We start from the raw sequence: 144,179 nt of genomic DNA, 5'->3' as shown, positions 1-144,179 counted from the left end.
AGTAAAGTATTATAATGACATGTGCAAAGACTTGAAGTTAGAAAACCGAAAGGGAACAACATGCCTGACATTTATCAAGCTGAAAGAACCGAAGAAAGAATTCAAGTCTCGAGCTGTAATATTGAAGGATTCTGTGGGGAAAATATGAAATGACACAGGAAGCATTGAAAGAAGACAAAAGGAATACACAGAGTCATGGTAGCATTTCAGGAGGTAACATATGATCAGGAACCGATGGTACTCAAGGAAGAGGTCCAAGCTGCACTGAAGTCATTGGCAAAAAACAAGACTCCAGGAATTGACAGAATACCAGTTGAGATGTTTCAACAAATGGATGCAGCACTGAAAGTACTCCTCTATGCCAAGAAATTTGGAAGACAGTTACCTGGCCACCAGACTGGAAGAGATCCATATTTATGCCTATTCCCAAGAAAGGTGATCCAACTGAATGCATAAATTATCAAATTTTATCATTAATATCACAAGTAAGTAAAATTTTGCTGAAAATCATTCTGAAATGGCTGCAGCAGTACATCAACAGGGAATTGCCAGAAATGTAAGCCAGATTCCGAAGAGGATGTGGAGCCAGGGATATCATTGCTGATGTCAGATGGATCCTGGCTGAAAGCAGAGAATACCAGAAGGATGTTTACCTGTGTTTTATTGACTATGCATAGGCACTCAACTGTGTGAATCATAACAAATTATGGATAACATTTTGAAGAATGAGATTTCCAAAACATTTAATTGTGCTCACAAGGAACCTGTACATAGATCAAGAGGCAGTCGTTCAAACAGAACAAGCGGATATTGCATGGTTTAAAATCAGGAAAGGTGTGCGTCAGGGTTTTATACTTTCACCTTACTTATTCAATCTGTATGCTGAGCAAGTAATTTGAGAAGCTGGATTATATGAAGAAGAATGGGACATCAGGATTGGAGGAAGACTCATTAACAATCTGCATTATGCAGGAGACACAACCTTCCTTGCTGAAAGTGAAAAGGACTTGAAGCACTTACTAACGAAGATCAAAGATCACAGCCTTCAGAAAACAAAAGTCCTCACAACTGGACCAATAAGCAACATCATGATAAAAAGAGATAAGATGAAGTTGTCAAGGATTTAATTTTACTTGGATCCACAATCAACAGGAAGCAGTAGTCAAGAAATCAAAAGATGCATTGCATTGGGCAAATCTGCTATAAAAGACCTCTTTAAAGTATTGAAAAGCAAAGATGTCTCATTGAAGACTAAGGTGCGCCTGACCCAAGCCATGGTATTTTCAATCACACCATATGCATGTGAAATCTGAACAATGAGTAGGGAAGACTGAAGAGGAATTGATGTCTTTGAATTGTGTTGTTGGTGAAGAATGTTGAATACACCATGGACTGCCAAAAGAATGAACAGATCTGTCTTAGAAGAAGTACAACCAGAACGCTCCTTAGAAGCAAGGATGGCGAGAGTGCGTCTTACATAATTTGGACATGCTGTCAGGAGGGATCAATCCCTGGAGAAGGGCATCATGCTTGGCAAAGTACACGGTCAGCAGAAAAGAGGAAGACCTTCAATGAGCTGGATTGACACAGTGGGGGCAACGAGCTGAAGCATAACAATGATTGTAAGGATCGTGCAGGACTGGGCAGTGTTTTGTTCTGTTGTGCATACGGTCGCTATGAGTTGGAACCAACACGACGGCACCTAACAACAACTTTGGACATGTTATCAAGGGGGACCAGTCCCTGGAGAAGGACATAATGCTTGGTAAAGTAGAGGGTCGGCGAAAAAGAGGAAGGCCCTCAAGGAGATGGATTGACACAGTGGCTGCAACAATGGGCTCAAGCTTGTCAATGATTTTGAGGATGCTGCAGGACTAGGCAACGTTTTGTTCTGTCGTGTGTCAGAACTAACTTCACGGCACCTAATAACAACAACAGCAAAGATATACTGAAGTCCTAACACTTGGTACCTGTGAATGTGTAACTTATTGAAAATAATGTCTTTGCAAATGTAATTAGTTAACATACAGTTATTCTGAAATAGGGTGGGCTCTAATCCAGTATGACTGGTGTTATTATAAGAACAGAAGAGACATAGAGAGGCAGAAGAGAAGAAAGCCATGTGATAGAAGCAGATTGAAGCAGAGGAAAGACGGCCATGTGAAGACGGAGACAGAGATTGGAGTTATGCTGCCACAAACCTAGAAATGTCTGGAACTACCAGGAGCTAAAAGAAGCAAGGAAGGCTCTTCTCTGACTTTTAAGAGAGAACATGGTCCTGCCAACACCCTGAATTCAGATTACTAGCACCCAGAGCTATGAGAGAACACATTTCTGTTGTTTTAAGTCACCCGTTTTATGGTAATTTGTTAAGGTAGCCATAGGAAACTAATACTGGAAGGCAAGTGAAGGAGGTGTTTGAGGAGGAGAGTGATTGGCTGAGTCTAATGCTGCTGCAAGATTGAGTACTGACTGAGAATTGCCCATTGTTAAAACAATGGGGAAATTACTGGTGACCTTGACAACAGCAGTTTGGGAAGAGTTAAAAAAAAATTTAGAAAACCTGTTGCTGTCCTTATAGGACAGAGTAGAACTGCCCTGTAGGGTTTTCCAGAAGTAGCAGGTGGATTCAAACTGCCAACCTTTTGATTAGCAGCCGAGCCTGTAGCCACCGCGCCACTGGGGCTCCTTGGGGAGAGTAGTAGGGGAGAAAATCTCACTAGAATCAGTTTAAGGAAGAATGGGAAAAGAGACAATGAGCAGTGAATATCGCTACACACCTAGGAATTTTTCTTGTTGACAGAAGGAGAGAAATGGAATAGTAAGATAATTTTTTTTTTAAGATGGAAGAATTAGTAGTACTTTTGAATGCTTACGGGGATGGTGCAGTAGAGATGGAAAATCTGATGATGCAGACAGGACAAGAGGGGTGGGCTGCTGTATCAGTGTCTTTGGGTGGGTGTGAGGGATGGGAGCTAATGTACAAGTGGAAGTGTTGACCATAGGCAACTCATCCGCAGTAACAGCAGACAAGGTGGAGGTGGGTGAGTAGAGGTAGAGGTGGCTCGGGTGGGAGTTCTCTTCTGATTGCTTTGGTTTTCTTTCTTTCTTCCTTTTTTGTGAAATAAGAAGCAGGGCTTTAAGTTGAGAATGAAGGTGTGGGAATAGGCACTGGAGGTTTGAAGAAAGAAGAGAATGTAAGAAGACGTCATCGAAGAGAAAGGGAGAGCAAGGAACTAAAGAAAGTGTGACCTTCAGGCAGCTTTAGGGCCCATGTGAGGCTGCTGGTCACTAATGTAAAGGACCCCAATGAGCATGAATCAAAAACCTGTTGCCCTTGAGTCCATTCCGACAGAGTAGAACTGCCCCATAGGGTTTCCAAAGAACATCTGATGGATTTGAACTGCTGATCTTTTGCTTAGCAGCCAAGTTCTTAAACCATTGTGCCACCAAGGCTCCATCAGCAAGAATATGTATGTGTGTGTTTTCCTGCTATGTTCAGCTATGGAAGTGCAGGAACAGAGTAGTTGGAGAGCTTTGGTTGAGCCAAAAGGGTACAGTGAAGTGAGAGAAGGGTAAAGAAATTGATGATGTATGCAAAAGAGTGGTTATACTTTTGACTGTAGAATTTAAACTGGATAGGAAGGAAATTGGGAGTCCCTGATTGGTGCAAATGGTTAAATGTTCATCTATGAACCAAAAAATTGGTGATTCAAACCCACCCAGAGGTGCCTTGGAAGAAAGGCCTGGTGATCTGCTTCCGAAATGTCACAGTCATGAAAACCCTGTGGAGCACAGTTCTACTCTGCAAACATGGGGTTGCCATGAGTTGGAACTGACTTGATGGCAACTGGCTTGGTTTTGGGGTTAGGAAGTGAGGACATAAGGCGAGTGGGTGTGGGCAGGAAGGGGCAGTAAAAAGTGCTTTGAAGGTCCCAGTGGGGTTGAAGGGTTATTTTGAGTCAGGATGCTAAAGGGAGTGAGACAGGAAGTAGGCAGTGACAAATAGGATGCTTGAAATTGAAATCAAGGTACTAAGGTCTAAGGTATGAAGTGGAAGAAAGAGTGGAGGTTGAGGAATTGATATTGGCAAGGTATAGAAAGGATATTGATATTGGAAGGATAATCTGTGTGGATACCAAAATCATTAAGAATTATGGCAGGTGTAGTTTTGAGATTTGGTCTCTGTTTTTGCTTTTCTCTAGGGCTGGAAAATAGCTGTCGTTCTGGGTACTGTTGAGGCAGTTTTTGGCTCATAGTGACCCCATGTGACAGAGTAGAGCGGCCCCATAGAATTTTCTTGGCTGTAATGTTTATGGAAGCAGACCACCAGGTCTTTCTCCCGTGGAGCCACTGGGTGGGTTCTAAGTCAGTTGCAGTTCTGGGGAGTGCCTTAGTGTGGTTATTTCTGGGAGATAAGGTGTGTGCCTGGCACGCAGTGGGTTCTCAATCAATTTATTCGTCTAATATTTATTCAGGGCCCTGGGGCTTCTTCCTCACTTGCTTCCAACGCAGTGACCTCTTGGAGTGTTATGGCGTTGCATTGAGGGTGGGGGTGGGATTGGGACTTGGGCATGAACCTGGCCTCAAGAGAGTGTGCTGGGGCCCTTGCTGAGGCTGCCATGTAGTCTAGGGTCCAGGCTGTTCTGCGGGCTTCAGGCTGGGCTCCCACCAGAGCTGAATGCCTTCTGCTCAGTGCCAGCAGCAGATGGCGAGAAGTGGGCGTACTGGGGGTATCTGCAACTAATCCCACAGCCGCCGGATTAATGAGGCCTCGTGCCCGCCTTCTAGCGCAGCCGCTTTTTGCATTGTGCCAGCCGACTGTAGCTTCCTTTGCTGGGGTGGGTTTGTTTGTGGGAAATTTTTTGGCAGAGAAATCTCAGCACCTGATTGAAAACTTCCTCTCCCCCTCATCCCTCCTCCTCTGGCTGCTGTACTGGTTCTAGTGTACTCTGGGCCCTCAAGCCTGCTGGTGGGATTCCTCCTGGTGTCAGACCTGTAAGGCTGAAACCAGCTAGTCTGGCTCCTACATTTGCTGATGGGGAAACTGAAGCCTAGAAAATTTAATCATTCATCCTATAGCAGGGGACTCAGGACTCTACGTATGTTCTATGGCTTTCTGCTGCCTAGGATTAACATAGACTCCATGGGTGAGAACTTGGACTTGTTCATAATTGAGGTTCAGACATATATATAAACATATCTGAGGTCATGAGAATATGCTGACATTACCAAGAATCTACAAAGTAGTGATGGTGGTGGTGAGGGGCTTCTAGAGGACATGTAGAATATAATTCACTAATGGTTACTTGGGCCCTGGTGGCACAGTGGTTAAGCATTTGACTGCTAAACAAAAGGTCAGCAGTTTTAATCCACCAGCTACTCCTTGGAAACGCTATGGGGCAGTTCTACTCTGTCTAATAGGGTTGCTATGAGTCAGAATCAATCTGATTGGAATGGGTTTTTTTTTTTAAATGGTTACCAACAGTTACTTTGGGCTGGGCCCTGTGTGGGGTTTCTGGGAACATAGGGAGGAATAAAATCCAGTCCCTGCCCTCAAGGTGCTCACAGTCTATCAGGAGAGACAATTGCAGCACTGCAGAGGAGCTGTGGGAACTCAGAGAACACCCCAAGCCTAACTGTGGGCAGACTCCTTGGAGGTGATGCTTCAGCGATGCCCTAAGGATGACTAGCTGTTAGACAAATGACTAACAAGGAAAAGCAAGAAAGGAAACATGCTCAAGGCAGGAGGAAAGACATGAGCAAATATGAAGAAGTAGGAAGCAGTTTGCTGGTTAGGATTTTACTTGGCTGTAAGAAACCTAGAAGAGAGGGTCTTAAACTAGTCAGGCAGGGTTGTCTGATGTTTTTCACATTGTGGAAAACAAAAATATTGGTATGGCTCCACAGGGTGGAGGGACAGGCTGTTTGGGTCCAGAGATAAATGACTCAGGATCAGAGTGAGTAGCAGCAGATGTGACAATGGAAGCAAAAGGTTGGAGTGTTGCAAGGAAGGGCCCAGAAGCCAACTCTCTCTCTGTGTATATATCTCACTGGCTCTGTTTCTCTAGAGAACCCTAAGACAGAAAGGGCGTGATATGGTCAGACTCATGCTTTAGACAGACCGTTCTGACTGACATGTGGGTGGGGTAAGGGCAGGTGGTGAGGAGCAGAAGGTCTTCTTTGAGGTTGGTGCCAGAATTCAGGTACATAGAAGGTATCAAGTAATTGTCTCTGAATGCAATGATAAGACTTAAGCTGAGATAGTGGCAGTGAGGAAGGGAAGGAGGGAAGGAATTTGAGAAATTTTCAGAAGGTAAAATTGACAGGATTTGGTAATTGATCAGATGGTTGGGGGAAAGAAGGGAGGGAGTTTAGGAGAACTCCTGGACTTCCCACCATTAACTGAGACGTGGAGCACAAGAGGAGGAATAGGTCTGGAGTATATAATTTGTTCAAAATAACACAGGAAATTGATGGCAGAGCTGGGATTTAAACTCAGGTCTTGTGGGCCTGTGTCCTTCCCATTACCCTACTCTGCATGCCAACCTTTCTCCTCTGGAGCCAGAATTCCACTCCACTCGATGCCTCTGAATGCACTGATTCTTCTCTCCCTTATCTATCCTCCAAGTTATGAGAACTCAGGTATGAAGCAGGTGGTGACATCTTGCTTCTTCTGGAGGATCCCAGGGTGATAAGGGTATGCTAAGAAGGTGGGCAGGGGGACCACCATCAACATTGCTCCTGTTCTCACTGCTGCCAAGAGGCTGGGAAGAATCAGGGATGAGCATTGACTTGTCCCCCCACTGTTATTTCTTGAGTGTCTGCTTCGTGCTTGGCTGGCATATTAGTTTCCTACTGCCACTGTAACAAATTCCCACCAACTTAGTGGCTTAAAGCAACACAAATTTACTCTCCATACACTTCTGGAGGTCGGAAGTACGAAATCAAGTTGTTGGCAGGACTGCATTCCTCCTGAAGGCTTCAGGGGAGAACCTGTTTCCTTGCCTTTTTCAGCTCCTACAGGCCACCTGCATTCCGTGGCTTGTGGGCCCTTCCTCCCATCTCTCCAACCTTTTGCTTTTAAGGTCACATCTCTCACTAGTTACTCTGACCTTCCTGCCTCCCTCTTATAAGGGCTCTTGTGATTACATTGGTAATCCAGAATAATCTCCCCATCTCAAAATTCTTAATTTACTCATATTTGCAAAGCCCCTTTTACCATGCAAGGTAACATATTCATAGGTTCCGGAGATTAGGACAAGGACCTCTTTGCAGTGCCTTTATTCTGCCTACCACAGCTGGGCATATTCACCAACTTCTTTTGTGCCTGGTCCTGTGCTGATGAATAGGGCATAGTCCTTGCCCTAAGGAGTTCACAGTTCAGAGAGAAAAAAAGTGAGGTAAACAGAAATTATGCTATAGGATGACAGAGGAAGCACAGGGACCTTGGGAGCTCAGAGTAGTGGTACATTACCTGGTCTTTGGGGTCAGAGAAGGAGTTCCAGAGGAGGAGATATTGTGCAATTTTGACTCATAGTGACCCCACCTGACAGAGAACTGCCTCATAGGGTTTTCTAGGAGCAGATTGCCAGGTCTTTCTCTCATACAGCCTGTGGGTAGATTCAAATCACCAACTTTTTGGTTAGCAGCTGAGCATTTACCCATCACACCACCAGGGCTCCTGTTTAAACACTTAACACATTTTTAGGCATTTGATCCTCTGAATATTGTATAAAGTGGATACTATTATTATCTCTATTTTATAGATGAGGAAACTGAGACTGAGAGAAGATGATGCATTGCCTGGGATGTGCACCCTTCCTCTTACTCTTAAGATAAAGATCAAAGTCCTTTCCATGACATACAAGGTCCTTGGTGATCCAGTCTCTGCTACCACACCAGTCTCAGCCCATTATGCACTGGACTCCTTCCAGCCCCTCAGCTGAGTCTCACTTCCCTCCTGCTCTGGCCCTTTGCATATGCTGCTCCCTCTGCCAGGGATAGGACACACCCTTCTCATCCTTTAGATCTCAGCTCAACGCCATGGTCTCAGAGAGAATATTCCTCATCCTCAGCCAGGCAGGTCTCCTTGTTACTCACTGTCACAGCAGCATGCACTTGACCTTAACAGCACTCAGCCAAGCTGTATACAAACGTCTCTTTTGTACCCTCATTTTATCCTCAGTGCCCATAATAGTCATTAAATATCTACCGAACCAATGAAATAATCTAGAGAAATGAGAAGCTATAGGAGTAAGCAGGAGACATACCATCAGAGGCAATCTAGTCCAACATCTTCCATTAACTTCTGGGAAATTGTAGCCCAGCAAGAGGGCAATGACTTGCCCAATGTCACACAGCAAGTCAAGGGCAGAGCTGAGGATTCTGACTCCTGGGCTTGGGCCCCTTCCATGGCTCCCTGTGTGATGATCTTTACCCTGTCCCAACCCCTGGCTGTCCAAGTCTGATTCATCCTTCAAGATACAGCTGACTCCTAAACATTTCTAGGATGCCTTTCTAATATCAACCTCACTCCAGCCTCCTCTCCAAAGTTGGAAATTACTGCTTTTTTCTCCCTGCATCCTCTAGCTTTGCTCTTTTCCTTTGATACTCTGCTTACATTTGAGCTCTTCTGAGGCAGGCACTGCGTCTGATTCCTCTGTCCCCAGGGGATGTATACATGCAACGGTACAAATACGGTGTGTGAAATGTGCTGAAATACAGGAAAGCTAGAGAGATGTGGGGTTGTCGAGGAATTCCTAACTCAGCCTGGGGTCAGGCAAGGTTCCCAGGAGGCAGTGAATCTGGAGCTGAACAATCAGGATTAGCAAGTTAGATCATGTTTTCTGCGTGCTTTGAGTCAAATGCAGACTGGTGGGGGCTGGAGAAGGGCCATGTAGGGCTGGTGGTGGAGGAAGGGGTGTTCTAAAGAGAGGAACTCAAATGTGTATGTGGAATGGAATGATGAGCTAATCACATGGGGTGGTGGAAACCCAAAACCCTTTTTCTCCCAAGGTGGTGGAACTGACTTCCAAGGGATTTCCCATAGCTAGTTAAGCAGGCAATGACAGGGCCGATCATGTAGCAGACGTAGTACGGCTGCCTTTTACAAATGGTCTAGTTGGATCTGTTTTCCATCTTGGGTGAGATAGAACTTTTGACTCTTGTGACTGTAGCCAGGAGGATTAGGGTTTGAGGATATCAACCTTTATCCAGGTCTTTGCTTATGAATGAAGGGGCCTCATTACCCTGCTCAAAAGCCTTCCTGGTACCTTGCCTTTCTAAAGAAGTCCCCTTGCTTCAACCAGAGAGTTCAACCCTCTTCCTCATCCCCCTGCTCTCCCCTATCACTGATACATACTTCAGTTCCTTTGCCCTGGCCCCCATCCGTTCACCACCCCCTGTAAGGCCTTCTTCAGATCCATGTTGCCTAGCCAATCCTTAACGTACTGCATGGGCTATTAAAGCTGCCCTGCCCCAAGCCCCCTTCTCAGGGAAACACTCCCAAGCCATTCTTTACCAGTCACCATGTTGTGTATTATGTGCAGGGACAGATACCCAATAAGCAAGGTAAGCACAAAACAGGGGTACTAGTTGTCCAAAGCAAAAGCCACAGGTGTCAAGCAGATAAGACACAAGGAAAAGCAAGTGCTGCAGTGGAAGGGAACTGTCAGGGCACTAAACGAAATCAGTACCAGCTCCAGTGCATGAGAATGTGCCCGCTGAAAATAAAGTTCACACAGGGTCATGAGGGCACCCACGAGAAAGGATTTTTTAAGCTATGAGGTCCCTATCCCTTTAACAACTTCATTGACATCTGTCTCCTACAGTCCTCTCCCATGTAACTGAAACTCCTTATCTCAGTGGGTGGGTCTCTTGGGAGTATACTATTTCTAATAAACAAGGTGTGGGACTGGGGTCTCAAGTCTAGCTCTTGCTACATTCACCCATTTTGCAACTGGATCCAACATGAGTGGTTACTGGGCAAGGACAGATTATGTTAATAAGTAACAGGTCTCTCATCAATTCTGAGAGAACCATCTTGTACATCCATGTCTTAGGCATCTAGTGCTGCTGTAATGGAAACACCACAAGTGGATGGCTTCAACAAACAGAAATTTATTCTCTCACAGTCCAATAAGCTACAAGTCCAAATTCAGGGCATCGGCTCCTGGGGAAGGCCTTCTCTCCTCGGCTCTGGAGGAAGGTCCTTGTCATCAATCTTCCCCTGGTTGAGGAGCTTCTCAGCGCAGGGATCTCAGATCCAAAGGATTCTCACTCCTGTCATTCATTTTTTGTGGTATGAGGTCTGCATGTCCCTCTGTTCGCTTCTGTCTTTTATATCTCAAAAGAGATTGGCTTAAGACATTACCTAATGTTGTAGACCTCATCAATATAACTGCTGCTAATCCATCTTATTACATATCAGTAATAGTATTTAAAACATATAGGAAAATCACGTAAAATGATGGACAATCACATAAAATGGTGGAAAATCACACAATACTGAGAATCAAGGCCCAGCTAAGTTGACAGATATTTTTCGATGATACAATTCAATCCATGACAATCCACGTCTGCTGATTCAGCCACTCCAGCCAGAAGGGCCAGCAATGCTCTTTGCCATGATACAAACACAAGGGTATGCTCTTGAGCATGTCCTTGTAAACAATGAATGGGAACATGTTCCAGATGATGTGCAACGGCAAGGAAACTCAAATAAGTCGACTGTTGCATCGGGGGTGGATTATCCAAATGGCAAGGGAAGGACTAGATTGTCCGTAGTGAACAATTTCACATTTTTCACCACATCAAAGATTCTGCTTCTAGGTATGGCTGTCATCTGTCTCCCTTGCAGCCTCACAGCACCTTCCTGTAGAATTAAAGCCTGTTTTCAAATTTACAATTCTTGACAGGGTCAGATAACTCAGTAAGCAAAGCAAGCACGGGTTTACTTGTGCTTACGTACTAATCTGCAGTCAACAATTTCACATGGGTCATCGTCATGAGATTGTTCACTACAGATTAGTACGTAAGCACAAGTAAGTCCATGCTTACCTCGCTTATTAAATAATCTGCCCCGGTTGCAATGAATTCGATCAAGTTAGTTTTTAACTGTATAGCATTTATTTATTTATTTTTAGCATTTATGTACAGAGATGTCCTAAGTTTTGTAAACAATAATATTTATGACTTTAACTCTAAAATGTGTTCGATATACACATGGATACAATCTAGTATACATTTAATACTAACATAGGTATTAATTTAATATAATACTAACATAGCAAAAATCCAAAATTCCTGGAAATATTAGCATTTATCTAACAAAAAGTTTTATGTATCTAGTAAGTTTCATTTTTATTGTGTGTTGTACAGGACACAGCACTTGATATTGTTCTGTAAATGCTAATAGATGAGGTATTAGGCACATTAAGGGATGTAAAATTCAACATTTATTTCTAGTGCAAAATGTGTTTCTGTTTTGCAATAGTGAGTGTGTTTCTAAATTCATCTTCCAAGAAAGCAACAAAGGGTGTTTATCAGAACATTGCACTTATATTTTATCAGAATAGTTACATATCTCTATGTAAAAAAAATTGAACAATTCCTTGAGGAAATAAATTAAATGAATATTTAGATAATAAAAATCATATAAATGTGTTTTATTTTCCATTTCCCTTCAGACTGATTTTCTTTTAAGAAATTGATTGATATTGTTATGACTTGCAAAACAAACTTCCTTGTCAAGAAGTGGTGCTATTGTTACATCGATTATGTACATATCTCCAAATATGGGAGCTGAAAATTTCCACAAAGAAAAAAAATGTACATTTTATAAATTTTGTATATGATAACAATTATATTTTCCTTTTCATTTTGGACTGATCGGGTATAACCACACATTCAGGTCTCTCTTGTTGACCACACAAGAACGAGCCTGTGGCATTATAATCACATGACTTGTGATGTATCTGGTCCTGTCCTGCACAAAGTGAACCAAAACGCATCTTCAGGTTGAGCGTAAATATGCTTGTATTTGTATCATGCTCTTTGTGATTACTCTCACCCCTATCGGGTAGCAGTAGTCCAATAAACTGTGAAGATGCAGCATCAAAGGAAGGAGAGTGTGAAAGTTTTTAAAAAGTATTATTTCCAAGATGAAAAATACTTGTAGAGATCAGTGAAGGGCCCGCCAACCAATATCATGACAGATAAATGAAATTATTTCCCACTGCCTTGTAAGTACTGTTTCTTTTGACTATCTCAGACCTGAAGAACAAAGTTACATGTTCCAAATCAATTTATTTTATTTACTAATCTTCAAGTATAAATTTTTGTGTTAACATCCAAATTTGAATATAAATTATATTTACTTTCAACTATTCAAATTTATTTGCCATGTGTAGTAGAATGAAATTTAAAAAGCGATGTAATTTTATATCCAGTTAAAATGAAACAGCAACAACTAAGTGGTAGCAACAACTAAGTGGAGCACAAAAACGAAAGCTCGCAGAAGATAAAAAGTATTTGTGAATCCTTCCTTTTTAAAACTTAATGAATCAGAAGAGACTTCTTCCATTGAACACTCAAGCTAAATGGATGGAAATAGTTGTACTAGTACTGCTAGTACTGAAATTACAAATAACAATACGAATATAACGGAATTTGTTCCAAATTCTGCATCCATTCTTTGCTGTAGTAAAAAAAAAAAAAAAATTAACAATGGTGTAGAAAGTGAAACTATTTTAGAATCTCAAATTGTCACATCTGCAGACCCCATAAATAACAGAAATACAGATCTTGCTTTGTGGAATAATTTTTCTTCTAATGATGTAAATTATTGGATCAAAAGAGGGCCAAGAGATTGTCAACATTACAGTGGACCATTTGAGAATTCAAGTTGAAAATTTCCAGGTGGTAAACAAGTTTCTGTAGCCAGAAAATATTTCTAGGGTGTAAAGCTAATGGTAAAAATTACAAGAGGGAGAGGCTACTGTATTCTCTGTTAGTAGGCTCTGTATATTGTTTCACTTGCAAACTATTAAGTCCTAAGTCATTTATTTCTCAATTTGATACAGATGGATATAGCCATTGGCACAATTTGAATATGATTGATAAATATGAAAACAGTTCAATTCATAGAAACTGTATGTTTTTATGTTTAAACTGAAGACATGGTTTTCGCTTAATTCATGAACTGGAAGTACAAATTAATGAAGAAAGTCAGTATTGGAAAGCTGTTTTGCAATGTGTTGTTAATGTCATTATAACGATTGCTGAATGTGGACTATTTTTTTTGAAGATGAAATGATGTGTTTGGGTCCCCACAAAATGGAAATTTTGGGGAGTTTACTTGAACTTGTTGCTCAGTTTGATCCATTTCTAGCAGATCACATCTCAAAATACAGTAACACAGGAAAGAGCAACCCATCGTATATGTCTAAAATGATGTGTGAAGAATTAATAAACTTAACAAGTGATAAAGTTTGATCAACTATTTTCAGGGAAATAAGTACAGTTTGATATTTTGGTTCGTAGATTCCACTCCTGATCTTTCTCATACAGAATAGCTAAGTATTGTTTTAAGATATGTATCTCCAACAGATGGAAAACCTGTCAAGTAATTTTATCACATATACTGGCTTAAAAAGTCATCTCAGTGAAGGACTTGCAAATCAAGTACTTCACTAGCTCTGTGAAGTTTGCAAAATTGATTTTTCTAAGTGTAGATGCCAGTCCTATGACAATGCTGCCAACAGGTCAGGGCATTATAAAGGCATGCAACAGAAAGTTTTAGAACCTAATAAATATGCCATTTTCATACCATGTGCTGCACAATCACTTACTCTTGTAGAACATAGCATAGTAGATTGTGGACCAGAAGCAGTTGATTTTTTTTTTTTTTTGTACTGTTAGGTTACTCTACACATTTTTTACCACCTCTACTCACCAATGGGCAGTTCTTAAAACACATTTAGGCAATGATTGGGTAGTAAAATGTCTTTCTAATACATGTTCAGAAGCGCATGTTGTAGCAACAAGTGCAATCCTGGGTGCTTAGGTTCTAGATGCTTTAGAAAATATTGCTTAAGGCCAGACACGAAAAGGAGACACCAAAAGAGAAGCTGAAAACATTGCCAACAAAGTGTAAACACTACAGTATGTATTTATGTTGGTTATGTGGAATAATGTATTCTAGCATTTTGACTGGAAGAGTCAAGCTCTCCAAAATTTCAGAAGTAAATTTAAGACACACACAGATCTCTAACACTCATTAACAGAGTATTTACATAATTTAAGAAAATATTTTGAAAATCTGAAAACACAACAAAACAAATGCTGTCAATACTGATTATCAAGCAGTTCAGCATCGAAGAAGCATTAGAAGGAAACAAAAAAATGACGGAAGTGCTCCAGAAGTATTGAGTGCCAGAGATCAATTTCGCATAACCACATACTACACCATCATTGCACACTTGAATCTTGCACGAAAAGAAGGATGAAGGGCATGAAATTCTTTCAAATACATTTTTCTTCTTAAACAACATGGACATACCTGATGAAGAATGCCTGAAGGCATCCAAGAGATTAGGCAGGCTTATCCTGATGACTTAAATACAAACCTTTACAGAGAAGTGTGACAATTTCATTCTTACACAACAACCAGGTTTGCAGATTCAGGAAAGGCAAAATTTACTCATGTAGGCATGTATGATTCCATGATAGAAGATAAAATACAATGCACATTTCCCAATGTTGAAATTCCATTATGCATATTCCTAACTTTAATCATCACAAACCACACAACAGAATGCTCATTTTTGTCCCTAAGGAGACTCAAAAGCCCCAGTGTACAGCAATGATTCAAGAAAGACTCTATTCATTATCCTTATTTGGTACGGAAGTAGATATTGTTCTGCAGGCTAATTGTGACAAAATCATTAAAGAAATTGTGAGAGCAAAAAATAGAAATGTTTTTAATTATAACATGTTAAAGATGAAAGATCTAAAAATAAAATATAGTAATTTGATGTAATATTTGTTTTCTGATCATTAAATTTTCTTTTATGGCATCTTTTCATTTGCTCGTTTATAATTATAGCATTTATTATGAAACAAGCATCAAAATTGAAGCATGAGTTGTTTAAAGCAAAATTGGCGAAAGTCAATTTTTCATTGTGGGAGATTAACAGAATTTTACATTGATTGTTGAAAAAACTAAGTTCACTGACTCATTTTCTTTGTTGCAGAATATGTGGAATCTTCTCTTTGTAGAAGTGTGATATATAGTAAAAAATCTTAGTACTCCACTTCCACTAGAAACTTTACAGTCCAGTTCATCTCATTCCACTAAAATGGCATACACTACTTTTGCATTCATTCGCTAACATTATAGTCTCCTTTAAAAAGGAGTTACATCATACGTAGCTAAGACACACACACATTTACATATATATACATATGTATATATATATGTGTGTGTATATACACACACACACATATATATGACACATATATATACATACGTGTTATACATATATATAAAACTTCACCACTCACCTGTCAGTTTGTCCTACTGTGGTGGCTTAAGTGTTGCTGTGATACTGGAAGCTATGCCACCAGTATTTCAAACACCAGCAGGGTCACTCATGATAAACAGATTTCAGTGAATCTTTCAGACTAAGACAGACTGGGGAGAGGCACCTGACAATCTACTTCTGGAAAAGTTGGCTGGTGAAAACCTTAAGGGTAGCAGCATTGTCTGATATAGTGCCTGAAGATGAGCCCCTCAGGTTAGAAGGCACTCAAAATACGACTGGGGGAAGAGCTGCCTCCTCAAAGTAGAATCAGAAAAAAAAAAAACCAAAAAACAAAAACCCATTGCAGTCAAGTGGATTTTGACTTATAGTTACCCTATAGGACAGAGTAGAACTGTTCCATAGGGTTTCCAAAGAGCGGCTAGTAGATTTGTACTGCCGACCTTTTGGTTAGCAGCCTGAACTCTTAACCACTGTACCACCAGGGACTCTCCTCAAAGCAGAGTCAACTTTTATGATGTGGATGGAATAAAGCTTTTGGGACCTTCATTTGCTGATGTGGCATGGCCCCAAAATGAGAAGAAACAGCTGCAAATATCTATTAATAATCAGAGTGTGGAATGTACGAAGTATGAATCTAGGAAAATCGGAAGTTGTCAAAAATGAGATGGAATGCTTGAAAATATTCTAGGCATTAGTGAGCTGAAATGGATGGTATTGTCCATCTTGAATTGGACAATCATATGGTCTACTATGCTGGGAATGACAAACTGAAGAGGAATGGAATTGCATTCATTGTCAAAAAGAACATTTCAAGATCTATTCTGAAGTACAACACTGTCAGTGATAGGATAGGCCTACAAGCAAGAAGAGTTAATAAGACTATTATTTAAGCACCATCCACTAATTCTAAAGATGAAGACATTGAAGATTTTTTTTACCAACTTCTGTAGTCTGAAACTGATCAAACATGCAACCAAGATGCATTGATAGTTAACTGGTGATTGGAAAGAGAAAGTTGGAAACAAAGAAGAATCAGTAGTGGGAAAATATGGCCTTGGTGAAAGAAACGATGCTGGAGATTGCATGATAGAATGTTGCAAGACCCACAATGTATTAATTCCAAATACCTTTTTCCTACAGCATAAACAGTGACTATATATGTGGACCTCGCCAGATAGAATACACAGGAATCAAATCAACTACATCTGTGGGAATAGATGATGGAGAAGCTCAATATCATCAGTCAGAACAAGACGAGGGGCCAGCTGTGGAACAGACCATCAGTAGCTCATATGCAATTTCAAGATGAAGCTGAAGAAAATTAAAATAAGTCCACCAGAGCAAAAATATGCCCTTTAGTATATACCACCTGAATTTAGAGATCATCTCAAGAATGGATTTGACGCACTGAACACAAATGACCAAAGATCAGACAAGTTGTGGAATGACATCAAGAACATCATACATGAAGTAAGCAAGAGGTCATTAAAAAGACGGGAAAGAAAGAAAGGACCAAAATGGATATGAGAAGAGACTCTGAAACTTGCTCTTGAACATAGAGTAGCTAAAATGAATGGAAGAAGTAAAAGAGCTGACAAAAGGGTGGCTCGAGAAGGCAAAGTAAAGTATTATAATAATATGTGCAAAGACCAGGAGTTAGAAAATGAAAGGGAAGAACACACTCGGCATTTTTTAAGCTAAAAGAACTGAAGAAAAAAATCAAGCCTTGAGTTGCTATATGTATGAGTCTATGGGAAAAATATTAAACTATGCAAGAATCATCAAAATAAGATGGGAAACAATACACAGAGTTATTGTTCCAGAAAGAATTGAACAAAGTTCAACATTTTTGGAAGGTAGCATATGATCAAGGACCAGTAGCATAAGGAAGAAGTCCAAGCCACGCCGAAGGCACTGGCAAAAACAATGCTCCAGGAAAACAAATCTCTAGGAATTGACAGAATACCAATTGAGAAGTTTCAACAAACGGATGCAAGCTAGAAGTGCTCACTCATCTATGCCAAGAAATTTGAAAGACTGCTACATGGTCAACCAGGTAGAAGAGATCCAGAAATTCAAGCCAGTTTTAAAAGAAGACATGGAAGGAGGTATATCATTCATTGCTGGTGTCAGATGGATCCTAGCTGAAAGCAGACAATATCAGAAAGATGTTTGCCTGTGTTTTATTGACTACGAATAGGCATTCAACTGTGTGGATCATAACAAATTAAGGGTAACATTTTGAAGAAAAGGAATTACAGAACACTTAATTGTGCTCATGAGGAACCTGCTAATACACCAAGAGGCAGTGATTCGAATAGAACAAGGGGATATGGTGTGATTTAAAGTCAAGAAATGTGTGTGCCAGGGTTGTATCCTTCTACCATACTTATTCAATCTGTAGTCTGAGCAAATAATCCAAGAAACTGCACAACAGGAAAAAGAGCACGGCATCAGGATTGGAGGAAGACTTATCAAAAACCTGCAATATGAAGATGACTCAATCTTGCTTGCTGAAAGAGAAGAAGACTTGAAGCTCTCACTGATGACTACAGCGTTCAGTATGGATTGCACCTCAACATAAAGGAAACAAAAGTCCTCACAACTGGACCAATACGCAACACCATGATAAATAGAAAAAAGATTGAAGTTGTCAAGAATTTCATTTTACTTATATCCACAATCAACACTCTTGGAAGCAGCAGACCTGAAGTCAAACAACGTATTGCATTGGGAAAATCTGCTGCAGAAGACCTCTTTAAAATGTTGCAAAGCAAAGATGTCACTTTGAGGACTGAGGTGGGCCTAACCCAAGCCATGGTATTTTCAATTGCCTCATATATATGCAAAGGCTGGATGCTGAATAAGGAAGACCAAGAACTGATGCCTTTGAATTATGGTGTTGGCAAAGAATATTGAATATGCCATGGACTACCAGAAGAACAAACAAATCTGTCTTGAAAGAAGTACAGCCAGCATGCTCCTTAGATGCAATGATGGCAAGACTTTGTCTCACTTACTTTGGACATGTTGTCAGGAGGGATCAGTCTCTGGAAAAGGACATCATGCTTGGTAAAGTAGAGGGTCAGGGAAAAAGAGAACAACCCTCAATGAACTGCATTGACACAGCGTCTGCAACCATGGGTTCTAACACAGCAACAATTGTGAGGATGTTGCAGGACCAGGCAGTGTTTCATTCTTGTACATAGGGTCAGTATGAGTCAGAACCGACTTGAGAGCCCCAAATAACACCAATGTATATATAACTCACATAATCCATTCAAATGCAGGAGTAAACAGAGGTGGGGGGACCAGAGATTATTAGTGTTTATGGTCCTCGACTGCTTTAATCCTGCCCTGATCATGTGACTCCAGCACTGGTTTCAGCTCTTTGGACCAGGTTGGTGTATGTGAAGGAGAATTAACGATGCCAGCAGCCTGTCCCCCACATGTCTGTTGGTTTGTAGTATTGTGGGGGCTTGTGTGTTGCTGTGATGCTGGAAGCTATGCCACCGGTATTCAGATACCAGCAGGGTCACCCATGGAGGACAGGTTTCAGCTGAGCTTCCAGACTAAGACAGGCTAGGAAGAAGGACCCAGCAGTCTCCTTCTGAAAAGCATTAGCCAGTGAAAACCTTATGAACAGCAGTGGAACATTGTCTGATATAGTGCTGGAAGATGAGCCCCTCAGCTTGGAAGGCACTCAAAAGATGACTGGGGAAGAGCTGCCTCCTCAAAGTAGAGTCAACCTTAATGACGTGGATGGAGTAAAACTTTCAGGACCTTCATCTGCTGATGTGGCATGACTCAAAATGAGAAGAAACAGCTGCAAACATCCATTAATAATTGGAACCTGGAATGTACGAAGTATGAATCTAGGAAAATTGGAAATCGTCCAATATGAAATGGAACGCATAAACGTCGATATCCTAGGCATTAGTGAGCTGAAATGGACTGGTATTGGCCATTTTGAATCGGACAATCATATAGGCTACTATGCTGGGAATGACAACTCGAAGAGGAATGGTGTTGCATTCATTGTCAAAAAGAACATTTCAAGATCTATCCTGAAGTACAACTCTGTCAGTGATAGGATAATATCCATACGCCTACAAGGAAGACCAGTTAATACGACTATTATTCAAATTTATGCACCAACCACTAGGGCCAAAGACGAAGAAATAGAAGATTTTTATCAGCTGCCGCAGTCTGAAATTGATCGAACATGCAATCAAGATGCATTGATACTACTGGCCATTGGAATGCAAAAGTTGGAAACAAAGAAGAAGGATCAGTAGTTGGAAAATATGGCCTTGGCGATAGAAACAAAGCCGGAGATCGAATGATAGAATTTTGCAAGACCATTGATTTCTTCATTGCAAATACCTTCTTTCACCAACATAAATGGTGACTATACACATTTTTTTTTTTTTTATACACATGGACCTCGCCAGATGGAAGACACAGAAATCAAATTGACTACATCTGTGGAAAAAGACGATGGAAAAGTTCAATATCATCAGTCAGAACAAGGCCAGGGGCCGACTGTGGAACAGACCATCAATTGCTCATATGCAAGTTCAAGCTGAAACTGAAGAAAATTAGAGCAAGTCCATGAGAGCCAAAATATGACCTTGAGTATGTCCCACCTGAATTTAGAGACCATCTGAAGGATAGATTTGATGCATTGAACATTATTGACCGAAGACCAGGAGAGTTGTGCAATGCCATCAAGGACATCATCCATGAAGAAAGCAAGAGGTCATTGAAAACACAGGAAAGAAAGAAAAGACCAAGATGGATGTCAGAGGAGACTCTGAAACTTGCTCTTGAGTGTCAGCCAGCTAAAGCAAAAGGAAGAATTGATGAAGTAAAAGAACTGAACAGAAGATTTCAAAGGGCCTCTCGAGAAGACAAAGTAAAGTATTATAATGACATGTGCAAAGAGCTGGAGGTGGAAAGCCAAAAGGGAAGAACACACTCGGGATTTCTCAAGCTGAAAGAACTGAAGAAAAAATTCAAGGCTCTAGTTGCGATAGTGAAGGATTCCATGGGGAAAATATTAAATGATGCAGGAAGCATTAAAAGAAGATGGAAGGAATACACAGAGTCATTATACCAAAAAGAATTAGTTGATATCCAACCATTTCAAGGGGTGGCATATGATCAGGAACCGATGGTACTGAAGGAAGAAGTCCAGGCTGCTCTGAAGGCACTGGCGAAAAACAAGGCTCCAGGAATTGATGGAATATCAATTGAGATGTTTCAACAAGCGGATGCAGCACTGGAGGTGCTCACTCATTTATGCCAAGAAATATGGAAGACAGCTTCCTGGCCAACTGACTGGAAGAGATTCATATTTATGCCTATTCCCAAGAAAGGTGATCCAACCAAATGTGGAAATTATAGAACAATATCATTAATATCACACGCAAGCAAAATTTTGCTGAAGATCATTCAAAAACGGCTGCAGCAGTATATCGACAGGGAACTGGCAGAAATTCAGTCTGGTTTCAGAAGAGGATGTGGAACCAGGGATATCATTGCTGATGTCATATGGATCCTGGCTGAAAGCAGAGAATACCAGAAGGATGTTTACCTGTGTTTTATTGACTACGCAAAGGCGTTCGGCTGTGTGGATCATAACAAACTATGGATAACATTGCGAAGAACGGGAATTCCAAAACACTTCATTGTGCTCATGAGGAACCTTTACATAGATCAAGAGGCAGTTGTTCAGAAAGAACAAGGGGATACTGATTGGTTTAAAGTCAGGAAAGGTGTGCGTCAGGGTTGTATTCTTTCGCCATACCTATTTAATCTGTATGCTGAACAAATAATCCGAGAAGCTGGACTATATGAAGAAGAACGGGGCATCAGGATTGGAGGAAGACTCATTAACAACCTGCATTATGCAGATGACACAACCTTGCTTGCTGAAAGTGAAGAGGACCTGAAGCACTTACTAACGAAGATCAAAGACCACAGCCTTCCGTATGGATTACACCTCAACATAAAGAAAACAAAAACCCTCACAACTGGACCGATGAGCAACATCATGATAAACAGAGAAAAGAATGAAGTTGTCAAGGATTTCATTTTCCTTGGATCCACAATCAACAGCCATGGAAGCAGCAGTCAAGAAATCAAAAGACGCATTGCATTGGGTAAATCTGCTTCAAGGGACCTCTTTAAGGTGTTGAAGAGCAAAGTTGTCACCCTGAAGACTAAGGTGCGCCTGACCCAAGCCATGGTATTTTCAATCACATCATATGTATGTGAAAGCTGGACAATGAATAAGGAAGACCGAAGAAGAGTTGACACCTTTGAATTGTGGTGTTAGCAAAGAACATTGAATATACCACAGACTGCCAAAAGAATGAACAAATCTGTCTTGGAAGAAGTGTGGCCAGAATGCTCCTGAGAGACAAGGATTGTGAGGCTGCGTCTTACATACTTTGGACATGTTATCAGGAGGGATCAGTCTCTGGAGAAGGACATAATGCTTGGCAGAGTACAGGGTCAGCGGAAAAGAGGAAGACCCTCAATGAGGTGGATTGACACAGTGGCTGCAACAATAAGCTCAAGCATAACAATGATTGTAAGGATGGCGTAGGACTGGGGAGTGTTTCATTCTGTTGTGCATATAGGGTCGCTATGAGTTGGAACCGACTTGAAGGCACCTAACAACAACAAGAACAGCAGCCTGTAAACACCACCAACCAGGGCCAAGGTGGTAGTTTCTTTGAAATTTGAACGTTGTTTCAGGGAGAGTTAGCAGCTGGTAGGGGGAGCATTATGGAAGAGTCACAGGGAGGAGTGGAAGTGCAACTGCCGGGTCACCTAAGTGACCAGGCACCAGAGGAAGGAACAATGGTTTCTGAAGGGCAATCAGAGCCTTTGTTCAAGTGTGGCTGGAGTTACTGCTATATTTCAAAAGCATCTCAAGCTCCATAAGATCATGTGATATTCCCAAGCAGCTTATTCCCACAGGTACCCCTACTATTTCCTCCCTCTGTTACTTGAGGGTAGAAACCCTAGTGGTGTAGTGGTTAAGAGCCACAGCTGCTACCCAAAAAGCTGGCAGTTCAAATCCACCAGGCACTCCTTGGAAACCCTATGGGGCAGTTCTACTTAGTCCTATAGGGTTGCTATGAGTTGGAATCAGCTTGATGGCAATGGGATTTTTTGGGGGCAGGGTTTACTTGAGGGTGGTGCAAACAGTTAATGTGCTCTACTGCTATTTGAAAGGCTGGAGGTTTGAGTCCACCCATAACTCCCTTGTAAGAAAGGCCTGGCAATCTACTTCTGAAAATTCAGTCAGTGAAAACCCTATGGAGCGCAGTTCTATTCTGACACACATGGGGTCACCATGAGTTGGAGTCGACTTGATGGTGACTGGTTGGTTGGTTCATTACTTGAGGGGACCTGAGAGTCTCTTAGTTCTTTACTTCAAGGGTCACCCACCAAACCCACTTCCCCTTGCCAGAGGGTCCAGCCCAAGGTCTCTTCCTCTGGGAACTCTGGCTACTGTTTAATTCCTGCTACTCTTCAGTGAATGCCAGGAACCTGTTATATTTGTCTGATCCTCTCTTCTCTGATAAGGAATCTTGGAGATGTTAAGTGATTTGTCCAGGGACCCAAGCCCTGAATTTTCTTTCACCAGAGCTTGTCATTTTCCACCAGGCCACACAATTCTCTTTCTTGGGTTCCAAATTCTCCTTTCACTACTCATAGATTTTCGAATTTTCCTGTAATTCGCCTTCCAGCACGCCAAGTATCCGGCATGGCTAAATAATTGTTTCATATGTCTTTTTGTAACAAAACTCTAATTTTCATTCTGTTTTTTTGTTTGATTGGTTTTTTGTTTGCTTGTTTATTTTCTGTCATAACTCACTGCAGAGTGCCATGCATGAAATAGGTGAAATAAAATAAATTTAAAAAGCTTAACGTGTGCTCCCAGCTCAGTACCTGGCATATGGCAAGTGTTCAGAGTAAGAATTCTAGTGTAGACATAGCTCAGGGGCCCTCATCCCCAGCATACCTCCCACCTAATTGGGTGTTCAACAGGATTTCGAACTGGTTCATTCCACTTCAAACCCCAGTAAGAATTTGCATTTCCACCCCCAGATATACTCAATCAGAACCCATATTTTAACAAGATCCTCAGGCGATTCTTATGGGGATCTTGTTAAAATGTAGATTCTGATTCAGTATATCTGGGGGTGGAAATGCAAATTCTCAGTAGGAGTTCGAACCAGAATGAACTGGTTGGAAGCCCTGCTTGGAGATGCATGGGCCAACTCTGAGAGCAGCTAAATTGGCTTATTAACATTCTTTCCTTCCTGTTCTGTCCTGAGTCCTTTCTTCTTCAATGACTTTTGGTGGTTAAAATAGATGTCAACAACCTAATTTGATTTTTAGACATTGCTCAGCAACAGTGTTTAATAACTATCACTTTTAGTTTTTCTTTGTCAATTTGCTTGCAAACCAATATTATGGATTTGTTTTTCCAGGAAAGATTTGGGGAGGGAGTTAGCCCCATGCACAGTTGCATTAACATAATTTCCTTTGTTCCTTACATAACAGGGCTCGACTCCACTTTTAATTGAAGCGTGGACCACTTGGTAATTATTTTGGCTCTAATTATGACAGAATTGGCTTATAGCCAGAATGATATAGCTAGTGTTTTGGGGGGTCAGACTGCCCTGGGTTTGAGTTCTGGCTTCTCCATCTAGTTATTTGTGCAAGATACCCAATCTCTCTGAGTCTGTTTTTACTGAATGTAAAATGGGGATGATACTTACCCCTCACTGAACTGGCAAAAGCATTAAACGCAATCATAGTGCCTGGTCTTTTGGAAAGATTAAGTAAACGCTAATGTTAGTGCTCTTTCTAGAAACAATTTCTTAAACTTCAAGTACTTAACTAGAAACAGTATGAAATTATTGCCTGGCATACACTGTGAAGTATGATTCACTGGGCCTTTGAAGCACTGGTACAGTAAGCTGGACTTGCATAGGAAAGCCTTCTGGTAACTAACCTGGGATTGGGTGAGTTTTAGCCAGTTTTCATTCTGCTGTAGGAAAAAAAAAAAAAAAGGTGAGCCTGGAGAAATGCTATTCCTTTAATTGAAGGAACACGTTCATGTTCTCAGGTCTATTTTAATCTTAAGTGCCGATATATGCATCATTCTCTCCTGTTAACAGACACTTCTGTAAGTGATCTGCACAGAGAGAAATATGATTCTTACATAAATACTGAACCATGAGAAATTATCTTATTACCTAATATGCCAAAAAGCTAATAAGATAAAGGAACAGTACGAGTCATTTTTGGACAATATTAAAACTTGATTTTAGCTCATGGAAATAAAATGTAATTTCCTTTTATTATCCTCTTCTCCAGGTAGAACAAAGGCAGTGAAGGGTGTAAGGACATTACACAGCTCTGTTCTGTGAGCTCTCGTTAAGGCTGTGGAAGGGATCCAGGTGGAATGGCCTCAAAAGAAGATTTTAATGACTCTGCCACTTAAAAAAAAAAAAAAACTTTTGCTGCTAATCCTATCTTGTCAGGTATGATTTTTAAATTCACAGGTGAAAGTAAAAAACTCTGTTTTCTATTCAGTTGTACAAATACTTCCTTCTGTGTATTTGCATGTGTTTGTTAAAGAACAAATGAATAGTCCCTACAGGAAGTAAAGATGAAACAATTTCAAGAATTGGGAGTTCATGGAATCATCTGTGGCAAAAGGCAATTATGTCCTGAATTCTGACAAGGTTAAGATCTCTAGACACAAATATTCGCTAAGTATGAGCCCCAACAAGACTTTCTGAGTTCCAAATGTACTTTAAAAAGTTGTTCTTTGGGGGTTAAATGTCTTATTTATAAATGAACAAATAAGGACTGATCTTGATAAAAGAAATTTAAACTGGACACAAGTCGATAAAAATTTTAACAGCCCTTTCTGGTTGTAGCCATCATTTGCTCAATGTTTGATCTTTGGTAATGGATGTGAGTAAAGTTTTCATGCTGGTGGTGATGGTGTGGGATGGTTATAGACACAGATACATATTTTTTGCTTCCTTCCCTTGCTATCATTTTGACAGAAATAACACTAAGTAAATGCTGTCAGCCTTCTATGAGATGCAATTTTTCAACCAAACAAAATATAATATACCCGGGACCTAAAAGAAATTTAATAATCTCTGCATTCCTGTGATGTGTCAGGCCTTTCCCACAAACACCTACAGAAACTATATAATATTTACCTGAAGATTTAAGGCAACACGCTTGCACTCACAACAAGATGAATTTTTTATTAGATGTTAGGTAGATGCATTGCACTGATGTTGGGTAGTGTTGCCGAGAGAGTGTATGTAGATTGTCCTTCTATGGATATTTTCAAGACCTATTTAAAGATCTACATCTTTTCGTAAAACTTTTAGGATAGATCTTTCTGGAGGCTGGAGAATGAACTGGTACAATTCTGCTGATTTCCAGTATTCCAAAATAATGTATCCATTCCTTTAAGGTGCTCTAAAATTACACCTTTAAGGACTGGCAACTATCATAGGTTTGACAAAACATTGTTAGATCCTGTAAACATGTTTGTGAGGCTCTGATATTCTTGGGGTCAACTGTTAGCTTGAATGCCCATTTTCCCTTCAGAAAAGAAACATAGGGTCTTGTCTTCAAGATATAACTAGAATAAGAACCTTTAAGTTCAACTGTTTGAGGTTCGGGCTGACTTAGAGGTTTAATATTAGCTTGGTTAATTAAATCCCATTCTTTGCCCTGAATTTAATTATCCTAACCAATGTGGTAATTCAATATCATAATAAAAAAAGAGCCTAATGAGAAATGGAAGAGAATGTATTTGTTAATCTGGTTCAGTAGGGGCATTTCCTCCTGAAGTGTCAGTTTATGGATGTTGATGGTTTATAGGGTATGTATGAATTTTCAGTGAAAGACAGAAGATCACTAATGAGTGATTGTATCAGGAAATCACTTAAAATTCATCTGTAAAGTTCACGGCACATTTTAACATGACTTCATGATAGCTTAGGCAAGAGTTGTTTTTTTTTCCCTCCTAAAGCCAAAAACAACCCAAACCCGTTGCTGTCAAGCCAATTCTGACTCGTAGCAACCCTACCGGACAGAGTATAACTGCCTCAGAGTTTCCAAAGAGACCCTGGTGGATTCAAATTGCTGGACTTTCGGTTGGTTGGCAGCCATAGCACTTAGCCACCATGTCACCAGGGTTTCCACTTTCCCTCCTAGGTTGAGTTTAAATCATGTTATTTATACACTGTATGACTAAATTCTTGTTTAGGGTTTTTATTCAAGGATAAGGAAGTCAAATACTTGCAACTTCTTCTAGGCCAAAATGAGCACAAAAATAAAAAGGCAACCTTTTTTTGTTTAGCTGTCACTTTCCAATACAAACGGACTGTTCTTTTAGTATTGCTCAAGCTCTGCAGTCTCAATGCTGAGCGGTTGTGTGGTAGAATCAGACTAGGATTCATAACCCAGCTTGAAACTTGATAGCTGTGTGACCTTGGCAAGTTACCTAACCTCCTTGAGCCTCAGTTTTATCATCTGTAAAATGGGGGTAACAAGATCTACTCCTCACAGGCTGCTGGGAGGAAAAAGTGAGAGAATGTAGAGGACACCACACAGCCTGCCTGACACATAGCAGGTGCCTGCAAATGGTGACTTCCTGCCCTCTGAACAAGTCACAACAGATATAATTGCAAATGAATAACAGATACTAACATACCATAACGTCAAAGAGAATGCCAAATGTTCTGGCTTGTTATCAACCAGGGCCGTGCTCTTCAAACTTTAAAGTATCAGCAATTTACCTGGGGTTCTGGTTAAATACAGATTTGCATCCAGCCTGAGAATCTGCATTTCTAACAAGCTTCCAGGTGATGCTAATACTGCGTGGTTGGGAACCACACTTTTCAGTAGCATAGAGCTAGGGCAATGGCTATTGAATACTGAGTTGGCTTTGTGAGGGCTAAGTTCCACAATGGCATTTTACTCTACTTTTTTTATTTAATGATAAAAATATTGGGGGAAATCTGAAGATGCTAAAGAAAAAAGTGTGAATGAACACATTTAAAAATCTGGGAAGCTCAAATCCATTCTACACACTTTCATTTATTGTCTGGACAGATAAAGTACAAATAATTCAAACACAACAAGATTATGAAAAAAGAAAAAAAAATTCACAATACTTTCCCTCAGAAATCATCTAAACTACCAAGGTTAACATGAAGTCATTCATTATAACTAAAGTATACAACTGCCTGGCCCTAAGATTTTTTTTCCCCCACGAGTGAACACGTTATAGAGAAGATTTTGGCATGCCATTCCCATTAATGCTTAGCAAACGCATCAAAACTTTGCCAGCAAACTGCGTTCATTCACAGCAGGTGACGTAAAAGGTTTCCCTGAATATTGAACAAGTGTTCTCTGAACTGAAATCCAGTGTTTTGTTTTGTTTCTTCAAAACTGAAAAGAGGAAAAAAAAAAAAAACCAGAAAAAAAAAAATGTAAAGGAGGAGTCTATGATGCAGCCTTGGTTTCAGTTATCTGTCTACCACTATGACGACTACTACCAAGTTTGCCTCTTCAGTGTGAAAACAACAGTCCTGTCTACATGCACTTAGGGGGTTCAGCATGGGAAAAAATGCACAAAATAAGCACAAGTTATAAATAACCATAACGTTTTATTACCATTAAGACTAAACTTGTATTGAAAAGATTTTATATAACAAGACAAGAAAAGCAATAGCAAATTTAACTATCAACTAGATTATGCATAGCGAGTAACTGTGTCTATTACCCAGGGAAGAGCATGAACCCTTGTATTTTTTTTTTGTTTGTTTTGTTTTTGTTTTAAATATATAACCGTACAAAGCACAAACATACTAAAATGATCAGTGCACTGGACGTGGGAGAGTGCTCCCTCAGTCATTTTGTTCCCTTAGCTCTGTTTTGTTTTCCCCAATCTGAATTACATTAAAATAAAGACCCAATTGTTTTTATTTTTCTACTGTGCAGTAAGAAAAAATATTCACAACAAACATGACAATATATCAAACAATAGTTCTACACAAGTTACCTTGATACCTCTTGAACGGTCACTTAAATATCATAAGAAAACATTTTAGGACATATACAAACAAAACTAGCCAAGTGTTACAACTTATAATAAATTAACCAAAAGAAAAAATAACTTTATATATATATATATTTATATTGTATATATACACATACACACACAACAGAATGACACAATAATATGCTTCTTCCCGTAGTTTAAGTAAACAAATAAGTAGTCTAGCCAATCTAGCTATATTTGATCTCGGCCATAGGCATCATCACGTCGGCGAGTAAATAAATAAGTGTCTCAAGCAACAAAAACAGTGTTTTCAATGTACCAACACAGCCCAATTCTATCAGCATGGGCTACAAAGTGAATTGGAAAATTCCTTAATGAATTTAAAGCAAATGTATCTTTTGTTTTCCTCTCCTAAACACATTACATTTAACTATGATACTAAGATATGTAAATAATTTCGTAGCACCTACTGCTCAAACTAAGGAAGTTTTAGATCAAAAGGAAAAATTAATCTTTTTAACTTTTTGTTCTGCTGACATCCCATACTGATGACTTAAAGAAAAACTGTCTTTCAACTCATCTCCTTGCTTTTGGGTTTTGACTGTGGGGAACTGTGGTACCCTGGGTAGAACGAACACTCCTTTCCCCTAGTAATTAATAATTGTTTTTTTTTTTTTAATTATTACATGCTATGAAAAGATATGAAGATCATCTGTTTATAGCCCATCCTTCAAAAAACAGTCTACGAATCCAGTTTAAAACACACATCTTGATCTCTAAAAAGTTACCAGTGCAGTATGAACGTGACAAAGTTGTCAATTTCCCCTAAATTAGCCAGTCAAAATATTTTTTTTTCTCAAATCCAGATTCTCTTGTAAAAATTCTTTATATTTTATAAAAATAGATTTTTCTTGAAACCCATTTTCAGCAAAGAGACCACCTCTTTGGCAACAATGTTAATGTTATTAAATTGTTAATGTCATCAGGTATCCCCCTGGCCCCCATCCCCTAACAGAAGACTGTTTTAGTTCACATGATATAAAAGAAAAAAGGAAAAATAAAAAAATTTGCAAAAGTTTTTTTTTTTTTTATTTTTGCAATTTTTATTATTCCTCTTTAATTTGTGTGGGGGTTTTTACCAATCTGATTGGATCAACATTTTGACAAAAAAGAAAAATCTTTTTTTTTCTTTCTTTGAATCCCATTACTTTGTAAAAATTGTTTTTTTTTTTTTTTTGTTTTTTGTTTTTCTTCTTCAAATGAGCGAATGGTCATCTTAAAAAGACCCACCTTCAAGGAAGGTAGTAAAGTTAGCTGGCTGGGTAAAAATCCCTGCACATCGCTATCTATGTATAGTATATTCAACAACGACAGCTATGAAAGAACATTCAATGCATCAAAGGTATTTTTTTTGTTTGTTTGTTTTTCTTTTTTTCTAAGCATTATAAAATCCGTTCCTGGTACACCTCAGGATAATCCAATGTTTTAATACTTAGGCAACACTGGCTTATAAAGTCCATGGTTGAATATAAGCCTTGAAAAGTTTGCTTCTCTCTCTTTTGTGTATGTGTGTGTGTGCACGCATGTGTTTTGTTCGTATATATTTATATATATATTTTAATAAGTAAGGATGGGAAATTCAGGACTTGTGAGCTTTGTTGGTTTTAAAGGAAACTTGCAACACTCTGTCTCCCAGGCGGTACCCGTTGAGGCTGGCGATGGCCATGGCTGCCTCATCATAGTTGGTCATGGTGACGAAGCCGAATCCCTTGCACTTGTTGGTATTGAAGTCACGGATGACCTTGACATTGTTCACTGCGCCGAAGGGACCAAAGAGCTGCCAGAGGACACTTTCATCGGAGTCAGGGGATAGGTTGTAGACGAAGATACACCAGCCTGTTCCTGTGTGACCAGGGATGTTCATTCCCACAAGGCTTGTCATCCCATCAATGGTGATTGGGGAGAACCTGGGGGGACAAGCAGAAGGGGGGACTGGTCCAGACATCAGTCTGACCATGGATAACACACAGATGCACAGACACAGACACGGGGCAGAGGGCTGAGTGAGTGTTTGCAGGAGAGTCTACAGGGTTTAAAAACCAAAACATAAAAACTGATGCCGGTGGCAGTTCTTTTGCTGGAAATAGCTACACTGGTCAAGGCACCTATATGCCAAGAGAAAAAAACCTAGGTCAATTCCTAAAAACCCATGGGGGACTCTCAGAGCTACCAGACCAAGGCTGTAACATAGTTCTGTCACAGTATATGCTCATGGGGTATCCCACCCTGACCCTGTTCCTCCCACAATAGACGGTGAGCTCTCAGGGCAAGGGGCTCTATTTGATTCGTTCTCTTGCTCTATTTATTTATTGAGTGGTGCACATATGGAAGTCTCACAGACACACTGACACATAGAAAACACTCAATAAATATTTATTGATTAAGTGAATAAATTTGTTTGATCTTAATGCTTGGGAAACCGTATTTTATATTTTTAGGCAGATTAGGGGCTGGGCCTAGAAGTGCTCAAGTCTACCATCTTTGCAGTCCCTCAACCTCTGGTTGTCAAAGATCTCTTAGTACTATTGAGGACAGAGATATGTGAGAATGATCAGGCATGTCTTGTTATTAATTGGATCAGTGGCTCATGTTCTCACCTTTATTTGAAAGGGTTCCCCCTCAAAAAATCCCAACAGTAGTAATAAAGGCATATCACTTTTGATGCTATATTATCTAGGATTCATTTCGAAGTATCACAGGAACAAGATTTCAAGTGGTTTGTGCATTTATATATCTTGAATCACAGTACATTAGGAAATCAGAAAACTGTTATTTGCCCTGTTACAAATACTTCTAAGTTTTCATATAATCTTAAAAACAACCCTTCAGATTCTATTCACAGTCTGATAAAATAAATCCATGTGTAATTTGTGATAGATGCATCAGATGAAACAATTAGTTTACCTGCACCTACAGCAGAAAAAAAATTTTGTTCACTTTTTATTTCATTGACTATTAGCTTGCTTTTTCATTGTTGGGTTTTTTTGGGGGGGAGTTTAGGGGAGGTGGTGAGAGATGGAGGGAAGAAAAAACTGGGGAAGAGTACAGGGTGAAGTGTGATCTAGGAATAAGAAAATATTCTTGGGGATCTGAAAGTCTGATTTTAAAGAACAGTGCTGTATCTAACTAGAATTTAGGTAATCAAATGGCAGCTGAAGGTATGCTAAACATAAGAACAACTCAATAAGCATTGTGTTTGCTATTATTCACCAAGTTAATCTTCCCTGTTGCTTAAAAACAAAAACAAAACAAAAAACCACCATGGAACACATTCTTAGAAGGGCAACTTCACTGTCTAACTGCTACTTGAATTATTTCTGAAGACTGTTTTCACAACCTTCTCTCCTCCAACTAGGTGAATTGACCCCGTTCAGTTTCTAGGTAGAAAACAGGTAAGTATTTTATATAAGGCCAAACTCAGGGCCAGCAAAGAGGTTTCAACTAGAGCGTCAACTCCAGTTGGTAATGACTATCTGGAGCACTTTGGAGGAAGGATTCTGGATCCAAATCCGGGTTTAGCAGGAAAAAAAGAATGCTGTTATCAACTAGCAATATGTACTACGGGTGGGGGCTTGGAGGAGGGGGCAGCATGTATGCTGCAGCTGTGTTATAAGCATCACTTTTTTCACAGCACTAAAGTCGGGAAGGGGAGGAGGTCTGAGATCAAGCTAAGAAAGATGTAAAATGCCTGGGAACAGGTAAGCAGTATGCTAGACACATGGAGATAATTCACAGTTATCCTCACTATGCTGGGACTGAGATGCTAGAAGCTGGGAAAAACTGGCAATCTGGTAGTGAAGTTTGCAGTCAAGTGACTTCCTTCACTGTGCACCAGTTTCTAGGGTCAGGGTTACTTACCACGCATGGCCGAGTGGTGAAAGAACTGCCTAGCACGGGGAGTGTGACGCAGACTGTTAAAGAACACATCTCTTTCCCTTGACGGTAGGAAGGGGAATTAAAGTTTGCAGCTCTACTGAGCAAGATGATGAAGATGCTACATCCCTAGCAGTTCAGTGGAGCTTATCAAAAGCACACATGGGAATCTCACGGACACAGTGACATAACACACCCAACTTCCCATGATTCAGCTTTTAGACTGGGTATGGAACACCCTTATGACTGTATTCAAAGAGCCCAAGAGCCTTGATTCTATATGAGCCCAACCCCACAAAAAGGCTTTAAATGAAAGAAATAGCAAGTTTAAAACATACATACATATATAACCAAGGAAGGATTTACAACAACTGTTAAAACCTGTAATAACAAAAGAAGCCTCTGGTTGAGGTGCACACAGATACACTTCATTCTCAGGATCCGCCGTGAAATGTGCACTGAGGTGGGGGCAGGAGTCAAAGTCATCCACGCTTTTATTCATGCTTTGCCCAGGGCTGGTAGTCCAAAATCTAATTTTTCTACTGACAATCAGAAGATTGTCAACCATGATTAGCAAAATGTTCTAATTTTGATTTGCGGGAATCTGCCCTCTTAACTGAATCTTGGCACTGCTAATGCAAAACAGTTGCTCTGCAAGTTTGCAAAATCAGCCAGCAAAGAGTCGAGGAGACTTCCCCTTTAGGGGAGCCATTCAGAGGACCCGATTATCACGGGCTTGGTAGCTGTGGCACCTGAACCATAGGAGAGAGAAGCCCACCTGCAAATAAAAGAAAAAGTGAAACACACAAACACACTTTTTGTACCCTAAAAGAAATAAAACCAACTGAGGTCTAAAATTAAAATTAGGAATTTGACATGCTGGTGGAAGAAAAAGGAAGAATTAAAAAAAAAAAAATGTAAAGTTAGTGAATTAAAAAAAAAAAATTCTAGCCCCAGTCTGTGCCAACACGGACATCTGGCAATCTGTGGAGTTTTAATTACCTCTTTACGCCATAGGCCATATTAAGCAAATTGTCCAGCCTGCAAAGAGAAGGAGGGTCTCTGGGTTAATGCCTCACAGATGGCAAGATCGCTCAATGGAACTATTAATAAGAATGCTCCATTTTCAAAGAAGAAAAGCTCCACAACTTTCCCCAACGCCTAAGAGTTTATCCACCAGTAGTTTCCCTCTTACTTGCCTCCAACTGTAAGTAATTCATGTTTAGGTCAATGCTCGTGTTTAAAGAAAATGTCTAATGAATCTTCCCTTCTTTCAAAGTCTGAATTAATCCCACTCCCTTAGCCTCTCAGAATATTTGTGTGGATTTTATTTTATATTGTATGTGAAACTGTTTTAAAAAGGGAGAGGGGCTTCTTAAATCGTTCACCTTTTCATGTAATTAAACTTGTGAATCAAGGTCTCTGTTGCATATTGACAACGCACAAGCACACCACATGCATCAGGACTGATTTTTTCTCTTAGCCTAGCTACAGTAACTAAACCTTCTTACCACATACGCTTTTTTGTTTGTTTGTTTTTGGGGTTAATATTTTTAAAAATTAGCTTAATATTCAGAACCCGAAAACACCTCCTGGCACGCGGCCATTATGGTATAATCTTCCTCACGTTCGGTACCTTAGTTGGGGACAAGCTATTCACACCATGGGGCAGTAGTAACCATAGTTTCTGCCATTAGACGCCTGCTGGAGAGGCTTTTTACATAAATACTGCATGTGCTCTCACACAAAATAAAAATTAGATGACTTGGAGTCTTCATAAATCATTAACCATTTCGAATTCACAAGGAATGGGAGGGCATAAAAAGGCTGATCTTTTCTCCTCTTGTGGCCAGGCGGAAGGGCCCGCTATCTTCCCATGTGATATCTGACAATGAGAAAAACTGTTTTATTAAAGGGAGGTTGGGACACAGGTGGAATAAAATAGCTATTTTAGAATATACTACGGGTAGGCCCAAAATATCCTTATCTCTTGTCCCCAACTGCCTTGCATAATAGAGGCTGTTCAAGGTGGGGCTGCCTTTGTGGACAGCAGTCGGCCTTTAGAAATGTTCCAAAAAAAACCCCAAACCAAACCCGCTGCCATCAGGTTGATTCTGACTCATAGTGACCGTAAAGGACAGAGTAGAACTGCCCCATAGGGTTTCCAAGGAGTGCCTGGTGGATTTGAACTGCCAACCTTTTAGTTATCAGCCATAGCTCTGAACCACTATGCTACCAGAGAAATGTCTCTAAGAAATGTTCCAGGAGAAGGGAAATCCCCCACTGCACCAGGAGCTTCCCGGGAGCTGGGTGCCAGAAGTATGAAATGATAAAAAGGCCTGGACAAAATCCTCTTCCTTGCCTTCCCAGTGTTTGATGACTTAACAGACAGAAAAAGGGAACATCCAAAGAGAGTTTCTCCCCTCCTCTCAACAGCATCACCTGCTGAGGGAAAAAGAGGACAGCAAAATGACTTCCTCTGGCAAGGATCTGCCTCCTGGTATACCTTCTCTCTACCCTTTGCTTTGACTTTATTAAAAGCCCCCATCCGGCCTTAAGTCTGAGCTGCCGGATATGGTCACTTATCTGTGAGTAGCTCTTGTTGAAACAGAACCTTCTTTTTGGTTAAAAACGGTAGTTTTGTTTCTACTAAGAAATCTAAAATTTAGCCACATGGTCACAACGGTGAGTAGGCAGGGGGCTTGAAGGGCATCTGGCCCAATCAGCTCATTTTACACGAGTGGAAACCAAGGCTCAGAAAGGAATTTTGCACAGTAATTCCTGGTGGTGGAGATGCTTACCCTTGCCCCATCCTTTAGGGCCGAGGGCTTTCCTGGCCTTTGCCTGACCCTGTACCCCTGCAGCAGGGCCCCTTCCCCTGTGGGCATACCTACCTGAACCTCTGAGCCTGGTGGTGAAGTGGGCCGGGGTAGCGCCGGTTGGGGGACTGGTAGAGCTGGGAGAGTAGGGCCTGGCTGGACTTCTGGCTGGGGTTGTTGGCAAACTTCACAGTAATCGGTTCTGTAGCACCACTGGGCTTCTGGCCATTCAGCCCTTTGATGGCTTCTTCTGCCTCAATCCTCTTATCAAAGCGGATGAATCCCACCCCTCTGGATACTCCTGGAGAAAGAGGAAGAGGTTCCATAAAGACAGAACAAACCAAACCAGTAAAAATCTCTGGGAAGAGATGGGCTGTGCCCCACGGACATTCTGTGGGGTGTCAGCTCACCTGTAGGGCTAGAGCCAAGCTGGGCTCCTCCGATCACTCTTACCAATCAAAGCACATCTGCCTGTGTTTCTGACTTGCACCCACAGAATCGGGGAATCTCTCCCATCTCTCCCCTTCAGCTGTCTACTACTGCCCTGTTTAGTTCTCATCTCCCTTAAGTTGCTGTAACTGGTCACCCACTGTCCAGTTTCTAGTCTTCCAATGTGTTCTCACACCTAGCCACTAAGTCACTTATTTGAAAAGCAAACTCTGACCATATCGTACCCTTCAACAAAATCTTCTGCATCTTTTTCGTACTTTTTGCATTTTGTACCTTATGTGTGGTAGCTATTCCTCACTACCTCCCTCTCCAAACAGAAAAACAAAACCCACAAAAAAAAACCTTCCATGGCTCTATGCTGCATACAGATAAAGTCCAGAGATCTTGGTACAGCATTCAAAGCCTCTCATGATCTAGCCTGAAATTCCCTGCTGAGCCTCATGCCAGCCACCTTGAACCACCTGCCATTCCTTAAACAGGTTGTGTGCTTCCTTGACTCCAGGCCTGGCATATGCTGTCCTCTCGACCTAGAATGCTCTATCCCTTTTTCCTGCCAGGTAACTCCCAAAGCCATGGTTAAACATTGCTTTCTCAATGGAGCCCTCCCAACAACCCCCACCAGGCATAGCGTGCCTTCACCAGGCATAGCACACCTTCTCCTGAGCTCACACAGTGCTCTGGAAAGGCCCCTAGTAGGTACACGTCACACCGGTGTCCTATGATGGGGCGGACTGTGCTGCATTCATCCCTGCTCTGGGCCCTCTGTGCAGTGACTGGGTCAGAGCAGCTTCAGGGAGGGCTTGTTGCATGAGTCAAAGGATGACATGCTAAACTACAATCGGTGGTGAGTTTTTAAACTGATACCAAATTAGGGGTAGGTGAAAACACTGTGTCATTAAAAATGTAACCCCAGGTGACTTATATTTCTTACTGAGAGGTGGTGGTTGCAATTCTTTGTTATGGACAAAGTATCACAGTACCAGATCCTGGGTTCCTATCCCTGCACTGCTCTTAACTAGCTGGTCCCCCACTTTGGACTTCTGCTTCCTCACTTGTGAAATGAGGCAGTTTGAGGTTCTCTCTAAATCTCTAATGCTATGATTTGGAGCTACAACTATATACACACATTCTTTTCACATACAAAATAATATTACCCGGTTGAGGGAAAGAGACTTTGAAGGTCATACAGTCCCATTCCTGATACCTGAATCCTCTTTACAACCCTGCCAAGTGGCTCAGCTGCTGCTGGAACAATTCCCATAATGGCAAACTTAACTACCTCCAAAGGTGGCCCATTTTAAATTTGAGCAGTTGACTGATACGAAGTTTCTCTCCCAAGTCAAAATTACATCTATTCATGACCCATTAAAAAAAAACAAAAAAAAAAAAACCATGCCTCCAACCTTAACCTACCATTACACCTCTGCTCTTATGGGTAACAAGTCACTTGGCTGGTGACACTGAAACACAAGTAAAGAAATTACAAAGAAATATTTAACCTGTGACTTGATCGACCAGGATTCGTGAGGTGATAATACGGCCGTATTGCGAGAAAAGTTGCTCCAGTTCCTTCTGGGTCATGGTTTTGGGAAGGCCGCTAACATAGAGGTTAGCATCCCTGATTGAGGCAGAGCTTGGACGGGCATATGAGACCTAGAAAAAGGCAAGAGGAGCTGAATCCATTACAGGCAATCACCCTCAGAGTAGAGACTGAGTCAACAACCAAGATGACAGCACCTTGTCTATAGTTACAACTCATGGTGTCAGTTTAAATAACTCAGTAGTTCAGATTTTTAGCTCTTCTTGTAATAGTAACGAGAACCAGGATAACAGCCATAGAGGAACAAAAGGAGAGTCGACGAAAACTTAAAACAAATGCACAGATAAGGGTCTCTAAGTGCAGAACAAAATAGCTACTGTATGGCAGCTGTTAAATGCAGAACTACCCACGCATGGAGTTCTGAAGATTTACCTCCTGGATGTGGGTGTATAGACGATTTACTGTATCCAACACATAATAATCCTCGAATAAACCAAAAAACAAAAAACCCATGAAATTCTGTTCTGCACATTTCTCTCCTTGGCACCCTCCCCACCCGCTCCTTCTTGAACACATAAAATCGATCAGGTTCTCTGCAAGACTTTTTATGTCCCATCCTTTTTGTTGTTCCAATCTGTCCCCACAAGGTCTGCTCTCGCTGAATGACAAAGTGCTGGTGAAATGGGGCTGAATGAACATCTGCCTGCGAAACTGGATATGTGACCTTGTCATCACATCTGCAAGGACCAGTGGCCTTCTACTTTGAGTCACAGCAGACAAAACCACAATAAACAAAATGGGGGCACAGAAGAAGGGGGGAGTGAGAGGGACAGGGCAGTGAAAGCGAAAAGAGATCCTCAGTGATGGTTATAATAAGTTTGACTTTGTAAATTTGTCCTCCCAGATCTCTCAACTGGTTTTTTTTTCTTCCCCAAAAAGCTAACACAGAAATGTAAACAGATCTGAAATTCCATCTGTAAGAAGCCAAATCTGTAGCAGTACACATAAGCAAAGCAAACCCCAGCAGTCATTAATTTTAGACTTTCATTTACTTATTTATTTATTTTTTAAGAAAACAACATCAGACATTTGAAATATAATTTACAGCTCGTCTAACAAAAGCGCTTTCCTACTAAAGCTATTTCTGGGGTGGTTATGGCTCAGAATAGATGATAAAAACAGTCATTTCAGAGCACATCTGACAACGTTGGACAGCAAGGGGCCTGAAAGCCTTACGGTTTTTCAGCTGGGAGTTTAATTTAATCCACATAGTTGGTTCCGAAGACATGCTAAGGCTATAAGAGTGAGCTTGTGCATGTGTGTGTGCACACACAAAAGCATGTGCGCAAAAGGAATTGTTGTCAGTTGCCATCGCATCGGCTCCAACTCATGGCGCCTTACGTATAACAGAATGAATCTGCCCTGCACCATCTTCATGATGGTTGGCATATTAGAGTCCATTGTTACATACCAGTGGCACAGCTTCCAGCATCACAGCAGCATGCAAGCCATCACAGAACAACAAACTGACAGACAGGTAGTGGGGAAGGAATTACACATGTTCAACTGGACCTTTGGCATTAAAGACTAAACTTCCATCCAGCAAAGCAGACCTTACTTCGGAGGCCTGAAGGGGAGACAGTGGCTGTAGCAGGAGGTTTAGCAGAGAGGACTGAAGGATCAGCAGACCCCTCACCCATGCCACCACTCCCCTCCAGCGACAGAGATGCCAGGTCTCTTTATGGTCTCCATACCTAAAAATAGATGCTGACTCAACAGATAGTGATGTGAGTGACTAATCTGCCCTGCTTGCCTCCTCTTGCCGACGGAGCGAAGCAGCCAGCCTGCAATGTCTACTTCTTCTAGAAACTCATGGGCTGGCTGGGAAGCATCTGTAGGCTCCTTCTCAGCACATGGGTGAGAGGCAGAGGGGCCTTTACATGGAGGGACCTGTGTGCATTTGAGGTGTGGGGGAGTTGGGGATATTGAAGAGCAATATTGGAACTGAGTTCATGCAAAACTAAAGGGAGGGGGAATGAAGGACCAAGAATCCTGTGCAATTGCCTAGAGAGGACTTTGCTCCACAGAAAGTTCTCTTTCCCCTCCTATTACCTGAAAGTAGAAGTCTTGTGGGTTATAAACCTAGCAGAACTGTTTTTCAGACAGGAGGAGGAAACGGTGAAACCAAAAACCAAACCCACTTGCCATCGAGTCAATTCTGACTCGTAGTAACCCTACAGGGCTGAGGAGAACTGCCCCATAGAGCTTCTAAGGAACGGCTGGTGGATTCGAACTGTCGACCTTTTTGGTTAGCAGCCTGGGCTCTTAACCACGATGCCACCAGGGAGAAGGAAATGAAAACATTACAGCGGCATGTCCTTGGTAATGAGGGTGACCCTTATTTAACCCCTGACAATTCTAATTATCTCAAAGACCTTTGTGCTCTCTCAAAACATGCTCTCTCACCTCTATGGCTTTGCTCATGAGGAAAAATTTCCTACCCACCTCCAAAGATCTCAGCTCAAAGGCCACCTCCTCTAGACAGCCTTCCCTGATTTTACCTCCTCCTGAAAATTGCCTCTCGATTGTGCTCTAACTGAACCATACCCACAGTACTTACCCTCTTCTGACTTGATTTACCATCTCCTCATCTAGTGTTCTATCTGAACTGACCCATGGTACTTAACCCCTTCTGACTTTGGCTCACCCTCTCCCTATCTAGTCTGTTGATCTCCTTGAGGTCGTGGGGGGTATGTATCTTATTCATCTCTGTGGCTCTGACTTCCAGAACAAAGCTTGATCACAGCTTATGATGAATGATGCTGCCATTCATGGCTCTTTGGGGTTAACTGCAACTTGGATTCCTCCACTTGGGGGTGGTCACTAAGAGTCAAATACCCAGAATCACAGCTGTGTTTCCCCGATAAGCTAAGAGCTAAGGGCCAAGTTTCCCATTCCCTAGTGTCTAGGGTCAGAAAATGGAAATCCTGGTGGCGTAGTAGTTAAGTGCTATGGCTACTAACTAAAAGGTCGGCAGTTCGAATCCGCCAGGCGCTCCTTGGAAACTCTATGGGGAAGTTCTATTCTGTCCTATAGGGTCAGAAGGACTGAAAAGATATTGTTCTAGGATACACATCATCTTGAGGCCTTCTCTTGGCAAACATTTCCTGAGGACTCACTATGAGCCAGGCACAACGTTGGGTACTGGAGATACAGTAAGAATAAGGCATGGTCTCTTGCCCTAAAGGACCTCCAAGTCTAATGGGGGAAAAAGACAATCCAAAGGAATTATTCAATAGACATTAGTTAAATGGAAGAATGAATGAGTAAACAAAAAAATAGACTACCACAATGCCGCAAGACATGTGCATTACCAGGGCTATGTATAGGTACAACTGGAACACAGAGAAGGGGAAACTAATCAGGGATTAAGAGGGCCACGACAGAGGCAGAGCTGAGGTGAGACTGGTGGTGAGGCAGGTGGTGTGAGGGTGTGTGGCGGGGTCAGGGAATGGTAGGTGGTGGTGCTAACAGTTAAACTCTTGATTATTAACCGAAAGGCTGGAGGTTTGAACCCACCCACAGGCACCTCAAAAGAAAAGCCTGGAGGTCTGCTTCTGAAAGGTCACAGCCTTAAAACCCTATGAAGTGCTGTTCTACTCTGGAACAAATAGGGTCACCCTGAGTTGTAATCGATTTGAGGGCAACTTTTTTTTTTTTTTTTTTTGCGGTAAGAACAAATCAGGAGATGAAGGTCAAGAGCTTAGTACAGTGCCTGGCACACAATAAATTCATAATGAATAGTAACATCCTTGATTCCCGTTAGTTCTGGGCAGCCAGAGCTGGAGTACAGAGGAGAGCAGGCTGGGAACAGACCCTGTTAAGAAAAAGGAGCTGGCACTAGAAAGTGGATGACACAACCAGAACCATTTTCCCAAAAGATGATTCTGGCAGAGGCAGAGTCTCAGCAAGGGAGAATTACTGAGACAGATAGAGACAGACCCCAGCCACAGAGCAGCAACAAATCCCAAAGGTAAATAGCACCTCGATCATTCTCTACCTAGCCTAACTCCTGCTTGGTTTTTGTCTTCTATTTGGAAACTTAAGTCTCTTAGTTTTGCTAGTCCTCTGTCCAGAAAACCTACAGAAGTAAGAGTGGTGGGCAAAAAGGACCGAATAAGGATCTTCCTGCGTTTGATTTCCAAATGCTCACCCCAGTACCTAAACTATTTACGTTTCCTCATACATTTGTTAAATCCTAACTGAGTGACCCTGAGTGTAAGGCCCTTTGTTAGGCCGAAACATTTCTAAAAAAATCTCTGGCTTTCAGCCCCTGCAGAGGGTCAAGCATTGCTGGAGTGTTATTCCCACTGAGCCAGTGTCCCAGAGCCTGGGGTTTCCAACACTGGACAAAGAGCCCTAGAGAATCTCCCTTGCCTCAGACAGTCAGGACCCTGCTCACTTCATTCATCCAGAATCTCTGAAGACAAGACTGGCATGTCTAGGTCAGCACTAATCTCATGCTGGAGCTCAGAGAGAGCCAAAGGCAGGGAGGCCACTCCTCTCCCACTGAGTAATGGTAGTCCAAAGGTGGGTGATTGGGAATGGCCAACTCTACAGATGACCTCGACAGAAGATTCGCAGTCCCTCCAAATCCCCAGGCCCTCCCCATCCCTGTTGGCTTGCAGCCCCTTGAAACTCCCTGCAAAAGCTATTCTAATAAAAGTACTTTCCTGCTTATGAGCCGGTTCCAGTACTCACTAGCTGTGTGACCACGGGCAACTGAGTTGATCTCAGTAGGCCCCAGTTTCTTTATTGGTAAAAAGGGAGACAATTCTCCTTGGATGGATTATTGTAAAGAATTGAGATAATGTATTTAATGTGGCAAGCGTCTACCTGGAATTTAGTAGGTACTCAGTCCACAGCCTTCAGTATGGATTACACCTCAACATAAAGAAAACAAAAACCCTCACAACTGGACCGATGAGCAACATCATGATAAAGGGAGAAAAGACTGAAGTTGTCAAGGATTTCATTTTACTTGGATCCACAATCAACAGCCATGGAAGCAGCAGTCAAGAAATCAAAAGACACATTGCATTGGGTAAATCTGCTGCAAAGGACCTCTTCAAAGTGTTGAAGAGCAAAGATGTCACCCTGAAGACTAAGGTGTGCCTGACCCAAGCCATGGTATTTTCAATCACATCATATGTATGTGAAAGCTGGACAATGAATAAGGAAGACTGAAGAAGAGTTGACACCTTTGAATTGTGGTGTTGGCAAAGAACATTGAATATACTACAGACTGCCAAAAGAACGAACAAATCTGTCTTGGAAGAAGTGCGGCCAGAATGCTCCTTAGAGGCAAGGATGGCGAAACTGCATCTTACATACTTTGGACATGTTGTCAGCAGGGATCAGTCCCTGGAGAAGGACATCATGCTTGGCAGAGTACAGGGTCAGCGGAAAAGAGGAAGACCCTCAACGAGGTGGATTGACACAGTGGCTGCAACAATGAGCTCAAGCATAACAATGATTGTAAGGATGGCGCAGGACTGGGCAGTGTTTCGTTCTGTTGTGCATAGGGTCGGTATGAGTCGGAAGCGACTCGACGGCACCTAACAACAACAGTAAATAGTAGAATCCATCCTCCGTTGGGACACATCTTCCAGTTTTACCAATCAAGCAAACAAGCATCTGGAACACTGCTAGTGACCATCTGCAGAGGCACTGTCCTCATCTGCCACCCTGGTGGGGTCTGGGTCATCCTTTCCTACTTCACTACCATCAGTTTCTTTTAACACATTCCCACAGACCCTACTGCCTCACATTCAGGAAGTACTTTCTATTTTCCAAAGTGACTTCACAACACTGCTCTCAGCGATTCTCACCAAGGTGAGTAAGGCAAGCATTGTCGCTCATCACAGATGATGGATGAGGGAAGCCCTCCAGTGTAAGGCAACATGACTGAGGCTCAGGACTACTTCCCAGGTCCACTGTGCTCTTCCTGCCTAGCACCCACAGATTGCCATACCTGCTCACAGCCAGGGCTAGACCTGGGCAGGGCGGGAGAACAGCACAGTCTGGGGAAAAACGTTTCCTGAATCACCAGCAACATCCTACCCTTGTTTCTCTGACCTGCACGATATGGGAAAGGGAGAGGATGTGGAAAACATGGATCCTTCTCACCCGTGGAGAGGTGCTCCTTTAAGAAAACCCTGGCATCAGAAGATGAAACTTGGTTCACTCCTTCCTGCATGAACACCTACTCTGTGTCAGGCCCTGTGCTGGGTGCTGGGGGTGTCTCTGCTTCAAGGATCCCACAGTCTGGTGAAGGAGGTAAGCAAACAAAGACATGTAATACAGTGGGCTGTTCCTGATAGGAGGCTTCTTTTCTCACTCCTGGTGTTTCCTCCATGTGGAGGGAGCTCCTGGAGTAACACTCTAGGCCTCTTTCTACTCTTCTCCAGGGCAGTTGGAGTAATTGCCCTGAATGGAGGGTTCAATAGAAGAACTGGGCATGTGAGACTCAGATGCCACCTCCTCTCTTCTGGGAGCCTGGTGCCCACAGGAAGCACTCGTTCAGCTCTAGGCCCTAAGTTCTATGGGGCGGGTTCTGCTCTCATATGGAAAGGCCTGTGGGGTCCAAAGCAAGCGTGATAGGGTGCATTAGTCTTTCTAAGTATGGGATCCAGTGTTAGTAAGTCCACTGTGGCTTTGTAATCAATCCAAGACTTAATCAGTAATAAAGGTGATTTTTGGATTCCATCCTTTTTTCTATTTTGTCTTACCTCTTAATTGGTTTCGAACTTGGATGTGGAAAACAGGGGTGTCACTTTTTGGCTCCTTTCAATCCCAATAGTGACCTCTATCACAGAACAGATATTTTTATGAGTGAGGCATTTGAATCCATCTCTCTGACCCCAAAGCCCTTGCTCTTACTCTGTTTCCTTTCCATTCCAAAGTAGGTGCTCAATTTCAGGGGCATAAATGAGCACTTCCTTGGAGTAGCCTGCCTCAGGGCACAGTTACTTGATATTATAACTAGCTTGTGTCAGTGAGACCCACAGGATAAGGGCTTGGGACTACTTCCCAGATCCACTGTGCTCTTCTTACCTAGCACCCACAGATTGCCATACCTGCTCACAGCCAGGGCTAGACCTAGGCAGGGTGGGAAATTGATGGTAGTGAAGTGGGAAAGGATGACCCAGACCCCACCAGGGTGGCACATGAGGACAGTGCCTCTGCAGATGGTCACCAGCAGTGTTCCACAAAGCTGTTAATCTCCACAACCAGGTTCAGAGTAAGTGGAGATAAAGGTGACAGGGGTGATGCTGATGATCCCGGCAGTAAGTGCTGCCCTTGAAATCTGCTTCACAGAAAGTCAGTGCTGGAACCAGCCTCAGATGTTCAGGCAGGATCTGACAGTTGGCCATTCACCTTACATATGTCCAAGGACAGGAAGCTCACCCACTACCTCATGGGCATTCTGCACCATTGCTGGGAAAGTTCTGCCACAGAGTTCAAATCTGTCTTCTCTGTATTTCCCATCCTTCTCTTATTTCTCCTCTAGCTTCACACACGAGCAGCATTCTTCCTGTACTCCCCACCCCTTATCCTGTGGGTCTCACAGACACAAGTTAGTTATAATATCAAGTAACTATGCCCTGAGGCAGGCTACTCCAAGGAAGTTCTCATTTATGCTACTGAAGTTGAGCACCTACTTTGGAATGGAAAGGAGACAGAGTAAGAGCAAGGGCTTTGGGGTCGGAGAGATGGATTCGAATTCTGACACCTACTTGCTGTGTGACCTTGGGGTAAGTCACTTCAATTTTCTTAGCTTCATCACTTGCATAACAGATACAGAGTGTAGGAGATTTCTAACAGAGCTGTGTGAGGGTTAAACAAGCTAATGCATGTAAGATGTTTAGGCACAATGTCTGGCACACAGTAAGTGCTCAATAAACCACGGCTTTGATACAATTGCTATGTATCAAGCCTTGTGCTAGACACTGGGGGTGCAGAGATGAATACAACACAGTCCCCGACATGTAGAACTATTAGTCTAGCAGAGGAGACACACTCGCACCCATCATTTCAGAATATCAGGCTGCAGATTTTCTCCAATCTGTTCTAACATTTTGCTCTCTCAGTGAGCACAAACTCCCCAGAGCAGACAGATCCTTGGGGGACACTCATTCCAAAGAGACCAGAAGAGTGGCAGCAGTGAACAGCCTCTGGTGTCGTCAGGGCCTTCTAGGAACAAACCTACCCAGAGACCTCCGGTCCCACCTCCAGAAGCAAGGAGTGAAGAAAGAAGCCAGCTGGCTCCTGGAAACAACTGTTTTATTCTGAGGATCATCTTTCTCCCTGTGCCTGCAACTGCAGCCCCACCCACAGACAGGACAGGTGACCTCTTCTACAACCCTAGCGCAGAAAGGCCAGAAGGCCCCCTCCTCATACTTCCCCCACCTGCCACTTGATATATGATATTCTTCCATCAGGGGCAAACCCTAATGGTAATATTTCTAATGAGTGCTGATCACGCCACTTCTCTGGTCAAAAACCTTAAATGGTTCACCAGTGCCTTGTGATGGAAGTCCAAACCCTTGATCTGAGCATTCAAGGCTCTCTGGGATCCGGCCCATCCTCCCATCTTCTCCCAGCAAAGTCAAATCCTGCCGGTTTGTCAAGGCCCATTCTGAATGGCACCTCCTCCAGGAGGTCCAGGAAAAATGACTGCTCTCTCCTTGGCTTCTACAGATGACAAACACTTCAATGGCTGCAGCCATCAGACCCTGCCTCCCATCAAAGCCATCTGTGAGAACTCACCTGCCCTATTAGTTTCAGCATTTTGGTGGTCTCTGCAGCCCCCTCCTCTGTTCTCCCCTCTGTGGCATCTGGTCTTAAAGCCTTATGTAGGGCAGGAGCTTAGGAAATGATCTCTGAATGGCAAAAAAATTTATAACGCGTATGCAGTGGATTTTAACTCCTTTCCGAAGGCCTGACTTTGATGTGGAGAAGGAGCTAGAGAGAATCACGGAGTTGAAGAATATCTAAAAATATCATGAGAGTATCTGGCACACAGTAGGCTGGATTAATATTTAAAAAATTTTTTAAATGATGTGGTAATTGATTCGTGTACCTAATAACTTCTTTTAAAGAGTCCATCAAAATTATCAAGGGGGTTTGGTATGAGGATCTTGCTGTCTGACCAGCAGCTTGCAAAAGGGAGAGATGTGTTAACTGTTCCATGGCCTAGTTAGTGGAAGAGCTAGTCTCGAACTCAGGGCTCCAGCCTGAACTGCAACCCCTGACTCCTGCTTTATCAAAGACTGATAAGATTACTGTGGAACCTGGGAGCTGTGTAACACTTTCCACTATACAAGGCCCTTTGTATATGTTGCCTGGATCTTAGTAAGACTCAGACTCATTCTTTACTTTCTTATCTATCCCTGAAGACTGTAGATAGAAAACCAGTCTTCCCCCTCTCCTCACGTAATTTTCACCTTACGAGTGACAGTACGACCATAATCTTCATTGTGGGGAGTATTTTTTGAGTACCCCTTGTAAGCTATGATTACCTGCAAGGGAGGTATAATTAGTTCCATTTTCCAGATGACAAACTCAGTTTCAGTGATGTCAAGTACTGGTCCAAGTTCACACAGTTAGCTGAACTAAGAGACAAACCCAGATATACCACGCTAACTCGGACAGTGAAATAAAAGTTGTGTGCTTGGCATAAACTGCTACTTGCTCTGGAAAGTTACTAAGCTGGAAAGGTCATGCTATAATATTTTATTGGTGGGACTGTTAGAGCTAGAAGGGACCATTCTTTGGATGAGGAAATAAGCCCAGAGAAGTAAAGTAAGTTGCCTAAGGTCACCCTAGTAGTTTATGATAGAGCTGGGACTTAACTCTGCATCTTATCTCAGAGCTCCTTTGAATGGACGTCAGGGAAGGGAGGAGGGAGAGGGTGCTCTATGGCCTTTGACAGGCCAGCTGTACTGCCCTGGGGCAGCATGATCGCCATGGAAATGTGATTCTTTAATCCTCAGGGCCAGTGATGTTCCGGACCAGCAATGATCAACAGAATTTTCTGGGATCATGAAAATGTTCTATATCTGTACTGCCCAATATGGTATCCAGTAGCTACATCTGGCAACAGCACTTGAGATGTGTCTAGTATAGCTGAGGAACTGAACTCTTAATCTTAACTAATTTTAATTTCAATATAACTAACCAGACGTGACTAGTGTCTATGGGAATGGACAGAGCAGTTCTAGGCCCAGAAACAACACAAAGTTACAACATCTAAGGCCTGGAAGAGTCCTTTAGGGCCATTTAGTCAGACCCCAGTCTGGTACAGGAATCCCTTCTGCATCACACCTAATGATTCCATTTGAATGTCTCTGAAGATAAGAGACTCACTGCCACCCAAGGCAAATATTCTACTCTGATGGATTCACAGATTCTTTTCTCAGACACTTGAAATATAGGACTGAGCTAATAATGCCTTAGTCATTGCAGAATTTTCTTCCTAGAAAGCGGAGCAGCAACCATTGTGGGCTGAACTGGGTGCAGTGGCCTCTTTGCCATCTTGGTCACTTGCCTCTGGACAACTTTTAGTGCCAGGTCTTATTAAAATGTGGACCTGAGAATGGGACACAAGACACCAGGTATGAGCTGACCAGCAAGGACAAGAAGGGACTACTATTTCCTGTGATCTGGAATCCACAATTCTCCTAATGTAGCCAAGAGTGTGCTGATTTTCTTTAAATAGCTCACATCACACTGTTGGCTCCTTTTACACTTGTAGACCACTTAAGTCCCCAGGCCTCATTCTATGCACTTCTGAAAACCTAAGTGTCCTCCCAACCTGTAGGTGTCTAGACCCAGGACACTGGGAACCAAGGACCTTTAAGACAGTGGGATTATATCAACTTCACTAAGCTGAAAAAGCAGGAGAACTCTACTTCTGTCTCTCAAACTCCTCTTCCTATATTTGAAATGATGCACTCAAAGGAGGTTAAGCAGAGCAGCCAAATAGAATGTCCCACAAGAAAGGGTAGCCTGGTACACCTAGGGTAATTGGGTCTCCAGTTTCCATTGGTGTTGCCATGTGCCCTCTCTTGGCTCCTTGGGGAGTCAGTGATCCAGCCACCCCCGCTGACCTTGGCAGGAAGTGCTCCCACACCGTGCTCTGACTATAGCTGTGGTGGGGGATGAGAGAAAGTGCCTTTTTATTATTAACAAGACTGAAGGAGGCAGACCATCATTTCTGGGTGGGGTGATATCCGTCAGCAAAAAATGATCTGCTAACTCTCTGGGAAGCATTAAGAGCAGTGATAGGAGAAATGACTGCTTATGCCAAGTGCAAAGAAAAGATGCCTCAGCGGAATGGAGGCCTTTAGTAAGGCAGGTGGATTGCGGGAGGGAGGAAGGAAGGAAGGAGGGAGGGAGGCTAGACTCCTTGATGACCCCTGGCAAGAGAAAGAAGCTGGAGGGGCAAAGTGGAACCTGCAAAACTGAAGTGTGGAAAGATCTCCTGGAGGCACTGCTACTGCTATTAGGGAATAAAGAGAAAATGGAGAAATGGCTAAGCAGCACCTCAACACAGAGAAGCCGGCATAAAGAAGGTGGCTCTCTTCCTTCCCAGAGCAGGGAGGTTTTTCCTTCTGAAAAGGCTTCACTCACACACCTTTCCCTTCTCTGGTCCTGCTCTCTCCGGAGCTGGGCTGCTGCCTCATGATAAAGCGTTTTCTTATTCTCTCACTCCATCTGCCAACTGAGTGTCAACCCTCCTGGGTTCACTCAGTGTGGCAGAAGCAGCCCTTTTGCCCCTTCATCCCAGACCTAGTCCTGAAATCACTTGCACCCTTAGTTTGCATGAAGCTGTGTTCTGAAAATGCTTTACTTAAAGTCGTATTTTTTATAATTTGAGTAATAGCTTAATGCAATTATTAGGAAAAGAGGAGACACAAAATCATTTGTATATATGTAATGCAATGAGAAAAGGAAGGAAACAAAAATGTTAACAGTATTGGGTTGGAAATGGCTGTATTGTTTTCATGATATGATTCTGTATTTTCCAAATTATCTACAAATAAGCACGTCTTGTTTCTCAAATGAGCAAAAAAGCTCCAAATAGACTGAACACCAACATCTAAGGCTGATAAAAAATCTACCACGGCAGCTAGTTTCCTTTGCCAAAACTCCTAAGTGGCATACCATTGCCAGGTGAACCTTCTTAGAGTTTAACTTTGACCAGATCTCTCTCCCTCTCAAACCTTGCACTGCTCCCTATTTCCCCCAATATCAAACGGGAACCCCTCCAGCCCCATGAGCACCCCACCCCACTGCATTCATCCTGATCCTTTGCATGGCTCTGTCTCCCATCAGACAGGAGCTTCTGAGGGAGAGCAGTGAATGTTTCTCTAATTCTGCTTCTCAAACTTAGGTTAAAACCTGAAAGGTTTAGTGGGAGTGGTACCACACCCTCAAATTTCATTTTAGATCACTTTTTACTGAAGGCTATCAGTGTAACTTGAACATCTATCCAAACTTTTGGTAGACAGAGTCCTCTTTTGAAGGTACTACAAAACCATCTCATTTTCTTTGTTCCTAATTAATGGAACTGGGACAAATGCAACTGGATTCCACTGAGTGCTCCTTAGTAAGCTACAGTGTAAATTCAGGGGCTGCTCTATTAGACCCCTTGGAGAAGCTCGGGACTGTACAGCATCAGGGGTGGGGTCAAAGACTACCAGGACTCATTTCCCAGAATCCATAGCCATTTCATCCACAGCTTCGCAGAGTTGAAAGTGATCTCTGTTGGAGACAACTAGAAACAAACAAAAAACAGCACCCTGAAGCCCTAAATGGGGCAAATCATGCCTACTGGGCTCAGGGCTGAAATGCTGAGAAATGACCTAGTTTCTCAAGTAGGGAGCTAGGCTGCTCTGGCAGGCCCGAGAATATAAGCCCATAGTCCACACTCCATCTGTTTCTGACACACATGGGTGAGAGAATCTCCGGGACACTGCCATCTCCGGTTCAACTAAACCCCAGTACCTTGCACAAAGACTGGAAAGCAGAGGCCTGAGAAATATCTGTTGCTGTGAAGAAAGAATCTGAAGTGAGGTGTGTCCCTGGTTGATGGCAGAAGCCCTGAATCACAAGCCTGCTTACTGAAGAACACGGAGGGGCCAACAATTCACTCGTTTGCTTTTTTTATCTCCTTCCTGGGCCACGGAGTATAACCCGTGTGCGTGTGTTCATGCGTGCTTGTGCACAGAGCCAAATACACGCCTACACACCCTCACAGAATGCACGTGCCGCTGAGCAAACAGGCAGTGTGACATTCCAACACTTAGGACCTACTGCCAGGGATTTATTTTTACTCGTTTTTTCTTACTCTAAATCTCATTTACTGTGTGATCCTGGGTAACCTCTTTGAGACTCAGTTTCCGCATTTATATAAAAGAGATAATAGCACTTACTTACAGGGCTATTTTAAGCTTTAGAGTTTATGTGTGTAAAGCACCTAGCCCCAGGGATGTTCCACAGATTAAATGATATCAAGAATGTAAAGAGTTTAGAAGAGTGTTGAACACAGAGTAAACACTCAATACAAGGGAACATTACTGTTATTATTATTTCCTTTGAAGCACAATTGAGCAGCTCCTCTTCTGGCAGAATGCATCACGGCACCTTTGGATGCTAACTTTAGCTCAAGTGCTGAATAGTTGTGTGCTTTGGACAAATCACTTCATTTCTCTGAACCTGATCTCCAAGATTAGAGGTGGGAACCTGTGCTGCCATGTCCCGCTAAAGAAATTATAATCCAAATATCACTTCCTCTGCAGTCACCATCCACACCAACCATCTGTGGCTTAATTACATGCAACAGGCTCCCTCTCTGCCTAGGTGCTGGGAGAGCTAGCCTACGTCTAGACTATGCTTCTTGAGGACAGAGGGCTGGCCTTGCCTTACTCAGGCGCTCGGTATTCACACATGATCACATTAAAACAAAAACCAAACCCATTGCCGTTGAGTTGATGCTGACTCACAGCGACCCTATAGGACAGAGTAGAACTGCCCCATAGGGCTTCCAAGGAGTGCCTGGTGGATTTGAACTGCCTACCTTTTGGTTAGCAGCCATAGCTCTTAACCATTATACCACCAGGGTTTCCACAATCACATTACATCTCCCTTAATAAAGGCGAAATGAATATTGGTTGACAAGGAACCATCATTTGGGGGCACCTTCAATAAGCAGGAAAACTTGGTGGCATAATGGTTAAGTGCTACGGCTGCTAACCAAAAGGCTGGCAGTTTAAATCTACCAGGTGCTCCTTGGAAACTCTATGGGGCACTTCTATTCTGTCCTATAGGGTCGCTAAGAGTCAGAATCAACTTGATGGCAATGGTTTTTTTTTGGTTCTATAAGCAGGCACTGTCCTTTAGCTTCCTGCCCTGAAGTGAGTGCATTTAAATTTGAGTTCAGAGGCTGCAAACTGCCTGCCCACAGGTTATCTATTAAAGTTTTGTTTGGCCCGCCTACATAATGCTTTAGGATTTTTAAAATTATGCTTTAACCACTGTGTCGCCAGGCCTCCTTTGCGTGTATAGCATGTATAGCACTCCAGAAATGCTTTAGAAATGTGGGAAGGAGGGACAAGCTTAACTAAAGTTTGTAAACATGTACTAGATGGTTCCCAGAAAATCTCTGTAATGCAGGCTTCCAAAGAAGAGACTTGTTTTTTCCAGATAGACAATTGAATTGAATTGCCAACCTTCAAAAACTGGGAGATTTGGCATTAAAGAAAATCTAGATTTCTGTTTCCCTTGAAAAATGGGAAGCTCTGGCAATAATCTGGGTTTAAACGAACGGCAGTAGCTGAAAAGTAGCTGCCCTCTTTACTGCTCTCTCCAGCTCAGCGGTCTCCACCACTCCTTCAGGCCTTCCATAACCATCCTGGAATCTAGCTGTTAAACATTAACCTTCAGAGTTTAGGAATTAACTCTTGGTTGGCCAGCAATTATTTTGTCCATTGTATTTAAAGTAGTGTGTCTTGCACATATTTAAAAAAAAAAAAAAAACCCATTTCTGTTGGGTTGATTCTGACTCATAGAGACCCTGTAGGACAGAGTAGAACTTGGGTTTCCAAGGCTGTAACCTTTACAGAAGCAGACTGCCATATCTTTCTCCCCTGGAGTGCCTGGTGGATTTGAACCACCGACTTTCTGGTTAGCAGCTGAGCACTTTAATCACTGCATCACCAGGGCTTCCTTGCATGTATAGTACTCCAGAAATGCTTCGGAAATGTGAGAAGAAGGGACAAACTTAACTAGTTTGCAAACATGTAGTAGATGGTTCCGAGAACATCTCTGCAATGCATGCTCCCAAAGAAGAGACTTGTTTTTTCCAGATAGGCATATTATGTATTCCTTTATGGGTGTCAGAGCAAAGATATGCATCTCATATCACTTATCAAAGCAAACTGAAGCAGAAGAAGTAAACAGTGGCTTGAAAGGCAAAAAACCAATTTTAAGAAATTAATAAATGATGAGACCACTAACAGCAGACGAAAAGAGTTTGCTCCCTCCCCCTCTTTAATATGATTTTTACCTTAAACACTGTGTCCCTTTAGGAAAGGGAAGAAAAGTTAATAAAAGGAACCTATCACTCAAACATAATTTTTAGTATGGCAAATAAACTGCTTTAATGAAAGGCCTGAAATCCCCAGGTTTGCCCATTAAATTTTCATTCGTAGTAGAGAATGGAAATTATTGATTCAGCCGTGGCATCATGCGTTTTGAATCCTACAGCGCCTCAGAAGCCCACGTTACTGCTGGGTGCAAATGTGTTGGCAGCATTTTGATGCAGGGTGGGTGAGGGGGTGGGGAAAGGGAGATAGATAAGGGAAGGAAGCAGATTGACTCTTCCCAGAAAGAAAACGATCAATGTTTTTTTTTTTTGTCTCTAAGATCCACTTAGACAAAGCACTGCTTCTGATGTGATTATGGGCCAGGGGATGCATTATGAAACTAGAGAAGCTGGGTCCACTCGGACTTTGGGAAGACTCCAAGGGACTCATGGAATACTTAAGATAACAGAATGGATGGTCGACGACTTGATCCTAAACCGTTTGGGGAGGAGTTTGGGTTTTAAGGAAACTGTAGAGAGAGAGAGAGAGAGAGAAAACCTTGCTCGGTTCAAGGTCAAGGGAAGAGCAAATGTCTGAAACTCGAATGCTGAACTGGAACTGGATAGCACAGAAAATCATTCAAACCCACAAACATAGCTCTCACCCTGGTGTGGTCCCATCAAAGAATCAGGCGACATGAGCAGCCAATCTTTACTTAATGCTTGAAAATAGGTATGGCTTTCCTTTGAAAGAAATTAATCCTCCTGCCTCTCAGAGGTCTACCCCATAATTAAACAACTCTTGATTATTTCCCCCTTAGAGAACTCACAGAAATTGATTCTAAGCCAAGGCAGAGACAGCCTGCATCAGGCACATTTTGGGGTCTTCGTGTACCATGGAGAGCCCTGGTGGCGCTGTAGTTAAGAGCTCAGCTGCAAACCAAAAAAGTCGGCAGTTGGGAATTCACCAGCCATTCCTTGGAAACCCTATGCGGCAGTTCTACTTTGTCGTATAGGGTTGCTATGAGTCAGAATCTACCAGACAGCAACAGGCTTTGGGTTTGGTGTGTACTGTGTACTGGTATGAAATCAGGGAAAGCAATCATCCTCAGAAATAAGCTAAACTCTGTTGCCAAAGTAAAGCTACTTAAAAAAAAAAAAAAAAAAGGAAGGAAAGATATTCACACAATATATTCCAAAAAGAAAAGGTTTTTGTTTTGTTTTCATTTTGATTACCTCCCTGCTAGCATTATATCAGTGATCTCCTCTGTTGGTCTGGATGTTGGAAAATAGCTCTTTGGACTAAAAAGTTCTGGTTTTGTGTTTTCAGATGCTGAGAGCTGGTGCCATCTATAGACTTCCATTCTGGGAGAGGTTTCTCTTTTGTCCTACTTTGCGTCAGACCTGCTGTCGTGATGATAAGAGCACCCAGGAGACACTTCCCGCGGTTTAATAGGCTATGAAGGATAATGAAGGATGGGACTCGTTAATCAGCTGGCAGCTGCCCTCAAACAGGACGCTGGCTGGAGGTGGGGGAAGAAGGGGAAGTGGGCTGAGGAGAAGGCAGGTTTCTTCCAGAACACCACAGGCTGCCCAAGGGCGCCCTTGAAGCAAACAGCACCACCTCTTGAAGGATCCCCACTACATGAAGTCTGAACTGAGAGGGACAATCCAGCCTCAGAAGCCTCTATCTGGAGGACCAGGCTCTGGGTAACTGTTTTGCTTTTTCAACTTAAAAGCATACCCTCTTGAGATATTATCTGCTGGGCTGGTTATTTTCAGATTGCTGGAATGTTACTTTTTCTGTTGTTCCTTTACTATGTCCCCATCGATTTTATAGTATCCACCCCTATTTTACCCCTATTACATTAGCACCTTTATAACTGATTTTTCCTTTTAGAGTCTTCATTACGAGGGTCCTCTCCACTCTTAAGTAAAGGCCAAGCCTGCTAGCCTGGCACACACCTCCTGACTTGGCCCCTGCCCACTTTCCCATCCTCATCTTTTCATTACCTTCCCATCCAAAATTAGGCCACATGATCCTATATGCTGCCCTCGGCTTGTCATGTTTTTCTATATTTTCACACCTTTGCATGTGCTATTGCCTCTGCCTGCAGTGGCTTCTCTGCCTCAGCCTCTTCCTTTGCCTCAGTTCTGACCAGTTTTGCAGACTCAGGTTCACAGGCCCTCTTGGTGGGATTGTCATCCCTGACACCCATCTTCCCTCTGGATTGGAGGTCCCACAGCTCTTGGTCCTTTCCTTCAACTTAGCTATTATCTCACTCTCCTGTACTGGTCTGTGTCCCTACTTAGTACAGGTGGCCAGTAAATGTTCTTTGACCAAATAAAGAGCACCACTTCCAGCTCTCTCATAGCCTGGATTCAACAGATCAAAGGGAAGAAATTTAACCGTTGCCTCCCAAATCAGAGCCAGCACATCACCCCTTACCTTTATGGTTTTGGTCTGGAGTCTGAGTCCATTTAAAGTGTTGATGGCTTTCTCTGCATCCTTTGGATCAATATAGTTAACAAATCCATACCCTAAACTCTGTCCTGTAGAAACATATTAAAAGAGAGAGAGAAAGAGAGAGAGAAAGAAAGAAACTCAGTATCTTTTCAAGAGGCAACACTTTCCATTGCAGAGAGTCAAAATTCTCTTCTAGTATATATATTATACTATATATGTATATATATGTATATACATATATACGTAAAACAGTCTAGTATATTTTGGTATTACTCCCAGGGTGAGAGTTTTCCAATTTTTCCATCTCATTCTATCCTGCTTCTAAACTCCCGGGAGCTGCCTGAGCTGGGAATGGGTACGTGGGTCTGCACATCCATGCCAGGTACTATGTCCATGCACATAGTCGGGAGGAGGCAGGGCATGGTAGTGGAAAGAGCAGGTGTGATTTGTTAGGACAGATTTGAACTGGAGTCCTGGGCTTTCCCTACCAGCTGTGTGAATTTGGACAGAAGCCATTTAATCTCCCTTTTTTCCCCCCTACATCTCTACTCTGGACATAACAGCACTCACCTCAGAGAGGTCTGAAAGGGTTAAGTGAGATATTGTTTACAAAATGCCCACGGTGCCTAGAACACAGGAGGTACTCAATGAAAGATAGCTAAGGTCTGTTCAGGACCAAAACTGGGGCAAGTGTTGGACAGAGTAGCTGTGTCTGTTGCCTCAGTCACGCTAGCCACACCCACCTCAAAGGGAAGCTGCAGGATCTGAGCACAGACTGGAGACAGTTATAGTGAAGGATACAGGCATGGCCAGAATTTTAAGCAGTTGCTACAAATCCTTCCAGGCCCTCATTATACCCCCATCCAAAGAACAATAATAATAAAAAAAAAAAAAACCCAAAACAGAAGGTTTCTATTAGAACTGGGGAGCTCCTAACACAAAGGGGAGAGTGCAAACGCTTCTACAAAGAGGATTTAGCTACTTTAGGTGGAGATGGCATCAACTTTGTCTGCAAAGAGAGGTTGCAAGTGACAGGGCTCCCCCCTAAGTGAAATAAAAATAATGTGCTTGCGATCGTGCCACTGATTATAAATAGTCCATCAGCTCTGCCATGTGTCATCAGCCAGAAATATCATTAGGAAACTTTACATTTTCTGACATACCCTTTAAGAAACACAGAGCTTGGGGTGGCTGCAAAAACCAGCTTGAACTTCCCAGGCAATGTTATTGATTTGTGGGTGGCAGCAGAGCCGAAGGGGAGGAAAATGACAGGACGTCACATGTCAGGAAAGACTGATTACATAAAGCCCTCTTTGGAGTACCGGGGCCAGGGCTGGGAGACAATACAGCAAAAAGTCTGCCATGTCCTGGTGACAGGAGCCCATTGCAGGAGCCAAAAAATCTTTCCAACAGCTTCTGTTTTGCTGGTAAATGTCTGTGTTTATGTTGGTTGTAGGAGGGAACCTGGGAAAACAAGTTGGGTTCTGGATCAGAAAACGGGTGACTTTATTATCCTTTATCAGAGTGGAAGCAAAGAGAACCAAGAGGAAACTCAATCACATTTGTCTCCCAAATGTGAAACCCAAAATGACAACACTTTCCATTAGAATATTCCTTTGTGCTTTTGAAAGAACAGGGTGAGACTAGGAAAGACAGGGGCAAACTTTGCCAAATACGCTCTCCGCCAGCCAGAATTAGTAACTGAACAATCAGAAGAGAACGCTGAGCACACTCCAGCTGCAGGGACCCTTCTCTCCATTTCACTGTATATGTGTGGCATGTGAGTGGTGCGTGTGTGTGTGCTCACACACTACGTGAGAGAGACTGGGTGAGGTGTGTGTGAATTCCGAGACCCTGCCACATGTTCTGACAAACTCCATTTTGCAAATACAAAAATACAAGAGACTAATTTCATTGACTCCACCTCATCATCTAACTAAATCCATTTTCATCATGCAAATTTCTCAGTCATATTTACCTTGTATACAAGTGAAGCTCTAAAAACTGCCGTACAAAAATATTTTTATGATTGCTTCTTTTAAACAGTCATGCGCCAAATTTAGCTGCTTTAAAGGGCATTTTTTAAAGCAGTTATGTTAATGATAAACATTATGTATGAGCTTTTTATGAGCACTAGGAGAGTGGTCAGTCAATCTATCAAGTCTACCTTAATTTGTGTAAAATTAAAATGAAAATAGGAAAAAATATAAATAAAACACTCACCAATTAACTCTAACATCAGACCTAACTTGTAATGAAACAGTTCCTGATTCATCATCTTGCTGGAATATATGTGGAGGAATTTCTCACGCTTACCAGCAATGCCTGTTCCCTGATACACTATCCGTCTTTCTAAAATTCGTCATCCATCTATTGAAATCTCAAATAGAGCGCCTGTGATGGCTACAGTCTACATTTTATCTTTGTTTTAGGCCTTTGCCTCTGGAGGAAGGAAAATACACACACTCAGACCCACAGAAATGGTTTAAGTCCTAGAAAGGTTCTGAAGGTCAAGAGAGGGAAGGGACTCCTGGCCAGCAAGAGGTGTCATATCAGCCCACCTGCCTGTATCTGTCCCAAACCTACCATCGCCTTAATACCTGACTGCAATTAGCATAATTGTGCTGTTGCCACCTGCTCTAAGTTTAGAGAGAGACTGCATTTAATATCAAGAATGAAGGCACTTTTGGGAAAACTAAAAATCAGACGAACATCATTTCAGAAAGGAAGGGGAAAAAAAACGACTGGAGATTTTTCTTGATATAAAATAATGAACTGCAAGCTCTACCACAGAACACTGCATTGAACAAGAGGAAGGCTGAGGTGGAAAAACTTGCCTGTGAATTGAAAGATATGAGATAAACTGGCAGCACAATGAAACTACCCGTGGTTTGCCTACTTCATGAATAGGCTTTCTTCACGTGCCTCTCGCTACCATAGGAGTCCAATTAGGTCTCATAAAAAATGCTGTACGGATCTAAACATTCTCTTTTAAAACACTCTAAACCCAAAACCCAAACCAAATCCATTGCCGTCAAGTGGATGCTGACTCATAGTGACCCTATAAGACAGAGTAGTACTAACTGCCCCATGGGGTTTTCAAGGCTATTAATCTTTACAGAAGCTGCTGCCACATCTTTCTCCTTCGAAGTGGCTGATGGGTTCGAACCATCGACCTTTCAGTTAGCAGCCGAGTGCCTTTAACCATTGTGCCACCAGGGATCCTTATTAAAACACTCTAAACCCAAAAACCAAACCCAGTGCCGTCGAGTCAATTCCGACTCATAGTGACCCTATAAAATAGAGTAGAACTGCCCCACAGTTTCCAAGCAGCACCTGGCGGATTTGAACTGCCGACCCTTTGGTTAGCAGCCATAGCACTTAACTACTACGCCACCAGGGTTAGAGGATTAAATCCCTAGGAAGAAAATATAAAAACCCAAGTCTCATGTTTTTAGAAACTGTTTTAGTAGTTGGGGAGAGTAAAATGAGGAAGACTTTTAATTCTGGTGGCTATATATTTTTTTTATATATTGGTGATGAGTTTTGGAATTGCAGTTCTGCACTTAAATGTACATAGAAAATATAGATGAAACACATTCATGAGAATATCAACACTATTTCCATGGGGACAAAGACAGCTGCCATGCAGGGAGGGCCCGGGGGACCCAGTCTGAAGCCCAGAGCTAAGTCTATATGTGTGTATCTGGATTCCAGAAATTAATAAGGTCCTTTTCTTTTTTTCCTCCAAATAGCTGCATCTTCCCTTTCATCAGCAGTAGCAAAGATTTGATCATGTGGGTATGGCAACAGTATTTTCAGGATGGAAAATTTAAATAAACTTTATTTTTCCCCAATTTATGAATTTATTTTGATGACAAGTTGTCATGGGTTGAATTATATCCCCCCATAAATGTGAATATCAACTTGGTCAGGCCATGATTCCCAGTATTCTGTGGTTGTCCTCCATTTTGTGATTGTAATTTTATGTTAGAGGGGATTAGGGTGGGATTGTAACATCCTTAACAGGTCACATCCCTGATCTAGTGTAAAGGGAGTTTCCCTGGGGTGTGGCCTGCACCACCTTTTATCTCTCAAGAGATACAAGGAAAGGGAAGCAAGCAGAGAGTTGGGGACCCCATACCACCAAGAAAGCAGTGCCAGGAGCAGAGCTTGTCCTTTAGACCTGAGGTTCCTGCGATGAGATGCTCCCAGACCAAGGGAAGATGGATGTATCACAAGTACCTTCCTCCAGAGCTGGCAGAGGGAGAAAGCCTTCCACTGGAGCTGATGCCCTGAATTTGGACTTGTAGCCTACTACACTATGAGAGAATAAACTTCTCTTTGTTAAAGCTGTCCACTTGGGGTATTTCTGTTATAGCAGCACTAGATGACTAAAACACAAGTTGAATGATAAAAAAAATTAAATCACTGAAGTTATATTTAATCATCTGTATTGAAAAAATAAAATGTTACAAAATGAGGGCTATCTTCAAGATTCAGAAACTATAGTAAGTACCTGGCTCCTTGATGCCAAGGTGGCCTACAATTCTTCCATTTGACCAGTTCCCATTGCTCTATCCAGCAGGCATGGGTGAGGGGTTCCCGGTTACCATGCATGGGCAGGAAATGCACTCTGGGCAGTTTGGGAAAGAAACTTATAATTCAGAATGCAGTTTCTAAGGGGAATTGTTATACACAATGGCTATATTTTAAAGCACTTCATTTTATTTTGGACTTAAAAAGGTTCTTGTTTTAACAAAACATTTTTACAAGCTGTTGTTAAATCTGAACCTTAACATTTTTATTTGTGTAACACAGACACAGGCACACACACACATACATGTCCTCCTGCTATGACAAGGCAACGTTTCTACTCTGTTATAATAATTTGTGTATCTAACATCTCCCCTTAGAAACCAAAAACATCTCCCCACAAGAACTGGCTGGCTTATAAAAGTTTGCATCCTTGCACATAGTAGGTGGTCAACAAGTATTTGATAGGTGAAAGAATGGATGTGCACATTTGTACTAATTCTCCACTTCTAGAAGCATGCGACCAGGATGTTTGGGGGAGGCAGGGGGTACGGGAGGGATTCCTTTTACCCTTGTAAGAAAGGGAGGACACAATGACAAGCTGACATCTGGGACTGGAAAGCAAAACACAGAGAATGTCCTGAGTGAGCTCTCCTCCAGCACAGATGAGATGAACAATAAAAGCCACCCCTGCCCACCTTTCTACAGAGATTTTGAGTTTACAGAGCGCTTTCCCACCTATTCTGTACCATCTGATTCTCTCAACAACCCTGGCTGTTTCCACATTCTACAGATGTGGAAACTGAAGCTCTGAGAAAATGGGGCCTAGTCTAGCCAAGGGTCAGTAAAGAGTTTCTGTAAAGGGCAAGACAACGAAGAGTTTAGGCTTGATGAGTCATAAGTTCTCTGTCACAACTGCTTAACTCTGCTATCCCAGCATGAAAGAAAACAGCCATACACAGTATGTAAATGAATGAGTGCAGCTCTGTTCCAATCAAATTTTACTCAGGAAAATGGACAGTGGGCTGGATTAGGCTCTTAAGGCAGTTTGCTGACCCCTGATGTAGATCTTTTGACTCCAAATCTAGTACCCTTTTCTTTTACCACAGTTACCCCATTTGAACTAATACGTTCTAATATCCTGAGGCTCTGAAATACCTCAAAGAGGCTTTTTTTCAGTCATTTTAGAAAAAGTAAATTATCTTCACTTGTATCATCACTAAAAAAACCAAACCTTTTGCCATCAAGTCGATTCTGACTCATAGTGACCCTATAGGGCAGAGTAGAACTACCCCATAGAGTTTCCAAGGAGTGCCTGGTAGATTCCAACTGCTGACCTTTCGGTTTTTGTGCTAAATATTTTTATTGTATTCAAATTCTAGAAAGTGTTGAGATTACAGCTGATTATACCCCCTCATTTTTCTAGCCATTCTAGAAAAAAGTGTTTTTTTCCTTGCCTTTGGGAACCTGGGGACTATTCCTAATCCTGACATTCTCATGGCCGATTGCAGCAGCACAAAAAACTGTCCCTTCACAGGGCTGGCCGGAAGGAACCTCAGCATTTCTGCACTGCCAACCTGCATACCTTGCTCTTTCTCTCTTCAAAAACAGTCCTTCTTCAGAAAACTAACAGCCACTCCCCTCATCTGCCAAGCCCCCGAGGGGGTGGCCAGATGGGTAGCTGCTGTTGATGAAAACTTCTGAGTTGAGTAAGGAATTTTTGTGGATGTTAGAACCTCTAGCTCAGGCTGAAATCCTGTCCTCAGAGCACATGATAAAATCCCCAGTCCTCTCAAGATCACCTCCATCGCAGTAACCCACACACTGGGTCAACTGCAGCCAACTCTAAATCCTAGGACTCGTCCCTGCCGGTCCTCAGGTGCCTTTCCCTGCTGTCAGCTGCCTCAGAATCTACCTGAACACACTCAAAAGAGGGTCAGAGAGATCTGTGGCTGTTACTGCATATATAAATGTGTGTGTGTCTATAAGCCAGGCTTGCTGTATAAGTTTGGTTAAGTCATTTAAACTTCATCAGCCTCTTTCCTTATCTGGAAAAATACAGATAATCCCTTAATCCTTGCAATCAAAGCATCACTGTGAGGATTAACTACATAAACAAGTGGAATAACAGCAGCTCCGGTTTATTCAGCACCTACTTAGTGCCAGGTACTGTGCTAAGTGGCCTACTAATGTTACCTCATTTAACCTTGTGGGAAATGGGTATCCTCAGGCCCATTTTACAGAGGAGGAGGCTGAGGCTAAGAAATGTTAAATAACCTGCCCAAAGCCCACCAACTAGAAGGACTGAGGGCTATGATTTGAATGAACCCAGTACTGTGTGGCTTCCCAGCTCATACTCTCTCTCCATACTGGTTTGCCTCTCTGTGAATGGCCAGCAGAGTGTCTGGCATAGGGCAACAGCTCAACAGGACTCACTTGCCCTGCGTTGGGGTCTCTTCCCCTTCTTAACACTGCCTGGGGATGCCTTCAGGCCTGAAGCTCCTATGGCTCTACCCCTCCCATTCCACCTCTGTGTTGGCCACACTACACAGTGTTGGTCGGTCTGGGTCTTGGCTTTTCCCCTGGTAAACCCAGTGTTACTAGAGTCAACTAGTCAGAGGATTTATTTTTGTCTGGTAGTTCACAGAATTGCCTCAAACTAAGTACGGTTTAAAGCCTTGCTACAACAGTCTACTTGATGGCAGCGCATAACAGCAATTGTATGGAGCAGTCCCTGAGTGGTGCAAATGGTTAACGTGCTCAGCTATTAACTGAAAGGTTGTAGGTTCACGTCCACCCAGATGTATCTCAGGAGAAAGGCCCGGCAGTCTACTTGCAAAAAATCGGCCACTGAAAACCCAGTGGAGCACAGCTCTACTCTGACACACATGGGGTTGCCATGAGTTTAAACTGACTCCGCAGCAACCGGTAACTCAAAGTATGGTCCTGGTACCGGCAGCATTGGCATCACCGGGGAGCTTGTGAGAAATACAGATTCTCAGGCCCCATCTCAGACCTACTGAATTAAAGTCTGCATTTCAACAAGATCCTCAGGTGATTCAAATGCACATTAAAGTTGGGAAGCATTGGTTTAAAGTATAATGCGAAACAATGGAAAGAAGGGACTTGGGAGGTGATCAGAGGTGGGTCTGAATCTCAGTTCTTCAGCTCGTTGCTGTGTGACTCTGGCCAAGTTAAATTAACCTCCTTGAGCCTTGGTTTCTGGGAAAGCTACAAACCCAACCCATAGTAACAGGAAAGGGAAGCTCTGATGGAAAAGCTCTCAAAATTTCTATTTCTTTTTGTCCCAAAATTTTACGTTCCTACTTTGCCTCTTTCTGCTTCATGATTCTGATCTGTAAAATGGTGTTAACAATGTTTCAAGGGGTTATTATGAATATTAAAAGAGATAATGCATATAAAATGCCTGGCACATAATAGATGCTTAGTAGATATTCGTTCCTTTTCCTTCCCCTCCTGTGCTCCATTAAATACTGGCTTCACTGTTGCCTATGGGGATAGTATCTCCTCAGTAAGGCCCTAACCTCCTTGAAGGCAAAGAATGTTTCTTCTGATGCTTTTCTTTTAGAATTGGAGCATATAATATGCAATACAAACCCAAAAAACCTACTGCCGTTGAGCTGATTCCGACTCATAGCGAACCTATAGGACAGAGTAGAACTGCCCCATAGAGTTTCCAAGGAGCGCCTGGCAGATTCAAACTGCTGACCTTTTGGTTAGCAGCCATAGCACTTAACCACTACGCCACTAGGGTTTCCCTAAAAGTTTATTTTAAATGCAATAGGCCCACAAATTCTACATATATTTGGCAACTGCTAAGTGCTAGACGCTATGCAGGAAGGGGAAAAAATGGCCAAAAATTATTCCTGCCTTCAGGGGGCTTATTCTGTAGAGGAGAAAGACAGATATAAGAACTAATTACAGCCCAGCAAAAATAATAAATATACCAGAGATTTTTTTTCTTTTAAAGCTATATATAGGAACAGAGAGGAAGTAGAGACTGATTCTGACTAAGTAGAATAGGACAGGTTTCATGGAAGTAGAGATATTTGAACCGGGCTCTTTTTTTTTTTTTTTTTTCTTAAGACAGAGCAGAAATTTCACAGGACTTCCCTATCAGAGGGATGACATTCCAACCTGAGGGCTAAATTTAAGCATGAAATTAATTTATCCCACAGATATTTACTGAACATGTATTATATCCTAGGCATAGTTCCATTTACTGGGAATATGAAACAAAACATACTTGGTTTCTGCCATCACTGAGCTTATTTTCTGGTTGGGAGTAGAGGAGACAGACAAGAAACATAAGTGAAATGTAAAGTTTGTGAGATGATGATGAATTCTAGGGAGAAAATAAAGCAGAGAAGGGGGAAAAGCAGGGCGGTGGTAGGGTTGCAGGTTTTAAATAGGATGGTCAGGTAAAGCCTCAGTGCTAAGGTAATATGTGATCAGAGACCCGAGGGAAAGAAGGCAGCTAGCCCCGTGGCTATCTGAGTGAAGAGCATTTCAGGTAGAGTGAATCTCAGGTGGAAAAGCCCTGAGGTAGGAGCATGCTTGGCATGTTGGAGCAATAGCACAAATGAACACGAAAGCAACCTGCCATCACACCTGTTGAATGACTGAAAAGAGGAAATGGCACCCCTGCTTTCTTCAAGCTGATTCGAATGTGCTGGTGAATAAGATGTATGTGAAAACCACCCATCTTCCTCCTCTCAGTCTTGAGGGTCACATTTTCACTGACACACTCTCTTTCAAAACCATCTCTTAATGTGTCTCTGTTCCCCATTAGATTGGGAGCAACTTGAGGCCCAGATGATGTTTTATTCATCTCTGTTCCTAAAGGACCTACCAAAGGGTCCGTGATATTGTTAGATACCCAGTAAATGTCTATTGAGTGGATGAATGAATGCTATTTATTCACATTCATATTTACCCTGAATCTCCCAGATACCAAACAGAAAGGGACCAGAGAGAGCAGAAGAATTTTGTTTAACAGTGAACTACTGGAGGAAGTTGTTCAGAGGTATGGAACCAGGTTCTATGAGATACATACCTCATAGTCTGTGGGCTATGGAGGAGAGAAAGATTCTAGAGAAGATTCTAGAAGTGCTCAAAGCCCTTTTAATGTTTGAAAGGCTGTTATGGGAAGGCAGAGGTAGGCTTGCTATGGGGGACCCAGAGGGAGAGACAGTAGATCAGGCAGCAGAAGAAAGTTAGGGGGCATGAGTTGGGTAATCCACATCATTTATGTTTTCTCAGTAGAAAACAGAATAAACTGAAGTTAGCTGTAGGCATTGGGTCTAAAATAAATATAATTTGTTGTTGTTAGTTGTCATGATGCGGATTATTTATTGAGCACCTACTGGGGGCGAAGCCCTTTACATACATCATTACTTAAATGTTTACAACCCTCTGAGGGAAGCATTTCAATCCGTTTTACTAAAGCCGAGACAGAGAAAGTAACTTACCCAAGGTTACTTATCTAGAGAGTGGTAGCCAGGTCCATCTGACTCCAGAGCATGTACACTTTCTGCTATGCCCTGGTTCCCTGAACATGTGCTCATTTACACGCTAAACACTTGGCCTGACATAGTACTGTGTGCATGAGGCTCTGAGAGAGTTATGTTTTTTAGTACTAACTCCCAAGTCCTTGTTCTTTCCATTTAATTTCAATATATATTCCAACGTATCCCATTCCCACCTCCCAACTTGGTTGTGCCTGGCAAGCTGGGTCTTGTGCATGACAGAATAACAGTCTTAGAAAGAACTTTTAAGATCAATCATCTTTAAGCCCCTTCTTTGACAGATAAGGAGACTGAAGATCAGGGAAGAAGCAAGGAGTTTATGGTCTAGTCGAGAAGTCTAGTAGGAAAGTCCACTGAATCAACAATGATAAGAGTATGGTAAGTGTTATGACAGAGGGAAGGACAGAGGGTTTTCTGGAGGATATGATACCTGAGCTTGACACTCATTTGAAAAGATTGATAGAAGATAGTTAGACAATAGACAAAGAAAGGCAACAGGTAGAGGAGGGCATTCTAGGAAAAGAGGACAACATGAGCATCCCTTAAGAGAAAGAGCACCCACTCAGTTTACAGCCATCACTTCCAGTAAGCCACCGGTTCTTGGTATCAACCTAGACTAACAATACTGTTTCTAAGTTGAATCTGTCCTCAGATGCATATATGAAGTCTCCCTCTTACCTTTGGCAGAGACTCAAGAATCATTAGCAGATGGGTTGTTATTATCCACCTCAATGTTCTTTAGGCATCTGAAATTTCAGAGTGTGTCTGCTCTCTGCCAACAAGACTATTAGAAAAGACAGGACCCAGCCTTTCTTATTTTGAATTCCCAAAGTATTTAAAATTACCTTGAGCCAGTCCTGGGTTATTTCCAGAGGCTACATTCTGGCTTCCTAAGTAGATGTAATTTCCCAGAGGTTAAGATTCATCATGTGGTATGAAGATGTCAACAAGCAAAGTGCCTGACCCATAGTAGGCATTCAATACAAGCTGCTTGAACTGAATGTATTTCTCAATGGACTCTAAGTTCCTTTGAGGTGGTCTTATTAATCCTGATATGACCAATGTCTGGCACACAGTAGGCTTTAGACAAATCTATGTTGAATGAATGAATGAATTCAATAAATGAATGAATAGTAACAAAAATAGTTATCATTTTTTGAGCATCTCCAATATGCCAGGCATTGTACCAAACACTTTACATCTATCATCTCATCTACACCCTAAAATGATCCTACAAAGTAGGTACTATCATTCCTGTTTGCAGTCAAGGAGATCAATGCCTGGAGGACTCAGTTCCCAAGGCACAAGTCCACCCAGCTCCAAAGCCCACACAGGCTTTTAATGGAGTTTCCTGATTTCAGAGAGGATACCAACCAAGCAGTTCACGTAGATGTTAAACGATGCCTCTGCTCCTGGGGCAAGGCACATGTAAGTTCACAGAATGCATACAATGCTTTCCAGCAGTCCCCAAAGTAAGAAGCATCAGTCACAAAGCTACACATTAAAAAAAAAAAACAATTACCAAAGGAGTTTTTTTTTTTTTGCTTTCCTTTTGGTTTATCCTATAAAATAAGTTGCTCAAAATGACAGGTCTTCAAATATAAATTTCAATAATAAACCTCAATAAAAGAAAAGCTGAACTAAGCTGAACCCTGTTTTTCTTCTGTCTGCTCAGGAAAGAAAAGCAATTTATAAGATAAAAAGCTAATATCAAGTACTGAGTTAAAAAAAAAACAAACTGAAAGGAAAAAAAGTCTTCTAGCTAAGGTTCTAGGGACAATAGAAACCTCAGTGACACCTATCTCACCTTCGGCATTTGTCATACAAAAAGAAGCCACATTCAGACTGATGGCCCAGGGGCAATGAAGGATTCTTAACTGAAAAAAGCAACATTAAATTAAATTATGTTTAGAATATTCTTACAAGACAGGAAGGAATAGTCACACATTTAAACATATTTTTAACATGCATTGAAACAAAAAGAGGAGGATTTTGGCAAACTCCCAGCTAGCTAGAAAAATGGACCAGAATTCTTTATTCTTGGTCGGCTTACTCTCATGTGAAACAAAGGTCTGGATGTCTGGTAGGTAAAACTTTCCATTCAGAGGGCAAACCAACAGGTGATTCCAGAAATACAGCCGATGTTAAAGATCTGGGTTTAGCAAGCAAGAAACAGGTAAAAAAAATTATCAGGTTAATATTAATTACGTATACTGTAATTAGCCTTTGGGCCAAAGAAGACTGTGTGTGAAATGTTGGTAGGTGAAAGCGACTGCTGTTATTTAACACTAAAACAACGGTTTCTCAAATCCCCATTAGACATCATTCTTACAAAAGGCAGACTCCTGATATCATGCTGGGACTTAGATTAAATGAGATAAGTTATATGCGAGGGCTTGGCGCAAAGTAGATGCGTCATAATATTTACTGAATATAAATCTATTGTAGCTGCCTCTAAGTAAAAGACAATTCTTGAGTTTCAATGAAAGATGAAATAGCTTGTCTGTACAGACGTAAGTTAGATGTCAAATGTTAGCCTCAGAATGACTTTCTCTGAAAACCTTTGTCAGTGGGCCATTTTTGAAATAATGGCTTGATTCCACCATTAATAACTGTGTGAGATCCAGAGACTAATAATCCAGTTCCAATTGTCAAGGAGTTCACTGTACCAGGCATGAATCTTATGACAGTGGTCTGACAGCTAGGCTTATCCCAATAAATGTTAAGAAGAATTTCCAACACTCATGACAAAGAAAAGAACCAGAAGCAAAAGTATATTTTCTGTTTTCATCATCATTCAGCTTGCAGGGTAAGAAATACGGCAAGCAAACAAGCAAACAACTCCTCCCCGCCCATCAAGACGAAATCCAAGAACAAAAAAACTCACGCAGAAATGGGTCTATAGGGTAGGAATTGAGGAGAAAGGCTATTTGCTTTGATTTTCCAGAAAGCAAATGGTTTCTTGGAGAATGGCTACACCAAGCAAGTATGACCAGCTTTATTACACTGAGTCAAATACCTGGTAAAGGTAAAAATGAAGACGTATCCAAGAATGTTGTAAAAATCAAAAAATGGAAATATCCTCTGATAGCTCATACTTCTAAGCGATGGAAAATGAAAGTTCACCCTGACAATCAGGAAACAAAACAAACCCATGATTTGAATCAGATCAAGAACACGCTCAGAAGCCAATGATTTTCAACCAAAATGCTGACTATCTGATGGGACTGTGGTGATGCTAGAGAGATGGTGCCCCATGGCACCATTTTCTGTTATTCTTGGTTTAGGTGAGACTTTCTCAGGATTCCAAGTCCTCCGCTTACCCACCCACATGCAAGAGAGAACCCTACTGCTTTCTCACAAAAGGAAGGAGGTCATTAGGTAAGATCTTTCCTAAGTTACCTCTTTTCCTTCCACACCCAAACTTATCCCTGACGGAGCTCCATTTTTCCCTCCTGACTCAGAAAGTACAGTAAACAAAAAGCCAGAGAGGGAGCGGTGGTTCTCTGGATAATGCTATACATTACAGCATCTCTTTTAAGATTCATAAGCTTGTTAGAACAGACTCATAGAAGTACTGATAAAAAGAAACCCTTTTTAAACTTGGCTCACTTTAGTTTCTCAAACTCAGTTGGTCACAGGACCCCCTCTTAAAAATATATGTTACCTATAAACTCCTTTGAGAAAGACTTTAAGTGAGAGTCTCAAATGAACATTATCCTTTAAAAAGGATTGGATACTACCTTAGGAGGTAATTAACCTAAGTGTAGTGGCTGTCTAGTCCCCGGCTTTGAGCTACAGTTCCTGAGATACCAGAAGGGCCAAGAGCAAAACAGGAGACCAAACCAGAGAATATGTTTGAAGTCTCTTTTCACTGCAGCTGTCAACAATTCGGTTTCTCAGAAGATATCACACAGCCTTGTTTCTGAGAAAATCTAGATACAGGACAGAGACGTGTAGTGGGGTGGGGCCAGACATCTGAAACGATATATTTTCATGTCAGTACAAGTTGTACAAATTTCGTTCTAGCTTACCATGTTTGAGTAGTCAGCATGCAAGGAGCTCAATGAGTTTCACAAGGAGAACCAAAGGCGCAAGGAAAAACAAAACACAATTGTGTGTAGCTGTATGGACATCCAATCAGTAGCACACACTTACAGGTACACACATGCAGGCACACACACACACACACACACACAGCATCTATATTTAACTAACTAGGTGTATGACCCTGGAAGGCAGTATAGTGTAGCAGATAAAAATACAAACTTTTCCCATCTAGAGCAAAGGAGAATAAAGAAAACCAAAGACACAAGAAAATATCAGTCCAAAGGGCTAATGGACTACATGAACCACAGCCTCCATCAGCGTGAGCCAAGAAGAATTAGATAGCGTACCAACTACTCTGATAGAGATTACAAAAGAGGGTCCCAGACAGAGCGAGATGAAAAACACAACAAAATTCAACCAGACTTACTAGTCTGACAGAGAGTGGAGGAATCCCCACGACTATAGCCCCTGGACACCCTGCTAACTCAGAACTGAAGACACTCCTGAAGTCCACCTTTCAGCCAAAGATTAGACAGGCCTATGAAACAAACAATAACACATGTGAGGAATGTGCTTCTTAGATCAAGTATACGAGACCAAATGGCCAACACCTGCCAAAAGCAAAGATGAGAAGGCAGAAAGGGACAGGAAGACTGGAAGAATGGACACAGGGAACCCGGGGTGGAAAGGGAAAGGGGGAGAATGCTGACACAATGAGAGGAGTACAACCAATATCACAAAAAAAATTTGTATATAAATCTTTGAATAAGAAACTAATTTGCACTGTAAACTTTAACCTAAAGCACAAAAAAGTTCAATAAAGGCAAAAACTGAAAAAAAAAACAACACACGCTTTGAAGTCAAACAAACATGGGTTCCACTTTGCTGTGCCACTTAGATGCTGTGTGACCTTGGACAAGTTATTTAACCTTTCTGAGCCTGTTTCTTCAGATATAAAATAGGGCTAATAATTCCTACACCTCGGAGGACTGCTGTAAGAATTATATTACCACTGTATGCCAGGTGCTGTTCTAAGTGTTTTATATATATTAATGTTTACAATAACCCTATCAATATCCCTATCTTACAAATGAAAACACTGAGGCACAGAGAGGTTAAGTACTTACCTAAGGTTACACAGGTAGTAAGTGGTGAAGCTGGGATGCAAACACAGGCAGTCTAGCTCTTAATCACTAGGTATCCTGCCTAACACAGTGCTGGATTACATGAGGTCCACATTATTCCCTTGGGAGACACACATATTATATATATATATATACACACACACACAAATACCTTACACCTCTTCCTCTCTGGTTTTATAAATCTGCTGTTTTTGTCAGTAGTTTATTACATGGTGTAGTTCAAGTGGGCAGCACACATGCACCAGCTTCCCAAACACAAGAATCCTATGTGGTTGCTCAAGGAACAGAAGAACAAATTCAACCCTGAGAAATGTTAGTTCATTCTGAACCATGACTCACAACCGCTATTTTCACAAACAGCCTGCTAATTAAACTTTCTTATGAACTTTGCTAACCAATTTTTCCAATGCATGGAGGAAAAATAATTCATTATAGACCGGAATCCAAAATCTAATATTAACAGCACAAGTAGGATCTGTAGCACTGTAATTTGATCAGCTTGAGCATTAATAACAGTTAGACACTGATGTCTGAGAGAGTTAATCAGCTTTTGCTGAGATGTACGTAGATAACTGAACAAAACATCTGGAAGGCAGACTAGAAAGCAAAGCCAGCTAATCACTGGGGGTTTTAGTATTTGTGTTACCCTCATAAATCCCCTGCTTACAATGGCCTACCTTCTAGGTGACCACAGTAATATCCTCAATGGGTGGAGCGACTTTAACAACTTGCCAACACATTAGCAGCTCATCTGATCCCACAACATATAGTAAGGTGGGAAGAACCAGTATTAGCATCCCCCTTTTACACACAACAAATGGAGGCACAGAATGGTTTGATCTGTCCCAAAATCCCACAGCTACGGCTAGAATGAGAAGTTGGTGGATCCTTCCATTTTATCATGTTGCCATTCATAAAAGTGGCCTGATCTTTAAGATAATCTCAGAAATTACTATCCTGACATTTACAAATACCAGACTAAAGGCTTTCATTTACAATCTTCCAGAACCACCAACACTAGTGTTCATCATTACTGCAGCTATTTCTGAGACTTACTAGAATACATCCTACACAGTCACATTCACGACTCAGGATGAAACAGCAAGAACACGGCAACCCTCTCTGTAAAAGTTTCCTGTCCGACTGGTAGCAGGGAATGGTCAGACAGACACAGGTGGGCAGCCCACTTAGCCACTTACCAGCTGTGTACCCTAAGTCAGCCACAGCCATGAGCTTGGTTTCATCATCTAAAGAATGGGTCACCAATATCTACCTCTTGGGGTTGTGGTCGGGATTAAATAAGAAATATAAAGTAACTGACACTTAACTATATAACCAATTGCCATTGAGTCAATTCTGACTCTTGGTGACCCCATGTGTGTCAGAGTAGAATTTTGCTCCATAGGGTTTTCAATGGCCGATTTTTGGGAAGAAGATTGCCAGTCCTTTCTTCCAAGGTGCCTCTGGTTGGACCCAAACTTACAACCTTTAGGTTACCATCTGAATGTATTAAATGTCTGTACCAACCAGGGACAACGTACATCTAGCAAGTGCTTAATAAAATGTGAATTCCTATTCCATTCTCCTGTCTTCCCATTTTGCTGCCTTCTACTTCCTGCTTGGAATTATGTAATTGAGGACTAAACCAAGAGCAGATAACCACTTGCTGTCTCCTCTTCACCTATCTGTTGGCCCAGGCATAGGACTTCTGTGAGAAGAGGGAGGAAATAGGAGAGTCCTTTCCATTTATAGTCGCTATGCGTCGAGAACTGACTTGATGACAGCGGGTTTGGTTTTGGTTTTTGGTCAGTTTACAAGGAGTCTCTGGATGGTAGAAGTGGTTATCATGCTTGGAGCTTTAAATCCACCCAGAGGCATCTCAGAAGAAAGGCTTGGTGATCTACTTCCAAAACTTCCAAAACTTTTGGAGCACAGCTCATCTCTGACACACATGGGGTTGTCATGAGTTGGAACTGACTCCACGGCAACTGTTTTCTTCCCCCTCCCCCCAGTTTACAAAGTGCTTTCCTTTGTGTTATCTGGTTTGAATTCACAAGTACCATCCAAAGAAGGTAGGGTAAGGGCTTATCTTCTCTACTGTATATTGAGGAAATGCAGGTCCAAGGGGATAAAGTGGCTTATGCAAGGCCATTCATACATTTATTTTGTGGGTGGGCAGGACTTTCACTGAAGTCTGTCTCAATTCTGGTTAGTTCAACACACGGTGTCTGGTATTTTTGATAGGAAAACATTTGGGGGATGTGTATGTGTGTGTTTGTTGCGGGGGTATAGCAGATCTTGGGATGTGCTCCCTTTGTATTTAGAGGGCGGCCTGCACGCCTCATTGGGAAAGCTCCATTGACTGGTAAGGAGCACTAGGAAGAGAAAACGCAGTTGAGGACCAGTTTCAGTTTCCAGGGCCAGGACCAGGAAATGGGAGTAACACTCAAGTTTCCTGCTTGTTGTCTAGCTCAGGGCTCTGGGTGAAAGAGAACTAGCCGGAACTCACTGCAGGCACCCTTGGCAAGGTGATGAAAGCAGAGCATCGAAGTTCCCTCATGCTCTGCTTCCGGGTTTGAGGTGAGCAGGCTGACTGAGCAGACTCAGAAGCTAACAATTCTCAGTTCAGTGAAGCAAGCAAGGAGGCCTGCTTCAGAATACCTCTTGGCATAGTTTACACCCTATGTTCGTGAAAACAGGGACACCACTCAGGCAGCCGCTCTGTGTCACTGCCTACCCTGGCCATAAAAAAAAAAGTTGATCAATCCACCATAGGTTTAAATAAGAAAGATGTGATTATAGAAGAAAAGGGAAATTCTGTGTATGTGACTTCAGGCCTCATATCCCATCCTATAGTGTAGCTGGCAACTGTCTCCACAATCAGAGTCCTGATAATCCAGAGTAAATGGCTAGTGTGCGTAGTGAGAACTCGGTGGGGGAAGGCTCTGGGATCCTGGTTACTACTGAGAAAGGGACCAAGGTTGCCACCATCCAATTTTCCCTGATGTAAAAAAACCCAGGCTAGGTGGGTCAGTCCTGGGTCTGCTCCTTCTCAGACAAGTCATCTAGCCACATTTCAATTTGCTAATTTTCCTTCTGGTCTCCTTTTACGTATCAATGCCCATCTCCCTCTAACCTGTTTTTTTTTTTTAAATCTATGGTTATTTTTTAACTTTAGCTCTTTTCCATATAACCTTATAAGTGAATTCAAATCCTTTTTTGGGACCAAGCTGGCATATAGATAAATAAGAAGGCAAAAAAAAAAAAGGAAGAAGGAAGGGAAACAAGCAAAGTAAAGAAAAAAGAGAGGAAGAAGAAAGAACAAGGAAAGCAAGAAACCGAGGGCTCTTGACTCAAGTCTTCTTTGGGCCTCATCTGTACAGTGAGTATAGACAAATGTATATTGAATACTTAAACAGAGACAACAGAAGTACTGAATATAAAAGCCTTTGAAAACAAATGTGAAGGGCATATATAAGGATTATTAAATACACATCTTATGCTGACACCACCAATAAAATGATTTCATCTAATCCAAGATGTTTGTGATGAGAAATTCCATTAGCAGCCACAGGAAGTAGAGTAATTATCCTAAGTAGTCATACCCGCTTTGTGATCAACACCTCACTTCTCACCAGGGCATCCAACTATGAAATAAGGACCAAACAGAAAACCAAATTTATAAATCAACAAGAATTTGAAGTAGGTGGAAAGAGAGTCACTGAGCAAACATGCACCTGACCTCAGTGAGATAAACAAGTCTCAAATTCCAGACAACATATGAAGTCTACAAAGTATCAACCTCCTTCTGTGTTAGGTCAGGTTATTTATTAGCCAAGTACAAGGAACATAAGCTTTGGAGTCCAACAGACTTGAGTTCAAATTCCAGCTCCACCACTTATTAGCTGTAACATTGGATAAATGACTTAACCTTTCTGAGCTTCAGTTATTTCATCAACACAAAGTGGTTACCAACACTTACCCCTCAGAGCAGTCCTTACTGTTCTATTCATTATCCCTTGAAGATGTCTCTGAAGCTTGGCTCATGCTGATTTACCTGCATGGACTGGTCTCCTACAATCAAATCTCTACCATGTTCAAGGCCAGGTTCAAGACTCATTCTTCTTAGACACTTGCTCTGAGAACTCCAGCCCACTGTCATCTTTCTCTCCTTAGAAGGCTCATGGCTGATGTTGCTTTGGCCTCATTTGGCAAAGACAGAGTGGTGAGGTGACAGAAAGACCACAGGCCTTGCTGTCAGACAGACTTACCCCGACTCACCAGCTGACTGACCCCGGGCCTTGGTTTCTTCATCTGTAAAATGGGTTTAATGCTACTTATCATGCATACATAATATCCCTAGTACTGTAGCTGACCCACAGTAGGCATTCCAACCAAACCTACAACGACACTGAATTTTTAAGAGTCTTTTTGTGCTCTCATTTCAATGAAATTAACAACCAGTTCCACCAAGGATGGGTCTGGTCCTCAGTGAAAAACAAACAAAAATCTCACAAACCAGCAAAGGTGGATTTGTAGTAGTATATATCACGAGCAGGCTCTCAAACCCTTCCAGACCAACAGGCCTCTGTCAGGCCCTATACTTTCTACTAGCTTCCCCCACTGATTGGCCCCACTAGAAGCAAACTGTGGTCACATATTCTGTCTTATTGTCTTTGGTTTCCTCACAAACCCTGATAGAGAATTTAAGAGAAGGAAAGGGAATAATATTTCTATGGTCTGAGAGAGAGACACTAAATAAATACTGTTGGCTGAATGAAAATGTTTTATAAATGTAAAAGGCTTATACAAATGTATGGCCTCTATCTGAATTTTATCTTCTCTCCAAACTAGAAAGATCTTTTCCCATCAAAGCTCAATTTTGGGAATGAAGAAAAAACAAAAAGGCAGCTTAAAGGTCTTTAGTTCTTTTAAGGAATAAAGATAGAGACAGAGAGCTCATCAGTTAAAGCAGGAAGGGAGATGTGGAATGGGGGTGGGGGCAGACTGAAAAAAGAAGTCACCACTACCACACCTCACAGAAGACAAGAAACAAATGAATTTCCCATTAACACATTTCAGAAAGCACTTTCCTCCTACCCTGAAGCGGATGAATTACATTTTTAGATAATGTGTGGAAATTTCAGTTTGACATTACCTTCCTGCTTAGTTCCTAGTCTCAATCAACGAGGTCATTCTACAGAGAAGCCAGGAGAGACTGAGAGAGTGTGTAGGGGTGTGTGTGTGTGTGTGTGTGTGTGTGTGTGTGTGTGTGCTGGGGGAAGGAGAGGAGGTTGGTTGAGCAGGGAATTGGTCTTGCAAACCAAACAGTCAGCTAAAGCACAGAAATAGAAAATCCTTAAAATACCCAGCCCTGATTCACATCCTAGGTAAAAATCCTTTGAGACATCTCTCCTGGGATGTGTGAATAATTTCCTATGGTTACCCGAGTTTGGAAGCAGGGCAGAACCACCCGATTTGGAAGGAAAGATGAAGGCGAAGGGACCCCGGCGGCAAAAGAAAACCATATCGGGTCTGTAATCCTGACTATTGCCGTCCTGGGAAAAAATTGTGTTGAAAGACGCGTGAAGTACCTGTACAAACTCTAAATCTCACAGCTGCATTCATTTACCAACCTGTCCTAATTAGAGAGGATGGAGGGTCTCTGATTACCCCTGATGGGGACATAAGAGGCAAAATGATGACCTGGTTTACTGTTTACACTTAACATCTGATCTCCGAGTTCCCCTGTTAATAAGGCAGCCCCCATTTGGCTGTTTTCTAACCCCGTATCTTCTCCATAACTAAAAATTTTCCATTCACCCCTCCATATTAACCAACCCCCACCCCAAGTCAACAAATCAAAATTCTTTTATCCTACTTTGTGGAATATGCATAAGATGACTGCTGAGAGGTGATAAATAAAATGACAGATGCAAATCTGCTTGCTTTTCCTCTGAATTCAGAAGACACATCAAACTGTACCAAGAACATTTTCCAAATCAGCAGCAAAATATGCTGATAAACGCTACTACTTCCTCCACCCTTCCCACCACTAATGGATCTCCCTCTGATGTGCATGTAGAAAAGTTCGTTCAGCTAATCAATATCTTGGGATTTTCGTGAATATGCGTAATTGAGGCTGGGTTTTAACTACGCTTATATTTAAGGCAACATTCATTTCAACACAGTGCTTGCAAAATAAAGCTGAAGATCGTGAAATGTGTTTCATGAAGAGAGAATATCAGAAGTTGAAAACCACTCCAAATCTATTCTTCCTTGTTCAGGTAGGCAGAGACCTGTTTAATTACAAAACCACTGTTTTTTTTTTTTTTTAAATGCATAGTGTGCTATTTTCCAAAACAAAAAATTCAGAGCTCTAATTATGTTTTCCCTGTACCATGAGTTTCCATTCCCTAGATATACAAGGTGAGTTGGTCTGTAAAGGGCAGAAGTCAGTTTAACATCTCAGCTGCTAGCCAAAAGGTTAGCAGTTTGAATCTACCAGCTGCTCCTTGGAAACCCTACGAGGCAGTTCTACTTTGTCCTACAGGGTCACTATAAGTTGGAATCCACTAGGTGGCGATGGGTTTGGTTTTTGTTCGGCCATAGATAAACTATAAATTAAGTAACTCACAACTTGTCAGTTAGTCCTCGCTTCAAGTACCAGCTCTCCCATTTAGAAGCTAAGTCACCTTGGGCAGTCTAAGTTTCTTCATCTTTAAAATGGCTGTCTTGAGGATTACATGAAAATCCATATATTAATCCGAGCACAATGCTTGGTACACAGTAAATGCTCAATAAACTTGGCTATTATTATGATTCTGAAAGAAATTCCAATTTACTGTTTAAACGAGCTACTATATTTAAAGCAAAACACACCAAAGGTACAAACGTAAAAAGCTGCTGCCGGTATTCTTATTTATCTTGGCTGCTGTAAGAAATAATGTCAATAAACTCACCTCAGGGCTGAATTCACATTTCAGGAGTAACTGGAAAGCACTTTCATGTTTTAGTATTCTTCAGAGATTTTACTGGTTTTAAGGTTATCCCCAAAATAAAACTCAATCAAATTTCTAAAGTCTCTATAAGCTCAAGATCCTTAAACGTATATGAGGTAACATAAAACAATCCACAACCCTAACCTTCCTCTCTTCAACCCAACAGGCTGTAAGTACCCTAGGTAATGCCTCCTGGCCTCTATGCTCCAGCAGACACTCCTACCACTGCTGCGGTCCATGTCCCAAATCTTGCCTACTGAGAGGGACACACAGGATTATTGGCACTTTCACAAATCCAAGAAAGAAAAGAAGTTACCTGTCTTAGTTATCTGGTGCTGCTATATCAGAAATACCACCAGTGGATGACTTCAACAAAGAGAAATTTATTCTCTCACAGTCTAGTAGGCTACAAGTCCAAATTTAGGGCATCAGCTCCAGAGGAAGGATTTCTCTCTCTGTCGGCTCTGAAGGAAGGTCCTTGTTATCAATCCTCCCCTGTACTAGGAGCTTCTCTGTGCAGGAACCCCGGGTCCAAAGGATGCACTGTGCTCCCCACACTTTCTTGGTGGTATGAGTTCCCCCATTCTCTGCCCGTTTCCCTTTCCTTTTACCCTTTTATCTCTTGCAGACCACACCCCAGGAAAATTCCCTTTATATTGGATCTAAGATGTGACCTCAGCAAGGGTGTTTCATCCCACCCTAATCCTCTCGAACATAATTTAATCTTGCCTCATTAACCACAGGCAGAGATTAGGATTTACAACACATAGGAAAATTATATTAATCACAAAATGGAGGACAACCACACAATACTGGGAATCATGGTCTAGCCAAATTGACACATATTTTGGGTGGGACACAATTCAATCCATGATATTACCCAAATGTTACTGCATCAAAACTGAGTTAGTTCCTTTAATTAGAGATGTGATTTCAGATACAAAGGCAGTAGCAAAGTATTCACGCTGATGTCCACAGCAGTGAAGTAACTTTATTTATTTATTTTTTCAGAGTGATAACATTAATTAAGCCAAAGATATGTGTTAGAAAGAAACGAAGAGATGGATTAGAGGTGGTGTTTAGGGGACGTTGTCTTTTTCCATTGGGGTACAGTTCTCACTACCTTAATTTTTGGGGATGCTTAACTGCATTTGGCAATACTTCGTATTAGATCTCTGCACCCTAAGAAGCATGTTTCTGCTCTTCTTCCTTTGTCCAAAGCAGAGGAGTAAAAACGCTTTTGTTCTTAGACCAGAATTTTAGCTCTATTCCTTTCTTCCTTTCCTCTGCCTAAAATTAACCCCATCTTTCAAATCTCCCCCAGTAGCTCCAGCTAACACAGACCTCGCCTTTTCTCACCCCTCCCCACCCCCCCAGCACTTATGGGCTGCCCTAAACACTGGTCACTTGATAGATTCAGTTTTGTGACTGAATTCAGTTTGGACTGCCCTGTCCTCAAAAATCCCCCACTGGACCTCTCACTTGCCTGAAATGAATAGAAAATTACTCCTAAAAACTGCACTGCATGGACACACATAAAGCATGACCTCAAGTAATAATATAATTCTTTTTTATCACTGTGATGCAAATAATCACACAATCTGGGTGGGCAGATAGAAACTTTTTTTGTCTTAGCCTGATTTCTTTCTTACTTTTTTTTTTTCCTTTCTGTTTTTTTATTCTATTTCTATTTCCTTTCTCTTATTCCTTCTGGGGTGGGGTGAAAACAAGATAGACATTTATAAAAATGCAACTTAGCATTCCAGCTCTGCGGGGTTCAAGACATACCTTGAGCCACTTAACCCTGTCTTGGCCAACCTATATGTTTCCGCCCCTGAAATACTGATCATCTAGGAACTTAGATTTAGTAAGGAAACGGCAATGCAGGCAAAACCAAAACCAAAAAGGCAACAAAACAAGAAACAAGGAACTAAAATCTCTGAAGTCCATGGGAAGAATAATATAATTTCTACCAGGGGTTTGATGTTCTTTGCCTTGAGTTTCTGTGTTGCATGAATCCTATGGGCCATACACACTTCCCTTTCTCTACAGCAGTAGAGGCTGCACATGGGTGAAGAAGAAAAGCAAAGGACTTGGCTTCCAGTGCCATCACGTGCCCACAGCTGCACACAAAAACAACTCAGGACACATGTTTTCTCCACCTGGACCTAAATTATCCTGATAAGTACACTTTCCGCATTGGAAAAAGAAATCTACTATCTCTGAAAAGATAAGTAACAAAGATGTTCAAAAGCTCTGTAAGGGACTCTTAATCCTGGCCCACCAAAAACCAAACCCACTGCTGTCGAGTCGATTCTGACTCATAGTGACCCTATAGGACAGAGTAGAACTGCCCCATAGAGTTTCCAAGGAGCGCCTGACGGATTTGAACTGCCGACCTCTTGGTTAGCAGCCATAGCACTTAACCACTACGCCACCAGGGTTAATCCTGGCACTTTCAGTAAATTTGGCTCTACTCTGCAGGAGGAATATGATCAATATTGCTATCATCGCCTGCCTTTATACACAGGAGTCTCATTTAAAGCCATGGTAGATTCTCCAGAGGATGGCCACCAATCTCTACTCAGAGGAGCACAGCATTGTGTTGGGTTATGGGGGAGATGGGCTTTCAGCAGGTGTCTGAACTCATCGCAGACAGGCAGAGGTACCCTGTATGTGCTTCTACATAAAATCGTGCTTTTGGAAACGGAGGGTAAATCCTAGCTCCGCCACCTACTCATAACTGTGCTGCCCTGGTGAAGTTATTTAACCTCAGTAAGCTTCAATTTCCTCATCTAAGAAAATGAAGACTGTTTTGAGTGTTAAATAAAATAAGGTATATCCACTGCTTATCAAGTACCTGGCACAAGTACCTGGCACAGAACAAGTGCTTGATAAACGGTGGCAGTTATGTCCTCACTATCATAAACCTTAAGTCTGTGCCTGAATTTCCTCTGCGTGTTCTCAAATGGAGAATTCATTGAGGACTCACAGTCAGGGGTGAATCTAGCCTGCCAGCAACACCACCAACAGAGTCACTTACTCTCTCTCTCAAGGGATTTTAACTTTATAAACCAGAATCTTCCAAGGGGAGCCGTAACAATCTCTTAGGGAGTAGTTTAGGGCTGGAAATCTTGAATTCTTATCTCTTTGCCACCTCCCACCCCCCAACCCTCCCACTGGATATTCAGAACTCCTTGTAAACTTCACAGGATCGAGATGCACTGAGATCTGTAGGAGGTGTTGGAGGAAAAGGGGGGACTGGGATGTTAAAAATCAGGGCAACAAAAATACCTATGATGTCATTTACCCTGACTTCTAAACCACCAGCAGCAGCCCTTCAACTTGCCTGGTGTGATACCTCACCTCTTCCAGCTGGTGTTATGACTTAACCCCAAATGTAGACCTTGGAGGGTCTTCTGTAACAGTGATTCCCATCCCTTCCCCACCTCCCCACAGCCCTATCTCTTGCCCGTCTCTGACTTTCAGCGTAGCCAATTAAACCTCAACAACGGGTAGATGGAGGAAATATGCTGCAACTATGGAATGGTACAGCAGGGACCAGTTTCACTGTTAATTTAAAATGCTAGAATTAATTAGGTAATGTAAATGAAGAATTTAATAAGCACTCTTTACAACCACAAGTTCTACTTTTATTAAACACTGCTACCAAATGAGGGCAAATATCTCTGGTCTCTCTTTATTTCCCTGCTCTTTCCCATAAGTTCTCTGCAAATAAAATTCTTCTTTTTGGCCTGAATTAGAAAAAAAAAACACATAATTATAAATTTATGCCTGAATTGTATTTCTGCTTTCAACCCACAAGCTTCTTCTTTAAGCTCAGATGCTACTGTATGTCTCTGCTTGTGCTGGAGAGGGTGCTAAACAAACCAAAGTTGACAATTTTGGTTTAGTATACCAAATTAAAGGCTGTCTTCGAAGCTGTCACTCCTATTCAAATCCACTCGGTGAACTACCAAATTAGCATTCTTTCAGTAAAGGAATCTGCTTGTTTAAACATGTGTCTTTAGAAAACAAGGAACAACACCATGAATCAGTACTTCTCAAAAATCTCACTACAGTTCTAAAGGAAGGCTTCTGAAAAGGTGATTAATAATATTCACTAATACAGCTGGCAGAGTCCCTATTTAGAAGGTAAGGCTACACCAAAAATACATTTTCTATACAGGAGTGGGAGGAAAAATCATATGGTTAACTAGCTTTAATTTGGTTTGAATTATCATCCTATTATATAAAGATTATTCAGAAATCTAAACATTGGCTTCCTGAAAATATGGGCAATTCTACTAAAGGATGGAACAACCAGCACTCTAGGATAAGGTCATTAAAACCCTGGCCCTGTTTGGAGCCCTGGATATAATTTCTCTGTTCTGGTTCTCCCTCCCCCTCATTGCTATCAGGTGGATTCTGACTCATAGTGACAGTCCTAGAAACATACTAACTGTACCTATAATAATATATACCAGTATACCACTTGCCATCAAGTCAATTCCAACTGATGGGGTTGTGCTCCATAGGGTTTTCAATGGCTGATTATTTTTTAGAAGTTAAAAGTCCCCATTTATTGAGGGACCACTATGTAATAGGCATTGTGCTAACTGCTATATATCCAGTTTCTTGTTTAATCCTCACAATAAGCCCTTTGTGATAAGCATTATTTTCCAATTTTACACGTGAGGAAATTACGTTTGGAGGGTTATGTGACATATTTTAGAAAGTCGTATAGTTATTTTAAGTTTTATGATATTGCAAAGTATTGAATTTATACCCATATAACACATTGTTGTCAAGTTGATTCCGACTCATAGTGACCCTATAGGACAGAGTAGAACTTCCCCATAGGTTTCCAAGGCTTTAAGTCTTCATGGAAGAGGACTGCATATCTTTCTCCCACAGAGCAGCTAGTAGGTTTGAACTGCTGACCTTTTGGTTAGCAGCCCAGTGCTTAAACACTGTGCCTGCCACCAGGGATTCTCATTTAATTTATAAGGTTGGGGGGTGGGGATTTAAGTGAGAACTGGAAGAATAAGAGAATACTTATACCTACATGCTCACATATACACTGTATTCTCTGATTGAAGACCAAGATGATCTATCCTCTGTTTTAATCACAGAATTTCCTTTTCTTATATCAATGAATTGCTCATCAATTAAACTTTCCAGAGAATGGGAAACAAAGGCCAACACTCAAAAATGATAAACGCTTCAAGTTCAGTGTGAATGATTTCAGGATTATCAGAGAGCAGCAGCTTCACTGCCATCACTATATAGCCTAGTATTTTTCCAAGAATATATTCTCACTTCCAATAAGATTACAGAGACATCCCTCCTCACCCTCCCCACTATCATAGAGTCAGTGTCTGGCAAACAGTAGGTCCTTGATGAACAGTTGTTGATTCGGAAAAAACATCAGTACCTAAAAAGTCAAGTATTGAAATTATACAGGGTATTACTTTACTTTCAAGTAAAAAGTGGCTAACTTCTCTAAGAGTACCTTCAAAGCAAACAAATAGAGTAAGAAAATACCTCATATGCAGATCTTTGATAAACATCTTCCCTCCTACTGCAGAGTAGCTGATACCACAATAATCTGCTATCAGTAGGGCCTATTTCGCCCCAGAGACAATGGGAGCTGTATCACCCTTCCACAAGGGCACAAGGGCCACTTTGAAACACTTGCCTCAGGCACATGGAAGAACATTGAACACGCACCAAATCTGAGAGGAGAGGACTAGACGGATTAAAAACTGGGGTGGAGTATAGGGAGGACAGAGGACAGAAATGAGAACTAAAGAACAAAGGGAAGGGGGCACTGATTAAGGATAAAAAGGGGTAACACCAAAGGAGCATTTCATTGTAAAGTTGAAGAAGTTCCAAAATCTTCATCTGCTTCACAGTCCTACCAATCCGCAATATGGCTTTATGCACGTGTACACCCATGTGTGAGTTTATGATTGTGTATCCACACCACCCTGGCAAGCAGGATACACAATGCAGACACTCAGATGCATCATCGTGTGTGTGCATTTCTGCTAAGGTCTGCACATCTTACAGAACAACGTATCTGTGAGTCCCGAGCCTGGAATACTGAAGAGCATACCTGTAATTTTGTCTCTCACGAGTTTGCAGGATTCTATTTCACCAATGCTCCCAAAGAGACTCCTGAATTCCTCTTGGGTCATATTTTGGGGTAAATAGTTGACTATGAGGTTGGTTTTGCTGTCATCTGTGGCCGCCCCTGTCTGCATGGGAGAAGGACAGTTTCTATTGTTGCTGGAGGGTCCATTGCTTGTATTGGATGTTGGGCCATTTGACACCTGAGGCTCCATGGTGCTAATTATCTAAATAAAAATAAAAACAATAAAAATAAGCCTTCTGAAATCTCAAAGACACAAGTGAATTTCCTTTTAAGATTTTATTTTATTTTTGAAAGGCAAAAGAACAGGATAAAGCAAGATGGAGCAAAAGAGACCGGGTTGTGCACACAGCCGATTTAGAAGCATGTTTTTAACCAAAATGTTAAACTCCCCTTGCTATTTTTAAGCCAGCCCATAGATTCTGAACACAGACTAGAATGCAGTGGGAACTCTCCCATTATTTTGTTAATGAAAAGCTAATTCCTGTTTTCATTATACAATCACTCTCAGAAATGTATACTTAAGCCACACCAAATTATAATTAAAATGTAAAGTAATAATCATGATTAAAATTATAGTTCCATTAAAGCTGAAAAAGCTAAATATAGAGGGCTACACTCACAAGATCAAATACAGTACCTGTTTATTAACTATCTCATAAAATAAAATGACATTAAATTAAGTGGGGCCATTCCATACGGGAAGGGCTTAGATTTTCACTGATGCTTAATTACTTATCCAACTTCAGATTTCATAAACACATGCTGGGGAGTTGCAAAGTTATCTAATAATTTTTCTACCCAGTCACTCCATTACTGTGTCTCCTGGATCTCTAATAAAATAAAAATATGAAAGAAAGTTCTCTCAAGGTCTCTGCCTTAGGTCCAGCACAGCCTGAGGCTGATGTCTCGACCATCACTCAAGAAGGACTTTCTCTGGATTTAAATATTTATGTAAAGATTTCCCCAGATGAGCGAAATGTTCCAGGTAGCATGCATGGAAATAAAGAGATGACTAAGATTTAGTCCATACCGTCAAGGAGCTTACAGTATAGATGACACGGACAGATAAACAGCTCAGGATAGGACAACCGACATGTAGTAGAGCAATTACCTGCACTGTGGCACAGTGGTTAAGAGCTTGGCTGCTAATCAAAAGACCAGCAGTTCAAATTTACCATCTGCACGTTGGAAATCCTATGGGGCAGTTCTACTCTGTCCTATAGAGTTGCTATGAGTCAGAATTGATTCAATGGCAATGGGTTTGTTTGCTTGTTTGTTTGGATAGGTTAGGGGGACTAACAAGATGATGCTAAAAAAGAATTTTTGATGGAAAACGGGTTTAAGCTCGAGGAGCCAGGTCATGAAGATACCCTGTATAGGATGACAAACACGGACAATTACAAAATTGCGTCTTCGGAAGACATTTAAAGGAATAAAATGTAGGTCAATACTTTCATGTTTGAGACGGAGTCCAGAGGCATCTGGTGACTGCTCTGTCATTTCACAAGAGCAGGGTAGAGTCTGGGCCTGCACGCAGGTTTCCTGGCCCCAAACGCAGCCCATCAGTTCCACCCTTCCATTCTAGCCTATGGCCATCCTTTATCCACTCATCATGGCATTGCTGCCTTCTCCTCTGAAACTGATCTGTATTCCTGCAGCTGGATCATCAGCTCATTGGAAACAGCATTATGCTCTGGCATTCAGTAACTGTGTGACTGTGGACAAGGAACTTAAACCACTACAGCCTTAGCTTTCCTCAGTTGAAAATTGGGAACAATGCCACATGCCTTGCAAATTGGTGAGACGGATCCAATGAGATAATTTATGTAAAGCAATGAAACAGTGATAGGAACATGACCATGATCATTCATGTTTATTGGCTCACTCTGCCAATCATCTGACAAGAATTCCCTCACTGATTCAGCACAAGAAGGCAAGGAGGTAGAATCTAATATTCTATACATTTTATAGATGAGGAGACTGAGGCTTAGCAAACATTTGATAACTTGAATCTTCCATTATTATCATTATTTGGCTGCCCAGAGAATTTTTTTGGGGGGGGGAGTAAACACTTTTGTTGAATATAACGTACATGTAGTAAAGTGTAAAAATCTTAAGGACACAACTCAATTAATTTTCACAAAGTGAACACCACCCATATCTGGATAATCACCTTTCAGATCCCAGAAGCCTTCCTCATGCCCTTACCCCAAAGGTAACAGATAAATCTATAGACCAGTTTGATCTGTTTTTGAACTTCATATACGTACAATATGGAGCCCTGGTGGCGCAGTGGTTAAGAGCTACAGCTGTTAACTAAAAGGTTGGTAGTTTGAATCCACCAGCCACTCCTTGGAAACCCTATGGGGGTTCTACTCTGTCCTACAGGGTTGCTATGAGTTGGAATAGACTCGACAGCAATGTGTACAGTTTTTGGTTTTATACATACAACACAATACAGACTCTTTTGTCTTTTTCACACATTGTGTCTGGAGAGTCATCCATGTTGAAATACCTAGCAGTAGGTTGTTCTCTACTGCTGTACAGAATTCCATTACTTGAAAATATCATAATTTATTTATCTGTTCTAGTGCTGATGGATATTTGGGTTGTTTCTACTTTTGAACTGCTATAAATAATGATGCTATGAACATTGCGTACATGTCTTTTGGTACACACGTGCACAAAATTCTGCTGGATACACTCCTAGGAATAATATTGTTGGGCCATAGGGTATATTTATGTTCAGCTTTAGTAGATATTGCCAACATTTTCCAAAGTGGTTGTACCAATTACACTTCCACCAGCAGAGTATGAAAGTTCTGGTTGCTCCGCATCTTTACCAACATTCAAAAATTTTTTTTTTTTGGCTTACCCTCTCAGACTGATATAGTAAAAAGGAATGATTTTATAGACAACAAAACAAAACAAACCCATTGCAGTCAAGTCGATTCCGACAATAGCTGACTTGAAATTCTGGCTTTACCACTTATTAGCTATGTGATCTTAGGCAGATAACTTCAATTCTCTGAACCTCAGTTTCCTCTTCTGTAAAACTGGCATAAAACCTACCGCGCAAAGTAACTTTCAGGATTACAGATCCTATCTAGTAAGTGCCTAGAACACAAATGGCAAAGGCACCATAAATATTGTTCCTTCCCATGTTCCACAAAGATGAGGTGTTACTCTGTTTCCTCTTTTGATGACCACAAACGGGAAACTAAACAACAACAACAAAAAGGAAGTCTCAAGAGGAGCCAGGGCAATAATGCAGACTAAAGAAGGTGGGGAGCTTCTAAGATTCTTTACCATCATGTAAGTAATTTAAGTGGCTCCACCTATCACATTCCCAGAACTTTCTTCTTGGTTTGAGGTCAACAATGGGGTTCTGGAAGGCTGGCCGAGACAACAAGGTGAAAGCAGAAGAGCTTTTGAGAAGAACCTTAAGTTCTGAAACGGCACCCAGAAAAGCTGATTCACCTGCTCTGCCCTTGAGATGAGAGTCTAGGAAAAGACCAGAGAGAAGTGCCCAGTGGAAGGGGGACATGCTAAGGGAGATGATGTTGTACAGCAACAGCACAACTGCTGGCTGGGAGGCAGGTTTCCGCTCTGCCAAGCTGGCTGGCCTCCTGGGTCTGTGTGGTGCCTCCATTTGCTGTATCATCTGACTGCTTCACTAAGCCAGGCGTCCAGGCAACAAACACACGGAGCACTGCCAACTTGATAAGAAACTCAAAAAACAGAATTTATCCAATTCAGGAGGTCTGGCTAGCAGAACCGCAGAGCTTCCTAACTACTACATTTCCATTTAATGGCAGAAAAAAAAAATCCTTCCTCCAATCTACAGAACACCTGCCCTGCTCTCCACCTTTCTCAGGTTGTCTCAATTACCCTTCTTAGGGCTTCTCCACAAACACCTAGAAAAACCAAGGCAAATTTTTGGGTGTTAACGATGGAATACGTAAAGGAATGTAAGTCATATCTAAGCATGGTGAGATTCTGTGGGACTAAGACCGTTAAAGGTCACCTCCAGTGAGAACCCTGACAGCAGTGTTCCTCTTTCATTCACGGGATGCCAGCTTCAGAGGTACATGCACTTGCCCACATGAACATCTCATGGATCTCCCAGCTCAAGAAAGGGCTAGGACGTATCAAGTTGGAAGAAAAGTAATTTCAGTTTCCCAATCAGTTTTCTGGATATCCTTTCATCCTATGTGGATTTCCTAATTTGTTTTGACTCCTGGAGTTGAGCCCTATCTGTAGATTAGAAAACCTTACTGGGCCCCACTTTGAAAAGGAGCCATTAGATATAACACTTACTACTGAGCAACTCCAACTGACCACACCTATAAATTAGGTCACATCATTTTCATCTGAAGGAGATGGAGTTCTTTTTGCTCTGCACACATGTTTACAGTTACCCTTTTGTGTATTCAGAAGGAACTGATGAAAATACATACATGTGCACATACACACAGAGCTATCTCAGTAACAATGTACAGTCTGAAAGCTGAGAAACATTTGTAAATGTGTTAATACACATCATTTAATAAGACTCCTCACTAGTCTTACTGGGGTCTCCCAGAATGCAACAACAGGCTTAAAAAAAGAGTCACAAATTAAAAATGGCAGGATCAAATCTGACACGAGTGAACCAAGAGGATTTTAAAACACTACCTGGAAAATAAGAGAAGCTGCCAAGATGTAAAGATACTGAACCCATGAACATAAAACTATGGCACTGTGAGGCCACGTGATAGATCTTGAGGACAGAACACCTGTACTCTCTTCTCAGGAAACGGACAAGTGGAGGAGATGTATGTTGGTGGGAAACACATCCTCCAAGCACACAGGCTGGTTAGGCAAAATCAGAAGATTTGCTTTCTCAGGCTAAGGCCTCTGATATTCTAACAGCACAATTTTTGTTGCAAATAAATTTATCAGTTACCAAGTGTGCCTAGATACTTTAATGAAACATTCTGTGTGGGTCTCACAGTCAACTTTGCAGCTGACCATGTTCCAAACCTCTGACTTGCCCCCATTCCTTGTCTGAATGGCAATTAAGAAGCGAATTACAGTCAGCATCCAAGAGAGAGCACCGAGGAGGTTCAGTTGACTTCAAACTCTAATGGTTGTACAAAGCACCGCATTAAATCTTTTATGTTCCCGTGATATATTTTAAGAAACATTATACAGGCAGAAAATTTCAGGGATAAACTGTTAGAGCAGTGCACAATAACAGAGGCACTCAAATCCTGTCATTGTAACTGTCGATGGTTTGAATGACTAATTACTCACATTCAATGCATTAACCTCACCCCTCCCACCACTCTTTTCTGCAAAATACACAACAAAAGCAAGAGGGAAGACCTCAGGCATGCAGCTGACAGATCACGGCTCAGGGTCGTTTATCCCCGAAGACAGGAAGTAAGGAGCAGAGGATGGCATCAGCCTCTTTCTCAGGGTGCTTCTGAAACAAAAAGCCGGCCCTCTTTACCCCTCACGGCATCTCCCTTGCCACAATATCAAGTCCTTCTCAATGGCTTTAATTATCTGTTCATTCACATCTCTTGCCATTGCCCACCCAAGATACCTGTTACCTTTCACTACTTCCTGGACATGCCAGGTCATATGCATATAAAAAGAGCTTATTTCCACTATGGCCAGATCTGGGTAAGTCAGATCAATAACGATAGAGCCCCCGTGTGCCAGGCAGGGTACTAGGCCCCGGGGACACAGAGACAGCAAAGACAAAGAGCCAGCCCTCATAGACTTGACAGTGTGGATGCATGACTGATACCAAAGAGCGTCAGGGACCACAGAGCCCAACCCCTTAATTTTAATAATGATGAAACTGAGGACCAGGAAGGAGAAATGGCCCACCCAAGGTTACTGCTAGTTAGTGGCAGAGATAGGTCAGGATACCAGGTCTACAGACTACCACACTTGAATACTTTGTGACTTACTTCTCCTTTTCGGGGCGGGGGGGTGGGGGGGGAGCGAGTGGGAAGTGTGGCCATACCATAGAAGTGTACCTGCATACAGGTGTGGAGAAGTGTCTATCTCCATACCTTTCTGTGTACAAAGGACTTTACAGTTTAAAAAGAATGGCAACCTGAACTTTGGGTTCCATGGCACAGAAACCACAACTACTTTGTGTGTCATGGTAGCTTCTGCATGTAGAACAGGGTCTGGTGCGTGGTAGGTTCTGCATGAAGGACTGTTGAATGAATGACAGTCCTTGCATGCCCAGTACCTCAACGGATCCCTCCAACAACCCTATGAATCCCAAGCAATCAGATATTAACATCACCCTCATTTTACAGATAACAAAAGAGGACAGAGCAGGTAAGCAGTCTAAGGAAGGTCCCCCAGTATTCATTTGTTACAGTCACTCATTGAGCACCAATTATATGCTAGGCATTCATTTAGATAATTATTTGAAGTCCAGGCTTTAAGAAGCATTCATTCAAGCAGGAGGGTTGAGACTTTGGCTGGCATGGACCCCTCAGAACACCTGTTGAATGTCTTGGCCCTTTCTGCCCAGAAAAATGTACATGCACACATTTGATGTACACTAAAATCAGTCCATTGTCTACGGATCGAGAGCCCCAAAATGATCTTTCCCACACAAGCCTGAGACACATCTGGTGCATTTCTACCTCTGTGTAGACTAACCATCTTTTTACTTCTTGATAGGAAAGTTTAGAATCTCTCCTACCACCACACACACATATACACTCACCCACCACCAGTTAGTTGAGCATGCTGGCTGACAGCATATAGCGTCCCCTGTTCTAACCAGGCCTCTGCATACAGTCATCTCAGCCCCATTTAACTATCACTCAGAGGGAGAGTGCCGAGCCTGGTGGTTCAGAGCATCCTATGGTCTTAAGCCAAAACCCACTGTCGTCAAGTCGATTCCGACTCCTAGTGATCCTATGGAACAGAGGAGAATTGTCCCATAGGGTTTCCAAGATTGTAAATCTTTATGGAAGCAGACTGCCACATTGTTCTCCCATGGAGCAGCTGGTAGGTTTGAACCACCAACATTTTGGCTAGCAGCCTAGCGCTTTAACCACTGAACCACTAGGGCTCCTCCCTGTGATCTTGTTAGTATCAAAATGGAATACTAATGGTACCCGCCCTCACCAAATTGTCCTGAAAGACTGAAGGAGATAATGTACGCGAAGCCCCCGGTAGTACGCCGGGCATGGTAATCCCCCCACAAATGCTAGCTAGGACTGTTAATATTTTTACAACAGGGAGAAAGATAAATGCCAGCACCTAAGTATCTAGGCTGGGAGTTAGAAAAGCTAAGAGTAGCAATATAATCAAACAGTGGACACTTTCCTTCCTTCACTCTTTTCATGTAATTTCTTGTTTTCAGAACATATTCATTCATTAATTAAACAAATATTTATTGCTGAAGGGCCCATATGTCAGAGAGTGCAAGTACTGTAGCCAGTCAAGTCTTTGAAGTATATTAAGCAAGACCACTCTAAAATTCTAAAAATGTACTAAAGCACTAAAAATGTACTTGACCAGTTGCCATCAAGTTGGCTCCAACTCATGGCGACCTCGTGTGTGTCAGAGTAGGGCTGTGCCCCGTAGAGTTTTCAGTGGCTGATTTTTCAGAAGTAGATCACTAGGACTTTCTTCTGAGGTGCCTCTGGATAGACTTGAACCGCCAACCTCTTGGTTAGCAGCCGAGCTTGTAAACTGTATGCACCACCCAGGGACTCAAAAAAAAAAAAAAAAAGTGTACTTAAAGCCCCCTTTAATATTTGTTTAATCAACTCATGAAATCTTTACACCTCCTTTCATCTCCTGCTCTTAACAATGCTTTAATTTGTTCAAGTTTGGCAAAGTCAGGCTACAGTTACAGGACTGGTCTTCCTCCAGATGACTGAGGACTCAGTAATTGCCCCTGGGCCCTGGAGCGCCACGTCAGAAGTGCCACCATGGCCCTCTCACTAATCCTCTCAGCCACACCGTATCATGTTCTTGCCCTAATATTTTCCATAAAAGTTCAGTCTGACAATAAACTATATTGAGCCTTGCATTTATGTATCTTAACCTAGTTTACACTTTCAGGATTTACTTCACGAGGCAATAAAAGTTTACAGCTTTACATTACAGGAAGCTGCCCTGATGTAGAACTCCTCACTGCTGACATTCATCATCCAAGAGCCCAGTGCCGGGCGGACAGGCACCCATCACGATGCTCTCAACTCCTGGCTTTCTGGGGGAGGTCTGGCCTCGTTGCTCAATTCATGCAAAGGGGTCAAGAGGAAAGAACCAAGGAAGATCACAGAAATATGATGTTTCTTTTCCAAGTACTCCCCCTCTGCTTTCAGCCTCCCTAAACGCCAGCATGCGAAGTGAGTAAGATGCTGAATGAGGGCACCGATGGCAAACGTGTCTCAAGTGTATAATCTGAGACACACACGTGTATTTTATTAAATATTTTAATGAGTATTTAAAGGTGTTTTACCATGGTGGAGGGACTTTTGAAAATTTATGTATAAAAGCTAACCCTTATGTAACAGAACAAGCCCTCCTAAGAGCATGAAGAATAATGTTTACCAAGGGCAGTCACTGAATCAAACCATTAAAGAAATAGATTTAAATTATTCTTGAGAACAAAAATAAAAGTTCTAATTCTCTTTGTAGGCATTTCCCACTTAACCCTTATAAAATTCTGACACACAGTATGTTAGACTCCGGTGGAACAGCCCAGACTATTGCATCTCACCCACTTTTCAAAAATTCGAAAAACAAATCCCCAAAGTTAGAAAACTACACAGCGGGCTTTGTGTTCCTGAAGACAGACATTTTTAGGAATAATTCCTCACTTCTTTTCTTCCTCTTTGAAAGATACTAAAAATGTCCTTCCAAACCCACTGCCGTCGAGTCAATTCCAACTCATAGCCATCCTATAGGACAGAGTAGAACTGCCCCATAGAGTTCCCAAGGCTATAAACCTCTACAAGAACTGACTACCACGTCTTTCTCCTGTGGAGTGGCTGGTGGGTTTGAACTGTTGACCTTTGGGTTAGCAGCCTAGTGTTTTAACCACTATGCCATCAGGGCTCCTAAAAATGTCCTTACAACCCCCCAGTTTAATATTTCTTTAAAGTTTCTTCCTCCAACTCATGAAATCCACACCCTCCTTTCCTTCTTTCCAAGAGGCTTTAATTCACTCAAGTCCCTTCAGGTTCATCTTTTTTTTTCTAAATGCTACTCTTTCCTGGTTATGATTCAGCCTCAAAGGAGCCACATACTAACTCGGCCCAAGAGGAGCGGCTGAGATCGATGATCTGATCACTCTATGAAAAGGAAACTTGGAAAAATACCCCTTATGCAGCCTCAAAGGAGCCACATACTAACTCGGCCCAAGAGGAGCGGCTGAGATCGATGATCTGATCACTCTATGAAAAGGAAACTTGGAAAAATACCCCTTATGCAGCCTCAAAGGAGCCACATACTAACTCGGCCCAAGAGGAGCAGCTGAGATCGATGATCTGATCACTCTATGAAAAGGAAACTTGGAAAAATACCCCTTATGCTCTACCATACACACCCAAATTATAGGTAACAACTCACAAAGACCATTGGACCAGGGGATTCTGGCTGAAGACTGCACTCATGTCCCCAAAATCATTTATACAAAGTTTCTGCACAATCTGCTGGAAACTAACTAGAAAACTCTAGAAAAAATACTTAATGCCAACTGGGGAAAACATGCTGACAGCTTAATAATACCTCTGGGCAGATACACAAATAACCTGAAAGACCTATTTACTCTAGGAAGTTATGTGGTAAAAAATTCTCAGCATATCCTTAAAACAAGTGTATTCAATTCACCACAAGTTTATTGAGTGCTATTATAGACCAAGGCGATGTTTTAGGAGCTGGGGAAACAAAGATTATTTGGTCCCGGCCCTTACAGGGTTTAAGCTGGGGGGATGGAAGAAGGTTGTATGTAAACAAATAAATAAAATCAATTGCATATACCCCTTTCTTTTAAATTATGCCCTCCAGAGTTTCTCTAACAACTCCCTCCTCACCAAAAGAACATAAATTAAATACAGGGTGTCTCCCCCTTCCTCCCCACTTACGAGCAAGATCCATTCTTAAGTGTGTCTTTAAGTCAAATTTGTAGGTAAGTTGGAACAGGTGCATACAGATTTTATTTAGCCTTACTTTAGTGCAAAAAAGACACGAAGCATTTTCAATGATTTAAAAGTTGTGTGTGCAGCAAGTGAAGGTGGTTATGATGAAGAATTTGTTGCAAGTAGGGGTTGGTTCAATCCTTTAAGAGTGAGGGAAAATTCACATAACGTTAAAGGGCAAGTATGAGTTGTCCAAATTGTCCCTAAGTCAGACTGCCTGTATACAAAGACAAACCCTACCCATGAGTCACTGGGTGGTGTAAATGGCTAACTAGCTTGGCTGCTAATTGAAAGGTTGGCAGTTCGAATCCACCCAGAGGTGTCTCCGAAGAAAGGCCTAGCGAGCTACTTCTGAAAAATCAGCCATTGAAAGCCCATGGAGCACAGTTTCACTCTGTCAGAAATGGAGTTGCCATGAGTCGACATCGATTCTACGGCAGCCAGTATTGGTAACCGTATGCCATTTTGATATTGAACTGACAGTCCTGCTTCCAGCCTAAATGCCTATGGCCTAAGCAAATGACTGTTTGTAACAATAAGGTAGGCTTGAGGCATCCCTCCTCTGAAACAGCATCTTCTTCACTGGAGTTACCAAGAGTATTCTCAGTGCTGGTAGGTAGGGCTTTTAAAAAATCAGCAGCCACTGGAGAGAAAAAGAGACATTAATACTTAAAATACCAGAGCCAACACGAATATGAAAAGCATAATCGAAATTTCATTTTTCCTAGGCATTATTGAGGAAACCCTGGTAGCGTAGTGGTTAAATGCTACAGCTGCTAACCAAAGGGTCGGCAGTTCATATCCGCCAGGCGCGCCTTGGAAACTCTATGGGGCAGTTCTACTCTGTCCTATAGGGTTGCTATGAGTCGGAATCGACTCGCCCACACTGTTTGGTTTGGTTTGGTTTAGGCATTATTGACTACAATGCAAATCGACTACATCGGTGGAGACAATGGAGAAGCTTGATATCATCAGTCAGAATAAGGCTGGGGCCAACTGCAGAACAGGACACCAATTGCTCATATGCAAGTTCAAGTCAAAGTTGAAGAAAATTAAAACAAGTCCACCACAGCCAAAATACAACCATGAGTGTATCCAGCCCGAATTTAGAAACCATTTCAATTATAGATTTGACACATCGAACACTAATGACCAAAGACCAGGCGAGTCGTGAGATGACATCAAGAACATCATACATGAAGCTTGCAAAAGGCCATTAAAAATACGAAAAGAAAGAGAAGACCAAAGTAGATGTCAGAAAAGACTCAGAAACTTGCTCTTGAACGTAGAGTAGCTAAAAGTGAATGGAAGAAATGATGGAGTAAAAGAGCTGAAAAGAAGATATCAAGGGCAGCCCAAGGAGAAAACGTAAAGTATTATAATGAAATGTACAAAGACCTGGAGTTAGAAAACCAAAGGCAAGAACATGCTTGGCATTTTTTAAGCTGAAAGAACTGAGGAAAATTTCATGCCTCGAGTTGCAAAACTAAAGGATTCTATGGGCAAAAAATTGAATGTAAGTAAGCATCAAAAGAAGATGGAAGGAATACACAGAGACACTGTACCAAAAGAATTGGTCGATGTTCAACCATTTCAGGAAGTAGCATATGATCAAGAATCAATGGTACTGAAGGAAGAGGTCCAAACTGTACTGAAGGTACTGGCAAAAAACAAGAAGGTACTGGCAAAAAACAAGGCTCCAGGAATTGATGGAAATACCAGTTGAGATGTGCCAAAAAATGGATGCAATGCTGGAAGCACTCACTCGCCTATGCCAAGAAATTTAGAGGACAGCTACCTGGCCAACCAACTGAAAGAGAGCCATCCATATTTGTGCCCACTGCAAAGAAAGGAAAACCAACAGAATGTGGAAATTATCAAACAATACCATTAGTATCACATACAATTAAAATTTTACTGAAGATAATCCAGAAGAGGAGGTGGAGCCAGGGATATCATGGCTGATGTCAGATGGATCTTGGCTGAAAGCAGAGAATACCGGAAAGATGTTTACCTCTGATTTACTGACTATGCAAAGGCATTAGACTGTGTGGATCATAACAAATTATGGATCACATTGCAAAGAACAGGAATTCCAGAGCACTTAATTGTGCTCATGTGGAACCTGTACATAGATCAAGAGGCAGTCGTTTGACAAAACAAGGGGATATTGTGTGGTTTAAAATTAGGAAAGGTATCGTCATGGTTGTATCCTTTCACTGTACTTATCAATTTGTATGCTGAGCAAATAATCTGAAAAGCTGGACTATAGGAAGAAGAATGTGGCATCAGGTTTGGAGGAAGACTCATTAACAACCTGTGATATGTAGATGGCACAATCTTGCTAGCTGAAAATGAAGAGCACTTGAAGCACATTCTGGCAAAGATCAAAGACCACAGCCTTTGGTGTGGATGACTCTTCCACATAAAGAAAACAAAAATCCTCACAGCTGAACCAATAAGCAACATCACGATGAATGGAGAAAATATTAGTGTTGTCAAGGATTTCATTTTACTTGGATCCACAATCTATGCCCATGGAAGCAGCAGTCAAGAAATCCAACAATGTACTGCATTGGGAAAGTATGCTACAAAAGACCCCTTTAAAGTGCTGAAAAGCAAAGATGTCACTTTGAGGAATAAGGTGTGACCTAAGCCATGGTATTTTCAACCACCTCCTATGCATGTGAAAACTGGACCATGAATATGGAAGACTGAAGAAGAATCAATGCCTTTGAATTACAGTGTTTGTGAAGAATATTGAATACACCAAGGACTGCCAGACTTCATCTTAAATACTTTGGACCTGTTATTAGGAGGGACTTGTCCCGGGAGAAGGACATCATGCTGGTAGAGGGTCAGAGAAAAAGAGGAAGACCCTTAACAAGATGGATTGACACAGTGGCTGCAACAATGGGCTCAAGCATAGCAACGATTGTGAGGACGGTATAGACCGGGTAGATTTTCATTCTGTTGTACATAGGGTCACTATGAGTCAGAATCCACTGGACAGCACACAGTCTTGGTAAAGCCTCTTTGTATTTGGTTATAATAGACTTTTTAAGCAAACTCTCCAGCACCGTGAGCTATTATAAAGACGATGGAATCTTCCCTTCATTACCCCCCTCCATTCAGTCCTGTTTTCCAAACTGGCAAATAATACAATCTTTAAGTTTCAATAATCTGTTTTTTTTTTTACAGTCATATTTGAAAAAGACAAATACTTCATTTTAATATAAATCCTTAACAACTTCATGGGCAAGCTCAGGTTTCCTGCAAAAAATAGCAGCTCTAATAAAAAATCAACTGGAAAACAATTTCTTTCCCATCCCACCTCTGAGCCCTTCTGAACTCCGAATATTTAATGTGGATAAAATAACCAAATGCCTAAGCTATGGGTACGTGTTGAGGTGGGAACCAGTTGTAATGGTAAATATATTATCTTCATCTCCCATACAAACAACAGTTAATGAAACATTTGAAAAACTGCCCACAGACTGATTAAGTCAACTTACCTTCTGATGAAATGCATAAACAATAGCCAATGGCACAATTCATGTAAACATAAGTATTGTATATTTATAAAATGCCTGGCTAGTGGCTCAGAGTGTGGGAAAATAGATTGAGACTTAGCTGTAAGAAGAAATGTGCTATTCTACATGTATATTGTGATCTAAAGGATTAGGTTCGGTCTCTCAATCTAAGTTTTATGCACACTCAGATTAAATTCTTTACAGAAATATATTTTATTTTGAAAAATAAATACTTGTTTTCTTAACAAAGCTGGGGTTGGGGATAGGGAGGAGAGTGAAGGTGAGTAGAGAGGGTGAAATTTAGAAAAATCTGTGTAGAGCAACCTTCTCTTTGTTAAAAGGAATCATATAATGCTAACAGCTCTTCCAATTGTGCAATTCAAAGGAGAGAGATTATCTGTGGGCATTCTGAAGCTAAAGGTACTGAGTAAGTTAAACTGGTTCTCAGCATTTCAATGTATGTATGAGTGGCTATGGTAAATTATGTTGTCGTTGTTGTTAGGTGCCGTCGAGTCGGTTCCGACTCATAGCGACCCTACGCACTACAGAACGAAACACTGCCTGGTCCTACGCCATCCTTACAATCGTTGTAATGCTTGAGCTCATTGTTGCAGCTACTGTCAATCCACCTCGTTGAGGGTCTTCCTCTTTTCCGTTGACCCTGTACTCTGCCAAGCATGATGTCCTTCTCCAGGGACTGATCCCTGCTGACAACATGTCCAAAGTATATAAGACTTTGTTTCGCCATCCTAGCCTCTAAGGAGCATTCTGTCCCCACTTCTTCCAAGACAGATTTGTTCGTTCTTTTGGCAGTCCGTGGTATATTCAATATTCTTTGCAAACACCACAATTCAAAAGCGTCAGCTCTTCTTCAGTCTTCCTTATTCATTGTCCAGCTTTCACATGCATATGATGTGATTGAAAATACCATGGCTTGGTTCAGGTGCACCTTAGTCTTCAGGGTGACATCTTTGCTCTTCAACACTTTGAAGAGGTCCTTTGCAGCAGATTTGCCCAATGCAATGTGTCTTTTGATTTCTTGACTGCTGCTTCCATGGCGGTTGATTGTGGATCCAAGTAAAATGAAATCCTTGACAACCTCAATCTTTTCTCCGTTTATCATGATGTTGCTCATTGGTCCAGTTGTGAGGATTTTTGTTTTCTTTATGTTGAGGTGTAATCCAAACTGAAGGCTGTGGTCTTTGATCTTCATCAGTAAGTGCTTCCAGTCTTCTTCACTTTCAGCAAGCAAGGTTGTGTCATCTGCATGATGCAGGTTGTTAATGAGTCTTCCTCCAATCCTGATGCCCTGTTCTTCTTCGTATAGTCCAGCTTCTCGTATTATTTGTTCAGCATACAGATTAAATGGTAAATTATACTCATAGATAATTCACACAGCCTCGTTTATATTATATGTGCATTACGTGTTCATTAGTGAAAAGATTTTAAATGTCATTCTGATAGGGTAGCTTCAAATTTGAAAATTACTTTATCACACTTCAAATTTTATTGTTAATTTTCCCCATCCTTGCCTTTCATTTTTTTTTTAATGGGAGAGAAACATTAGAAAAAATATTTTTGACCTGATAAGAGAATTTTATCCTTCAAACTATTTCAGAGAGCTAGTTGGGCAATATAATCCCCCTGGACACTCTCTGCGAAATCAGAATTGTTAGAAGTCAAACTGGACTCTACCAAATCAGTACTGGTGAGAATTCGGACAAGGACTGGGAGAAGTCTGTCTCTGAATTACTTGTGGGCAACATGTTTACAAAGAAAAATAGGATTTCAAGGTTAGCCACTATCAAGCTTGAAGGTGTAGTGAAATAGTCTTATTGGTGGAAGTACAAATTGGCACAACCTTTCTGTACCTTACATTCAAATCATTTGACCCGATGACTCCAATTCTGAAACTCAGAAACCAATTAAAAATTTTCCAGTTAAAAATATGCACAACGAAGTATATCAGGAAGAGTGTATCTAGAAGAATGAATAAAAAGAAACAACCTAAGGACCCAAGAAGGGAAATGGTTAAATTATTATATAGTTTTACAGTAAGGATTCTGCAGTTGTTAAAATCATGTTTATACTGGGTTTTTATAAAACGGGAAAATGTGTATGATCATCATAGAAAACAGGTGAAATAAGAAATGGAGTTTCTAAATTATATACAAACATACGCAGAGTAGGAGGGAAGAACCAAAATGCTAACAGCAGATGTAGGATTATAGGTGATTGTTATACTTGTCCACATCTTTATTTTCCAAGTTTTTTTTCAATAAGAATATAGCACTTTTAAAATCTGAAATGCAGTTATTTTTTAAAAAGAAAGAAAATGTCCATACTTCAAACCAGTTTGGAGCCACGGTATTAAAAATGATTCCAGCCCCTCCCCAGAGCCACTCTGCAGGGCCTGTCCGTGGCCACACTCTGTTTGTTCCTACATTCGAGGGCACAAGGGAGCCCAAAGGAATAAAAATCACATCTCTTGAAACAGTCTCTGGTTCCGTCTCCCCGTCACCTAAATCACTTTGAATTAGCAAGGTTACAATCTCAGTCTGCCTTATCGCCTGGCAGCAACCTTCACGAGGACAGCAAGGAGAGAAGATGATTTATAAGAAAACCGCTCCCTGGATCAGGGAGTGAAAAGTACTGATCCGTTCTAAAAGCTCCTGCTGACAAACTCTGATATTATGAACATTCTGCACTTGGACAAAAGCTCCCACTTTTCTTAATTACATGGTTTGAGCAGGAGCCTGCTTTCAGGATCTGCCCAATCACACAACAGCCATTTATTTCCCCAACTGCAGCTGCCAAAATTTCCCTGATCTCTGTTCTGTGCTCCATCTTCAAGGACATCTTGTGAATGTATGACACTGTCAAGCAGCATTCCGCACTGTGTTTTTTAAGCTTCTCTCTCTCCTACATACGGAGATCCTCCTAATACGTATTTATTAAAAATATCATGAGAAAGCAGCAAAAGGAGAGGGAAAAATGAAAATCACAAATACCCATTATCAGAATATTTCTGACTGCTTTGAGGCAAATGCTGTATTATGACAATGAACCACTACCTTATATTCTCTGTCCTCTGTGTGATGGGTTTGCTTTTGTTTTGTGAACACTGAATCTTGTAATTCACTGGGGTCCCTCTTCGTAAACGCTGCGAGGAAAAATGAGCCTTAAATCTGCAGCCCGCTATGTGCAAGAGCACGGGACCCCGTTGCAAACTTTTTTTAAAGAACATGAACCTTATCTCTGAACTTATTGCACTTTTTTATTTTCTTAATTTTCCTTCATTTTAGTTTCCTCATTGCTCTATTTTGAAAAAATCTTGCTGCCTCTTAAAAATAGAATTTGGATTGAAACAGGGAATAAATAAATTCAAATTTCTGTTCTTACAAACAATCTTTTGCCCTTTGCAAAACATGCTTTTGAAATCTCATTACCTCACCATTATTGGTCAAAAAGAAAAAAATTAATTTTCTTTTTTTGGTTGTTTTTTCTTTTTTTGTTGATTTGCCAATTCAACATTTTTCACTTGTACAATGCAGTGAGATCAATTATGTCAATTATGCTGTGTAACCATCACCAATATCCGTTGCCAAATTTTCCATCACCGTAAACAGATAAAATTCAGAAATCAGAAGACTTTTTAAAAAACAAGATGAAGTTTCAACATTATTACACTTATAATTCAAACTGCATAATTTATAACTCTCAGACAAGGAACTTGAGGAATGAATTTAATATGTTAATTCTAAGAATAATGTGGATATGATACATGTATATACACTAAGGTATTTGAAAAGAATTCACATTCTTTGAGGAGGATAACCCTGTCCTTTGAAATCACAAAGTAAGTTTGTGTGGCAAACTCTTCCCATTCTTGATACATTCTTTTTATCCCAGAAATTTACCTTTTATGAAAGTGAAAGGCTAGCAATATTCAAAATTTCTTTAGTTCTGGAAATATTTTAAAGCAAGTTATGAGCCACAATTTTAAAATACAGTGCTTCATTTGAATAAAACCTCCCCCCAATTGAAGCTAGCTCTTAAAAGAAGAAAAAACCTGTGCAAGGGAACAAAAGCCACGCTAAGTTCTGTAACATTAATGAGTTCCTACGAAGGGCCAGAAACCATTATGTTACATGCAGGGGATATGAAGGAGAGAACAAAGTCATTGCCCTCAAGGAATTAAGTAAGTAAGTAAATAAGTAATTACTAGATAATGTCATAAATGTGGTAATGGAAAAGTACATACAAAGTGCCTAGAAAAATACCTACCTGCTCAGATTGTGGCAAAGACTCAATACATGGAGATTCTGTTATAATGATGATTAAAATGTGCTTTTGGTTATACAGGAAAAATGTTTAGTTCAAGTAATTATTATTAACTCCTTCCAATATTAACGATAACACCAGTACCAGTTGCCATCAAGTCGATTCTGACCCATCGCGACCCCATGTGTGTCAGAGTAGAACTGTGCTCCACAGAGTTTTCGATGACTGATTTTTTCAGAAGTAGATTGCCATGCCTTTCTTCCAGGGCACCTCTAGGTGGACTGGAGCTTCCAACCTTTTGGTCAACAGCCAAGTGTGTTAACCGTCTGCGGCACCCAAGGATTCCAAATACTAATGATAGTAAGTGCATAATAAATGGTGATACAGGCCTTCATGTACATTACTTCACTTAATTCTCCCACACCTTTACGAAGTGGGTATTCTTATTCCCCTCCATCCCCAGAAAAAACAGAGGCTCTGTGTCTTTTCCTAAACCTCCAAGTCTGAGGCAAGAGTTCTTATCACCACAAAACGAAATTCAGTGGTTTTAAGGAAAGTAAATGATCCAATTTGATTAAAACCATTCTAGCCCTTCTGACCTGGAACTGAAGCTATTCCCAGAGACCACGTTTCAGCCAAACGATAGATAGGCCCATAAAATAAACAATAACACCAGAGAGGACTGTGTTCCTTAGAATAACCAATTATACAAAATCAGAAGGACAACATTTGCCCAAAGGCAAGAGCCTCATCTCAGGAAGGGGTAAAAAATCCAGATGAAAGGAAACGGGGATCCCAGGGTAGAAATGGGGAGAGTGCTGACACACTGAGGGGAATGCAACCAACATCATGGAAGGCTGTGTTTATAAACTATCGAATGGGAAACTGATTTGCTCTGTAAACTTTCACCTAAAGCACACACACACACAAAACATGCCAGGCTGTATATCTGTTGTCTAGTACTTGGTGAATACTGCCAAATAAGTGGATGTTACAAGAAGGATCTTAATTCAAAATTCTACATGGTATAATGGAACTTCTATGCGTTTTGGAGTTGAAATGACCTGGATTTGAAAAACCAGCTCCAGCCTTGACCTTGGGTTAAGCCACTTAGAGAGCTGCAATTTAAATTTACTCATCTGAAAAATGTGAACAATTCCATTCGCTTCGCAGGTTGTTGTGGGGATAGCAAATTTCAGGCATCTGGCTCAGAGCCTGGCACACAGTAAGTACTCAATACACGTTCATTCCCCTTGTCTAAAATGTAACATTTTGAAAATATGTGCCTGTTAAAATGTGCCGCAGGTGGCAAAGTTGATTGTTTTAAGAGCTGATAAGATTTATCCTTGGAATTTAATTTCTGAAATAGAAAAGACCACTTTAAAGCATTACTACTCATCATCTATGGCAATAGCTATTTTCTTCATCTTCAAAATGCTTCACAAACATTAACTAATAAGTTCTCACAACAATGCCAGTCAGGAAAATACCTGGCAAAGTGGGAGGGGTTAAAAGAACTCTAAATATGAATAATGAAAGCATCATTTTTAACACAAACACAATTTCTGATGTGCCGTGCCCTTTCAAAAAATCCTCCACTGTTAATGGGTTAAAGTTAGACACTTCAAATATAATAAGCACAGCCATTAGGGTTTCTGATTCCTCTCGAGGAAAACCCTGATGTTTTTATGTGAAATTTCAAAAACTGCCACGGTGCACTCTGTATACTGATAAAACACCAAACACCAGTTGCAGCTGAGTGGATTTTGACTCACAGCAATCTCGTGTGTGTCAGAGTAGCACTGTGCTCCACAGGCTTGTCAATGCATTGTTTTTCGGAAGTGGATCACCAGGCCTTTCTTTCAAGGTGCCTCTGAGTGGACTCAAACCTGCAACCTTTCAGTTAGCAGCTGAGCATTTAACCATTTGCACTACCCAGGGACTCCTGTATACTGGTAGCAGAGGGCATTTCTGGCTTTCCACATGGATCTGTTCAGGAAGAGCAGGGGTTGTTCTTGGTTTACTCTCCAGCATTTGGACTGCACCCCCCTTCCCATGAAGCCCAAGGAATATTACACTGACAGAAGGAGCTTCAAAAGAATTTTCCAGGGCACAGTCAGAACGGTGTGGTGGAGAGTGCAGAGATAACAGCGCAAGTGCCGTCCCTCCAAAGAAGTGAGACTAACACATATCAATTCATGAGATCACGTTAGACTTGGGGCATTGTGTAAGAACAGTCACACCTATTACCTCATTTAATCTGCATGAAGACCCTGAGAGATGGGTGGGTTTTCCCCCTCCAGTCAACTGGATTTTACAGCTGAGAAAACTAAGGGGTAAGGAGCAAACAGAGGTGTGAAGTGACTAACTTCTGTTCACATGGTGCAGAGCTGAACGGTGGTCTCCTGTCACTGACTCCCATCTTCTTCCTTTACCCACCTTTACTCCATAAGCCCCAGAAGGCACATTCTGGGAAGCATCCTTCTGCAGCCAGCAATGACAAATCAGGATACACCATGTTCTCCCTTGGTGCCATACTCAGCACTAGTACTCCCCTTGGCCTGGAAAGCCCTCGTCTCTGTCTGCCATCAAGTCAAACATACCCTTTTCCCAATCCCCCAATCACTTCGGACATTTACTGCACAGCATCAGAACTCTCCAGCTTCGTGTCTGACCCTGTCACTGGACTGTGAGGTCCTGGAGGACAGGGACTGTTTGATATATGCATAATCCCAGGGACCAGTGCCGAGTTCCAGTTTTTGCTAGTAGAATAAATGATTGGATGGATGACTCTCTAGGTCCTCACCTGCTTTCCACAGCCAAATCCGCTCTCACCATTCTGTTCCCCACCATTCTGCTCCCACCATAAACCTCTCTCACATCTCTCCTCTTCAAAATCCATCTAAAAATAGGAGCATTTTCATCTTCTTAAGCTATATTGCCCTCATTGTCTCCCTCAGCTTCTTCTAAGCTGCCCCCAAAAGACTGTATTTTCAAAGCCAGGGGTCTTCCACTTTCTGGATAAGGCTGTGTTTTCTGGCCTCTGTTCCTGCAACCCCACATTCCTTTCACCTCTAATCTCTGTTTTAGCCCTAAACTTATATTTTATTTTCACATTAGGGATGACTCTGGCTGAAGTCTGTATTATCATCTTGAGGTTGGGTCCTACAGAACATTTCCTCCTGTGAGAGTTTCTGTTTGTCAAAGACCCACACACCAAAGCCAATGTGGGTTCTAATGTTTTGCTGCAACAACTCTTAGACCTGAGCACGCCTGGTATGCTATTATTTTTTTAAACAAATGAATGAATAAATGATTGTATAATTACTTCCACATCCACTCAATTCAAATCAATACAAACACTTATTAAGTATCGATTGCATAGCGTAATAGTTAAGAAAATAGGCATAAGGGTCTGACTGACCAGGTTGAAATCCTGGCTCAGCTATGTGACCTTGGGCAAGTGTCTTAGCTTCTTCTTCTTTTTTTTTTTTGACTCACAGCAAATTGTTTTGCTGAGATGTGTGCTTTTTTTTATTGTACTAGTAGTATATACATATAACAAAACATTGCCATTTCAACGTGTTTTACATTTACAACTCAGTGAGGTTATGTTCATCATACTGTACACCCATCACCACTATCCGTTTCCACATTTTTCCATCACCCTTAACAGAAACTCAGTGCCCCCCAAGCAGTAACTCTCCTATTTCCCTTCCTTCTACCCCGGTAAGAGACGCGTTATTTTTGAAGGCAGCAGAACTAATCGGAAGTGGGCTTTACTCTTCTGGAGAGTTAGAAAACATTTACTTTTCTTCCTTTCTGTATGTTTCAACTCTCGTTTAAGAAATAGGAAAAACAGCTTATTGATTAGTTATTAAAGGATATTCATTATAGGCTGAACAGACTCAGCAGAATGACTAAAGTCCTGCCCCCGCCCCCCTCCCCCCCCCCCAATTTAGTTCTGATTCCTTTGTTTAGATCTACCCTGGAAGACACTGGCTTTTCTTCCTAAAAGAATCATTTTTTTTTTTTAGAGAAATTTGTTATTTTTTTGGTGAGGGGGAGGATTTACATATTGGTCTTTTCTACTATCCACAACTTCACGTCTTGAATGTATTCATATTACAAAAACATCCATTTATTTTCAACTATAGTCACTCATCTACACACAGTCCCTAATCTGGTTGTCTCTTAACATTGAATGATTTGATTAATTGCTCCCAAGGAATACAATATTACATAAAAAAAAGTAGTCGCAACTAATAAAAGAAATGACTTCTTTCTCATTGCCTCAGACTCAAAGTTGATGTCTATCTATGACTCTAAAAAAACTACCTCACTGCCCAGGCAAGCTCAAGAAAACTTCCCTTGTATTCTGTTATACAGGAACACCATTTTCTTACCCCTGGTTTCCAAGGGGAAGGATTTTTCCTAAGCACCATTCTGGCCCATCTGCCCCCCGCCCCCCGCTTTTTTTTAAAATAATTTTTATTGAGCTTTAAGTGAACGTTTACAAATCAAGTCAGTCTGTCACATATAAGCTTATATACACCTTACTCCATACTCCCACTTAATCTCCCCCTAATGAGTCAGCCCTTCCAGTCTCTCATGACAATTTTGCCAGTTTCTAACCCTCTCTACCCTCCCATCTCCCCTACAGACAGGAGATGCCAACACAGTCTCAAGTGTCCACCTGATACAAGTAGCCCACTCTTCATCAGCATCTCTCTCAAACCCGTTGTCCAGTCCCTTCCATGTCTGATGAGTTGTCTTCGGGAATGGTTCCTGTCCTGGGCCAACAGAAGGTTTGGGGACCGTGACCGCTGGGATTCCTCTAGTCTCAGTCAGACCATTAAGTCTGGTCTTTTTATGAGAATTTGGGGTCTGCATCCCACTGATCTCCTGCTCCCTCAGGGGTTCTCTGTTGTGCTCCCTGTCAGGGCAGTCATCGGTTGTGGCCGGGCACCAACTAGTTCTTCTAGCCTCAGGACGATGTAAGTCTCTGGTTCATGTGGCCCTTTCTGTCTCTTGGGCTCATAATTATTGTGTGACCTTGGTGTTCTTCATTCTCCTTTGATCCAGGTGGGTTGAGACCAATTGATGCATCTTAGATGGCCACTTGTTAGCATTTAAGAAGTGTCTTAGCTTCTTTATGTGTCAGTTTTCTCAAGTGTAACATGGGGCATAGAGATAGGGTAATGTCGACAGGGTTCAAGCTATTATTGTTGCTAAGTGCCACTCATAATGACCCCATGTGATAAAGTAGAACTGCTCCATACGGTTTTCTAGGCTGTGATCTTTATAGGAGCAGATTGCCAGGTCTTTCTACTGCAGAGCTGCTGGGTAGGTTTGAACCACCAAACTTTTGGTTTGAAGCTGAGCACTTAACTGTTGCATCACTAGGGGCTCATAGAATGTAGCAAAGATTAAATGTATGGTTATTGTTGGGTTACTCACTTCCATGGCGCTTGATCCCTGTCCTATAGGAATTCAGTCTTGGGGAAGGGGTCAGTGGACTAAAGTATAAACAAAGTTCCAAAAAGCAGTGAGGCAAGTGCCTAACCAAATGCCTCCTGTAGCACATCCTTTTCATGTCTTTGTATATGCCACTCCTCTGCTGAAATGCTTCTTCCACCACCATCTAAGCAACTCTGCCACTTTGCAAAACTAGAGTCTGCCTTCCTGACCTACACAGTGTTGGGCACCTCCTCTCTCTCCTCCGTGGTGCCACTCACCGCTCTCACTCAGTTACCATTAGCCTGCCTGTCTCCCTTGTGACTGGAAGCTCCTTTAGAGAAGGGCCAGAATTTTGGTTGACTTTTTGTCCCCAGCCCTGATGGCGCAGTGGTTAACGGTGCTCGGCTGCTAACCAAGACGTCAGTGGTCCAAACCACCAGCTGCCCCGAGGGAAAAAGACATGGCAGCCTGCTTCCATAAAGATTTACAGCCTTGGAAACCCTATATGGCAGTTCTACTCTATCCTACAGCATCACTATGAGTTGGAATTGACTCAACAGCAGTGAGTTTGGTTTGGTTTTGTGTTTTTGCCTCCAGCACGCAGACCACAGAGCCCTGGTGGCACAGTGGTTAAGAGCTACAGTTGCTAACCAAAAGGTCAGCAGTTAATCCACCAGCCGTTCCTTGGAAGCCCTATGCAGCAGCTCTACTCTGTCCCATGAGATTTGTGTGAGTTGGAATCACTCTACAGTAACAGGTTTTTTGTTTTAGAACACAAAAGAAATTCAATCAGTGCCTGGGGAATGAATTAGTGACCAGAGGCAGGCAGCTAGGAGAATTTGAAGGGCAGGAACATTGGAGGAGCCTTCCTTTTTTTCCCAATCCACCAGGCTCGGCAGTGTGCTGAGAAAACACAAGAACGTGGGACTCTATATTTTCATCCTTTTCTTAAGCCTTTCTTCATTTTTCCTGCTCTAATTATTTTATTTATTTATTTTTTAAATTATTTTAGATGAGTGCAGGCATCAAGACCAAAACAATGTGAACTAGTGGCCAAGAGGGTCAAAAAAATTCTGGGAGAATCGCAATACCAACATGCCACAGGCCACAAGAGAAAGAAAACATTCAGGGCTTCATTCAGTGTTCTGCACAAAACGTGTGCTGCCAAATGCTTAAACAATTGTATTGCTACTCTTAAAAGGGTTTGATGGAAATTTTTTTTAAAAGGAATTTTAAGTCTGCACATTGCTAAAGAAAACAAATGAGGCTTGGGATGAGAATAAACTATACCTTTTTCTCACTTTTAGTCTTCCTTAAGATTTTAATGGAATTTTATGTAAGAGTATACAGAATGGAGAAGGTGCCCTGATGGTGCGACAGTTAAGTGTTCAGCTGCTAACTGAAAGGCTGCTGGTTCAAACCCACCCAGGGCTCCACAAGAGAAAGACCTGGAGATCTGTTCCCGTAGAGATTAGAGCCAAGAAAACCCTATGGGGTAGTTCTACTCTGTGACGTAGGGTCACTATGAGTTGAAATTGACTTGATTGCACTTAGCAACAACAACAACATACACAATGGAGAGAGGAGGTAAAAATAAGTAAAGGTTTGTTTCTATATTCTAAAATTAATGCTTTCCAGTGCCTGACACTGGAACATCAAATAAGGTTTATTTACAACTCCAGGGAGTAGACAAGCCCTTGACTGAATACTTTTGACCTATGAAAATAATTATATCATATCTCTCCCTTCAACTTAAAAGTAAATACTCTAGTTTATAACCAGACTCAGGAATCAAACTCAGGATGTCAGACTTCAAAGCCCTTTTACCAAGTGTCTCTCTTCACAGAACTTTAGGCCTCTAAGGGCCTATGAGTCTGGGAGGATGCAGCCAACCCAGCTTTGTGACAGAGACTGCCTGTTCCAGTCTCTATCATATCGATTTCGGGCAAATTAAATCTTGTTTTCTTCCGGTATTCACAATATATATTCTGTTTTGAAATCAGCTGTTCTCCTTTTTGAAGATTATGCAGTGGAACGTAGCTCTGATATTTCAGTCTGAAGCTTCTCTCCCTATTAGTTCCACAATAAATGACTAATATCTAAAACGGACACTCTAGAAGGATTGAACTATTTTTTAAAATTCTTCTTTATTAAATGCCTGTTGTGCCACTAAATGTGCCAGGCCCTGAGTTCAGATTTTTACATATGTTATCTTACTCCTCTAAACAAGCATATAAGGTAGGTATTATTAGTCCCATTTTATAGATAAGGAAACTGAGGCTCAAATTAGTGACTTTACTAAGACCCTACCACAAGTCAATCAAGAAGGGGAAAAAACCCTGATTTCTTTGACTCCAAAGCCCATGCTCTTAACTACTGCTCTTACGGAAATGAAGAATCCTATGATAATGCCGATGTCTACCCCACCTTCTAGGTCCAGGTTCCCACAGGCAGCCATCAGGAGATTTTGCAGCCTTACATGACAGGGGTGCCAAAAAATGCTCTATGCCCTGTCTTCAGTGGGACAATTGGCCAAACACTCTTCCAGTCCTTCTTGGGACATTTATACCATTTGCACAGACTCAACTAAAAGGAAAGAGAGTGGTGCCTGTCCCTCATAGGCTGAGGACCCCCTGGCCTATTTCTGAATTCTCTATGTTGGGTTTTCCTTAGGCCCAGAACAATTCAACCCAATAGTTCAATTCCCAGCTACTCCAGGGATGATCATTCCACTTCAAGTGGAGGTCAGGCAAGCCCATCACCCTAAAAGTTAGCAGCTGAACATATGAAGCCCACTTTTCAGGGCAGGGTGTTGACTTCCAGCCGAGCGGAAGCAAGACATTGGTTGAACCATTGTGGTCTCACTGCATGTCCACAAACAAATCCTTGTTAGCGCTCCTCTCCAATCCATTATCTCACTGGATTTTTAAAATAGCACTTTTCACTGTGTGAAATTATACAATATCACACAATATGTAATATCTATGTATTTACTTACTCTATTTGTCTGTCTTCCACCTTTAGAACGAAAGCTCCAGGAGGGCAGGGACTTGTTTTAGTCACTACTGTATCCCTAGCACGCAGAACAGTGCCTGACACATAGCAGGGACTCAACAAATATTTGAAGAATGGGACACAAATTAGTATCATATGGTAGTAACACTGATGATGATGATGATCACTTTATATGGCAAGCAGTACTTTAAGTGTTTTATTTACAATAGTCCACCACAACAACCCTAGTTTACAGATAAATCAAGACATAGGAAGGGTGGGTAATTTGCCCAAGATCACAACTGGTAAAGCCAGGGTCTAACTCAGACCATCTGGATCCAGACTCCCTGTTAATAACCAGTAGGCTTAATGCCTCTCTTTAGATCCTACCTTCTCTTTTTAAGAGGTGAGTAATACAAAATGGGAGATAAACATGGGCTTTTGAATCAAAAGGACTAGGCTTTGAATCCCAAGTCTGACATTTACTAGCCACATGACCTTGAGCAAGTTACTTAAGCTACACAGTGCTCTTGCTTCAAAACAGGAATAAAAAATACACACTTCTTTGGGTTGTTGTGAGGATTAGTGAGATAACCTAAGTAAAACTCTTTTTGCAAAGCCTGACACATACACCATAAAACTCATTGCCATCAAGTTGATTCTGACTCATAGTGACCCTATTGGACAGAGTAGAACTGGCCCACAGGGTTTCCAAGGCTGTAAATCTTTTACAGTGGCTGCAATAATGGGCTCAAGCTTAGCAACAATTGTGAGGATGGCACAGTCCTTGACAGTGTTTCGTCCTGTTGTGCACAGGGTCACTATGAGTCAGAACTGACTCGATGGCACCTAACAACAACAACAAATCCTTGACCGAAGCAGATTGCGACATCTTTCTCCCTCAGAGCTACCAGTGGGTTTGAATAACCGACCTTTTGGTTAGCAGCCAAGAGTGTAGCCACTGTACCACCAGGGCTCCTACATAAAGGGTTGCTATCACTGTGATGTATCATTGTTAATTGTGTGGTACAGACAGCAAGTGCCATAAAGGAGTCTAGAAGAAAGAAAAATTACTGAGGAATTATAGGTGAGTCATGGTGATCAGGAAAACTTCCATGTAAATAGACATTCTCAAGATCTTTAGCTCCAAGTTACAGAGCAGTGTTTGGTGAGCAATAAAAACAAAAAAATATGTATCATAATCAGTCTTCATGACAAGGAGCTTTGGGTTCAACATCTCTCTCATAGGCTAGATGTTAACAGGGCATATGACGGGAACCCATTTTATGACAATCTGACCAACATCCAACTACTCAATAGTTAACAGTTAATTACTGAGTACCTATTAGGTGCCAGGCACAGAGACAAACCAAGATCCAGATTGTCGAAGAGATGATGAAACATGGACAAATCAACAACTGATTACACAGTGTGGATTACACCAAATCAACAGTTGATACACCAAAGATGGAAGAAGGCTGGCAGTATGAACAGAGGGGGCTCCAAATCAGCCTGGGGAGTCAGGGAAGGCTTCCTGGGTGAGTTAGTCCTATTTGTCTCAAGAAGCCTGGTGAAAGAAAAAAAAGCAAAAGGTGTTGGAGGCTAAGGGATCTGCTTCAGCAAATGTGTGGAACAGCAAGTGCAGTTCCAGAGCGGAGCAGGGATGGAAGCAGAGAGCTGCAGGATGAGAGGCTGAAGAGGTGGCCAGGGGGCTGCCACAGAGGGTCTCCTGGGCCTTGGAATGGCAGCTGGGCTTGGTTGTGAGCTGCAAATCAATTAAATACCTTCTCTGAGATCTCATCTTAACACTGTGCCTGTAGCAAATACACTATTTCCCCATGAAATACAAACAGAACAATACTGAGAGAGAAAAAGAATACATTATTTATTTTAGGCTCGCTGCTGAACTTTCTTTGGGGCCCTTTTCTTTCCCTAAATAGATCACAGGTATTTTTAGTACTGGTATAGTTTATCACCACCTCATGATACTGTTCCCCTTTTCTGCTCTAAAGTCATTTTAAACTCTGTTCAGCAAATACTACTCTCCTTTCCCCAGCACAGTACCTTGAATGACTTGATATACATTTATTGAACTGGACTGAATTCACTGAGCAACTACTATTAACATGACATTGTGCCATTAGGCAAGGCTGAGGCCCAGATGTAGGAGAAAGTGATAAAAAGATGAATATCACAGCACCCTTGACAGCAGAACTGATCTGAGATTCTAAAGATGCAAATGAGACATGTACATGACAATAATATACATATCTAAAGCAGACTGTAGGAGGTTACATCTTTCAGGAAGTGGCCTTTGCAAGTCAGTGGGAGTCTGAATCCCACTTCTGGCAGCACTTTCGCCAGACACTCAGCTCCTTGAGGACAGGCAGCTACATCTCCTTTACTACTAAATCCTCAGCGATCACCAAATAGGAAGTACTCAGTAAGTACTTATTAAATGATTCTACGTATTTAATCCTCACAATAACCCTGAGAGGCATTAATCATTTTACAAATACGGAAACTGAGGTTCAGAGAGGTAAAGTGACTTGCTTGAGGTGATAAGGCTAGTAAGTGGGATAGCAAAAATAACAAGGTAACAACAATAATAACAATTATTATTACTTTCCATTGCAAGGAAGCCACTCTCCATTTATCATTCTCTAGATGTCTCTGCTGCAGGATGCTCTTTTCTTACTAGGATGGAAAAGGTTCTCTTTGACTGAATGAGACTCGAAGTTTACAATTTGAGTTCTTGAGCTCTGGTTGGCTTTTCTCTGCTGCCAGTTTTAGGTGCTTCAAACACATTGAACAGTTTTAGGACGAATAGATTTGCCCATATCGCAAGTAAAGACACCCAGGCAGCTAGACACAGAACAAAAAATCTATAGTGTTCTCTAGTACAAAGGTTTCCCAATACTCTCCCTCCCCAGCCACCAGGTGGGAATTAATCCAGCCTCATTTCAATTCAATAAATCTTTATTGGAATGTGTACTATCTATGTACCAGGCACTACTCTCAGTACTTTCAAAATAAAATACACAGTTTAAAACCCTACCTCTGTCGTATCTCCTGTTGCGATTACATCAAGTCTTACCTTCATGTGTAGTAAAGAGACGGACTAACATTTATTTTTGTAGCATGAAGCAGAGCTGAGTACAGTGCTAATACATAATAGACATTTTAATGCGTTTTCATGGAATTGAGTAAATCTTCTAAATTTTGTTCTGGAATCAGACAGATCTGGATTCAAATCCTGGTTGTGTAACCTTAATCTACCTCTTTAAATCTTGGTGAGCTCATCCAAAAATTAGGAAAATTAACATTTAACTTTTAAAGTTGTTCTAAGATAACAGGATAACAGTAATAATAATTATTATGTAATATTATAATAATATAATAATTATTAAAAGAGATAATGTTTATAAGGCACAGTGGCTGACTCATAGTACGAGATCTAGAAGTGTAACCTACTTGTATTATTTCTAGTCCCATCGGTAGGTCACCTCTAGTACTTGTCGTTATTATTATTACTTTGCAGTTTCTCCTAGGTAGCACAGCAAAGGAATGAGGTTTACTAGTTAATAAATATTTTGATCAGTACAGAGTCCGAACACATACCATGCAGACACCATTAATTTTCAAAAATTTAGGATACAAAGCTCCACATTAAATCTAAAATTCTCAGGGCATCTTTTCTTTCATAATTTAGAAGCTACTAGGGATCTTACATTATACAGATCGGGGCCGGGGGGACACATTATTTTTCCTTTGGATAATCCAGAGCTCACTATCATTTAGAATTGTGTTTCTCAAATTTTCTGACCATGATCCACAATAAGAAATACATTTAACACAATGAGTTCATATTACAACTGAGAACATGTGTAACTGAAACGAAAGTTTGATGAACTTACTAAGTACCATCCATTGATAATTTCTTTCCTATTTCATTCCATTCTATTATTCCATTGCTGTATTTATTTATTTATTTTAAACGATGGTCAAGACTCAGTAAAAGTAATCGTGGGCAAGACTAGAACCTAGTATTTTACTAGCATTGTGATCCTGTCTGTTAGAATGTATCAAGGATATAGTCCAACTGATCCTCCTATTAAGCCATGAAACTGTATAAACTTTATTTGTATATTAAGAAAGTGAGACTCAGAAAGGTTACATGACTTGGACTCAGTAGAAAAAAAAACTCAGTAAGCTCCTACAAATTTGGGACATATCCAAGACTCACAGTCTTCTAACTCCATAATTCACACTCTTAAAAGAAAAAAAAAAACCACAGTATGATAAATTCAATTCAATAAGCATTTATTAAGTACCTACTATGTGTTAGATAAGAGAGCATCTGACATGATCTCTGCCCTCAAGGCTCACAGACTACCAGGGCAGACAAGTATGGCTTGGTACATGCACTTGGAAGTCTGAAGCAGGTAATTTTCTGTACTGGAGGAAATAAACTTTTTCCCCAGCACTCCACTTTCTCTCCCACCACACAATGCACAAAATGAACACTAGTACCTGTCAGTATAAGAATGCATACTCCTCTAATGGCACACTTAGGAGAAAGTTGATATTTTTCCTTCTACTGCTTTTTGGTACTGTAACCCTAAAGGCAAGGAGTTTGGTGGTGCAGTGGTTAAACACTCAGCTGGTAACTGAAAGGTCCGTGGTTTGAATCTACCAGCTGTTCTGTGGGAGAAAGATGTGGTGGTTTGCTTCTGTAAAGATTTACAGCCTTGAAAGCCTTATGGGGGCAGTTCTACTCTGTCCTATAGAGTTGCTATCAGTCAGAATTGACTTAATGGCAGTGAGTTTGGTATTTTTTTTTCTTTGAACCCTAAAGGCAGTCTGCAATATGACTTCACCAATGAGCATCATCATCAAAACATGACATTATGACCAGAAGAGTGCTCTCATGCTGATTCCCACTAAATAACCAATACCTAATTTAGAAGCATCTTTAGGGTGATTTCAACTTCTGAGAAATGACTCAATAAAGACAGGTCTTAGACCCTGCAAAACAATCAACAAACTGATTCTATGCAAACTGATGATCTAAGACATTCCATGGCTATCAATTCAAATAAATTTCAAAACATCTTACCTGAGCCGTTAAAATCCTTCCTAAACTATAGCTTTTACCTGTCTCTCTAGCCTGATCTTTACACATTCTGTGCTGCATTCACACAAGGCTACTGAACACTCCATAAGCAAGCCCTGTAAGTTCCCATCTCCATGCCTCTACTCACGTGATTCCCTCCACGTGAGACTCCGTCTTCTCCTAGTTTTACTGCCTATCCACTCAAATGGTTTCTTCCATGACGCCTTGTCTTGTTCCCCCAACAGGAACTTATGCCTCCCTCTTCTGTGCATCTTATCTCTTCTGCCGAGACACTTTTCACATTTTGTCTGTCACTGTCCTTACTCACTATATTAGAATGTTTAAGATATTGCAATATTCCCAGAGGCACCTAGAATGCAGTTTATGTGCAACAGACAGGAAATATATATTTGCTGATTCCACACTGAAAAACCTGATCAAGAAAAGGAATTATCTTTTTTTTTCTAGAGAAGTAAACGTTGACCAAGCTGAAAATATCCCCAAACACTCTGGAGCTAGAATTTCTGATATTGCTAGATATGTAACCTTAGGCAAGCGAATGATGAGAAGGCAGGAAGGGACAGGAAAAATGAATGGGTGGAAATGGGAACCGGAGTGAAGGGGAGAGAGTTGACACGTCATAGGGATTGCAACCAATGTCAGAAAACAATTTGTGTATAAACTGTTAAATGAAAAACTAATTTGCTCTGCATACTTCCACCTAAAGCACAATAAAAAGGGATGGGGGCGCTCTTAGCAGTGCCTGCCCTAACTACATTAAAAGGATCAAACTGAGACCATAGGCCAAAAATTACACAAAGCTAAGTGAATATGAGAGATGATCTCCATGGTCACAGATGTGCTGGGAACAACTGAAACTCTAAAATGCAAACTTCCTTCTCTATTCTTGGAAAACTGACACAAACTGATAGTTCAGGAAGAGTGCTGTTAACATTATGCCAACTGTGAGCTCAAGTCTCCAAAATTCACTAACTGGAGACTTGTTTAAGAGTTTTTACTAAAGTTCTTCTAAGCTCAAAGTCTTTTCTCTTCATGTGGAAAACCTTAAACCAGATGCATAAAGTAGTAAGAACTGGCTTAATTATGGATGAATTTTCAATTATTAAATAATACAAACACCTATCTAGCAAGAAGGTCCTAGGAAAATCCCACATGTCCCCTTCCCTGCTCAAATCACTCACTCAAACATCTCTTTTTGGTCCTTTGTTAATAGGGATTTTTCTAGGCTTAAAATTGGAGAAGTGTCTTCTCCGCCACCCTTTCTCCAAATTCAAGCCCCTTTTTTCCATAGATATATTTCTGCCCAGAAAGCTTGCACATTACAGACAAAGCTGTGTACAAAATCCTTAGAAAATTCTTGGAGAAGCCTTGAAATAGATTCACATGGGAAAGAAAAGTTCTTCTGTCTATTGCAAAGTAAAGGGTATTATTTTTTAAAAGTATAAAAACAAACAAACAAACCGAAACTCATTGCTGTGAAGTCAATTGCAACTGATAGTGACCCTATAGGACAGAAGAGAACTGCCATATAGGGTGTCCAAGGTTGTAATCTTTACGGAAGTGGACTGCCACATCTTTCTCCCAAGGAGCAGCTCGTAGGCTCGAACCTCTGACCCTTTCATTAGCAGCTCAGCACTTTAACCACTGTGCCCCTTCTAAAAAACCAGAAGGTCAGCAGTTTGAGTCCACCAGGAGCTCCTTGGAAACTCTACAGGGCAGTTCTACTTTGTCCTATAGGGTCAGTATGAGTCAGAATTGACTCGACAGCAATGGGTTTTGTTTTTTGGTTTTTGGTCCTGAGTTTTAAAGATCAAACTGAAAGAAAGAAAATGACTCCCCTCACAACCTTTCCATGATCATATGAAGTGGAATTAAAACCCATGTCATTAAAAAAAAGTCCTAAGATTTCATATTCAGTTCAAGTCCTGAACCCCTTCAGAGACTACTTGTATTATTTCTCTGTCCTCACTGATGACAGCAACAGGTCCCAGTATAAAACAATTTGTGAATTTATTTCATGTACCTATTTATTCCCTCCTTCAGAGCCTTGGAATAAAGGTATAAAATTAGGCTTAACCTAACATCAGTCCTGACACCACCCACTACCCCTTCCCAAGTGTGTGCGGTCCACAACAACTACATCGAGGCCCTCATGGTGAATTTCTTTCTCTCCTGTTTTTTCCCTGTGGTCATTGCTGACTTCAAGGCGGAGGGTAATAAATTAAGGGCCAGAATTCTGTTCACATCTTGCACACCTCTTCAGTCAATCTGATCACTTCTAGAGCTGTTTGCACTGCCAAAGCCATCCATCATCCTGCCTCACCAAGCAGGAGGAGGAAAACTGATGGCAAGTTAGAAAAATCTCATTAAGCCACTTTTTGCCTTAACCTCTTCACTATTCCTTGAGAAATAGAACTTCAGAATTCAGTCTATTGGGAATAGAGAACAAAAAAGCTGACACGGTAAAGGGGAATATATAGCTACAATATAAGTTGCTTTGGGGGCAAAAATCAAATAACACATAGGTTACAGTATATACGTCAGATACAAAGTTGCTTTGGGGGCAAAAATCAAATAACACATAGGTTACAGTATATACATCAGATAGCAAAGGTGAAACCATATCAATTAACCTCAAGCCAATTTAATTTTTTTTTTTTCTGGTTCACTTCAGAAGTTCCTAAAGGCTTTTCATAAAATTAAAAAATAGCACCAGTTAAAATTAATGTTATGTTCACTTTTTTCTTTTTTTAACTACTAAATCCCACGTTAATTACAATTCCAAAGGAGATCCTGGATGTACCTCACAAAACCCCAGGCGGATGAAGAAAACCTAATAAAGCCACACAATTACAAGGAAGAACCAAGGGCTTGTACATGTTAAACAGAACACAACACAACCCTGTGTCACCTCATTTGATTGCCGAGGAGACGATGGAAACCACGAGGGCAGCACGCAGGGCACTTCTCCCGCAGGACATCTGGGGAATGGGCCTCCTTCTGCGGAAGGACCTTTGCCAAGGGACAGAAAGACTAACTAAAAGAAACCTAAAGTCCTCTAAGTACCCTCAGTTTTCAGGTCCTGTGTATGTCTGATATCTTCAAATACTGTTTGTCATCTGATCCTCACAGAAGCCCTGTGACCTGGGCATTTTTACCATTCCCTTTTTAAAGATGAGGGAATTGAGGATCAGAAAGTTGAGCCATCCAGAATGACCCAACTATTAACTGGAAAAGTCAGGACACTAACCCAGGTCTACCTGATTCCTTGATTACCATATTATCTGCAGGGAACAATTTCCCTTTTTTTTTTTTTTTTTACCACATTAACGATTCTGCTTCTAGGTATGGCTGGTGTCTGTCTCTCTCCCAAACCCACAGCGCCATCCTACAGGATCAAAGCCTCTTCCAATTTATGATCCCTGACAGGGGCAGATCACCCAGTAAGCAAGGTAAGCATGGGCTTACTCGTGCTTATTTACTGGTCTACAGTGCACAATTTCACAGGGGTTTCATGTGTACTACAGATTAGTAAGCACCTTGCCTACTGGGTGATCCATCCCTGCAGAGGCACACCATGACCGTCCTCGGAGGCCCGAGGCAGACTAGCAGTTCCATAGTTTCTGAGATGGCTTCTCCAACAGACGTGATAACACTGCTATCTGCGTAGCAACGAATCTAATTTTCCTATACATGTACAAGTCAATGTAATATGTTTTTAGCTCCATCTGCACACTGGCCCTCTGGATCCTAATCACAATAACCAGGTTGATATCAGGACTGGAACCTTTTCCACTACATAAGCTATTAAAATACAATCAAGCCAGAAAGTTATCCTCCCCCAAAGCCACCTAAAACAGAGCAACTCCAAAATAAAACCAATTTACATATTTTAGCCCAAATTAAAAAGTAAAAGCTAAAGATTCCTTTTTAATATCCTGAATAATAAATGCACATTTATGTAAAGCTTCCTTTGGGGAACGGTTACTATGAGGACAACTTTCCCAATATTATTCATAAATACCACTTTTGTTTTGGTGTTACAGTAAGAATCTGGACTTGTGGGAATTGTACCGCCTGTACCCAGTGCATCAACGGAGATAATTAATATTGAAGACATGGTACAATATCCAGAATTTTAGATGAGGTTGGCTGCATTACAAAAAGTAACGTAAGAAGGGATGAGTTAAATCTAGTCAAAATCACAAATTGCAGGGACTTAGTCATTAACTTCATTTTCAGTAAGCTCTCTCCTAAGGAAAGTTTCATTACTAAAGATTCCAAGTTCTCATCCCTTCCACTAAAACTACAGACCTTTAAATAGCACTTGGAGCTAAAGTTTATCATTACAGCCGTATTTACCACTGCTGCATCTTCAAAGGGGGCACTTTGGGAAAAAAAGTTCAACTCAGCCTGTTACTTTTCCATGTAGAAATTAGAAAACAAAGCTCTAAAGTGTTGTAACTGGCAGCTTATGAAAAGGCAATTTGACAAGTCATTATTGGCACATCCCAGCCACACCTGGGGTGATAGCTATGTATACCATATGTGTGCATGCGTGCTTGCGTACACACACACACACACACACACACACACAAGCGAGTGCACAAGCACACACTGCATGCAATATCTAGGTGTGTATGACAAAGCAACTCTATGATTTCTGCTCTACTAGCAAACTTCCAGTTTGCATGGGGGCATGCCAAGAGGGTCACTAACTGCTCAGGTGCTCTCTGGAAGGTAACGCAGGAAAAGATATTCAAGCAGTCATCTCCGTCAGAAGCAAGGCATTTGTATTTTTGTGAAATTAACAGGTTCCAGCCAAGTTCCACAAGCAGCTGATGAAAAGACAAGTTCCTAACAATTATCCAAATTTTACTTCTTCCTAAGAGAAAATACATAGATACATGGAACCTTATAGACAAAAATGTCCAGAAGATAGTCTATTTCTATCTTTTGGAGTCATACCTAGACTCTTACAAATATAAAAGGAAAAATTTCTGTGCACTTGAATGTTCCAGCAAATGTTTTCTCAAAATTTAAAACAAACTTCATTGTATAACACCCAACCTTAAAATCCCTCACCCCTACTGTATCCCCAATCATGGGGACTTATCCTCTATGTTTTTGATCAGCAGCAGAAGAAAAAGAAAAGGTGACCTTGAATTCCGTGTTCCAAAGAAACGCACATAGTAAGTCCTCAATGAATACATCTTTATCCAAAACAGATGATGGGCTACCCTCTACTACGAACACAGTTGGCAAAACAACTTCGAAGGGTGGTAATTACAAGAGGGTAGGCAACAATAGAAGGTAACTGATTTACAGAGCGAACAGGAGAAGATTCAGTGCCACAAAGCGCAAAACAAGAGGAAACCTCCTTCTCACCATCCTGTGGTGTGTTTTTCAGAATTCGCCATCTTGGCTGGAATTGTTTCTCTGCTTCCCCATATCCTGCAAGAATAACTAAACTTCTTATAGAAAAAAAAAAAAAATTATGAATTACATTTTTATAGTTTTAAATGAATACTTTAAAAATTAAACTCAAGTTTAAATGCTATTTTTCAAACTAAGAGTTCAAGGTAAGTTATTTTCAGAACAGACCAATGACTTTTAATTTTTTTCTTTTAAGTCACATATGCTAGTTTTGCGTTTTACTGTTGTGGTTAAAAATAAAGCTTTGAAAAAAAAACTGCAAACACAACAATTACACTGACCTTATTTCTTCAACATTTTCATTGCTTTCTCAAACAAAATTTATTTAAAGGATTCCTTTATGGCTCTTGGAATTTCTTGATCCTTGCAGATTACCTTCCTTATTGAAAGGGGGAAATATCTCTAGTGTTAGATGCAATAAGGATCTGAATATCAAGTCTCCCCAAAGCAAAAATGATCGGTGTTAAAATGATCCGGACAAAGGTAGAATCTCACAGCAGATAGAGAGAGAGAGACAGGAAGAGAGAGAGAGATGCAGCACCAGCCTATTAGGAGCACTGACACTGCAGAAGTTATTTCTTTATGAATATACAAGAAGCAGCATAAATATAACCATTAAACAGAGTGGATGTGAACATCCAAAGCCAGCTAGCTGGCTGACTGCTTTCTTATTTTTTGTTCTTTTGTAACAATTCCATTTCCAAAGTGTTTGCTTTCCAAAACTGATGCTCCAAAGCTATTGTGAACCCACTGCCTGAATACTTAATGAGGTAAATAACAAACAAAATGGATCATCTCTGGTGCTCCCAGCTAGAATCCCAAACTGGATATAATTAGAGGTGTGAACAAGCAAGCAAGGAAGTAATGAACCTGCAAAGTCAAGGTTCTGAGAAATTATCAGGCATCCCGCACTGCACCAGTTCAAATTTGTCACTCATTTATCTCCTATATCGACAAGGAAGAGATCCACATATTGGGACCCCTCACCACTCTTATCCTCCAGCTTTTTTTCTTACTATTTCTAGATAGCTAAATTAAGACAATTACTGCTTGTGACAAATCCCACCCACCCACAGATAACCTCAAACCACTGGCCTATAAAGTCCTTCAATTTCTAAAATATGCCGAGATTTAAAAAATGTTCCTAAAACACACACATAAAAACTCAAAAAACAAAGCCCAGAATGTTAACACAACCACCCTACTTCCTCCTTGTTTTTACCAATGGTTAAAGAGTAGGTTCAAATGCCCCCAAAGAAAAAACGCACATTTTAATTTGAATTCAACCATCTGATTGAAAGGACAACTTCTGGCTCACAAATATTGTTATGGGTTTGCACAACAATTACAGCTTCTCAACGGAAAAGTGTTTGGCTCTAATGGAAGTCTGCAAGGTTTGGATATATATATATATTTTTTTTTCGGCCTCAATGCTTGAAGTTTTATATTTTTCTAATAATAAAAGAACTCGTGGAGTTCACGAGGAAGAGAAGCGACTTCTTATGGAAAGTCAGCCCATTTTGATTTTCTTTCCATTTGTATATGCATATACGCTTGCAAGTAAGCGTATATATACATTCGGTAATACCAAGTAAGGAAAGCCTAAGACAGGTGCCGAAATCCAGAAACACGCTTAAACTCCTACACACACTCTCTCCTTCTCTCCCCCTCTCCTTGTCTCTCTCTCTCTCTCTCTCACACACACACACACACACACACAACTTTCCATATGTTTATCAAATGAATGGGGGAATGCATCAAATGCATAGTGGGCAATAAAAGGTTGACTTTGTTTTTTTTTGCTTTCAAAAGGCGAACTGGTCAATTCCGTGCAACATGGCCCATAGACAAGAAAATCATAAGATAAAAGCTTGAGAATGTTCATGTCTCTTCCTACCCTCAAAATTCCCAATGACATTGGGAAAAAACAAAAAAATACTGCATTGCAGCATTTGCCAGTGCATAGTCGTGTGTCTAATACCCGCTGGCCAGCTCACCCAGAAATGTACATATTAAGTGTCCAGGCATATAAATGAAATGCCTTGTGCCCACAGATCATTGGAACTGATGAAGACATTTGTCAAGGCCCAAGTACCCCTGTCCATCTACAATGACCTCTATCAAGACCGCCATTCCTTACTTGCGGTATACACTGATAATTTGTTTCGTTTTTTTTTTTTTTTTTTTAATTAAATAAGGCATTAAAATGCCAAGGGTTGATTGAATCAGCATATCTTCTCATGGAAGGAACAGTATTGGGTCCACATACAGGAAGAAAACCTGGAAATTCCACTCACAAAAGTAGGTAAGTATAAAGGGTGGAAATCAACCCAAAGGAAAGAACACCCTAAGGAAACACTTTCATTGTTCATAGTAACCCTAAGTTGGGAAAATACTTCAATTTATCCTCAATTCTTTTCGAGATACTATACACACACACAAAGCACCATTCAGGCAATGACTTCTAGACTTGAAATCTCAAGTACATTATCCCCAATAGAAGTGCTAAGTTTAAAATATCTGAAGTCTAATGTGTCCCAAACCCTATTTCAAGACAGTTTAGAACCACAACACAACCCATACCTCATTTTCTCTTTCTCTTTTTTAAAGTATTTGATTGTTATTACCTCACAGCAATGCCTCTCCTAACAAAATCCTTGAATATTCAAAGGACCAAGGAAGGGCTATAGGGGGAGAAAAAAAGTTTTAAAGCTTTGCACAAACTATCTATCAGAAGCAAGCCCGTCTACACCTGGCCAGGAGAGTAACTTGAATGAATGGCAGTTAGGAATGAATGGGACTGAGATCACAAATGAATGGTTAAGTTGTTAGGTTTTTGTTTTCTTTTTAATGCGATAATAAAATTGCACTTGTAAATAACTGATTCTCAAAGCAATTTTCACCACCTATGTTCATTTTACACTTTCAAAAATTTAAATATTAAATTATTCAGCCATTGTATTACTGAACGCTATACGGACATTCTAGTCATTAAAACTGAGATGTAATCAATCAGGTTGTTTTTTGCAGGAATATTTTCAATCAGATTTTCATTTCTTAATAAATGCACGCTCAGCCTTGTGCTTCCATAAAGGCACACCTCCACATGCAGGTACCAGGCATTAATATTTTTAAAACAAAGAAGCAAGAAAGGTCAGCAGCAGAACCACGTGTCTTTTTTCACAACCCAAGCCAAAATGACAGTTCTTTTGGAAATTATTTTCCCCTAACTAAAATTACAAAAAAAAAATTCTCAGGAAATTAAAAAAAAAAAAAAAGCAAAAAAACTATATTAGAGTTAGTCAAAGAAAGTGTTCTATTTTCAAAGGCAACATACGTTCTCACATTCAAAATATGAGATCGAGGTTCAAATGTATAGCAAAAATAGACAAGTTTATTTATTTGTATCTCAAGAATCAAAACAAATAAAAAAATTCCCCTAATAAGAAGACGAAGCAAAAAGAAGCATCTACAAAGAAAACTGAATGGGCGGGGGGGGGGGGGCAGCGGGGTGGAGAGTTGCAAAGGGCACAGTAAAAATTAAGACTACTTTCAATAAAACCTATTATACTTCCTTTTAACGTATTTCAATATTATTTTAAAATCTCTCATTTTGGGGCTTAAAATTAGCTAAATGATTGTGCATCTATTTTGTCTCCCAGGAAGAAACCATAACAGATCACCGTTTCAGTTGTTTTTACGCTATCTCCTATTTGCCGGAGTACTACTATACCTTTCAGACCTTCTGGTACCCACCATCATGGGAAAAAGAGATTACTAGTAAAGCACACTCAGAGAAAAAGAGAGAGATGCCTTTCACCCAGTGAATGCATGGGTTCCAGACGTTGAGGCACACTAGGAAAAAAAAACCCAGCTTTTCACTCAGTGTATGGCCAGATCAGAACCAGGACCAAGTGCCGAATAGAAGGCAGTGGTTGCGAGGGTGCATCCTGATGGATCCTGTGTCTGGAGGCATGGGGAGGAGGAAAGTGAAGCAAAAGGCAAGAGTACAGCTCTTCATTTATTATTTCTTAAAGTAATGTCTACTCTGGATATAAAATGAGGGCTAGAATGAACTCCCCAGAACTGTAGTATCAACATCTGATTTAGTAAAAATACCAGTATCACCTAACACAAAATCATTGCTTAGAGTAAATTTATTCTACCTATATTTCTCCTATGGATATTTGCTGGAAAGGTCTAAGAAATGATTTGCAGAACCTATCAGCTGTGGGAGTTCACTATTATGCTTCCGTCAACTTCATTCAATATAATTTACATTTTTTTCAGATGGCCTTACAGGATTCCTTGCGATTTTTCGCACGTACAATTTCACAGCGGGGAAAAGGGGGAAAGAAAAAAAAAGCGAGATTCCCTACCCTCCCTTCCCCCTCTCCTTCTCTCAGTTTTTTAAACCTAAAAAAAAAAAAAGGTTGGGGGGGAGGGGAGAGACAAGACAGATGCTTAAAAATGGATTTCTAAAAATCACTGTAAACCAGAGTCAGAAATGTAATTAACACCTATTTATGAAGAATAATTAAAGTTGGGCCAGCCACAAAGAACGGCAAAGATAATTGAGGTCCTGTTCCCCCCCCCCTTTTTTTTTTTTACACTGTTTGCAGTGTGTTCTCATGATAGCCACCTGCTCCCTACTCGGCTTCTCCTCTGTTCGTTTCCCCGGCAACCTTTCATTGGGTTTTCCTCCCAGCTATCGCTTTCAGTTGGGCTGCTCGGTCTAATCTTATTTGTTTTACACCCATCAAAACAAGCAGCCAGACAAAGGCAATCCTCTAAGAATGGGGAAAAGACCACAGCTTTGTTATAACCTCTATGCAGAGCAAAAAGTCCTCCCCTGGCTTTTCTAGCCACAAATGAGCGAGATGGATATGAATTTACAGCCTACCCCCATAACCCAGCTCTGAAACCCCGTGAAAGCTATTGCCTGGTGAAAATTCAAAGTCAAAGTGGGCACTCATGGCATCTGATTGTGCCATTTTGTGCCATATCTTCAGGGTCAACATCAGGCGACAGGAGCGGTACTCAAGGAGTTTCCCTGCTTCTTTATTCAGAAAAAGATGATGCTAAAAATAGATTTACTACTTTGTCAGAAAGGTTTTCCACTTCCCCTTCCACATGCAAAAGTCTTGTTTCACAATTGCATCTGTTGGTACCGAATCTCACCTCCTCCACCCCTCATTCCAGCCTTCCCCATCACTCCTAGTATGAGACTGAAAAAGAAACGTGCCTTTAACTTTAACAGTCGTGTAATTCACTTCAAGGCTCACAGAGGCGGTGGACACGGCAGCCAACAGTGACGGTGACATTGTGATTGTCAAAAAAGACACCAACCTTGCTTGGATAAAATGTGTGCTCGATGGAAGAGGCAGCGTGTATGTTGTGTGTGCATGCAGTGCCATTACACTTGGAGATGTATTTGGTTTTCAGAAAAGAGAAATACTAATAAACACACACACAAACGATCTGCACAATGATTTACGATGCACAGTCCACCATCCTTACAGACAGACACACACACCCACCCACCCACCCACGGCTGGAGCCTCCAAGCTGCCTTCCTCTTTTCACTTACCATCTTCAAGCCATTCCACTCCATCTGTGATCAGAAGAAGATGGACCCTCACACAGTGTGTCAAAAGCGGAAAGGAACGTTATGTAAAAGCTGACATTCCTTCTTACAGAGCTGCTGCCCAGAGAAGGAAGCAACAACTCAACACGCCAGGCACCGCTACACATACAAGCCGCCTCCTCTTTTTTATGAGGTCATGACAGGAAACTCTTTGAAATACAAGATGCAGAATTTACTGAAGCCCAAATAAATCACTCTCTTTGCCGTTTTGACTGCGCAGTCCCCGAAACACAACTGCCCATCTCAACGCTCAGTATCCAGGAGCTGCCTCTTGAGGTTTAAATTTCCAGCATGTAAATGGAGAGATTCCTAACCCTGCTGCATCCATCCCCAGCCCCACAAAACCCAGGCACGTAGACAAACCTCCTCTCCCTTCCAAAAAGAAAAGCCTTCTTTTGCCATTTTGGTTTCATGTAATAGAACCTCTTTCAACAAACCAGCAATTATTTCAGCCCACCCCCCTTTGCCTTTATTTAGAAGGGAAAATTGACAACGACCTTTTAAAAATGACAGTCTCTCTCCCCACTGCTTTTCAATAAAAGGACCTACCCGCACTCTCTACACAAAAGAGATAGTAAATGTAGGAACCACAGAGCAGCAGAGAACTAAACTCTTGTGCAAGCATGAGACTGGTCAAGGTGTAGATGCTTTTCTTCCCTCCAGCAACACAAACAACGGATTATAAATCTAGTCATACCTACCATAACCATTCTTATTGGCAAATATTGGGTCTTGCAGAGCTTCGACTCTTCTCTTAAAATTTGCAAAGGTTTCAGAATATATTTTTAAATGACTACTATTGTTATATATTTTTAAAGATCCACAAAACACCGTGTGGATGATTGTAAAGTAAATCAATTATTTTGGGGAGTGGGGGAGAGAGGAAAAAAAAAAAAAAAAGGAAAGAAAAGGAGCAGTGAGCTGAAACCCCTGATTCTAGGATGTAGATAAGAACAACTGAACAGAGCCTTGCTGAAATTGGCTCGAAGCTTCTCCTTTTTACATCCATTTATGGGACCATCTGTCAGCCAAAGCCAGGATCTGATTGGCTGGGAAAACGAAGGGGGGCGTTGCAACATCAGGTGCTATTTAAATTAGCTACTGCCAGATTGACGATGTTAATGATTTGGTGACCTCTACAACAACAGAGACCAGATTTCTGAACTGCTTCTTGTGTCTGGTAATTAAGGCCCGGCTGAAGCAACAACAGCCATACTTGTATTTTTACCTTTCCCTCTTCCCAGCTCAAAAGTACTGTAACAACTGCAGGTCACTGGCGGCTGGCAAACCTCAATGGTGGGAGTGTCCTCTCTTTCCCACGTCCTGAGGGCTGCACCATCCCACCCCTCAGATGGAGGGCTTTTCCCAGCATAGAATATTTTCAGCCACCTTATCTTTCTCGACAGTTGCTTTCTAGCGAAATGCATATTTAATGATCTGCCTCTAGGCTTAAAGATACAACAAAAGCACTTTAAAGCTCTAATACATCTACATTTTAACTTTATTTCCCAATATTGCTGGGTTTTAGTAAGTAATGCTCCTCCTGCAGCTAACATTAGCCAATGTTTCAAAAAGAAGTAAGTTTGAGATTTGCAATTGCTCTGTGAACTAGATTCACAGAAGTTGGCTTTGGAAAACTATTTCCTAGTAAACAAAAAGGAAAAAAAGTGGAGGTAGGGCTGTGGGGGTCAGCTGTCAGCCTCTACCTTTCTGCCTTTTGTCTTAGTTTTTCAAAACAGAGAATGATGAATGATTTATTTAAATGAAATTATTTCTCACCTTGGATAGGGACATGATTTGATTGTTTAAAAAATCCACTAAAATACATTTCCCTTTACTTATCCTACTGCTACAGAGAAAGGTAAAGCACACTTTGACAACAGCCTCATAATCTGAACAGAAGGTTCGCCTTGCTTAACTGAGTGATTCTGCTTCTCTCCTTCAAAGGATGCCTTTTCCTCCCCTTTGGCCTCTTAAAAAACTTTCAAAAAGACATAATTATTAAGTGTATGATGATATACAGTTTGTCTGCCTATGTTATACATTTCATAACCTCTTATGCTACCAAGCCTTCACAGGACATGTTTTGTTCTGGTTTGGGTTTAAAAAGTGGCTTACCTAAGGAGTTGATGCTTTACAACTACCCAAAAGGCCACAACTTATCTCTATTTATTTAGTTCATAGTTTAATCAATTTGTTTCCCAAAATATACAGAGGTAACAAATATTACTAAAGACACAATTCAATATAATATTTGCTCTTCGGCTGAAATTGGCAGTGAGACAGGATTAGGTAAAGTAGAAATAAATACAGGCTGAAAAATATGCTACACTTCTGGGCTTCAAGGTTCAAGAATAAATGGGTCTGAAAAATTATTAGAAAAGAAAATAACCTTTAAATTAAAAAAAATTAAATCTGTTTTTTCTCCAACCTACTATTCCATGAACACACACGTACACACACATATACACACACTTAAAAATATACAGATACACCATGAAATGTGCTGGGTACACTGCATGAACTATTAGACCTCAATAAAAATAAGTCCAGCTATTATAAATGAAAATACATGTAATAGAAAAGTAGAAATGTTAAAAATATAACCGCTTCAAAGGGGAACATTACTGAATTAAGTAAACTTTTAAAATAATTTTCTTTTTAACAAATGTACAGAGTCCTATAAGTCAGTAGTTCTATAGATCTGTTGTGCTGTGTACTAAGGATGAATTCACAGGTTAAGTGTTGTAAATGGCTCAACATATGTACACAAGGCAAGTACATGTGCCCCAAGTCAACAACAGAAACTCTTGAGTGCAATCTCACCAATATCAAAATATTGTGAAAAGTAAGTATTAACACAATGCTGACAAACACACAAATAAAACAGCTCACTTGGAACAAAATGTTTACTCTGTATTTCTCCGGAGGTTGGTAAAAATAAAAGATATAATTAAAAAAAAATCCTTTTTTTCCTTCCATCCTTCCTAACCTCAGCACACTTAGTGAGCTGTAAATTAACATTAGATACATGAAAAGATATTCTGGCCCCTTTTCCGAAATAGTAATTGTATATTACAGTATAAATAATTAGCTGTTTTTTGCTAGGCTAAAAAATCCATGTACTTAGTATATTGATCACTTCTGCAAAAACCTCCACTCTAAAGTCTTTTAACGGAATCCTCAAACAAACACACAAATGTCCTCAGAGGCCTTTTCTCTAAAGACAAAGGCAGAATCCTATTGTTGGGAAAAGTCAACCTTATTATCGCATTTCCAATAGTACCATTCATCTTTCAGAGTGAGGGGCTGACCGCTACATCAGCGGTGTGACATTTGTAAAGCAACAGATTCTCAATATATGATCTCAAGAATCAGGCAGGCGAGTCTCCCAGTCACACATGATTTTTTTTCTTTTTTTTTCCACCACAATCCTCCACCACCACAGAAAGAAACTTGTTTCACTCAAGCAGCTAAGGCAACCTAAAAATGATATCCCAGAGCTGTGGGGCTGCCAGCGCCACTGTATTCCTCTTACCATAAATGAGCAGTTTCTTGACTCATTAATAACAATTTCCCTTAAAAGAAGTAATCTCATATCAGTCAGCCCCTCGCCACCATGCATGCATCCCAAAGGTTGCAGATATCTCAGCATCAGTCGCCGGCAGCCAGCTTTCCCATACAGAGTCCAGATGGACTGTACCAGAAGCCAATTCAGCGTTAATAACTACCTACTCCGCGCAGTGGAAGAAGCCTTACGTGGCACAATGGGCTAGGAAACAGCAGCCGGCTGAAACTGCAAATAAAAGAGACAACCAAATTGTCCAAAACACTGAAAGGAAAGAACAGAAATGGAAGCGTGAACTGTATTTCTTTGACTTCCATGAGGAAAAAAATGAATCCTTCATAAACATGGAAAAAAAAAAATGAAGGGGGGGGGGACAAAACAGATGCTGCCCAGAAAAAAGTGACAAAATATTACCTCATTATTTAACAAAGCAGCATTAAGCGTCCTGCTGATTTTAAACATCTTGCCACAGATTTTGTTTTAAGAGAAACAGAAAGAATCCTTTTCAAAGCACTCCGTCTGCAAAGGGTTCTTCAATTTTCTTGCGCGCCACAGAACAGTCAATATATTATTTCCCTAGAGTTCACACATTAAAACCTCTAGTCAGTGAGCTGAATTTTCCCCTTATCTCACACACAGTAGACTCCTGTTATATGCACTGCTCTCTTCGCAAGAGCCGCCTGCCCCAAACATGGCTGGTGTTTAAACTACTCTTTAAAGTAACAGTTCACTACATAACCACCAGGTGGGTAGAGTGCACAGATTCAAATGTACTATCTTAAAAGATTGTTTTTTTTTTTAGCCCCTTGGAATTGCTTTTGGGTGTAGGATGTGACATGAGAAACGCCAGCATCCTCACAGACAAGATTGTCTCTCACTGTAGCTTGTCAAAATAAATAAATAAAATTCCTCCTCCTGTCTTATAGCAAGGAAACAAAACACCACAACCAATTCTAATAAGAACTGTGAAGAATAAAACACAAACAAGTTTTGTTTCATTCAGCGAATGACGAACAGGAAAATCCAATCAACACAGTGCAAGGAGGAAAACCAAAAACTCCATGGAAAAGGTTTCCTTTAGCAAAAAGACAAAAATAATCGCGCACATGTGATGAAAACCCAATTCAGAAGTGCATATATGGATGTAACATATACAAGATGGAGGCAAGAGTTTAAGAGTACAACTTTTTTTTCTGAGCAAAACATTAGGTTAATTTGGTGTCTTTCATGAGAAGGAAATAACTAAAAAGCTTAAAGTAAAAATACTAAAAAAAAAATCTTAAGCATCTTTTTTTAAAAAAAACACAATTATATGAATAGTTATAAACAGCCACAAGAGCAAACAATCACATATCTCTACTCAGTGCTATTCTTTTCCCTACGACCTGCCCTGACACAGAACATTTCTTATACTACTTGGGATGTGTAGTTAACTTGGTGTCTCCTTTGTACCACTCTATTCCAATTAATCTGCAACTCTGCCAGGAATAAATAGGATGCCCCAGGTTGAAAATGATTGGGGGGGGGGTGGGGACAGTGTTAAAAGGATATAGAACCACGTGGACAAAAATAAAATATATCACTTATATTGCCGTATGGCCTGATTTTAAGGAGAGTCTTATTACTTACAAAGCATGCATGCACCATTCTATGTTCTCGTGTGTCTAAAACAGAAACCAGCCCACACAGATACCCTGGATTTTGTTCCCTTGGCTGGACAGAATCAAAGCCCTGGAACTTCCACATCCTCTCGCAAACACTGATGTCGATGCGAGTTATTTTTCCAGCTCATCTAGGCAACACTTAGCCACAGACAACAGAGACCGTCTCCTTCATCTTTAAGTCAAGGCTGCATCACTTAATGCCATTTAACCTCCTCGCATATATTAAGTTTCAAGTGACAATTTCTAACTGGGGAGTGAGAAGGAGGAGTTGCTCTCATCAAATTCTGGTTGTAAGAAATAAGCTAATTTGTACACTCACCATATGTCTTAAACACTAATTAAAAAATGTCACTTTCTTCAAACATTAAAATGTAATCGGCCTAGTAAATAAAATATTTTTGCTTTTTCTTGCCTTGGCGATAATTTAAAGAGTGTTTATCTCAAGGTAACCTCTCTATTTTGATTACCAAGGGAGACTTTTGATTTGAAAAGGGAAAAAAGAGATACTGGGGGACAGGGGGAGTGAGAAGAGGAAACTACTGCTGTAGGTAGCTGCACAAAGGAAAACAAGAAAAGAGCGTTTTAAGGACCCATAGTCTTGTTACCCTAAGGCAAATCCAGCCAATCAATACCTCCTATTGACGGTCTACCATCTGCCATGCTACCCAGCGATGTGGCTAAACAGACCTGTTCCATATGACCGTAGCCGGCTCATTTTCAGTCGATTAGGGCAGTTCCAGAGCATTCACGTGCAACAGCACAAAACTCCAAGTCAGACTGAGCCTCTCTCTCTACATCGGTTCCTCCGAGCACAGCTGCAGACCTTTTTCTCCTATCTCGGGCGTCTGGATTACCTCTTCTCGCCCCTCAATTGAATTAGCAAAATGGGGTGGAAAGGTAGAGTGAGAAGATACTCACATATCCACACACATACATAGATAATTGCTGGCCCTTCTTCACTGTCATGCAGAAATCAGGAATTCCTTGTGCTTTGCCCTAATATGATTATGGCACACCATTTAAGTAGCGTCATCAGTGAGTAGGACCTGACATTTTCCCGTGGTTTAATTTCTTTTTATCCTCTAGCTTGTTCTTTGAAAAATAAACTGCTGGCATTTCTTCTTTGAGAGAAAATACAATCAGCCCACCCAGACAATGGTCTACTATATATTTAAAGGTGTTTGATAAAATGTAAAGTTTTATTTTCTTTTATTGTATTACTATGTCGATTTTTGTCTTTCTTTTTTTTAAAAGAAACATTAAATTATATTTTACAGGAAAATGCAAACATACCACAGAGACAAGAAAGATACACCAGACAGATATGAAGGAGTCTACCAGAAGGATCAGAAATTCACTGCTGATGTTCTCTTTGAGATATATGACCCAACTGCATGATGCCTTTCTCCTTCCTAAGCAGTTTCATGTAACACAGATTGAGGGAAAGAGCTAGAAGAATGCTACTGTAGAGGGGAAAATGTGATAAATGGATGTCTAGTCCAGTTAAATCACTGAGCTCACCTGTGCAGGTAAACTGACCTAAGGGTAGGTTTACACTTGGTCTTCCCATTTTCTTTCCATACTCTTAAGCCTTAGGCTAGAAAAGCAGCTGGGTTTCCTTCCAGAATCAACATACGTTTTTTTCCAAATATGTCTGTGACCATACTTTTAAAGCACCAATGTGTCTTTCTGAGAAAGAAAATTAAAAGCACAGGAAAACTGCCTTACTTACAAAATTCTAAAACAGGTAAATGCACATTTATCTAAGCAATCTAATTTACGTGGAGTCACTACTGGAGTTTTCACTGATATAGTCTACCCCACAGCCCAAGAAAACTCAGCAGGGTCAATGTGAAAACACACAGGGATTTCTGAAGATCCCTGCATCAAGGGATCTAGGGCCTTTTCATTTCAGTTCAGATGAGCTTTACCAAAAATAAACAAACAAACAGCAAATAAATACTAATTTTTACAAATTTAAGGCCACTGAACAGATGAAGTGTGTATGAGGTAGCTATTCATACCACTAGAGTATACAGTACATAATTAACTTAATAACAGTTTTGAAAAGAATTCAATATGGAGGTTTGAAAAATTCTAGACTCATTTACAATTCTGTAACTACCAATACAGGAACAGATATATTGTAAAAGGCAAGGAAGGTATATAACTGTGGAAGAAGGAGGAGGAGGGGAAGGAAAAGGAGAAGGAAAAGAGGGGAGGGAAGAGAAGAAGAAATAAAGAAATAACTGGATTTATGAAGTGCGAGTAAAAAATGCTATCTTGTGCTGAGAGTCTGCTGTATACCAAACATTGCACTAGGTACTTGACGTGCACAATCTCACTCGACACCACAGTAGTGACAAGTGCTATAACTAAGCATGCTTCTAGAAAGGAGTTTTTTCATCTACAAGTAAGTTGTCTCCACCACTTCACAGGAGAATACGTTTAGTAAATACTTGTTGAATTAATGAGAAACAGACTAACAAAGGAAAGCGAGGGTGGAAAAAAAGGCATGTACAATTTTGTCTCAACTTAAAATAACTGAGAGATTTCTTTATGACATCCTTCTAGTTAGGTATGTTCACAAGATGCATCTCATTTCATCATGATGACCAGGATGTATATTTGGAATGGAGGGAGATACAAAGGATTAAAGCAGGAAAGCAAAACATCCTAGAAGGCAAGATGACTACCTGATTGATTTGTAAGTGTTCCCTACCCCCGCGCTCTACTCCTCTTCAAGATTTGGTAAAACTCTTTACGTAAAGTAGCTACTCAGCAGACAATGGTTAAATGTACTCAGCCCCTATAACACAGGGTCTGGCTCCAGGAAGCACTCAGTGTTTGGGAAATGAATGAATAAATAGTCCCACGCATCACCACCTCAAATACTGTCCCAAGGACCATTTCATTCTTTTCAACCAGGGGTCGCTGAACACCTCCATAAGGGAAAATGATATGTTCGGGTCCCTAAGCCTCAGCTTCTCATCTGTAAAATGGGCACAATAATACTTCCCTTGAGGTTTGTTGCTGGGATTAAGAGATGTAGGCTTGATGGAGACAGCATTCTAAATGGTAGCTATTATTATTAATGTGGAGACTAAAAAAAGAATGCCTGAATTAGTACCTAGCTTTAAGATAATTCAGTCTTGTTGAGGATGATAAGACACAAAAACTCTCGAAACAATTAGAGAATAATAAGACAATAATGACTAAGGAAGGCTGAATGGTTTGTTCCAGTTCTAATCACAAATGGCTACTTCAGATAAACGTTCACTTGGTCTTGAGGGCAGAGCTCAGTGCTAAATTCCTGGTGTGAAGAATAAAAAGAAATACAAGTCATAATCACCACCTTCAAGGAATTTACAACCTGGCTTTCTTTTTATGCATGAATCCTAACAGTGTAAGGAAGAATGTAAAAAGAATAGTTTCAAAACAGTGACATAAACAGACATATGTACATTGATATTCATTGCAGTGCCATTCACAATACCCGAAATGTGAAAACAACCTCAATGTCCATCAGTAGATGAATGGATTAAAAAAAAGAGATATATATGTACAATGGAATATTATTCAGCTATTAAGAAAAATGAAGTTCTCATACATGCTACAACATGGATGAACCTTGAAAAAAGTATGTGAAGTGAAGTTAGCCAATCCACAAAAGGACAAATATTGTATGATCTCACTCATATGAAATAGCTATAATAGTCATTTGCATGTGTATAGAGATCAGAGTTTAACAGTGGTTACTAGGAGTGGGTGGGAGGGAACCAGAAAGGGGAAGTCATTGTTTAGGAAGCATCAAGTTCCTGTTTATGGTGATGGGAATTTGGCAATGGATATTGATGATGGTTGTACAACATGATTAATGTAATTGATGGCGCTAAATCGTACATGTGAAAAACAGTAAAAAAAATTATTAAACACTTAAAAAATTATTTGTGGTGTTGGCAAAGAATATTGAATATACCACGGACTGCCAGAAAAATGAACAAGTCTGTCTTGGAAGAAATACAAGAGTGCTCCTTGAAAGCGAGGATGGTGAGACTTCATCTCACATACTTTGGACATGTGATCAGGAGGGAACAATTCCCGAAGAAGGACAATGGACTTAGTAGATGGTCAGCAAAAAAGAGAAAGACCCTCGACAAGATGGATTGACACAGTGGCTGTAATGATGGGCTCAAGCATAAGAACGATTGTGACGATGGCGCAGGACCAGGCAATGTTTCATTCTGTTGTACCTAGGGTCGCTATGAGTTGGGACTGACTCGAAGGCACCTAAGAACAACAGTTGATGGTGAGGATACCATCTAGAATCGTGGGAGAAGACTTCATGGGAGAATTTGGAACTGAAGCTAGGCTTGAAGGATAATAAATTTGGCTAGGAAAATGCACGGTATTTCATATAATAACAAAAGAAGGAGGGAGGGGAGAATGGGAAACGGAGGTTGACTGCAAGCTCATCCTAGTTGGACGGCAGTACTTGTTCATAGGTCTCCTCCTAGGTCTACTATGAATCTATTCCAGCAGCTTTCATTATCTAAAGCTATAAACAGTAGGATATGATGATATGACTGTGGGAGGGCAGACCTCTTATTCAGTAAGTACTTTTATAAAAGGCAAAGGAAATAATATTTATTGAGCATGCACTATGTGTCAAACATGGCACTAGGTGCTTTGCCTACAAGTCTCATTTAATTTCACAACTCTGAGATTTCTAATAAGGAAGCTAAGGATTAGAGATTTTAAGGAATTTGCTCAAGATCCCACAGTAAGGGGCACATTTAGGTTCCAAATTTATATGTGCCCAACCACAGTCCACATTCTTTTCACTATAACATACTACCTTCTATAGAAAAGTGGAGATCTGAAGAAATTCAAGTCTTATTATAGATGTCATTCTATTGTCAGCAACTAACATTCAGAGTAATGTCTTTGATGTCTGCTGACATATAAAATGATAACCAAAAAAACCAAGCTAATCTACACCTGCAATTTCAGTATTTTGCCACCAGGTGATGACAGAACTCTTGCACTATGAGAATTACAAGTGTCACATTTTGCCTGCTATCATTTTGTGGGTGTGGCATTCCCCCTCTTACCCCAGAAGTAGAAGAGAGGGTGCCTGATCTTCAGATGCAATCTTCTACTAAAGCCCCAACACACGAATCTTATATTTTCAAAATCTTATTTATCAAAAATTCAACTGCGAGCATAATTCTAAATGTAATCAACTTTCAAACAATTCTATTACAGTTCGTAGTCAGCGAATTATAAGTCATTGTTACTTTCACATTGTACTAGATTAGCTTGGAGGGTAGAAACTGTATGCTCTTTGCCTTATAATCCCAGCATGTAGAATAGCAGTATCTGGAACATAGTGGGCACTCAATAAAAGAACATAAATTATTGATTTCAAATATTTAAGAAAAACTTTTAAACCAAATGTTTAGGGCACAATTATTTGGTACTTTATGCACTAATACATAACTTTCCTTATTGGGTCACCTATAAAGTTGGGTTATTATAAAAAGCCCTTTCCTGGGCTGGTCATCAGCAGAAGCAGTTAATTAGCACGCAAGGCACAGCTGCTTTTCCCTCAGTGGCCAGGTACATCCCTTCTGCCTCAGTCAGGGATAGTCCCCGTTCATTATAAGCCCTGCCCTGCTCAGAAGCCTGGTTTACCTTTCCAATCTTCTTATGCCCACAAAGGTTGTTTCCTTCCTCTGTGGGAGGTGAAGAAAAAATGTGAGAAACAAGAGACGCATGCTGCATAACTGTCAGAAAAAGGCAACTCTCCACTTGACCCTTTTTAGTTCTTCTCTCTGATGCTGAAGCTGGGGGAACGATTTAACTACTTTTAAGCAGAAGAGTAAAGTTACGCATTAGTGCTGAGTAGCTCATTTCCCTTAGCAACCCCTTAGCAACAGCAGCTTCAAGTTCAAAATACCTCTTTGAAAAGGATCACATTCTTAACAAGGATGAGAGTTTTTTGTTTTTTTTTTTTAATGTAAGGCTTTTGAACAGAAGTTTTAACATTACAACCCCCAAACCCTTGTAGACTACAAATACCTATTTCCTTTAGGTTATCATGTTGTAACTATCGTAACGCTGAGCTCTGTGAAATTTCAGTCCCTGGAAAAGCCCTGGTAGCACTCTGAAATTATTCACAAATACATAACTTTTTTGTTTTTCATCAAGTCATCTTTAATCCTAGATTATCATAGATAGAAATTACACTTTAGTTCTTTTAAAAAGATTAGTGATACTCATCTCACTATTCAGTTTACTCCTTACTGAGGAGAGTAAATAACAAAAATCACAGTTTTTCAAACGTATGTCAGGGTTTTACAAACTGTTACATATAACCTAAAGTTCTGTGGACTGTTGAAAAATACAAAAAAGAATTTCAGCTCTCCCCCAACCTGATACTTACTGATTTCACTATTTGATATCTACCTCGCCCGTTCCATTATTCTTAAAATGAATCCTGGGATAATCAAACAATCATCATATTCGTTCATTTTGCATTTTCAGTGAAATGAAAATGCTTGCAAAAGGTTTTGCTTGCCTTCAAAAATCCAATGAATGTAAGGTGTGTGTGTGATACATATTTTGCATATCATGAAAACTTCCTCTTTATCAAAAATTCTGAAACTCTTATGGCATCTTACAGATCCCACAACTCAAATAATGCACAAATTCCTGCTTGAAGTTTGCTCTTTGTTATCAGTTAGCACATGTGTACCCTGGGGCACAAAGAAACAAACCACACAAGGACTTAGAACAGTAATCTCAATGGCATCTTCACTGTTAAAATTTTAATATTGAATAATGCTACACCATCTTTATGTGCCAATTCTAATACATGGGTAGCTAAAGACAATTTTTTTCTCCCTATATTCTTTTCTTGATATCATTAGATAGCCAAACTAAGCCATCTATGTAACATAAAGTTTTATACATTTCCATGTGTAAGAGTATCACTGGAGAATATGCCCAGCGCAGTGGCTCTTATACACAGTAGGTACTCCACCTGTTTTTGTGAGAGAAAGAGCCATTTTAAATCATTAGGAAATTCATGTGGGAAGCCAGGAGACCTCAAGGCCAGTTCTATCTCTGCTACCAATATTTCTATGACCTTGAGCAAATCACTTCTCTTATCCATACCACAATCTTCTTATGTAAATAAGAAATGAAACTGGATGATTTCTATGTCTCTGCCAGCTCTAATATGTCAGTCTATAAACAAATCATTTTTAATTAGCAAACAAAATTTTCAGTGTCTTAGTCATCTAGTGCTGCTATAACAGAAATACCGTAAGTGGATGGCTTTAACAAAGAGAAATTTATTTCCTCACAATAAAGCAGGCTAAAAGCCCAAATTCAGGGTGTCAGCTCCAGGGGAAAGCTTTCTCTCTCTGTTGGCCTTCTCATCAATCTCCCCCCCACCAACAGGAGCTTCTCCATTGTGCCTGTGTACCATAGTTTGTTTATCCGTTCATCTGTTGATGGGCATCTAGGTTGTTTCCATCTTTTTGCTGTTGTGAACAATGCTGCAATGAACATGGATGTTCACAGGTCTATTCGTGTGACTACTCTTATTTCTCTAGGATATATTCCTAGGCGTAGGATTGCTGGATCATATGATATTTCTATTTCTAGCTTTCTAAGGAAGTACCATATCGTTTTTCAAAATGGTTGTATCATTTTGCCTTCCCACCAGCAGTGCAAAGAGTTCCGATTTCCCTGCAGCCTCTCCTACATTTGTTATTTCTTGTTTTTTTTTTTTGATTTGTGCCATTAATGCTGGGTGAGATGGTATCTCATTGTGGTTTTGATTTGCATTTCTTAGTGAGCATGAGCGTTTCCTCATGTGTCTGTTGGCTGCTCGAATGTCTTCTTTGGTGAAGTGTCTGTTCATTTCCTTTGGCCGTTTTTTAATTGTATTATTTGTCTTTTTGTTGTAGAGGTGTTGGATTTTCTTGTAGATTTTAGAGATTAGACCTTTGTCTGATTTGTAATAGCCAAAAATTTTTCCCCGTCTCGAGGTCGTCTTTTTATTCTTCTGGTGAAGTCTTTTGAAGAGCTTAAGTGTTTAATTTTTAGAAGATCCCAGTTATCTAGCTTATCCTCTGGAGTTTTTGTGTTGTCGGTCATGGTTTGTATTCTGTTAATGCCATGTATTAGGGCCTCTAGCATTGATCCTATTTTATCTTCTATGAACTTCATAGTTTTTGGCTCTATATTTAGGTCTTTGATCTATTTTGAATTAGTTTTTGTATATGGTGTGAGATATGGGTCCTGTTTCATTTTTTTGCAGAGGGACATCCAGTTTTGCCAGCATCATTTGTTAAAAAGACTGTCTTTTCCCCATTCGATGGACTTTGGGTCCTTGTCGAAGATCAGGTGACCCTAGGTGGATGGATTTACATCTAGGTTCTCAGTTCTGTTCCATTGGTCAATGTACATGCTGTTGTATCAGTACCAGACTGTTTTGACTACTGTAGCTGTAAAGTAGGTTCTGAAGCCAGGTAGTGCAAGTCTTCCTACTTTATGCTTCTTCTTCAATAGTGCTTTACTTATTCAGGGCTTCTTCCCTTTCCAGATAAAGTTAACAATAAGTTTTTCCATCTCTTTAAAGAATGTTATTGGTATCTGATTGGGATTGCATTGTATTTGCAAATCACTTTGGGCAGAATTGTCATTTTCACGATGTTGAGTCTACCTATCCATGAGAATGGTATGTTTTTCCATTTCTGTAGATCTCTTCTGGTTTCTCGAAGTAGTGCTTTGTAGTTTTCTTTGTATAGGTCTTTTACATTTCTGGTTAGATTTAGTCCTAAGTATTTTTTTTTTTTTTAGTGGCTATTATAAATGGTATTGTTTTCCTGATTTCCTTTTCATCACTCTTTTTATTGGTGTATAAGGACCCAACTGATTTTTGTATGCTTATCTTGTATCCTGCTACTGTACTGAATCTTTCTATTAGTTCCAGTAGTTTTCTTGTGGAGCCTTTTGGGTTTTCTATGTAAAGTATCATATCATCTGGAAATATGGACAGCTTAACTTCTTCATTACCAATTTGGATGCCCATATTTCTTTTTCTTGCTTTGTTGCTCTAGCTAGGACTTCCAGCACAGTATTAAATAGGAGTGGTGATAAAGGGCATCTTTGTCTTGTTCCTCTTCTCAAGGTCAATCTTTTCAGCCTCTCTCCATTGAGAATGACGTTAACCATTGGTTTTGCATAGACGCCCTTTATTATGTTGAGAAACTTCCCTTCTGTACCTATTTTATTGAGAGTTTTTATCAGGAATGGATGTTGGTCTTTGTTGAATGTGTTTTCTGTGTCAACTGAGATGATCATGTGATTCTTTTCTTTTATTTATGCGGTGAATTATGTTGATTGATTTTCTAATGTTGAACCATCCTTGCATACTTGGAATGAATCCTACTTGGTTGTGGTGTATTTTTTTTTTTTTAATATGATGCTGAATTCTATTGGCTAGAATTTTGTTGAGAATTTTTGCATCTATATTCATGAAAGATATTGGTCTGTTATTTTCTTTCTTTTTGTGGTGTCTTTGCCTGGTTTTGGTATCAGGGTTATTCTGGCTTCATAGAATGAATTTGGAAGTATTGCTTTCTTTTGCACCTTCTGAAATAGTTTGAGTAGTACTGGCATAAGCTCTCCTCCGAATGTTTCGTAGAACTCTCCAGTGAAGCCATCTGGGCCAGGGCTTTTTTTGGGGGGGGGGGAGTTTTTTTTATTACCTTTTCAATCTCTTTTCTTATCATGGGTCTGTTCAGATTTTCAACTTGATTTTTGTTAGTTTGGGTAGGTAGTGCATTTCTAGAAATATGTCCATTTCCTCTAGGTTTTCAAATTTGTTGGAGTATAGTTTTTCATAATACTCTGTTATGATGCTTTTTATTTCAGTTGGGTCTGTTGTAATGTACCCCATTTCATTTCCTATTTGGGTTACTCACATCCTCTCCTGCTTTTCTTTTGTCAATTTGGCCAGTGGTTTGTCAATTCTGTTGATCTTTTCAAAGAACCAACGTTTGGTTGTTGATTCTTTCTATTGTTTTTCTATTCTCTATTTCATTTATTTCTGCTCTGATCTTTATTATTTCCTTTCTTCTGGTGGCTGTGGGGTTCTTTTGCTGTTCTCTTCCTATTTGCTCAAGTTGTGTAGCTAATGTTTTGATTTTGTCCCTTTCTTCTTTTTTGATGTGTGCATCTATTGCTATAAATTGACATCTGGGCACCGCCTTTGCTGTATCCCAAAGGTTTTGGTATGATGTGTTTGCATTCTTGTCTGATTCTAGGAAGTTTTTGGTTCCATCTCTGATTTCTTCTATTACCCCGTGGTTTTTAAGCAGGGTGTTATTCAGTTTCCATGTAATTGATTTTTTTTTTTCCTTGCTCTTGTTAATTTCTACTTTGATGGCATTGTAGTCAGAGAAGATACTTTATATTATCTCAGTGTTTTGGATTTTGTTGAGGGTTGCTGCATGGTCTAAGATGTGGTCTATTCTGTAGAACACTCCATGTGCATTGGAAAAGGATGTGTACTTTCCAGCTGTTGGGTGGAGTGTTCTATATATGTCTATGAGGTCGAGTTGGCTGATTGTACCCTTTAGCTCTTCTGTATCTTTGTTGAGTTTCTTTCTAGATGTTCTGTCCTTTACTAAGAGTGGTGTGTTGAAGTCTCCTACTATTATTGTGGAACTGTCAATTTCTCTTTTCAGTGCTGTTAGAGTCTGTTTTATGTATTTTAGAGCCCTGTCATTGGGTGTGTAGATGTTTATTATGGTTAAGTCTTCATGATGGGTCATCCCTTTAATCATCATATAGTACTCTTCTTTATCTTTTATGGTTAAAGGGAAATCAAACTTTTGAGTGAGAACAGAAATCTTAAAATCTGCTCAGATGAAGAGCAAGGTTAGTATTACGTTCCTCCAGTGTCCAGCCTGGTCACTAGTTATTTTAACACAGAACTGAAGATGGTTGGTTAAAATCGTTAAAAGCATAGGTTTTGAAATATCAGGAATCAGGACCTTGAGCAAGTCCCAAGATACTCTCCAAACTTCAGTGCCTTCGCCTTTAAAATGGGGATGATAATAATGGCTAAGGTTGTGAGAATTAAATGTGATAATGCTTAATACAGGGTATGACAGGCTGTTATGTACTCGACAATGTTAACTGTATTTTGATTAGGTTAAAATCAGTCAAATATTTTAAATTTCATATGGTTCAACCTATGTTCTGCCACTCTCCTGCCTAAAACTCCCTCCGTGATCTTCATTGTTTCTACCCAGTCCAATTATTCAGTAGGGCATTCAAGGCTCTTTACAATCTGGCCCTCATTTAAGCTTCCTGACTCCTCCGGGACATTTCCTTCCACATATACAGCTCTAGACATGCTAGGCTATTCCTTGACAACACTGGGCACTTGTACTTCCTGTCTCTGTTCCTGCTGTTTCTACTATCTGGAATGTTTTCTCTCCCTTCTCGTCCTTCAAAGCCTCAACCCCACTAAGCAGAATTAGCTTCTTCATTATCTGAGCTTTTACAGCAGCTTGTTCTTTCTGCCTCCATAGAATTAATTCCACAGTATTACCACAAGTTGTTTACAGGTCTGTCTCCTCTACCTGTTTTCAAGGTACTCAAGGGCAAGGGCTCTTCTCATTTGTCTTTGATTTTCTCCAGCTGAGCACAGTGGCTCTCTTGTAGTTGGTGTTTGGTAAATATTTGCTAGAGTAAAATGAATATATTCACATGGCAGGCTGAGATATGGTGTCTCTTAGAATACATGAAAAATAGATGAATCCCAAGGATGACTCAAGAAAAGGAATCTACCCTTCCACAAAACCATTTTTCTGATATGAGAAATTTTTGCCAAAGGAAGGTCTTTTTTCCACGTAGAAATGTTCAAATGACTAAGATCAGAAATTCCAAAATGGAAGTAGCTCTTCAAGAAAAATGCATTGAGCTCAACCCATGAGCTTTCAACAGAGACATCGCTTTACTGCTAGAGACAGGAATGCTCTTGCTGCAGATGTAGTGAATATAGTGTGATGGTTTGCACAGACATTTGTGACTCTATAACTAGGGAGGGCTTGAATCACAGAGAACTCCCAATAAGGCTGAATGTTGTAGAAAGAATGGAAAAGAGGACGGCACTGCTGACATTGCAATCTGGAATAGGAATTTATCATATGCCCGCATCCTCCCCATCCCTACCCCTATGCTCTATGCACCCAGGTCTCTGC

General features: G+C 40.9%; 1 protein-coding gene across 3 annotated transcripts; it reads right to left on the bottom strand.

Annotated features, from left to right (window-relative positions):
* Positions 1-28,087: 28,087 nt before the first annotated feature.
* ELAVL4 (ELAV like RNA binding protein 4) lies at positions 28,088-130,381 on the bottom strand. Of its 3 annotated transcripts, none has more exons than XM_010591295.3 (7): positions 130,193-130,381; positions 83,947-84,187; positions 55,527-55,630; positions 37,385-37,538; positions 35,511-35,736; positions 33,619-33,657; positions 28,088-30,650 (listed from the first exon to the last, which is right to left on the bottom strand). In XM_010591295.3, the coding sequence occupies exons 1-7, from the start codon at positions 130,307-130,309 to the stop codon at positions 30,323-30,325; spliced, it is 1,209 nt and encodes a 402-aa protein (XP_010589597.1). In that variant the 5' UTR covers positions 130,310-130,381; the 3' UTR covers positions 28,088-30,322. The 3 variants fall into 3 exon arrangements, with proteins under 3 accessions (XP_010589597.1, XP_023405388.1, XP_023405387.1); XM_023549620.2 differs by lacking the exon at positions 130,193-130,381 and adding an exon at positions 126,598-127,349 and having other exon boundaries at positions 28,088-30,692; XM_023549619.2 differs by lacking the exons at positions 28,088-30,650; positions 33,619-33,657; positions 130,193-130,381 and adding an exon at positions 126,598-127,349 and having other exon boundaries at positions 35,260-35,736.
* Positions 130,382-144,179: the final 13,798 nt, after the last annotated feature.

This window comes from Loxodonta africana, chromosome 3, assembly GCF_030014295.1.
Source record: "Loxodonta africana isolate mLoxAfr1 chromosome 3, mLoxAfr1.hap2, whole genome shotgun sequence".
Classification (NCBI taxonomy): domain Eukaryota; kingdom Metazoa; phylum Chordata; class Mammalia; order Proboscidea; family Elephantidae; genus Loxodonta; species Loxodonta africana.
The sequence above is the reverse complement of the archived record's forward strand: the minus strand, read 5'-3'. Positions and strand labels throughout refer to the sequence as shown.

Coding starts and splice junctions, on each gene's coding strand:
- ELAVL4 (XM_010591295.3), bottom strand. CDS start 130,309: ATGCTGAGATATCTGCAACCTTTGGGATGCATGCATGGTGGCGAGGGG. Junction 84,188..130,192: donor CAAGAAACTGCTCATTTATG/GTAAGAGGAATA, acceptor ATTTTTATTTAG/ATAATTAGCACCATGGAGCC. Junction 55,631..83,946: donor CGTGAGAGACAAAATTACAG/GTATGCTCTTCA, acceptor ATGTTTCTACAG/GACAGAGTTTAGGGTATGGA.